Source organism: Cherax quadricarinatus, chromosome 18 (genome assembly GCF_038502225.1).
Source record: "Cherax quadricarinatus isolate ZL_2023a chromosome 18, ASM3850222v1, whole genome shotgun sequence".
NCBI lineage: Eukaryota > Metazoa > Arthropoda > Malacostraca > Decapoda > Parastacidae > Cherax > Cherax quadricarinatus.
In genome coordinates, this window is record NC_091309.1 from 14849204 (window position 1) to 14993382 (window position 144179).

The window sequence follows — 144179 nt, forward strand, 5'->3', positions numbered from 1 at the left end:
TCAATGGCACTGTTCCAGTTATCCCTTCATCCATATCTCTACTGCTAAAACAGAGTTTTCCTATATTCTTGCTATAATTAAAAGTATACTGAAAGCGTACATACACTGGACCAACACCTAAGCTAGCATACATTGTTCAGAAGAGCTGGATGAAATAAAGCAAATACTGCGGAAAACTAGGGTGGCATATCAAGGACAGCAGTCAAGGTCTACCAAGAGATTCACGAACTATGTCCGGGTCTTAAGACTAATTTAATCTCCTGGGGTTTTATTATTATTATTATTATTATTATTATTATCAAAAAGAAGCGCTAAGCCACAAGGACTATACAGCTCCTGGGGTTTTAGCATTTTAGCTTTCTCACATTTCGCGAAAGCCTATTTGTGTCGAATTCATCTTTGTGGTCTAAATGAATCATTGTCTTAAGAGTAAAATGGGCAGAGCTATACTAAGCAGAACAAATTACCAGACTAGATCAACTCGGTTGTCGGAATGAGCTGCTTGCAGTGAATGCTGGTATTCGTGTCTTATCTTATAGTTCTTAAAGTATTCTTGATTTCAGTGCACAGGTGAAGTGCAACTTAACCCTGGTCCTCGAATAAGTATTTTCTTAAGTTCACGAAAAATTGACAGGGTACTTTCCTACATAGGCCAGTAGGCCTACCACAATGCTATTTCTTATAGCTAGATCGTGATCATATCTTAGAGGGTTACATGCTGACTGGAGCAAACAAGCATGAGGGAGGGCAGACCAAAATCATTTGCCTACTGCTGCTGCTGCTGCTGCTATAAAAAGAACCTTCAAGGTCAGTACTAGCGAGGATAAATGCTCAACTTATTACTGCCAAACTGAAAGAGGACAGCATTATCATTAATCTCGCATAATAATGTGCCAAAATGTTGCTAACTACTAGTGGTCAATAAATCAAACTAACAAAACAAGAGGAAAATGTGTAACCACCAATATAACCACTGATAATTCTCAGAGCAGAAAATAAACACAGATGGTCCATTAAACACAGTAATGTGAATCAGGCGTTGAACGAAAACACGGTTTATGTTTATCTCTGTGTCCACAGTATTTATGACCAAAACACACGAGTCCAGTCGTTTTACCACTGCATATAAATCACGGTGGTCTATACATGATATTATTGCTCTGCAAGCAAGATATAGGATAGAAAGGTGTACTGACGACATAAATATGGAAAAGACAAGTGAAGAGCAAGTTTTTTTTTTCCAAGTTGTGCAGTGTAGAGCTTGATTAAATAATTGACTTTAGCATTCTAGGCAGCAAAACGGTTACCGTGAGAGCCTGCTCTATACCTGTCTTTTCTTCAAGCTTTATATAATTCAAAGGTTTTCAACATCAATGATATATATCTGGGCGATCCAAACCTCTCAGAACAGAGGAAATATGTTGCGCTTTTTTTGTTAATATTATAATCAAGGGGAGCGCTAAACTCGTAGGATTATACAGCGCATGTGGGGGGGGGGGGTATGGAAGGTATTCAGGCTTAATTCAGGGAACCGGAGCACATTCAATTCCCTAGATCAAGAGCCCCTCACCAGCGTCAAGGAACTTCCATTGAGGGGTTTTTCTATTATTGGTTTTTGGTTAGTGAAACTAAATATGCAATCTGTCCTCATTTTAATACGTCCATTTTTCTGACGTGGTGCTCAACATCCATTTCTTATAGTTTCTATTTCTTAGGCTAAGCTAATTTAAGTCAGATTAGGTCAGGTTACATAAATTTATATATACATATAGGTTAATAACATTTGTCATTCGTGAAGAAAGAATGAACTAAATTAGTGCGTGTCATCCAGTGAGTAATGTTAACGTTGGTTTTACGATGTTAAATGATAACACTTTCTTCATTAGAAAGAGGGAAAGTATGTGTGTGTGTGTGTGTGTGTGTAGCCCAGGGAGGTACTACCGTCCTGCCAAGTGAGTGTAAAACGAAAGCCTGTAATTGTTTTACATGATGGTAGGATTGCTGGTGTCCTTTTTTCTGTCTCATGAACATGCAAGATTTCAGGTACGTCTTGCTACTTCTACTTACACTTAGGTCACACTACACATACATGTACAAGCACATATATACACACCCCTCTGGGTTTTCTTCTATTTTCTTTCTAGTTCTTATTCTTGTTTATTTCCTCTTATCTCCATGGGGAAGTGGAACAGAATTCTTCCTCCGTAAGCCATGCGTGTTGTAAGAGGCGACTAAAATGCCGGGAGCAAGGGGCTAGTAACCTCTTCTCCTGTATATATTACTAAATGTAAAAGGAGAAACTTTCGTTTTTCCTTTTGGGCCACCCCGCCTCGGTGGGATACGGCCGGTGTGTTGAAAGAAAGAATATATATATATATATATATATATATATATATATATATATATATATATATATATATATATATATATATATATATATATATATATATATATTTGCAAGTTTTTCAACTGTGGTCGCTTGTCTCAAAAATACATTAGAAACCACTACGCTCGTTTCGCATGGTGTGCTGCAAAAACTGACTTTTCCTGTCAATGAATATAACACAAGTTTTTACCATACTGGGCTTGCACGCCACCAATGCTTTGCTTCAACTGATCGCCCATTGACACCACAAACTGCAGTAATGACAATGGTGACCTTTAAGATATAACGGGCTGCAGCACACCCTTAACCATGGAACATTTCGCAGAAGACCACCTGGACGCAAATTAGAAGGTCAAGAGATAAGAGGCTCATTTAAAGGCAGGTAGTACACTCGGAAGTAATGGTATACCAATGAGAGAGGAGAGGAGAGGGAGAGAAGGAGAGAGGGAGGGAAGGAGAGAGGGAGGGAAGGAGAGAGGGAGGGAAGGAGAGAGGGAGGGAAGGAGAGAGGGAGGGAAGGAGAGAGGGAGGGAAGGAGAGGGAGGGAAGGAGAGAGGGAGGGAAGGAGAGGGGGGAGGGAAGGAGAGGGGGAGGGAAGGAGAGGGGGAGGGAAGGAGAGGGGGAGGGAAGGAGAGGGGGAGGGAAGGAGAGGGGGAGGGAAGGAGAGGGGGAGGGAAGGAGAGGGGGAGGGAAGGAGAGGGGGAGGGACGGAGAGGGAGGGAAGGAGAGGGAGGGAAGGAGAGGGGGGGAAGGAGAGGGGGGGAAGGAGAGAGAGAAAGGGAGAGAGAGAGAAAGGGAGAGAGAAAGGGAGAGAGAGAAAGGGAGAGAGAAAGGGAGAGAGAGAGAAAGGGAGAGAGAAAGGGAGAGAGAGAAAGGGGGAGAGAGAAAGGGAGAGAGAGAGAAAGGGAGAGAGAGTGATTCCCCCCACACACACAAATTGTTTTCCTCTACTACAGTACGGCAGTAACATTATATTGCATATTAGATGGTAAGTTCCTCCTGAGCATCCTAATAACACGATCTAGTGCTTAAACTTATGTGGCGCTATTTGCGTCCCACCAGTACAAGGAAACACATAGGCACAACCATCTTCTAAACATAAATCTTCATCTTATCAAGACCACAATGAAAAATAACTTTTACACACATCTCCACAACAATGTTATATGCATGATCTTAGCCACAACTGTTTTGAGTTATGGTGACAGAATCATCACAACTTAGCATGGCCCAACCGGAATAACCAGCATTGACTCTTCGGTTACTCACCTGGTGAGATCCATCAGCCCAGTTGTTGAGTCAACTCATTCACCCCCCCCCCCCACCACCACCTCCTCCCACCTCCTGTTTTGGTCTCACTGGAATGTCCACCAGATGCTCAAAACAATATGTAACTAACAATTAAACTAATGCAGTATACATTTTTAAAGTCATACAATAATTATGACTAACAAAGTGGTGCATCAAGCTCATTCCCAATTATCATCACCTTTAGATATTTTAATTATTGAACTGCCTAGATTTTAACTACTTAAAACAAGTAAATTGGGTTGAAAATATAAAATGCTCCATTATTAATAAATAATTTGAATTTGTTTTTGCCCTGGTTTGTATTGCACACTAGCTAGCTTATTTGACTGTGCTGCTTGGTGTGACTCACTAGTACTGTATACGGAAATGTACTTCTAAAACAAGGATGTTTGGTCAACTCGCATCTGAATGAATTGTATTTCTGAAGGGAGGGAGGGAGGGGGGAAGTTAACTTGATGTTGGTGAGGGGGGGCTCTTGATCCCAAGTATTGGAGCCACCCCTCCCCTTTGGATTAAGCCTGTTAACCTTTCATTCCAGTTGCTGTGGGACCCCTATGGATTTAGCAATCTCCAGGAATATAATAATAATATGTATTAATTGGATACAAAATTGGTTCCAAACTAATTCAAACTTACCTTCAGTATACATTTATCTTTACTTTCCTGTGTTTCTTAATACTAGCTGTTACTACTGTAATAGTGTACTGTGCTTCCTCTCCATTTTATGAGGCCAAGTTATTAGGGCAATGATACAAGGAACCATTAACATTAATACATGTCCTAGTTCCTTAGGGAATGAGTGGATTTTGTTAGTTACTATTTTTTTTTTTTAACAAGTCGGCCGTCTCCCACCGAGGCAGGGTGACCCAAAAAGAAAGAAAATCCCCAAAAAGAAAATACTTTCATCGTCATTCAACACTTTCACCTCACTCACACATAATCACTGTTTTTGCAGAGGTGCTCAGAACACAACAGCTTAGAAGCATATACATATACACAACATATCCCTCCAAACTGCTAATATCCCGAACCCCTCCTTTAGAGTGCAGGCATTGTATTTCCCATTTCCAGGCCTCAAGTCCGGCTATATAAAAATAACTGGTTTCCCTGAATCCCTTCACTAAATATTACCCTGCTCACACTCCAAATTAATTACAAACAAAATGACACCATAATTACATTTTCTGGATTTTCAATATTTTGCCAAAATTGACCATTAGGTGTAGTCCTCCATTTCTCAAACTGATATTCAAGTTTTGATGTTAAGCAAAGTAAAGATGGTTTTATCTCATGAGAAATTGTTACCTTCCACAGTGTGTGCTATCATCTGGTGGCTGCCTAAAGCATCAGCACAACTACCAAGCTCTCCATCTTCTGATTCAGAGTTCCTTACGCAGCCCTCAAACATAACTGTTCCAGAGGGTGAGCTGGCTGTCCTCAAGTGTTTAGTAAGTATTACTTCACCTCTTCCAACAAAGATGTAGTGGATCACCTAATGATTAGCCCCCTTTCCTCTCAAAACCATTAACTGATATGCATTTTTTTATGTTTGTTTTTAATTTTGAACCAAACTAATATAGCAAACAAACCTAATCATACCGAAGTGTTTACACAATATAAAATAGCTTACAGTAATATATCTATGTATCTTTCGTTAACTGTTTTCCTTAAGGGATTTTTTATTTAGCAAAATTGGATACATCAACAATATGCTGCTACCCTATTCAATATGGCAGTTACATAATGGGAACAAAAGTGAGCTAAATTTCCCCTGTCATATTCCATCATGTAAGGTATGAATTTCTTAGTGTTGAAATCTTTCTGGCTGAGCTCAGAGACTTCAGTAGGGCAATGAGTATATAATCAAGTACTCTCCTAAAGGTTCAGCACCTATGGGAACTTCAAAATTTCTGTTCCAGCAAAGCCAGAGTTACTATGTCCTTAGGAATTACCATACAATCCCATCCTCACTCTGATTTCTCCCCATTTATGCAAACTCTGTTGCTTATCTGTCAACCCTGCCTGTATCTAAGAAAAAATTTCCTCCCTATTCTGTGTCTATACTTTCCTCAAGAATCTCTGGTGTGGAACTATCAAAAACCTTACTGAAGTCCATATATACAATATCATATTCATTCTCATGACCTACCCCCTCAGATACCTTAGTGAAAAAATTGGCAAATTCATAAGGCAGGAATGCCCCTTTGTAAAACTGCTAAGATTCACTGATCCCTTTCAAGGTGGCTTCAAATAGTCTACCTCCAAAATGGAGGTTAGGCTAATTAGTTTATAATTCAAAGCTAATGACTTCCTTTGTAGATAGGTACATGTATCACACATGCCATTTTTCACTTATCTGTCACTATGCCAGTTTGTAGTAATATGTTGAGAAGACTACCTAATTGTTTGTTAAGTTCCTCCTTACATTCCTTTCCTTTGAGAACAGTTCATCAGGGTCTGGTCTTTTCTTTAGTTTTAATCTATCTACTAGTCTGAGAACCATGTCACTAGTGACTTTGATCATGCATAACTTATTTTCGCCCTGACCTGTGTAATTTTTTATTTCTGGAATTTCTCTAGTATCTTCCTGCTGTGGAAATTGTGATATTTTAAACTAGTAAAGTCAAACATGGGGTAGGGGTCAACCTATCAGGCAAATATAGGCCTTAACCTGAATTAACATCTCAAAATTTTAGGGACAGATTTGTACACAGGCATATATGATACATTATATGGTGTACTGAAAGATGTCCATTGTAACTTATCCTGTGTATAGGGACAAACTTGCTGAAATGAAATACTCTAAGACTGTACTGTATCATATTTAACACAATTTCCATGACATCTAATCAATGTTATTCCCATTCCCTCCATAGGTGGCAAACCCTGTTAATTTATGTCGCTGGTACTTCCTTGAATTGGGCCTAGACTTCTTTGATAAACGTATATCTCCTGTGTTAGTCAAAGACTTTCCGGCATCACATCACAGGGACTGCTCCATCAAAATTACGAAGGTATGCTAAGGAAATTTTCATGTGTTCTTGTAAACTGCAATAATACCATACTCAATATACAATTAAAAATTTAACTCTGCACAAAATACCATATACAATATTACTGACATACTTTTAGTAGTTTTCAATCAAGGACCAGTGCTGTATGACTTATAAGAGTTTATTGATTCGTTTTTAATAATAATAATAATAATATTAATGGAGGCAAAAAAGGGGAATGTATAAGAGTATAGTGGTACCAACACTCTTATATTCTAACCCCTCCAAAATCTAGTACAGTTTTCCCTTACACTATAACACTGGTCATTTCAGGCTTTTCACAAAGCTTTAACCCTTTGACTGTCGCGGCCGTATATATACGTCTTACGAGGTACCGTGTTTGACGTATATATACTCATAAATTCTAGCGGCTTCAAATCAAGCAGGAGAAAGCTGGTAGGCCCACATGTGAGAGAATGGGTCTGTGTGGTCAGTGTGCACCATATAAAAAAAATCCTGGAGCACGCAGTGCATAATGAGAAAAAAAAACTCCGACCGTTTTTTTTAATTAAAATGCCGACTTTGTGGTCTATTTTCGTATAGTATTTATGGTTGTATTCTCGTTTTCTTGGTCTCATTTGATAGAATGGAAAACATATTATAGAAATAGAGGTGATTTTGATTGATTTTACTATAAAAAGAATCTAGAAATGGAGCTCAAAGTAGGGGAAATGTTTGATTTTTGCCAATGTTCAAAAGTAAACAAATGATACCATTGTCCAATAAATGTCCAACTAGCCATTCTAATATGCAGTCATAAATGGGTTGATGTTATTTATACAATTATTACAGTATTGCAGTAGTCTGCATAATAGTAAGTCTTCTATTTTTTGTTTGAATAAAAATTCAAAATAGAAAGCAAGAGTAATATCAGAGGGGCCTGGAGACATGACTGATGAACAAAGAAAATGTTATTTTAGAGCCAGAAATGTCTGCATTGTTCATTCTGGACCTTATTTTGAAATTGTCATATTTTTTAGTTTTCGTGAAATTGGCCAAATTGCAAATTTCTGACCACATTATTAGGTAGTTGAAATCGGTAAATGGGCAGTTTCTTGTACTCAATCGATAGAAAAAATGGAGTTCTAAAGAAATAGCTATGAGTTTGGGCAACTGGAACAACGGAATTAGCCGAAAATAGGGCTCAAAGTGGGCGAAATCGCCGATTTGTAAACAGCGCTGAGGTCGCTAACTTCGCGAGAGCATAATTCCGTCAGTTTTCCATCAAATTTCGTTTTTTTGGTGTCATTACAATCGGGAAAAGATTCTCCATCATTTCATAAGAAAAAATAATTTTTTTTATTTTAAATTTTGCGACACCAGGAGACACCTCAGGATTGGGGGTTGCGACAGTCAAGGGGTTAAACCAGTGAAATGCACTGTATTCCCAGTCTTTGTCTGCTTGGGTGTGTGGATTTTATTATTTTCATCATATGGGTGTGAGCCATTCGTTGTGAATGTTACAAAGATGAGGAGGCTGGAGGCAGTGGAGATGTCATGTCTGAATGGCAGTGTGTGGTGTAAATATTATGTAAAGACTTCATAGTCTGGAGATTAGAAAGAGGTGCGGAGTTACTGAAAGAATTATCCAGAGGGCTAAGGAGTGGGTGAGGTGGTTTGGACATTTAGAAAGGATGACTTGGAAGGTGTATAAATCTGAGGTGGAGGGAAAGCAGAGTAGGGATTGCCCTAGGAAATGTTGGAGGGGGCAAAGGAGGTTTTGTATGCAAGGCGCTTGAACATCCAAGTAGTTTTTGACTTGACATCCTGTTGGAGTGTGAGTAAGGTAACATTTATGAAGAGATTCAGGGAAACTGGTTAGCCGGACTCGAGTCCTGGAGGTGGAAAGTACCATGTCTACATGCTGAAGGAGAGGCATCTGAACTTTAGCATCAGCATGTCTCTAGCAAGACAGTGATGGTGAAAGTTTTTCTTCTTTTTTTCGGGTCGCCCTACCTCAGTAGGAGACAACCAGTGTATTAAAAAAGTAATAATAATAATAATTCAGGGAAACCAGTATGCTGAACTTGAGTTCTGGAGGTGGGAAGGGCAGTGCCTGCTCTCTGAAAAAGGGCAGGGATGTTGCAGCTGGAGGATAATCTGATTGTGATGTCAGTACACTTCTGGAAAGACGGCGATTGAATGAATGAGGGCGAGCATGTTTTCTGCTTTGAGTCACCCTGCCTTGGTGGGAAAAAACTGCCGAGTTCAAAAATAATAATAATTTTAAGCAAGGATAATGTATATTTAAACCCTGGCTTAGGTGCAAAACTTGATACTATTATTTAAGAATCTGTTACATGGAATATATATTCCACATAAATTATATTATTAGATTTTTATATTAAAAGTATAATTGGCATCTTTCATACCTTCACTAGGCTCGAAAAATTCAAGAGGGCCAGTGGCTGTGCCAAGCAATCAGTTACCATTCCTCAAAGCTACACATGACTAGACCTGCTGTTCTCAGAGTAATTACTGGTGAGTACCATACATCTTAAAAAGGAAAATCAACAATAATCATGTACAAAGTAATTACAGTACATATAACAAACAAGCCATGAACTGTACACTACTATAATTTAAAATGATATGAAGAATAAGCTAGAGTTAGTTGTACCGAGTTAAAAGATAGTTTTTTAATTTATCAACAGAATCTGAGAGAGCAACGTGGGAGCCCCCAACAGACCAGTCTGAGTTAACTTATCGTAGGGGTCGCAAGGAGAACGACTCGCCAGAAGAACCTCGAGAATCTGAAGTAAGTTTGGGCAGAAATTATCTATGTGCTTCAAAGTTACTTTTTTTCAACAGCTTATGATTAAGAATATATTTAATTACGTATTCAGCTACAGAAGACATCTAAATTTTCACCATACCAAAAATGCTGTATATACCATAATACGTACAGGATTCACAAAATTACTCTCAATATGCCCATGTTTCTCCCTCCCCCATGCTAGTACAAAATACAGCATATTTTACAGAATTTTTATAAGTTATTATTATTGCATCATGCAAGTTTATTAAAAGATTAAATATTTTTTTAACTTTTTTTTCAGTCTGAATTTCATGGTGACAAAACCCTGAAGACTCGTGTCTTGTTTGATTTTACTCATGAAGACTATATCCAGGATGTTCCTACTGGAGAATCTGCTCTTCTCAAGTGCCAAATTAATAAGCCCATATCATCGTGTTCTTGGATCATGCCTCATGGAGACATGTTTAATGTGTCACAAGGTAAGAACTTAAGCAACAAATAGGCCTTCTGCTAAAGTTATAGAGTCTTATGTAAATTTAAGGAACCCTATTAATAGAACTTATTATATTTCACACTAATTCCAATGTAATACAGCAAATGACATATTGCTTCAGCCAGACTGAAAAACACATGAAAAACAGTCTAATATTGTAATGGGGTTTTCTTTTTCAGATGCAGAACACTCTAACAAACCCTACGAGTATACACAAGACTATAGGCTAGAAGGTGACCTGCGTGAAGGGAACTGCACTTTGCGTTTATGTGAAGTACGGCAGCAGGATGAAGGAAATTGGCGTTGTGTGGTGCGTGTGGGAGAGGAAGAGTCAGAGTTTCAAGGACCTTTACTGCACTTGCACATTATTGACCCTGAAAATGCTTCTAGTCATAATCATGGTAGGTGTTCTACCTATATGTACTGTTATTTAGGTGGTAAGTTACTAAATGCTGTAAAGAGCTTTTATGAGGATAGTGAGGCTCAGGTTAGGGTGTGTAGAAGAGAGGGAGAATACTTCCCGGTAAAAGTAGGTCTTAGACAGGGATGTGTAATGTCACCATGGTTGTTTAATATACAGTGGACCCCCGGTTAACGAACTTTTTTCACTCCAGTAGTATGTTCAGGTGCCAGTACTGACCGAATTTGTTCCCATAAGGAATATTGTGAAGTAGATTAGTCCATTTCAGACCCCCAAACATACACGTACAAACGCACTTACATAAATACACTTACATAATTGGTCGCATTTGGAGGTGATCGTTAAGCGGGGGTCCACTGTATTTATAGATGGGGTTGTAAAAGAAGTAAATGCTAGGGTGTTCGGGAGAGGGGTGGGATTAAATTATGGGGAATCAAATTCAAAATGGGAATTGACACAGTTACTTTTTGCTGATGATACTGTGCTTATGGGAGATTCTAAAGAAAAATTGCAAAGGTTAGTGGATGAGTTTGAGAATGTGTGTAAAGGTAGAAAGTTGAAAGTGAACATAGAAAAGAGTAAGGTGATGAGGGTATCAAATGATTTAGATAAAGAAAAATTGGATATCAAATTGGGGAGGAGGAGTATGGAAGAAGTGAATGTTTTCAGATACTTGGGAGTTGACGTGTCGGCGGATGGATTTATGAAGGATGAGGTTAATCATAGAATTGATGAGGGAAAAAAGGTGAGTGGTGCGTTGAGGTATATGTGGAGTCAAAAAACGTTATCTATGGAGGCAAAGAAGGGAATGTATGAAAGTATAGTAGTACCAACACTCTTATATGGATGTGAAGCTTGGGTGGTAAATGCAGCAGCGAGGAGACGGTTGGAGGCAGTGGAGATGTCCTGTCTAAGGGCAATGTGTGGTGTAAGTATTATGCAGAAAATTCGGAGTGTGGAAATTAGGAGAAGGTGTGGAGTTAATAAAAGCATTAGTCAGAGGGCAGAAGAGGGGTTGTTGAGGTGGTTTGGTCATTTAGAGAGAATGGATCAAAGTAGAATGACATGGAAAGCATATAAATCTATAGGGGAAGGAAAGAGGGGTAGGGGTCGTCCTCGAAAGGGTTGGAAAGAGGGGGTAAAGGAGGTTTTGTGGGTGAGGGGCTTGGACTTCCAGCAAGTGTGCATGAGCGTGTTAGATAGGAGTGAATGGGGACGAATGATACTTGGGACCTGACGATCTGTTGGAGTGTGAGCAGGGTAATATTTAGTGAAGGGATTCAGGGAAACCGGTTATTTTCATATAGTCGGACTTGAGTCCTGGAAATGGGAAGTACAATGCCTGCACTTTAAAGGAGGGGTTTGGGATATTGGCAGTTTGGAGGGATATGTTGTGTATCTCTATACGTATATGCTTCTAAACTGTTATATTCTGAGCACCTCTGCAAAAGCAGTGATAATGTGTGAGTGTGGTGAAAGTGTTGAATGATGATGAAAGTATTTTCTTTTTGGGGATTTTCTTTCTTTTTTTTTTTGGGTCACCCTGCCTCGGTGGGAGACGACCGACTTGTTGAAAAAAAAAAAAAAAAAAAAAAAAAAAAAAAAAAAAAATTATAACTTCAGTATTCTAGAAAGTTTCATGCCAAAAGCTCACATCAGTTGGGGCCAAAGGAAATCTGTAGTTATGATCCCTCCTGCCTAATTTTAAAAATGTAATTGGAAATTTATAGATACTTTTCAAGATTAAATATAACAGTGCAAATCAATGTCACCACTACCAAAAATTTTTTAATTTCTCCAAGTACGTATTAGATTCTAAACGTGACTGTACAGTACAGTAACCATTTGAGGTTAAAGTTATTTTATGATTTATTTATAATATAATCTGATGGAGTGAATGATGATGAAAGTTTTTCTTTTTCAGGCCACCCTGCCTTGGTGGGAAATGGCCTGTGTTAATAAAAATAAATATGTGATAAAACTTAAACCGAATTCCTTTACTTTTCAGAGGGAACACCATTAGTGGATCCTAAAGGTGATTCTACAAACTTTTTAGTGATTGGACTTGTCTTTATAACAACAATCCTCTCCATCATCGTGATTATGCTTTTTACCTGTCTATATCGCAGAATGAGAGGAAATTCTGATGAAACTCGAAAAATACTTCAGATATCTCCTTGCAACAGCATGGATCTTCCTCGCAAAACACTGCCTACGACAGACTTTACAGCAACTTCTGTCATGGCTGTAGAGCCTAAAAAGAAGCTTCCAATGAAGTATATGGATTTGGATCAGTATAACCAATATTTAGACATGAGTGTAACTGGGTCAGCGACAGATGGATACATTATGATGCCTGGCTCAAGCATCAGATCTTCCTCATCTTCCAGGACAACCTTGTCAACTGTGTCTACTCTTCCTATTGGCCGTTCTCGGTCTGCCAGTAACAGTACATCCATAAGTTCTGGCACACCCCACTGGAGCACAGCAGTAGATAATCCTTCATACAACCCTGATGTCTCTGATCCGAGAGAATTTCCTTTACCTCGTCCTTCCTCTATATACAGTGCAGATCATGTCTATGAGGAAATTAAGGAAAAGAAAGACAATTCTGAAAAAATGGAGAAAATAGTGGAGGCCACAACTCCTGAAACTCCAACTTACACAAATATTGTAGAGGACTGTGAAGGATATATGATCCCAAAAATGTCTCCATCCAATGAGATTTTACCAATGCCACAAAAACATGAGACTCATATACCTTTTTCTAAGCTTCCATTACCAGATCCACCCCAGGGCAATAACACTAGCACTACTCCCAGCGAATTCCAAATGTCTACTGCTGATCCAGCTCCTCCATATTCTCGACTGGGTCAAAGTGGTCTAGTGCCTGCAAGTCCTACATCTCAATCTTCAGTTAATCTTGGTCCAGGATACTCAAGAATTGGATCTTTGGCTGATCCTATGGAAAGATACGACACTCCACGCCCTATCCCAAGTGATCCTGTAGAGCGATATGATGTACCACGTCGTGTTCCAAGTGAGGCTCCTTTACAATCTAACATTCCAATATTAACAAAAGTTACTGTAAATGGACTTGAAGGTACAATTGTTTGAGCCAGCTATGAAGGTTTGATATCATTAGCAAACCTGCATATTCTAGTATATCTACACACACATAATGTATCAGCAGATATTACTATAAACAAGAAATAATGCTGCCAACTTAGCTATTATTATATCAGTAATAAATATGGCTGTAGAGCTAAGATGTGCTGTTATGCAAATAAGGTACATTTTATACAAGTGTATTTTATTAAATTTAATAGCAGTAATATGAAGCATTTATATGGGGCAAGAAGGACGTGAAGAAACTATAAAATGTAGTGGATGCTATATTCTAACTGACCCAACCCACAGCCCTAACGCATTCAAACCAGTTACATAATAATTTCGCAGTGTTAAGCATTTATGGGCTGCTCAGGAACCATTTCATTTTACCTAATTGTAATGTACACCCTACTGCCTTACAACCTGGGATATGATGAAATAACCATGTAACAGGCTTGGATGTGCTCAGCAGTGAGCTGAAGCAATTAAAATTTACTGTTCACTATTTCTCCAGTTCAGCTGGTCAGTAGTATGGCCTGCCTGGTGATATACTAAACATTATACACAGTATGTGTACGTATATTGTATATATGTATGTGTGTATGTATGTTGATAATAAATTGCAGGTTCCGTGACAACTGAATATTAAAAACACTACTACAGAAAGTAAGGAAGTGGTTGGCAACGAGCTTCTTGAAACTGCTTTTACATGCTATTTTCCTTTCTGGCACCGACAATAAATCCCTAGAGACTTTGTCAACCATTTTCCTACTTTCTGGAGTGCTTTGATGTACAGTATGTATGTTGTGCTGTACTGTAAACACACATTGTACATGAACTTATGTACCTGGAGTCTTCCTCTCTCATGCCATAAGCCTTAACTATTGCCTCAGTGCACTGGTTTCATTCTAAGTCTTTAATTCTTCCAATGTAAATATTTATAATAAATATATTATCTATTTCAAATTTCGTCTAATTATTTCCACCCTAAAATATAAAATGCTGATATAAATTTAGTTAAATTATTGTGAAAAGAAAATTTGGAAGTAAAGAAGAAAAATAGCATCATCATTAAAATATCAGAATGATAGTTTTCTTAAATAAAAATAAGTCATCGGTTTCAACTGCAACAATCAACTGAATACATGTATATAAAAGAATAAAAATGTTAAGGTTCCAAAGAGTATTTTTTTTGCAAGAATAAATAACATGATAATGAAAAGGAAGCAAGATGCTGGAACTAAAGAGAAAGTAAGTCATGAAAGGCATTACACGGCAGCTTTCATAAAGGAGCCCAGTAAAAGATACCAGTATAGTAGTTTTTCACATTTGGGTCTCCTCTACAACTTTTTTCCCCTTAAAAAGAGTGAGGGTGCCTTGATACATTTGAAGGGCTCTTGATCCAAGAAATTGGAATTACTTTTCCTCTCCTGGCTGGCTCCTATTTCACAAACACTGTATGATCCTTATGGGTTTTGCACTCCCCAGAGAAATAAAAAAAAAACAGTAAATCCTCGATTTCATGGACTATTATAGGGGGAGGAGCAGATAGTCAGTACAGTGGATCCTCCGTTTTCGTTAGGCTCTGTTTTCGTGATGTTCAGTTATCGCCAACTTTTTTCATAAAAATATAGGCTCCCAAGATGTTGCCATGTCTGACAGGAAGTTAGATGAATGGTTCAGAGAACCGACAAGTTGAAAAATTAGACACATGTGCAACACTTGGGTATCTTTAACCCTCTGACTGTTTCGGTCGTATATATACATCTTACAAGCCACTGTTTTTGACGTATATATACTCATAAATTCTAGTGGCTTCAAATCAAGCAGGAAAAAGCTGGTAGGCCCACATGTGAGAGAATGGGTCTGTGTGGTCAGTGTGCACCATATAAAAAAAATCCTGCAGCACGCAGTGCATAATGAGAAAAAAAAACTCCGACCATTTTTTTAATTAAAATGCCGACTTTGTGGTCTATTTTTGTATAGTATTTATGGTTGTATTCTCGTTTTCTTGGTCTCATTTGATAGAATGGAAAACATATTATAGAAATAGAGGTGATTTTGGTTGGTTTTACTATGAAAAGAACCTTGAAATGGAGCTCAAATTAGGGGAATGTTTGATTTTTGCCGATGTTCAAAAGTAAACAAACGGTGTCATTTTCCAATAAATGTCCAAGTAGTCATTCTAACAGGCAGTCATTAATGGGTTGACATTATTTATACAATTATTACAATACTGCAGTAGTCTGCATAACATAGCTATGGAATTAGCTGATAATAGGGCTCAAATTGGGCGATATCGCAGATTTGTAAATATCGCCAAGGTCACTAACTTCACAAGAGCATAATTCCATCAGTTTTATATCAAATTTCGTTCTTTTGGTGTCATTACAATCGGGAAAAGATTTTCTATCATTTCATAAAAAATTATTTTTTTTTTTTTTTTGAAAATTTTGCGACACTAGGAAACACCTCAGGATTTGGGGTTGCGACTGTCAAGGAGTTAATGAGGAAATGTTTCACCACACAGTGGCTTCAGTATATAAGCCACTTCTTCACACATATGCTGTATTCTTTTCAAGATTGATGGATTGATTACATCAACTCTAGGCTGAGGGACTGATTACCTCAAAACTCCTGCTCTTCACCATTCTCCTTTGTATGGACTAATGAAGCCACTGTGTGGCAAAACGTTTCCTCATTAAAGATATCTAAGTGTTACACATGTGTCTAATTTATCAACTTGATGGTTCTCTGAACCATTCATCTACATAATAAAATACTGTTAAACATAAGTAATTAATACAGGCTAACACTTTTGCCAGGCAGTAATACTCCTCACCACCCACTACATGTATAAGCTAAAGACAAAAATATTTTAAAGTAAGTAATGAGTGTACTGTACAGGTATCAACCGACTTACGACCAACCTTGATTCCAACCAACCGGTCGTAAGTCAAAATGGACGCAAGTCAAACCTTAGAAAATTGCCGACATACTGGGTAGGGCATGATGTCATAATGAATTTGGTATCGCTGACGAAATCTCCTAAACCCCCCATCAATTGCAATAAATTCTTGACTATATCCCTCATCAGGACGTTGTTTCAACATGTTAAACAAACTTTCTGCTTCTCTTTGCACTTCAGAAAGCATCACATTCACTTTTTTTGCCTATAATCTTCTAACCAAACACTAAGCATTTTTTCCATCTTGACAATTGGGCCTTCACGTTTCTTTGTGATAATTGTCGACTTCATAGGGGTTGAAGATTTCTCTGCTTCTTTGACAAGAACATAAGAATGGAGGAACACTGCAGAAGGCCTACTGGCCCATACAAGGCAGGGCCTTATCAAAACCACCCCTACCCAAAGCTACCCAAGAATTTACTCAGGTAGCTCTTCATTCATTAGGGATTTGCCGGTACTTCTGGCCCGGGTCTTCTCCAGATGGTGACCCGGCGAACAGGTAGCTCTTTATCTTTAAGTATAGTCGACACAGTGAAATGGGAGAGCTGAAGATGGCGAGACATGCTGTTGATGTTTTTTCCATCCACATACTATTTAATTACAGTGGAACCTCAGTATATGACCAGCTCCCTACACGAACAAAGCTCAGCACTCCACCAAACAAATACGTATGACCTGCCAGAACTTCACTGTAAACTATTTCATGTTTCTTCGCATTTTTCAGTGTATTTTTTTTGTATTATTTGTATAAATGTCACCATGGGGCCTACGACGATTAGTGATAACTGCCAACCAAACAGAAAATTGGTTGGGAAGAACTTGTTCGATACTCACACGGAGCGGCACTCGAACAGCCTTCTGGAATGAATTAAGGTCGTATACCGAGGTAGAAAATAAGAAAAAGTTTTGGAGTGAGATTAACAAATTAAGGAAGCCTAGAGAACAAATGGATTTGTCAGTTAAAAATAAGAGAGGAGAGTTATTAAATGGAGAGTTAGAGGTATTGGGAAGACGGGGGGAATATTTTGAGGAATTGTTAAATGTTGATGAAGATAGGGAAGCTGTGATTTCGTGTATAGGGCAAGGAGGAATAACATCTTGTAGGAGTGAGGAAGAGCCAGTTGTGAGTGTGGGGAAAGTTCGTGAGGCAGTAGGTAAAATGAAAGGGGGTAAGGCAGCCGGGATTGATGGGATAAAGATAGAAATGTTAAAAGCAGGTGGGGATATAGTTTTGGAGTGGTTGGTGCAATTATTTAATAAATGTATGGAAGAGGGTAAGGTACCTAGGGATTGGCAGAGAGCATGCATAGTTCCTTTGTATAAAGGCAAAGGGGACAAAAGAGAGTGCAAAAATTATAGGGGGATAAGTCTGTTGAGTATACCTGGTAAAGTGTATGGTAGAGTTATTATTGAAAGAATTAAAAGTAAGATGGAGAATAGGATAGCAGATGAACAAGGAGGCTTTAGGAAAGGTAGGGGGTGTGTGGACCAGGTGTTTACAGTGAAACATATAAGTGAACAGTATTTAGATAAGGCTAAAGAGGTCTTTGTGGCATTTATGGATTTGGAAAAGGCGTGTGATAGGGTGGATAGGGGGGCAATGTGGCAGATGTTGCAGGTGTATGGTGTAGGAGGTAGGTTACTGAAAGCAGTGAAGAGTTTTTACGAGGATAGTGAGGCTCAAGTTAGAGTATGTAGGAAAGAGAGAAATTATTTCCCAGTAAAAGTAGGCCTTAGACAAGGATGTGTGATGTCACCGTGGTTGTTTAATATATTTATAGATGGGGTTGTAAGAGAAGTAAATGCGAGGGTCTTGGCAAGAGGCGTGGAGTTAAAAGATAAAGAATCACACAAAGTGGAGTTGTCACAGTTGCTCTTTGCTGATGACACTGTGCTCTTGGGAGATTCTGAAGAGAAGTTGCAGAGATTGGTGGATGAATTTGGTAGGGTGTGCAAAAGAAGAAAATTAAAAGTGAATACAGGAAAGAGTAAGGTAATGAGGATAACAAAAAGATTAGGTGATGAAAGATTGGATATCAGATTGGAGGGAGAGAGTATGGAGGAGGTGAATGTATTCAGATATTTGGGAATGGACGTGTCAGCGGATGGATCTATGAAAGATGAGGTGAATCATAGAATTGATGAGGGGAAAAGGGTGAGTGGTGCACTTAGGAGAATGTGGAAACAAAGAACTTTGTCCTTGGAGGCAAAGAGGGGAATGTATGAGAGTATAGTTTTACCAATGCTCTTATATGGGTGTGAAGCATGGGTGATGAATGTTGCAGCAAGGAGAAGGCTGGAGGCAGTGGAGATTTCATGTCTGAGGGCAATGTGTGGTGTGAATATAATGCAAAGAATTCGTAGCTTGGAAGTAAGGAGGAGGTGCGGGATTACCAAAACTGTTGTCCAGAGGGCTGAGGAAGGGTTGTTGAGGTGGTTCGGACATGTAGAGAGAATGGAGCAAAAGAGTGACTTCAAGAGTGTATCAGTCTGTAGTGGAAGGAAGGCGGGGTAGGGGTTGGCCTAGGAAAGGTTGGAGGGAGGGGGTAAAGGAGGTTTTGTGTGCGAGGGGCTTGGACTTCCAGCAGGCATGCGTGAGCGTGTTTGATAGGAGTGAATGGAGACAAATGGTTTTTAATACTTGACGTGCTGTTGGAGTGTGAGCAAAGTTACATTTATGAAGGGGTTCAGGGAAACCGGCAGGCCGGACTTGAGTCCTGGAGATGGGAAGTACAGTGCCTGCACTCTGAAGGAGGGGTGTTAATGTTGCAGTTTAAAAACTGTAGTGTAAAGCACCCTTCTGGCAAGACAGTGATGGAGTGAATGATGGTGTGAATGTTTTTCTTTTTCGGGCCACCCTGCCTTGGTGGGAATCGGCCAGTGTGATAATAATAATAATAAAATACCGAGGTTCCACTGTACTTTCATCTTCTGGCCGAGAGTAAGAGCCTTTCTTGCCACAAGCTCCAGTGAAAGATTCAGACTTCCTCTTAGGGGCCATGGTGAAATTTACTGTCCTGATGTGAGAGCTCTCCTGAGATGGAGCATTGCTGTGAGTAGTGGTCAACTGTCATACAGTAGTATGCATCGGCCCGCCCAGCCCTGCTGCCAGACGTACAGTCGTAAGTACGAATGGTTGTATGTCGAGCAGGTGTTAAGTCGGATGGTACTTGTATGCGCATTTTACTTTTTTATTGTTTTTAGGCCTAGGTCTATTGTTCACTTCACATATGGTAGTGCAAACATGTCATCAGGCATTACTGTATATGTATGTATTTAAAAGTGTAAAAAAAGGCGATTCACTCTATGGTGATTTTTGCTTTATGGCAGTGCCCTGGAACCTAACTCACCATATAATCGGGGCCCTCCTGCATACACAACTACAAATAGGCGAGTACATATACATACACTGTATACACAATACAATATGTAATAAGACCACAGAAACAGGTGATATTACAATTTGCAAAATAGCCACTGAAAAAACAGTGAATTTCCAAGCATTTGTGATTTATCACATTATCAAGGAACTGTTCCTTGATAATGTAAGAAATCACAAAAGTACTTGGAAATTCACTACTTTTTCACAATGGTTATATATATAAAACCACTGGCCTGGTCTTAAACCAAGCCACAGGGGCATTGACCCCCAAAACTCTCTCCATGTATACTCCAGGTATACTGTGAAAAAATATATAACCAATGTTATATATAAGTGGTTATATATATGTGGAGCAGGCAAAAGCTACCCAAATACAGAAAGGACAACTGGTCACTTACCTTTGCCAGATGCAAGAGGATCAACACCAATAGAGGCACACATTTCCTGGAACTGCTTTCTAAACTGAGGATTTTTCTTGATTTCAGTCTTGTGCTTGGCGGCAAATTCTTCTAACTTTTCACGGAATTTTTCCATCTGAAGAGTCATCTGAAAACAAAGACAGCTCTATTAAATACTGCATTTTATAGAATAAATACAAATTTGAGATACAGTAGTTTCCTTTATACCAGTAACTAGTTAGATATTACACTTAACTGCACAGGTTTGCTGTATTAATCCATTAAATTAACCTTCAAATGGCACAGCTTACCCAAAATCTAATGCATAATAAATCATTCAAATACAATAATTAAAAAATGGCCTCTTCTTCTTTTTCTTATTCTTACAGTAATAATGACCAGGAGGAATGTCAAATAAATCAGTCTAGGTGATTTTCTTATTAAGCAAACCCTATTTTCCAGACATTCATTTAATCAGAGATTCATTCCTAGACAATACATCATATGAAATATACAATACTTTTCCCTATTAATCTTTTTAACAATGAAATTAACAGTACTGCAGTCACAACATTTATGTATGTATGTATGTGGATGCAGGGGTCATGTCTCAGATCCCTGCCTAGCCTCTAACTTGCCCTTGTAGCCTCATGGGCCTTATTGTACCTGTTCTTAAAATTACATATGGAGCCTGCCCCTACCACTTCCTTACCAAGATCATTCTGCTTCCCAACCACTCTGAAACTGAAGAAATACTTCCTAACATCCCCGTGGTTCATCCATCTTTAACTTCCAGCTGTGCCCTTGAGGACCCATTCCTCACCTCTCAAACAGCCTACCCCATCTACTTTATCAATTCCTCTGAGTATTATGTTATGTCTCCCCTGGTTCTTGTGTCCTCCAATGTCATTAGATTCAATTTCGTTAGCTTTTCCTTGTAGCTCATGCCCCTTAGTTCAGGAACAAGCCTTGCTGCATACTTCTGCACTCTCTCCAGTATCTCAGCACACTCTTTCAGGTGAGGGTTCTATACTGATGTTGCGTACTCCAAAGTGAGCCTGACATATGTTGTATACAAAGACAGGACTGACTCTTTGTTGACATTCCTGGGGGCTACTCCAAGATTTGCCAGACAAGCATTGGTTGCAGAGGTTATTCAGCTGATATGAGCCTCTGGCAATATGTGTGCTATGCTCACTGCTCTCTGACTGAAGTCTGCATCCTATGTTCCCCTAGTCTATACCCCATTTCTGGTCTTCTCGCTCCTTCCCCAATCTTCAGGACCCTACATTTACTGCTTGTCTATATGTACAGAGCTGAGTGTCTATATATACACAGAGCTGCTTGTCTATATACACAGTTTCTTGTCTATATACACAGTTTCTTGTCTATATACACAGAGCTGCCTGTCTATATACACAGAACTGCTTGTTTATATACACACACACAAAGTGTTTGTCTGTATATACAGTACACAAATAATTTCCTTTAATCCCTATTATAAATATTAAAATATTCTTAATTGTGCCAAGAGATGGGTTAAACAGAAATGAAAGAGTTACGCAAGAAAGAATTGAGAAAGAGAGAGAACCCCAGGCTGTATTTATGTTCATTTGCTGGGGATGGCCACTTGGAATGGGGGTTGTTGTAAGAGATGTAAAAATAACTTATTTTATAAAGGATTTCCTATTTTTGGGAGGTTACATATCTGAAATCACTTTTTACAAACATTATACAGGGATACACCATGAACATGCAAGGGCAATATGCTACACAATACACAAATAACCCGCACATAGAAGAGAGGAGCTTATGACGATGTTTCGGTCCGACTTGGACCATTTACAAAGTCACACTTGTGAAAAGGAGTGCAGGAAGGGTATATATAGGCAGGAGGTGGTAGTAGTAGTAGTAGTAGTAGTGGAGATGGAAGGAAGTAGTAGTGGGGAGGTAGTAAGAGGAGGAAGAGCCAGTCAAATACTAAGAAAGAGCAGCACTGCAAGGGAGCTAGGTGCCCACAAAGTGTAAGAGCAAGAACACCGAGGGGGTAGGGTAAAATATCATGGTGCTTTGAACAGGTCCATGATATGATCCCCAGTATGGGTGGAATCATAAGGCGTGTTTTCTTAAGACACCTGCTGTCCCTGTTCACCTAGCAGCAAGCAGGTTTTAGCTGATTGGTATGGGTCGCATACTGGAAACAAAATTAACCTAAGTTACCGGAAATGCTTTGCATAACCATGGGCTTTCTATATACAGTGGAACCTCAAATTTCAAACGTATCATTTATCGAACTTTTTGAAAATTGAACACTTTTTTCGAACCAATTTTGTCCCTATTATCAAACTCGGCCCTATTTTCGAACCGCCAGGTACCAGACCTGTACGACAGCCCGCTCTGTCCGCGCCCCCGTGCAGGCGCCGTGAGCCAGTCTGGTTTTGTTGATGCTTGATTGAACACTAACCTGCGCTCTCATTCAAACATTTTACAATTATTTCATTCTGTTTAGTGCTTGTGGGACTGTGAAATAAGCTACCATGGGCCCAAAGTAACTTGCTAATGGTACCCCTGTGGTAAAGAAAGTGAGAAACACCATAGATGTGAAGGAAATAATAGAGAGTGGTGTGAGACTTGTTTAGCTTGCCAGGATGTACAGAGGACTGTGGACAGTTATTTTGTGAGACAGAAACAGACTGTGGACAGTTATCTTGTGAGACAGAGAGGACTGTGGACAGTTATTTTGTGAGACAGAAACAGGACTGTAGACAGTCCAGTGACTCTCAAGCTGGTAGTAGTGGCATTAAAATACAGAGAAGGGAAGTAACCCCAGAGAGGGCTATGATACCTGAAGTCTTCATGGAGGGGGATTCTCCTTCCAAACACTAACCCCAACTCCCTCTCTCCTCCTCCCTATCTTCCAGATGCCATCACCAATCTTCAATAAAGGTAAGTAAAAATGTTATTTTATATGTTTATTTAAATTTATTAATACATAATTGAACACTATATTTGTAGTGTGTATGTAAAACTATAATTAAATGTATTTTTTTTTTTTGTGAATATTTTTGGGTTTCTGGAACGGATTAATTGTATTTCCATTATTTCTTATGGGGAAATATTGCTTCGCTTTTCAGATTTTTTAATTTAGAACTAGCTCCTGGAACAGATTAAGTTTGATATTTGAGGTTCCACTGTAGTATGTCAATGATGTCAGCAAGGTCTGCATAAACTGTATCATGTACTTGTAGAAATAAAGGATTATTATTATTATTGTACAAGAATGGTATAAAATACTGACAAGATGAAATTAAGACACATGTGCAACATCTGGGTATCTTTATTGTAGACGTTTCGCCATCCAGTGGCTTTATCAATACAAATTCCAGGACATAACTTGAAGATAGTACATAACCTTCACGACTACGACAACTACTACTACAACTAACCCATCTCTTTGGGTAGGACCTACTTCCACTGGGGATTCCCGCCTACCAGTGACTATGCCCTCATCTGCTACCCGTCCCATTTCCACCTGACATTAGTATATAAGCGTCAGGCGCCTTGCTTCTACTTCAGAATCTCCATGACTACGGTGCTCTTCGCACCTACTCCTAGGTTGAGGGACTGATTACCTCATCTTCTGTACATAATTCTACTATCTTCAAGTTATGTCCTGGAATTTGTATTGATAAAGCCACTGGATGGCGAAACGTCTACAATGAAGATACCCAGATGTTGCACATGTGTCTTAATTTCATTATTATTATTATTATTATTATTATGGATAATTTAAACCAACAGAACTGCAATTATAAAAATTTGGACATACAGTATTAGTAAAACACACAGCTGCTGGAGACAACCTCTAAATTCTAAAATTATCTATCTTGTATTTTACCAGAGCAGTTAAAACAACTATTGACATAAACTTATGGAATGAGAGGTCAACATATTTTTACTCTGATTTTAAAAGACTATCTTACTGTACTATGCTGTAAATCTCTTTGCAAATGGAAAAAATCTATGCAATGTTATGTAAATTACTGGAAATCCTTCCAAGAAACATTGGATAATTCAAGAAGATTCAGCGATAGATGGTTGATGCTATTAATGCAGATAAACACAAAAAGTGCATATAATGGAACTGAAAGTGAAACATGCCAGGCCCATGGTCAGGCTCTGAGAGTAGAAAGACTCTCAAAACTCATCAAAGGTACATACATAAGAGAGCAAGACCTAAGAGCAACCAAGATCACATAAATAAAATCCGGAGAAACTTATTTGCTACACTAGCTACAGTAACTTTAAAACAGTCTTTAAATACTGCAAGTAGAGGGAGAAATGTAAGAAAATATCAAAATACAGTGGACCCCTGCCTTACGAACGCATCGCGTTATGTTAAATCCGCCATACGAAGCATTTGAACGCAAAAATTTTGCCTCGCCTCACGATAAAAAACTCGCCTTACGTGATTCGTCCAGGACGCGTCCCAAGTGTGGCCTCAGCGCCAGTGTTTACAAGCCAGCCAGTGCGGCCGCATCTACACATACATTTGGTACATTTCACATTATCCCAGTGTTTTTAGTGCTTGTAACTGCAAAATAAGTCACCATGAACCCCAAGAAAGCTTCTAGTGCCATCCCTGTGGTAAAAAGGGTGAGAATTAGTATGGAATTGAAAAAAGAGATTAAGAAAATGTGTGCAAAGTGGGTTGAACTGCAAACCTTTACGGATGAAAATCTCCTTGACACAGCTACTGCAAGCCGTGTTGGCAACCTGTAGAATGACAATGTTATGGCCCATTTTAGGAAAGTCTTAAAGAAACGGACAGATTTTTTGTGCGACAGAGGTCTAGTGGCTCTCAAGCTGGTCCTAGTGCCACCTCTGGTGGCCTGGTGGTTAACGCTCTCGCTTCACTCGGCGAGGGCCTGGGTTCGATTCCCAGCCAGAGTAGAAACATTGGGCGTGTTTCTTTCCACCTGTTGTCTATGTTCCCCATCAGTAAAATGGGTAACTGGGTGTTAGTCGACTGGTGTGGGTCGCATCCTGGGACAATGACCTAAGGAGGCCTGGTCACAGACCGGGCCGCGGGGGCGTTGACCCCCGGAATTCTCTCCAGGTAAACTCCAGGTAAATCTCAAGTCCTAATGGAAATAACTTCCACACTCTCCCCTCCTCCCATCCCATCAATCATCACCAGATCTTCAATAAAGGTAAGTGTCATGTATTCTATTCTTAGTAGAGTAGTAATTGTGCATGTCTTCTTCAGTTTGTGTGTATTAAAATTAATATTTCATGTGGTTAAAAAAAATTTTTTTTTCAAACTTTGGGGTGTCAGGAACGGATGAATTTGATTTCCATTATTTCTTATGGGAAAATTAATTCGCCTTACGATAATTTCGGCTTACGATGAGCTCTCAAGAACAGATTAATATCGTAAGGCGGGGTCCACTGTACACATTAGTGAGTAGGCCAAAATTCTAATATGCAATGGAAGGCTGGTGTCCACACCTTATAAAAATACTGCAAGTGGACAATAAAAAAAGAGGCTACAACTTCAGAATTTCCACACATTTCAGAAATAATGAAGACATAACAGTAAACTGCTCCTCCATTTCTTACCTGTTCCAATTGATTTTCTTGTATTTCACTCCCTTTCTCTTTAAACTTATCTTGCTGGATCTTTTGTCTCTGAATAGCACCAACACCCGCACGTCTTCTCATTTTGTAACTAGTAATGGCAAGTATAGGCTCTGAAATAGATATATTAAAGTATATTAAAGGTTTATAAATAATATTTGAAAGAAAGAACCTATGTACAGTATACAGCTTTAATTGCAATGACCCTTCTGGGAACTTTTCTTCCTGATTTATATATACTGTATTGCAAATGCTAAAAATTTTGTTGAAAGGCAATACTGTAAGTTGTACATTCATAAAGGAATGCTCCCCTCCCTGATTCTATATTTTCACAACAGGATTATCATCATTACACTCATAGAATGGATAAATCAGTATGGGTCATTTAGTGATATATACAATAGTGAGGGAGATGATAGAAGAGAGGTGGAGGTATCTTATTATTCATGGTATCTTTACTGACAAAATATTCCGCTTGTATAACAAGCTTCTTCAGTCACATGCAACACTAGAGACAGTAGTTGTAGTGATCAGTCCTTCACCCTTAACAAGAGGTAGTCAGTCCCTAAAGCCCTAAGGTTTGAGGTTAAATCTACGTAATGTACTTTTTATGTACCCATGTGTGTGTGTGTCCTCAAAAATGTCAAAAAAAAAATGTGTGAAGTATGGTGTCCTGTAGCTCGGTTGGTTGCACACTCAATTCATACAATGAGGTTCGTGGTTCAATCCCCAGTATGGGTGGAAACAATGGGATCATGTTTCCGTAAGACACCTGCTATCTATGTTCACCCATCAGTAAAATGGGTACCTGGGTGTTAGTCGACTGGTGTGGGTCGCATCCTGGGACAAAACTGACCTAATTTGCCCAAAATGCTCAGCATAACAAGCGGCTTTCTATATAGTAGTATGTCACTGATGTCAGATAGGCCTGTATACCTTGTACATGTACTTGTAGAAATAAAGATATATTATTATTATATCAGTAAAATAGGTACCCGAGTATTAATCGACTGGTGTGGGTCGCATCCTGGGGACAAAATTAACCTAATTTGCCCGAAATGCTCTATATAGTATGTTGCTGCTGTCACCTAGGTCTATATAAGTTGTATCATGTAACTGTAGAAATAAAGATGATTATTATTACAAAACCTACAGTAAATTTTATGAAGAGGTTCTTAATATTACCTAACGAATCTATTTCTTCTTGGAGATAAATTACCACTAGCAGATGAGGCATTTACTTACCATTTAATATATTAAAAACCATTGTAAGTTTCAAAATACCAGAACTAAATTAAAAACACACTTACAAATATTATTGTCTTGTTTTTCTTGTGCTTGTAAAGGCTCCTGAAAACTGAGCTGTGTAGTGTAGATACTAAAAAAAAAAAAACACGGTACGTTTGTGGTTAAGTTTATTGAGATTAACACAAATTCAGTTACACAGATTATCATACATCGTAGTATATGTGTGAGGAACCTAATTATTATTATTATAATCATGGGGAGCGCTAAACCCGTAGGATTATACAGCGCATGTGGGGGGGATGGGAGGCATTTAGGCTCAATTCAGGGAACTGGAGCACAGATCCAATTTCCTAGATCAAGAGCCCCTCACCAGCATCAAGGAATCTCCTTTGAGGGGTGAGGAACCTAAGATAGCCCAAAAAAGTCAGACAGTGACTTATTTCCATTGGGGTCCTTTTACCTTATTGTTATAATATTAAGGAAATAATATCTTACTAGCATTCTATAAAGGAGATAATATCTTATTATTACACTAAAAAAAGAAGATATACTAGGAATGAGGGGAGATTACATGTGTTAGCTAAAAAAAAATAAAAAAAAAAATTCCTCCCTTACTGACGCTAAATTCATCAGGCACCTTTATTTATTTATATTTATTTATTTAGAAATTTAGCATACAAACAGAGGTACAAAAAATACAGGTAAGAGCAGCATGCCAAAGCCACTTATATGCATAGCATTACGGGCTGGCTTAAAATTAACTAAGCAATGATGAAGTCAGTGATAAGACATTATTGTAAACAGATAACTATAAAATACAAATGAGTATTACAAAGACAGGTCCTATGCTTGCATGCATTCTTGAACTGTACACAAATAACCCGCACATAAAAGAGAGAAGCTTACGACGACGTTTCGGTCCGACTTGGACCATTGACAAAGTCACACTAACAGAGGTTAGGTTAGGTAAGGTTCGTCAGGAAACAGGACAAATGTTTCCTGACGCGGGTCTTAGTCAGATGATGACCCGCCTTTGGAGCTTTTGGTCATCTGACCGAGGCCTTCCGCTGGCTTACCGGTCCACCCCTTTAAAAATTATGGTCATTTATAACCTACTAACAGTGGTACGAACGAACGAACGAAAGTTCAGGTAAGATCCCAAATGGGATGAGCGGGGAAGGCGGGACAGACGAAGAATAGTGCTGGAGAGGAGTGTTCTTAGTAGTAGAAATAGAGCCAGGGCTTAACCCAACCCAGCTGCGTGGCACTGCGAGGCAGTGTAGAGAGGGCATGTTGAGGACATAGAGGAGAGAGCAGACTGCAGACAGTGCTTGCTGACTGATATGCTTCAGGCTGAGGTGAAGAGCTGGTTTGGACGTCAGGTGTTGGGAAGGGTGTTGTGTGTTTGGCTACACTTCGCTGGTGATGGAGCCACTCTTGAGTCTTTTGAAGTCTCTCTTGGACATGTGGAATAGTTGCATTCTGAGGTTGGAGCAGTTCAGATTCGTCACGAGGTAAGATAGTGCGTTTTCAAAAGGAATTTGGTGAGGTTTGGTGCAGGTGTACTTAACAGCTCCTTCTTTCATTAAGTGGAGCATATCAGCTGCGCTCATTTCGGTTGGGAGGTTGGGGGTGGTGTAGAAGGTTAGAGACCCATTAAAGGCTTGGCTTAGGTAACGGTTGCGTGTGGTTTCTTCTTCGACTACTACTTCGTCGTTGTCCGAGGGTTGTTCATAATGTTCTGGTACTATTTCGTCTTCTGTGACTGTGTTGAGAGGAGGCAGGGAGTGTTGGTCGGTTGTGATTTGTTGGGCTGGTGGTGGGTGGTGAGAGGTGGCAGTAGACGGTGGTGTTGGTTCTGGAGTAGAGTCTTGGTCAGAGATACGAGTAGGACCAGGGGTTGAGGTGAAGTTAACAATATCTGGAATTAGCTTGAGGAGGTCTTGTGATGGAGGCGAGTCTGGAAAGTTGAAGTTTGGCATGTTGTTTAGGCGAAACAGTTCATTGATTGTCGTGTTGAATGAGCCAGGGTTTGCAGCATTATTAAGGTGTGCATACATCATACAGTATAGCACCTTGGATGGAACAGCGTCAGGAAGAGCAAGGAGGGACTGGCTGGGTGGAGATGATTGTTGTGTAGCTTGAAGGAGTTCGGTGGTATCTGATTGAATTTTTGCAATGGCGGCGTATGTTGGCGATTTAGGGTTGTTCTTCTTGGTTTCTTCAATGATTTTCTTAGACAGGACTTCTTTACGTAGGGTGTGGTGAGTACCCTTGCAGTTGAGGCAGGTAGGAGAGGTAGTGGTAGTAGAACATTCCTTGAAGTCGTGGCCGTCTTTACCGCAGTTTGTGCAGTACTTTTTCCCTTTCAGAGGACAGTCAGGCGTTGAGTGGTGATAGGAGTAGCAGGTCCAGCATGGCGAGATGTGGGCGAAACGTTCGGGTTCTATGTGACTTGGATGGATATGATAGTAGGAGATGCTGGCCTCAGACGTGCTCTAGTAGCCACCCGATGTTGGAAAGGTTGCAATCTTGAGGGCGTTGGGGTTTTTGGTGATTTTTAAATCGACGCCCATATTTTTTCCTCGATGAAACTTGAATCTCTCGATAAAAAATGACGGTTTGTCAGCCGTTTGGAAAACGGAACTTTTCCCCCAAAAAGGTGAAGGAGATGGTGAACTGTCGGTCTCTGGGGTTTTCATGAAGTGTCGGCGATCAGCTTTTTAGGCTTTAATCGTCATACAGACGACGATGAATGAGTCTTTTCGATGGATGGCTGTAAATTTTAAACCCGTAGGCAAGTCTTTCGGGAGCAGGGGCAAGGTTTAGTAAGTCATTTATTACTCCCTTTGGGTTTGATCCCCACGGTTTTCAAGCATCATGAAGGGGGTGTCGGCGCTGGTAATGACTATAGGTTCCCCTCGACGGGGGTCGAAGGCACGGGTGAGGGCGATGTTTTTGATGATTTTGGGTGAACATGGTCGGCGAAAAGAACGAAAGTTCAGGTAAGATCCCAAATGGGAAGCGGGGAAAACGGACAGACGAAGAAAGTGCTGGAGAGAGTGTTCTTAGTCGTAGAAAAAACCAGGGCTTAACCCCGCGCAAAAGGGGATCGTGGGGCAGATTTGAAAAGAAATTGGTTTTTTCTGTTGGGACTCCGGTGGGGTGAGCTGGGAGTAAGGGACTTGGGCCTTTAGATAGAGGGTGCGAACTGAGTCATGTCTTAACCCAAAAAAATAAGGCGGCGGGGGCAGGAATGGTACCTTCTTAGAAGGGCCTGCCCAGATCTAAGGTTATTTGTAAGTAGGGGTTGGAGCGGATCTGCAAGGGTAGAAAAAGGTTTGTTGGTTTTTGGGTCTGCGAATGTCTTCGTCAGGGGGGAGGTCCCGTAGTCTGTCGTGTCTCAGGGTTTTCTTTTTGTCTGTCCGGCCTCTTGTCAGATTCAGCGCAGGGACTCTAACTGGGCATGGGAAATCGCTTGTGGCGAATCCTCATCTGACATCAACACCCAGCGCAGCGCCTTTTGGGCACGCTGCAGTTTAAGTAAGTTTTTTTGCTGCAGAGGGGTGGGGAGTAAATTATCAGAGGACATTAGGGATTTGTAGGGTGTAGTTTGGTGCGTTGAGGGCATGTTTCACGGGGCCGCAAAGGGGAAATTAAAATATTGCAGAGCAGTGGGTTGGACGGACGGCTATATATAGGGGAAAAGGTGGGGTAGTGTACAAATTAACATTAAAATGGTATAAAATCCACAAATTTTTTAAACACCAAAGCAACAGTTAGGGATCTTTTTTTTGAAAATTTCCCCCCAGGAGGGTTCTTCGAAAGGATGAAATTAAAACATGCCCGCGGGGTCCCCATCGGCTTTCGCCAGCCAGCCAGCCCTGGATGGCGAAACTCCAACAAAGACAAAGACGCCCCATGTGTCTTTAAATTTTAACAGTGTTGTAGTGAAGAAGAAAAGGTAGTAGTAGTGGGGCGGAAGGTGGGAAATAAGGAAGACGGCCAGTCAAATCAAAGGAAGGGGGGCCCGAGAGGCAAATACCCACAAAAGGGGGACAAGCGCACAGGGTGGGGAAGGGAAATGGTGAAATAAAATAAATGAAGGAACAGAAACACGAGACAGGAGGAGAAAGACAACCCAAGGGAAAAAGGAGGAAAGGGGAAGGGAAGAGAAAAAAAAAGAAAAAAATAGGATTCAGGTTAAGTCACGGGGGTTCTGAGTTTGGGCATTTTTGTATGGAGAGGAAGGCATCACGGGCAGAAACCAGGGCTGGTTCATCAAAGGGAAAATTTGTATTAGAGAGGGTTCAACTGGGGCTGTTCGAGTTGGAATGGGGAAAACAGTTTTGAAGACCAGTCAATGGATGGCTATGATCTCTGACGTGACAGAAAGACATTGTTAGTGTCGAAACCCCAACACTATTTTTGTCTCCCAAGCCTGTCAGAAGAGATCGACCAGTTTCCCCGAAATATTGAAAAGGACAGGAGGGCAGAAATGAGTGACCCGGAACATCTGTGGGAGGAGGTTGGGAAAGAGATTGGGAAGATGTTATCTGGCGGGAAGGGAACAATGTCTAAGGGACGGGGGGATTTAGATTAGAAGACCGGAAATTTGGGAAAGGGAGGATGAAAGTTCCATGGTAGGATTTGGGAGAAGAAATTGCGTTTAGCACGTGAGAGGGAGTCATGAAATGGGAAGGGGGCCAAGACGGAGAACAATTAGAAATAAAATTTTTGCTGGAAGAACGGGATCACAGATGCGGGGGCACGGAGAAAGAGGAATAAACACTTTCTTGCGGGAAGCATGATGGAAAAGTAGTGAATACATCCCTGTGCATGGTTCGATGGGAAAAAAAACCTTTTCGGCGGGGGTGGACATCAAAGGAAAGGGAATAAAATTAGATTCCCCTTCACAAAAATTAATGGAAGGGCAACATTTGGACTTAAAAAAGGTTGGAAGGCTGGGGTCTGAGGCCACAGAGCAAGATTCATCCACATGGCGGAGAGGGGAGTTGCACATCGGGGGGGGAAGAAGAACAGTCTCCCAAGTATTCATGAAAAATTAAAAGGGCGGGAAGAGGCCCGCGACCCGAAGGTTCGAGAATAATATTTCCTTGGGGAAAAAAGTTGGACCCCAGGGCGGATCAGATAAAAAAAGACATCAGTGGGGATGGAGATGAAGAAACCCTTCATGGGCCTTTCTCTAAAAATCAGGACATCATCAAAAAGGACATTGGGGAAAGGGGGACTCAACGTCAAGACTAAGCATCTTCAGGTTGGGAAAGGCGAATTCAATGAAGTCTTAGGTGGGAAAGGGGGGCAGGAGAAAAGTACCAAGAAGGGTGAGGGTTTTTTGGGAAACAGAGAATAAAAGGCAGAACCTCTAGAGGATAAAGGGGCGAAGAGGAATATCAGGTTTATGAGTTTTTGGGAAGGGCCCTAGAAATAGGGAAAGAGGGGCAGATAAAACAGTTTAACAAGGTCAAAGTCAGGGGGACAGAGGTCGGAAAGTCCTTATTTTTTTTGAAAGTTCTCTTATCGATCAAGAGGTGAGACAAAATACAGACCTACAATCAACTGACAACCTCTACTAGTAGAAAGGGTGGTTTTGGGGAGGACCACCTCCCAACATCTGAGTTCTTTCTTCTGTACCTCGTCTCACCTCTTGGTGCTTATAAGGCTCCATCCCGTCACTTCATCTCTATTGTTTCAAATTGGAACAATGCTCTTCTCAGACTGAGGGTGACCCCCTCAAAAATTTAAATGATGGACTATTACATCGTCTTCAAATATCTTCTGCTTCATCAACTTTTCTGTACTCGACTGAAGAAAGGGTCTGTGTAGGGGAAAAATTTCGAAAAAAAGATACCCCTTTTGGCCCCTATTTTTACCTAACAACCTTGTATCTTATACCATTTTTAAAGTTCAATCTGTCAGACACTGCAACACAAGGGTATCTTGGTACAGACCCCTTCACCCGACAACCTCTACTAGTGAGAACGCTGGATTTGAGGGGCCTCCCCCCAACATCGAGTTCACCTCTTCTAGTGACCCCCGTCACCTCTTGGTGCATATAAGGCTCCATCCCGTCACTTCATCTCCATATTGTTTCATATGGAAAATCTCTTCTCAGACTGAGGATAACCCCTCAAAACTTTAAAGGGGGATGGATATTACATCTCTTCAAGTATCTTCTGCTTCTTTAACTTTTTTTTGTACTCGACGAAGAAGCCTCTGTGTGGCAAAAGTTTCGAAATAAAGATCCTAAATGGTATTGTCTTCCCAACAATTCTCTCCGTCCCCAGACATTAAACACCTTCCCAGATAACACTCTTCGCACTAATCTCTTTCCTCTCCTCCCTCTACAGATGTTCCTGGTTCTACTCTATTTCTTGCTCCCCCTTTCTTCAATACTTCGGGGAAACGGTCGATCTCTTTCGCAGACTTGGGGGGACAAAAAAAGTGTTAGGCTTCCGACACTTAAAAAGCTCTTTTCTGTCGTCGAGATCATAGCCCTCCATTGTGTCTTCCTAAAACTGTCTTCCTTTCCCTCGACAGTCCCGTCTGTTTGAAACCTCTCTAAAACAACTTTTTTATGAACCTTATTTTCTCTCTGTAGTCCTTCCCTCCCACTACATTTAAAAAGCTCAAAATTAGAACACCCTGCTTATGAAACCCCCTTTTTTTTTCTTCTTCCCCTTCCCCTTTCTCTCCCTTTTTTCCTCTGGGTTGTCTTTTCTCTCCTGCCTCGTGTTTCTTTCCTTCTTCATTATTTTTTTTCCCCCTTCCTTTCCACCCTCCTTGCTCTCCCCCCCTGTGGGGTCAGCTCTCTTTAGTGCTCCCCCTTTCCCTTTTTATTTATGGCCCTCTTCCTTATTTTCCCCTTCTTCCCTCCACTACCCCTTTTTTTTCTCTAAAAACCCGTTGAAAAAAAGAAAATGTGGCGTCTGGCTGTCTTTTTTGTGGACGTTTCTAAGTGGCTGGCTGGATGGAAACGTTCCTGGATGGGGGGTTGTGCATGTGTTTATTCACCTTTTTTTTCAATTCTTGTCTCTACTCTACTACTGCTACTCTACTACCCACCCTCTTCTGCTATTTGCCTCCTGCTCCCCTCTGTTGTGATCGACTTAGCTCAGTGGTGCGTGGCCCAAACATGCGACCCGCCCTCTAATTCCCCCGTGTTGGTGTGTTTTGGGTAGTGCTTGCTGGACCTTTTTTCCCCCTCCACCATCGGATTGGTGCGTTGGTTCCGACCGAAGGGCAGGAAGCCTCTTCCCTAATTCTCTTCCCTTTGACTGGCCCTACAGCCAGTCTCCCCCACTCAGGATTCAGTGCTCCCCTCAAGGGTACAGTTCCCCCCTCGTGCCTGCGAGGGAAGTACGTGCTCTTTAAGGCATAGAACGAAGGAAAACTGCAAGGCCCCGGCCCATGCGGGCAGGTCCCAAATTCCCCCCGGCAAGCCAAATGCCCCCCCTGTCAGGTCAGGGCCTTGACGGGGGGGAACACGGCAACCGACCTGGTGCACAATATCAGGTTAACTCCCCCCCACATCTCTCATGAACATGAACTAGAACATAGAAGAAGGAACACTGCAGAAAGGGCCCCTCCCCTGAGGGGAGGGCAATCTCCCACCCAAAAGACCCAACCTAGACGGTCAGGTCACTTTACAAAAGGGGGGGCAACCCAAACCGACCTGTTAAAAACTATCGGTCTCTCCACCCACCCACTCTCTCATGTATTTATCAACCATTTTAAAGCCCAAAGTTCTGGCCTCTATAGCAGTAGGGGTTTTTTCCCTCTCCACCTCTTTTAAAAAAAATTTTTTTTATTTCCTGAAAAATTTTCAACAAAAACCCTTGCTGGGGTCCTGTCTGGCTAGATATTTTCACCACTTTTCATCCCCTTTTTTTATTCCTGTCTTCCCTTTTACACCTCAATCATTCCTAATTTCGTCTTTCTAGAGTGCAGTTTCAGGGCCCCAGTCTATCCTCAAGGAAGGTTTCTGATACATGGATCATCTTTGTCATCCTCCTTTGTACATTTTTAAAAAATTTATATCCATTCTTTCGTGAAAAACTGTCGCATAATCTAAATGAGCCTAACCAAAGGATGTATAGGTTGAAGAACCCTGAGACTCTTTTTTATGCTTCTTGAATAAAGGATTCTATTAATTGGCGCCATGCACTGTTGTTTTGGCAGATTCCCCTTCCCCAAATCCTAAATCTTTTCCAACCCTAATATTAAATCTTTATTTGTTTATTTTGAAGTTTTTGCCACTTTTGTTTGCTTTTGTCTATATTAAACTGCATCTCCCTTCTCCCCCCTGCATAGTCTATTCAAATCTTCTGGGTGCTCGAATGTCCTCGTCGAATGAAATTTGACCCTTTTTGGTGTCATCGCAAAAATTTCCCATTCGCTCTTATGCCCTCATCTATGCGTTTGGTTTTGAACGCGGGGAAACCACCCCCGTGGAACCCATCGTATTCCCACTCTGATTTCTCCCCCTTTTTTTCAAAATCTCTGCTGCCTTTTTCACCATGCCTCTATCCCGGAAAAAAATTTTTCCTCCCATTCCATGTGCTTTTAAATTTTCCTCAATAGTCTCTGTTGGGATTCAAAAAACCCCTGAAGTCCATATAAAAATATCATATTCATTACCATGATCTCCTCCTCAAATACCTTTTTGAAAAAGTTAATAAATTCGTAAAGGGAGAACCCCTTTGTAAAAAATGCTGAGATTTTGATTAATTTTTGCTTTTCAAAAGGGTGAACTGCCTCGCAATTTTGATTCCCTAAATTTCCCCTATGGAGTTAGGCTTATTGGTCTATAGTTCATGGACCTGTCACCTGTTTTGGGAAAAAAGGGTTCAATTTTCCATTTTCCCTTTCGCCCCGGCCGTTTTTTAGTTATGTTGAAAAAATTGCCAAAAGGGGTCTAAAACTCCCCCTTTCATTCCTTTAGAACCCTTGCCCCGTTCATCGGGGCCAAATTTTTGGGGGTTTTAAATTTTTCTATTTCCTAAAGGACCATTACTTGTGACCTAATATACGTTTATTATCGTCTTTTCTACAAATTTATCATTATGGAATACCTGGTATCCTCCTGTTAAAACAGGGGGAAGTAGTGTTAAAAATTCTACACTTTTCCCTTATCACTTCAGTGGGGTGACCAGGAAAAGTGGGCCTATCTTGTCCGTTTTCCTGATACCAAAAGAATCCTTTTGGGTTGTCTTCGATTCTCTTGCAACTTTAACCTCATAATCTTTTTTTCTTTTCTAATTCCCTTTTTATTTCTCTCTTTAACTGAATATATCGATTTCTTAATTCCCCCTCCCCTTTTTTTATTTCTATTTTCCTTTTTTGAAATCAGATTTTTTCTATTGTTCACCCTTTTGGATCATTTTTTTGATCAACCTATTTTTAAAGCACAAAACTTCTGGCCTCTAAAACAGGGGGGGTTTGTTCCTCACCCCAATCTATTACCAAATTTTTTCCCTATATCCTTCCTAAATCTGAATTTTCCAATTTAAAACCATTCCGAGCCCTGTCAGGCTGATTTTTTTAACACTATTTCACCCCCCTTTTTTTATTCCTGTTTTCCCTTTTTATACCCCTAATCATATCCCCTAATTCTACGTCTTACTAGGGGGTAAAGATTCGGGGCCCCCTAGTCTATCCTCAGGGGGAAGGTTTCAAAAGGGGATCAACTTTTCCTCCTTTGCTTTTTCCCAAAAATTTATTCCCACTTAATATAAAACTGTATTTAATCTAAATGAGGCCCTCCCAAAGGTGTATATTGAAGAAAAACGGACTCTATTTTTTGTTTTGATATAAAGGATTTTTTCTTTAGGGAACATTTGCACTGTTTTTGGTTTCATTTTCCTAACCAGAACTCCTAAATTTTTTTAATCCAATTTTAAAGATCACATTTTTAGTTTATTTGGCATGGTTATTTCCTGTAACATTTAGAACTTTGCATTTGTCTATATTAAACTGCATCTGCCCCTTTCCCACCCTGCGTCTATTAAAATCCCGGGGGCTCAAGTTCGTCGAATGAAATTTGACGGGCCCATTTTGTGTCATCCAAACTTGCCTGTTCTTTTTGCCCTCATCTATGTCGTTTTGTAGTTGTGAACAGCAGGGGGCCCCCCAAACCCCCGTGGAACCCGCTCGTGACCTTCCCCCCCTGATTTCTCCCCATTTTCAAACTCTCTGTTGCCCTTTTTCAACCATGCCTCTATCCGGAAAAAAATTTCTCCTCCCATTCCCTGTGCTTTAATTTTCCTCAATAGTCTCTGATGTGGACCTGTCAAAAACCTTACTGAAATCCATATACAAACCTATTCATTACCCGTCTACCTCCTCAAATACCTTTGTGAAAAAAATTTAAAAAATTCGAAGGCAGGAACGCCCCCTTTTTAAAAACCCTGCTGAGATTCTTGTTAATTTATGCTTTTCAAGGTGGCCAACTGCCTCGGCAATTATTGATTCCATAAATTTTCCCCCATGGAGGGTTTGGCTTTTTGGGCTATGGGTTTGACCTAAGGGCCAGTCACCCCGTTTTTAAAAAAATTTTCCCCTTTTTCCATTTCCCTTTTCCAAACCCTGCCCGTTTTATGATATGTTGAAAAAAATTAAAAAGGGGGGGGCTAAGCTCCTCTTTACATTCCTTTAACCCTTGCTACAGTTCATGGGCCTGGGGTTTTTTAGGTTTTTAAATTTTCTATTTCCCTAAGGACCATGTCACTTTGACCCCAATGTGCACAGTTTATTATCTCTTTCTACATAATTTATCTTACTGGAATATCGCGGGATCCCCCTTGAAAAAACGGGAGGGTATTGTTAAAATTCTACCATTTCCTTTATCACTGTAGATTTTGGGGGAATTTTTAGGGGGCCCTATCTTGTCCTTTTTTTACTTTTTAACCTGAAAGAACCCTTTTTGGGTTGTCTTCGTTCTCTTGCTTTAACCTTTCTTTTTTGCTTTTTTAATTCCCCTTTTTATTTCTCTCTTTCTGAATATATCGATTTCTTAATTGCCCCCCTCCTTTTTTTTTTGCCTATATACCTCTCTTTGACCAATCAGATTTTTAATCTATTATTCATCCATTTTGGATCATTTTTTTGATCCCAACCTATTTTTAAAACTACACAACTTCTGGGTCTATAAGGATTGGAGTTTGTTCCTCATCCACAACTCTATTAAAGTCTTTTTATATTTCCCGAATCTGAATTTTTTCCCAAATTAAAACCAAAGTCCTGCTGGTAGATACCCACTTTTACATCCCCTTTTTTATTCCTGTCTTCCATTTAAAACCCTCAATCATTCCCCTAATTCAAAATTACTGAGAGTAAATTCAGGGCCCTTAGTCTATCCTCAGGAAGGTTTCTGATACATGGGACCCTTTTGTCATCCTCCTTTGTACTTTTTCAGAGAATTTTTCCATTCTTTGGTAAAAACTGTGCAGCATAATCAAAATGGGGCCAAACCCAGGATGGAGTTGAAGAACAACGGGACTCCTATTATTTATCTTCTTGATAGAAGCCAAATTTATTACTTTAAAATTATGCACTTTGTCTTGGTTTAGTTACTGTTTCAGAACTCCTAAATCTTTTTGCAATCCTTTTTAAAGAGCACATTTTTAGTTTATATTGGAAATTTTTTTTCCCTGTCAACATTTAGAACTTTGCATTTGTCTATTTTAAAACTCATCCCCTTCTCCGACCACTCATCAGTCTATTCAAATTTTTTGGAGTGCTCAATGTCCTCGTGGGGAATGTTCGCCCCTTTTTTTTGTCTCGGCAAACTTGCCGATTGCTCTTATCCCTCATCTATGTCGTTTATGAGTTTGGGAAACGCGGGGGCCCAACCCGCCCCCGTGGAACACCGCTCGTGACACTTCCCCCTCTGATTTCTCCCCATTTTTGAAACTCTCTGCTCCCTTTTTTCAACCATGCCTCTATCCGGAAAAAAATTTTTCCTCCCATTCCATGTGCTTTAACCCCCAATAGTCTCTGATGGGGATTAAAAGCCTTACCAATCCAAAAACCCCAAAATCATATTCATTCCCTGATCTACCTCCTCAAAACCCTTTGTGAAAAAAATTAAAAATTCGTAACAGGGAAAGCCCCTTTGTAAAACCATCTAGTTCGTTGATTAATTTTTCTTTCAAAGGGGGCTAACTGCCTCAGCAATTTGATTCCCTAAATTTTCCCCCCAGAGTTAGGCATTGGTCTATAGTTCAAGCTAAGGGCCTGTCACCTGTTTTTAAAATAGGTATCCATTTGCCCTTTTCCCTTATCTGGCCCATCCAGTTTGTAGATATGTTTAAAAATGCCAAAGGTGTGCTAAGCTCCCCTTTACATTCCTTTAGAACCCTTGCATACAGTTCATGGGGCCTGGGATTTTTGGGGTTTTAATTTTCTATTTGCCTGGCCATGTCACTTGGACCCTAATAGTGCACAGTTTATTATCGTCCTGTTCTACATAATTTATCATTACTGGAATATCGCTGGTATCCTCCTGTTAAAAACGGAGGAAGTATGTGTTAAATTCTACATTTCCTTATCCTGTAGTGAGCTGACCCGAGAACTTAGTGGGCCTATCTTGCCCCTGAACTACTTCTGTATCCCTGAAAGAATCCTTTTGGGTTAGTCTTCGATTCTCTTGCAACTTTAACCTCATAATCTCTTTTGCTTTTCTAATTCCTTTTTATTTCTCTCTTTAACTGAATATATCAGTTCTCAATTGCCTCTCCTCTTTTGATTTGCCTATATGCCTCTTTTTTGACCAATCAGATATTTTAATCTTTTGTTATCATTTGGATCATTTTTGTTTGATCTGTTTCCTATTTGGGAAAATAATTTGACTGAGCAGCTAGAACTATGCCTGAAAACATCATATCGACAGCCATCCCCCCTACCTGACCCAGGGCAGGTCATTCCAATTCAGCCCACCTAAGTAATTTTTTAGTCCTATGAAATCCCAAAAACGAAAGTCAGGGACGGACTTGATTGCCATTATTAGAATTCCCTGATATATTAATAAAACTGAGTGATTTGTGATCACTTTCCCCAAACTCTCATTAACCTCAAGATTATTAATTAGTTTTTCCCCTCTGGCAAAAAGTAAAAGGAGGTTTTTTCCCCTATTGGCTCTTACCCTTTTTTAAAAAAGCAATCCTGGATCGTATAAAAGAAGTCCCCACTCAAAATTTTCCCTGTCAAATTCCCCTTAATCTTCTATGTTAAATCTCCATTAGCACAACATTTTCTTTTAGATGCCTTCAATTTGCCCATAATTTCCCCCCCTATAAGTTTTGGGGGGTTTAAACCCCAAAAAATTTGTTTTCCTCGGCCTCGGAAGCTGTAAAAACAGTTAGTGGCACCTTCTAATTTAATATCTTGTCTAACACAAAAATTTTAAAATTGTTTTGCTCATCCTTCTCCACCACCTTTCCTGTTGACTGTAGTGGGTAATTTATAGCCATGTATTTGACATTCAGGGGGCATCTCCATCTTTAGATTGAGCCGGGTCCTGTTATAGCAAAATATCTATTTTTCCCTACTTCATTTTTTTCTTCCCTCCCTTTATATAAAAAACCCTTTAAAAGGGCTAGCCCCTTGCTGCCCTCTCTGCCCCCCCTTTGTTTGCTGACCTGATCTTGTCTTTTTTTAACTTCATGCTGTTTTACATACATTCTTTTCCAACCCAAGTTTTGCAACCTGCTTTTTCCCACACCCCCATACCTCTATCTTCCATCATTTAAAAAATCATAGGCTTTTCCCCGGGTTTAATCAGTCTAAAGTGCTCCCCCAAACCCCAGAGATGTACCATCCCCATCATATCATTTTAAAAAAGTTTTCAATTGTCAATAAATGGGATTGCAAGTTCCTTGCAGTATCTTCTACCACTTTTTACCTTTTCCCCTGAAAACCATTTTTCCTCCCCCTTCAAAAGATGCTCTTTGTTTGGGGATCCCCCCTGATTTAATGAAATCATGCACCTTCTTATCTGGACTCTTCTCCTACCTTAATATCATTTCCCCCCCGGGGACAAAAAATGGGCTTTTTCCCCTTACCTGACATGATATTACCCAGCCTGTTGACAATGTCCCAACCAGCTCGGGGAAGAAATCTATCTTCTTCTTTTCCCTATTAAAAAACCCGTAATATATCTTCCGAGAGCCCCAAACCAAAGTCCACCTCCTTGGGGGCAGTGGCCCCCCACTGGCCATAAGTACTTTTCCCCTGAAAACAGAAAGCGATTTCCTCCTTCAGATCTTCCTCTTAACCCTTACCCCAATCTTCCATTCGGAACCACTCCTTGGCGGTGCTGGACTGCCCTCATTGGTGGTTTGCTCCTCCCCACGCCTCCTCCGATCGAATAAAAGTAGGCGGGAACGTAGAGATTGAAGACATGTAATCAGCCCTACTGTGTGGCAAACTTTCGGAAAAAAAGTTGTCTAACTGTTGCATTGTCTTCCCTAAAAACCTGTCGGTTTGTTACCATTTTGATGTTCATCTTGTCAGACACTGCAACGGGCATCTTGTAAAAAACACCTTGGACAAGCTTTTCAAGTGAAGTGTTTGATCTGGGGGGGACATGACCTCTCAGTGGCCTCTCACTACTACTACTACTACTCTCCTTTTTTGCCCCCCTTTTGGCGTATTTAAGTCTCCCTGTCCATTTTCAGATATTTCCCTGACTAGGGAATGAATTTCTCAGGCCGAGGACAAAACCTCAAATTCTACGACTTTGGGTGATGGACATTACATCGTCTTAAATCTCTACTGCCTCCTCCTGTATTCATGAAAAACCCTCTGTGTGGGAAATTGGAAAAAAGTTGTCAACTGTTGCTTTTTGTTTCCCAACAACCTGTCATATTTATACCTTTTTGATTTCATCTTGTAGACACTGAAACACTGGCATCTTGGTAAAACCCCTTGGAAATTTTTTTCAGAGTGGGGTGGATCGGGGACATGACCCCCAGGGGCCCTCTCACTACTCTCTACTACTCTCTACTACTACTACTCACTACTCACTGCCTACTCTTCTCTCCTGCCCTCTCCTTTGACAGTATTTAATCTCCCCCCTGCCCTTATCTTAGTGTTCCTGACTATGGAACTGAACTTCTCAGCCGAGGACAAGCCTCAAATTCCGACGGGGTGATGGACTGATTCATCTCTTCCATCCACTTTCCTCCTTTTTTGTATTCGACTGAAACCCTTTGGAAACTTTCGGAATAAAGTTGTCAACTGTTATATGTTTTCCTAACAACAGACTGCACCTCAAGCCTCACCCCCCCAAAACCCCACCCCTCCCCTCCCCCAGCCCCTTTGGGGTGGCCTTCCCCAATCCCTCCTGGAAAACAAAACCTCCTCCCTTTCCCCCCAACCTCAATTTTTCCTGCGAAAGCAAGCCGCTTTGAACCTCCCCCCTAATCCCCCAAAACACTCAGGGTCTTTACCTCAGGCGACTGACCCTGACGCTGACGCCTGACCCGACGACTGCCAAAAAAAGGGCCTGGGTGGTATCTCCTTTTGGGTTTCCCTCAATTACATCTTTTCTAATTGGGCGTGCCTTAGTGGTCGGGGGTCATCGTCATGCGAAATCCAGGAAGGTTGGAGTAGCGATGTATGTCGAACAATTTTAATTTTGTTGAAGATTTAAATTAAGGGGTCACCACGAAACTGTTTGGTTCACTCTCGGGGAGGAAAAAAAAATTTTTGTGATTTTTAAAAAACTTGAAATGCAGTAAAATTCTTGGACGAAATTCTAAAGGGATCTACATCAAAATGTTGTTAATGGGGTTTCAACATAACAGATTACTGGGTTTGGGAAATTTAAGTCAAATATTTCTTGATACGATCAGGGTTGTTTTAAAAAAGTTTTTGGAAGAGCCAACAGGGGAAAAAACCTCCTTGACTTGGCGCCGTAAACACTAATTTAATCTTGGGTTTGGGAACGGGGGAAAATGATCAAAACCCAGTTTTATTAATATATCTGGAATTCCCTAATAATGGAATCAAGTCTCCGTCCCCGACTTTCCTTGGCGATTTCATGGCGAAAAATTCCCAGGTGGGCTGAACTGGAAGGCCGACTGGGTCAGGTAGGTGGTGATAGTTGCCGAAAAGATGCTTTCAGGGCAAAATTTTGCTTATCAAATTATGTTAAATGGGGAAAACAGATCAAACAAAAAAAGATCCCAAATGGATGAACAATAGATTAAAAAATCTGATTGGTCAAAGAGGCATATAAAAATCAAAAAAGGGAGGGCAATTGGGAAAACGTATATTCAGTTAAAGAGAAATAAAAAAAAATTTGAAAGCAAAAGAGTTAATTAAAATTCAAAAAATCGAAAACTAAAAAAGGTTCTTTCAGGTATACAGAAGTAAGTTCAGGGACAAATGGCCCCCTCAAAGTTCCTCAGGTCAGCTCACTGACGTGATAAAAATGTGTAATTTTTTCCTTTTCTTCCTCTCAGTTTTTACGGAGGATCCAGCGATATTCCAGTAATGATAAATTATGTGAACAGGACGATAATAAACTGTACTTTTGGGGCAATGACATGTCCTTGGCAAATGAAAAAAAACCTAACTCCCCCGGCCCCGATGAACTGTATGCAAGGGGTTTTAAAGGGAAAGTAAAAAGGAGCTTTCACACCCTTTTGGGCCTTTTTAACATATCCCAAACTGGCATTGCCCGTTGGAAAAGCAAATGTGATCCTTTTCAAAACAGGTGAAGGTCTGCTGAACTATGAACCCAAAAAACTAAACCCCCATATGGGGAAAAATTTTTGGAATCAATAATTCAGGGAGTTTTTTAAAAGATAAATTTCAACGAATTTAGCATGGTTTTACAAAGGGGCTTCCCCGCAGTTTTTAAATTTTTCCGGGGATTTGAGGTAGATCATGGTAATGGGTTTATATTGTGTTATGGACTTCGTAAGCTTTTGAGGTCCCCTCGGAAAATTTTAGAAAATTTAAAAACCCTGGTGGAGGAAAATTTTTTTTTGGATACATGGTTGACAAATAGGGGGCAGAATTTTCATAAATGGGGGAAAAACAAGTGGGAAAGGGGGGTGTTCCTCAGGGGTCAGTGTAGGGCCCCCTGCTGTTCACAAACTACATAAACGACATAGATGAGGGCATAAAGAGCGACATCGGCAAGTTTGCCGATGACACCAAAATAGGCCGTCGAATTCATTCTGACGAGGACATTCGAGCACTCCAGGAAGATTTGAAAGATATTTTCAGCACGCTATTTACATCCCCTTTATTTATTCCAGTTTTCCATTTATACACCTCGATCATATCCCCCCTAATTCTACGCCTTTCCAGTGAGTGCAGATTCAGGGCCTCAGTCTATCATGGGAAGATTTCTGATACATGGGATCAACTTTGTCATCCTCCTCTGTACGTTTTCCAGTGCATTTATATCCATTCTGTGATACGGTGACCAGAACTGTGCAGCATAATCTAAATAAGGCCTAACTAAGGATATATAGAGTTGAAGAACAACCTGAGGACTTCTATTATTTATACTTCTTAATATGAAGCCATGGACACATTAGTTGCACGGGTTGCAGTGTACTTAACTTATTGTTGGTAATTCTACCAACATTATTACAAGTATAAGTAAGTAAGTAAATAAATAGGTAAAGCTCCATATAATATTGCAGTCATTATCTTGTTTACACCAGATATAATGACAAAACTGAAGTAAATCAGTCAGACTTGAATGGGTTGTCCAAGGCGGTTCATTTACACACAAGTTACTACTTACGTTTATTGTAAAAGATTAAACTTGTGTAATGAGTGTAAATAATCTTACTTTTTATTTTATTATATTTATATATTATATTTTATTTTATTTTACTTATATTTCAAATTAATAAGGTGTCCCTCCCAGCGCAGGAGATTTCAAACAGTAACAAAACAACAAGTGTCTCGTGTCTTCCTATTTATTGTGATACCGCTCTTAATATTCCATGTTTTTTCATTTCACGCTCAGAGTAAATTGTCCACATTCACAAAAAGTCAGCTGGGTATGTAGTAGCTAAGTTTTTATGGACTGTAAGTAATTTTACGCGTTTCTTTTGAAATTAATATTGTTATTATTATAATCAAAGGGGAAGCGCTAAACCCGGATGATTATACAGCACCTGGGGGGGGGGATGTGGAAGGCATCCAGGCTTAATTTGGGGAACTGGAGCACAGATCCAATTCCCTAAATCAAGAGCCCCTCACCAACCGTTTCTTTTGAAAGAATTTTGGCTGGGTCAGTTGACTCAAAATTGATAAGGAACCTAAATGAAACCTTATTACTTACCCAATTGTTTTTTTGTTTTGTTTTTATTAATACTATGTATTTCACTTGCCACTCGATCCAGGGGAGATATAACACCTCAGTGCATGCGGAAAAGGTATATATGGACAATAATGGAAATAAGGAACCTAATTCAAATTGAAATTCAAAATGGAAATAAATCACTTCATTTGACTTTTTTTGGGGGGGTTATCCTAGGTAATTTATACCATGCATGATAATTGTAATAAAGTTGGTAGAATTACCGACAATATGTAAAGTAAAAGGACACAAGTGCAACTAATGTGACATTTATTGTGGCAACGTTTCGCTCTCCAGGAGCTTTATCAAGCCATTACAAACAATACATGGACACAGAGGGTATATAAAGGCTCAGAGTGAGGTGAATACTAGTGAGGTACCATTTCGATGTTCACTAGTGGTAGTAGTAGTAGTAGTGGTAGTGACAAAAGTAATACAATATGGTAGAGCAATTAACAAGCTGCCTCATTCCAGTTTACATTTGTCCAACCTATTTTTATATTACCCAAGTAATAGCTTTTATATCCTTTTACTCATGTACGAATTAATTGCTCTACCATATTGTATTACTTTTGTCACTACCACTACTACTACTACTACCACTAGTGAACATCGAAATGGTACCTCACTAGTATTCACCTCACTCTGAGCCTTTATATACCCTCTGTGTCCATGTATTGTTTGTAATGGCTTGATAAAGCTCCTGGAGAGCGAAACGTTGCCACAATAAATGTCACATTAGTTGCACTTGTGTCCTTTTACTTTACATGATAATTGTACTTATGTGTACCTGTGCCTAAATAAACTTAATTTTAATTTTATTTTGAATTATGTTTATTCAGGTACAGATACACATAAATGCAATTAATATATATTATCATACATATTAGCACGTAGAATGCCTGGGATAACCCAAAAAAAAGTGACTTATTTCAGTTGGAGTCCTTGTGCGTAATTTAATATGCAATATGAGGGCTGATTATCTGTGTACCCTTTTGACTATTAGAAAAGATTATTATTATTATTATTATAAGGGGGAAGCGCTAAACCCGTAGGATTATACAGCGGCTGGAGGGGATGTGGAAGGCATTCAGGCTTAATTCGGGGAACTGGAGCACAGATCCAATTCCCTAAATCAAGAGCCCCTCACCAACATCTATTAGAAAAGAAATGCATGTGTGTTGTGAACTGACAGCCTAATTCTAAAATCTTATCTCAAAACTCAAGAAGCAGAAGAGCTTTTGGTTCACGTCTGAAGGACCTGGGTTTGATCTTGGCACATGTGGAAACGTTGAATTTGTTTCCTTAAACCTGTTGCCCCTATTCACTTAGCAGTAATTAGGTACCAGAGTGTTTGCTGACTCTTGGGTTGCATCCTGGGGAAAAGGATAAAAAGACCCTATTGGATAGAAGCCCAACTTTCTTAAGTTATGCATTTTAAACATTATATTTAAAACCTTGAGCAAGCTTACGTTCCCTAAATGGCTGAGGGGAATTGTGTAAAAAATAATATAAAGTTAGATGGTAAATAAGTTTATTTAGGTACAGGTACACATAAGTACATTTATTATTAATTAGTGCTGTAGTGTATAGCTATCATTATTCAAATAACCAACAGGTAGACTGTAGCTTTGCTAAGTAATGATTTTTTTCTGGAATTTTTATATTTATATTTTTTATATTTTTGGTGTTAAATTTTTAAAATGATGTTCTAGAATTTACACTAATAAACAATATTTTTTTCTATCCAGATAGGTACAAAAAAAAAAAAAAAAAAAGCTTTCTCTTATGGGACTTCATTAAATTTAGCACTAAGTAAATGGTTAAAATTGTAAGGTGATCGGTGATTTAAATTATTCAAATACTGTACTGTAGTAAAAAGTGCAGATAGACATTTGTCACTTTTATGATCCAGTACTCAAGTTAAAGTTATGGAAACTAGCATTGCTTGGCATGACTCACGAAACCGTAATGACATGATTGCAAACAAACCATACCACGGGCGGGATTTGAACCTGCAGTTAGAGTCTCAAAACTCCAGACCATCGCGTTAGCCACTGGACCAGCTAGCCACAATAAGATTCGTCCAACTAGGACGAATCTTATTATGGCTAGCTGGTCCAGTGGCTAACGCGACGGTCTGGAGTTTTGAGACTCTCTGACCGTAGGTTCAAATCTCGCCCGTGGTATGGATTTCTTGGCATGCAGAAATTTAACTAATTTAAATAAATGCATTGTAACATTCATTTTTATTATACAGAACTAATGGTACCTATTTGTAAATGTAGAACTAATTGACTGGCCAAAAATACCAAGAGGATACCTGTGCACAATGGACGACAATCAGAGCTTAAAACTGGCCAACCTTCAGCAGCGTCTGGAGGAATCTGAAAGGAACACTATATTGGCAGCAACATATGGCAAGCAGCTCTTGGAACAAAATCAGATACTTCATGTTAAACTTGAAGAAACAGTCAAAGAATATGCAACTAAAGTGGAGGTTGGTGCTTTTTTTTTCCTGTAAATGTGTTATTTGTCAGTATAGTAGTTGTTGATCTGGATGTGATGTCTTTGCAGATACATACCCATACTTGTCAGCATAATGCTGACAAGTGTAGATAAGACACAATGTGAGGAACAAGCATTTTTTGGGATGATGAATTGCTCAGGGCAGAGCTCTACCAAGTTGTGACTTAATAAAACTCTACTATAAGTGAAACATTGCATATTTGTAGCTGCAGGAACAGAGATATGCTCGTGGTGTCCCGTTAAAGTAATTTCTTCATCATATATTTTATTAAGATTTCCGGTGTTTGCAGCAGTTGTTACTTTTAATTCATTTTATTCTATGAAGAAAAATGCTCGAGTATCCCTTTGGCTCTACTTTTCCTCAGTTTACAACCTTGGCAACATCTACATTATATTTATCTTTCTATGCTATATTTACCTATGTAATAGATTTCAAAGGCTCTTGGTAAGCAAAACATTTCACATGTATTGTACCTATCTTCTTTTCCTTTTAGAAGAGTTGAAGGTGGATTTGCTTATACAGTGGACCCCCGATTAACGATCTTTTTTCATTACAGAAGTATGTTCAGGTACCAGTACTGACCGAATTTGTTCCCATAAGGAATATTGTGAAGTAGATTAGTCCATTTCAGACCCCCAAACATACACGTACAAACGCACTTACATAAATACACTTACATAATTGGTCGCATTTGGAGGTGATCGTTAAGCGGGGGTCCACTGTACATGTATATTTTTTTCCTTTGTATAAAAAATTGTTATGTTGTTAACATTTATGCCATCTGTTAATGTATTGTGGTCACTGTAACTGCTGAAGCTGAACCATTGCATGTTATTAATGTAATTTGTAAATACAGCCTCTCCTCACTTAGCGACGTATTCGTTTACCAATGCCTTGAACTTACAACGGGCTCTCTGACCAGTATTAATACCTAAATAATGTATATTAGAGCTCATTTCCTCTACTCTTTTTATTTCAATATATAGTACACTACTGTATAAACATTAAAAATATACCAGAAATTCATATTTGGGAAATAAAATGGGTTAAAAAAAATCTATAGTTTGGGTCAACTAACAAGGGAATTTGGGCTGAAAATAGCTCAAACCCCCCCAAAACCCTTTCCCATATTCCGCCCAATGCTAACCAGGGACAAATTCCAACCCCCCACCAAATTTAATTTGTGTCATTAAATGGGAAAAGATTTTTTTCCCCATAAGAAAAAAAATTTTTTATTTTTTTAAAATTAGTGAAGGGGTAAATTTCGAAAGGGGGTGAAAAGTAAAAAGGGTTAAGGGGTTTTGGGCGTGGTTTTAGGAGCAAAATGTGTTAAGGGGAGGCGTAATCAGAAAAAATTGTTGTGTAAAAAGGTTTTGGATGGGGAATTTTTAAAAGGGGCCCCCCCCCAGGCGAAATTAACAAAAAAAAAAAAAAAAAAAAAAAAATTCCACATAATTCAGTTGGGTGAACTGGGTTTCCCCCAAAGAAGCGACAGTGAATTCCCACCTTTGAACTGAAATAGTAATTTGTTTTCTAAATCTTCAAAATGTAAATTGTTCATACCCAAACACTGAAAAACCCTGGATGTAGATTTAGACTCTTTTTTCACCAAGCCCTTTGAGAAATCCCTATATTTACTCTCTTGGTCATCCCATTTCCATTCCTCGGGAATTCAAAAAAGCCTCAAAACCCCTCCTAAAACCCTTAAATTATTTTTTTATTCTGTTCATTTTTAACTAAAGATTTCATTGTTACCATTTTTTTCTGTTTTGAAATTTAATAACTGGGGCCAGTTTGATTCCAACAATCAGCTCATACATTACGCCTGGTTCAATCCCCAGTGGGTGGAAACATTGGGATGTATTTTCTGAGACACCTGCGTCCTGTTCACCAGCAGAAAATAGGAGGTGTTAGCTGACTGGGGACAAATTGACTTAATTTGCCTGAAATGCTCTGCAAAAAAAGGGGCTTTCTGTATTGAATGCCCTGATGTCACTAGGCCTTTAAGGTTGACATGTAAAAAAAAGATTTTATTATGGTTTGGCATTTAGAGAAATGGATCAAAGAGAATGACAGGAAACAATAAATCTATGGGGGAAAGGCAGGTGGGGGTCTCAAAGGGTTGGAGGGGGGGTGGAGTTTTTTGGGCAGGGCTTACCCAGCAAGTTAAAGGAGGGGTTGATAGGAGTGAAGGGAGCAATGGTCGGGACCTGCATCTGTTGGAGGTAAGGGTAATATTTGTAAAGGGGGTTTCCGGGGAAACCGGTTTTTTTAAAAGTGGGACTTGAGTCCTGGAAAGGGGAAGCCTGCCTGCACTTTAAAGGGGGGTTTGGGATATTGGATTTGGGGAGGATATTTTGTGTATTTTTAAAAGTATGCTTCTAAACTGTTGTATTCAGCCCCTTGCAAAACAGTGAAAATTTTGGGAGGTGGTAAAAGTGTTGAATGATGATGAAAGTATTTTTTTTTTTGGGATTTTTTTTTCTGGGTATGTCTGGGAGCGACCACTTGTTGAAAAAAAAAAAATTATTATGGTAATGCAAATTATTTGTAATGAAACTTCAAAAGAAATAAAAATTAACAATGATCCAAACAGACACTTGAACAGAGAAGACTGTATTTCTCTGAAGCGGAGGCCAAGATCAACTAAAACGCCTTGTCACTTGAGCTGGGAACCGTGAGAAACAGAACACAAAAAATCTGTACCCAAAACACTCAAAGTCATAAAAAGGAGGTTCATAAGTATATGAAAAAGGTATTGTCCCCGCACTAGTTCCCCTGCATGTATGTACATTTTTAACATTTTGAAGTCCCACAAAACAAGAATTTTTTTCCTTTGCAAAAATAATAAAAGTTTAAGAGGGTTCCCACTAGTTTGGGAAAAAAGGGAAAAGGGTTATAGAGAATTGTTGTAGGGAATTAAACATGCAGTGTTACTGTGCATCGAGGTTTGTATAATGGGGGAGAGGGTTGCAGGAGGCCTGATTCACGGGGTGAAATGATGAGGAAAAAATTAAAATAAAAAGACATACATGGAAAAAAAAAAAAGGAGAAAAAAAGTTGAAAAATGAATGAAAGAAGACTTGTATCACTTGAAAGGTTAATGAGATGCCCCGGGGCTCCACTTTTAACTTATAGTAAATGAGGGGTGATTTTCAGTGGTAGTTTTCGGGTTGTCAAAAAAAGGATATTTGATGTGTGTGGGCTAAAAAGATTTTGATATTTTCCCAGAGCTTTTGAATTTTATTTATATTAAAATTAATTTTTTTCCCCGTGGGATGAAATGGGGGAGATCATAGATCAGCAACAGATGGAGAAACAAATAATAAACGGATAGCTCTCAGTCAATTAAAGGGAAACTCAAAAGCGACAGTTGTAATTTTCCTTTCATGAGCAATCATTTGAGGAGACAAAAACCCCAAGCAGGTTATTATATTGTTAACAGAGATTTAGAAGTTGCAAAATGAGAGAAATGTAGAGAATTATTTTGAGGAAGCCAATTTAAAATTATTTTCAGGCTCATTTTCCCTTGGGCCTTTTAATATCTTGTCTGGGGAACCCCCATCTTTAAAGGATGTCCTTTGTAAAATTTCCCCCAAACAATTTTTTTTGTCTTGAAAGAATGTAGCATTCTAGTTGTTGAACCATAGGGGGAAAGAACCAGCAGATATGGGGTCACCTATTTGTTTGTCAAAGAAGAGTTAAATTTTTTTAAATAAATAATGTTTGAGATATTTCAACAAATGATAAGTTAACCATACCAAGTAAATTAATATACTGTACTTTATTATTAATTAAAACTAATTACAGTGTAAACCCATGAAAAAATTTTTTGAATAAAATTTAGGGGTTTCATGCTTGACTAAAAGACTTTTTGAACCAGAAAAAGAAGCGCCCTTTGGGTTATTTACACTTTCCAGTAAAATTTTGCCCACAGCGGGGCCTTTAGATTTCTTGGGATTACATGATCAGCCCCGGTTTCCCAGGCCCAAATATTTTAAAAACTGTTTTTACCCCCCTACAGAAATTTTATTATTCACTTTAAGACTCACTTTTCTAAATATTTTCATTATCCCATAGTCAAAGTTTCTGTAGATTTGTTTACCCATTTTAATGGAAATTTTTTTTTTATTACTACAGAATCAAATTATGACCGACAGGGAGGAAAAACCCTGAGATGCAATTCTTTAATAAATCAAGACTAAAAACATGCAAAGCAAGGCTGACAAGGATGAAAGAAGGGAACAGCAGAATTAAAAGAAAAAGAATGCGTGTACATCATACTAAAAGCACAGGTTTTACAGTTTAACATTATTAGTTTTTTATTAATTGAAATTTTTCCCTTAAAAATGTAAGTTGTTAGTGATTTTTTTGACTTTTATTAGGCATTTTAAAGCATTAAGGGGGAGTATTGCCATTTTTGATCGCAAAAACCCAATATCAGGTGATATTTTTAAATATTAATGTTATATGAGGTGCTGTATGACCCCCTGCAGGTTTAGATTTTTCATGAAATAAAAATGATAAAACTGGAAATAGTAATATTGATAGGTATTTTTTTTTTTTTTTTTTTTTTTTTTTTTTAAAAAAAGCAAAAGGACATGCGGGAACTCAAGAGGGAAAATTAAAGCCTAAGTTGAAATGACCCAGCAAAAAGGAAACTCTTTTTTAAGTTGAGGATAATAGAAAGCTTTAGGCAACTATTGCCCTCAAAAGGGCCCTTACAAGAAAAAGAGGTCTAAAGGCTCAACAGATCAGTAAAATGAAGGTTTGTAATTTCCAAGGAATTTTTTTGGCTTTTTAAGAATAATTATAATTTTTTTTTTTTAGGTTAAATCATTCCAAGGCGGGGAGACCAAGGAAAAAACATTCCTATATTAAAAATTGCTGCTTGATTCAGGTTCCCTTTAATAGTACCCCATTTAAGTAAATGTTTCCCCCAAAGGACTTTTTAATTATTAACCTATTTCTTTTTTTTTTTAAAAATCTTTCCCCCCAAAGGGGTGACAAAAAAAAAAAAAAAAAAAAATCTTTCTTTCTTAACCTTAAATCCCTTTAGGGAAGGGGTGTAAAATTTGGAACATAAAGATAGATAAAAACATTCCTAAAACTGAATTCCCCCCCCTTGGACCAAGCCCACTATATAAAAAGGTTTTCTGAACCCCTTTACAAAATTACCCCTCTCCCCAACAGCCCCAGGAATTCTTCGCCCCCATTCACCCTTCTAAAGCCATGCCGCTAAGTCCAAGCCTCCCCAAAAAAACCCCCTTTCCCCTTTTTCCCAAACCCCTTTGAGGACCACCCCCCTTTTTCCTTTTATGTTTATTGCTTTCCATGTTTCTACTTTGATCCATTTTTTAAATGACCAAACCCCCTCAACAACCCCTTTGCCCTCGCTAATTTTTTTATTAACCCCCCCTTCTAATTCCACCCAATTTTAAATATTTACACCACATTCCCCTTAGACAGGACATCTCCACCCCCAACCCTCTTTTTGCCATTTACCCCCAAGTTCACCCAAAGGTTTTGGGAATATTTTTAACATTCCCTTCTTTGCCCCCATAGAAAACTTTTTGACTCCAATATACCCCCGAGTTAAAAAAATCATTTCTCATTACTTTTATTAACATATCAAAACCCGGGATGCTCATTGTTTTTAAATTTAGGGCCAGGCCCCCCCCGATTGTTTGGGGTTTAAAACAAAAAAAAAAAATTTTTTTTCTTTATAAAAAGATGAAATCTTTTCCCCAATCATAATAAAAAAAGTTAAATTTTGATAAAAAACTTAAGAAAAATGCTCCCCCCGGTTAGCGGTCTTGATGATGTTTAACCCTTTTTTCCCCACTTGATTTTTTTTCGACCCAGTGTAAAGTGAAAATAAACTTTTTCCTAAACCCATTTTTCTCAATAGACAAAAACCCCCCTTTGATTTCCTATCCAAAAAGTGGTGAATTTAGCTTTTTCCCATTCACACAAATTTAAAAAGATCCCAATTTCAAAAGGGGTCCAAAAAAACAAGAAAGACATTCCTCACTAAAATAACATTTCTGTTCATTAGTCCCCCCCCCACGCCCTCTTACATTTTTTTGATTTTCTTTTAAATTTTTTTCAAAAAATAGAAGATTTACTGTTATGCAGATACTGCATTATGTAGAAATTAAAATAATATCAAATTGTAAAAGAATATTAGACTCCCAGTTGAATGAGGAGCGAGATGATTTGTTTATTTTTAATTTAAAAAATCAAGATTTCTTTTTTGATAATTTCAATTTTTTTTGTAAAAAATCAAAACTTTTATTTTTTTTAATATGTTTTCCATTCTTAAATGAGACCAGAAACTAGAATACCATCATAAATCCCGAGGGAAAAACGGGCAAAGTCCTGTTTTAAACCCAAAACACTGAAAAGTTTTTTTTCCCGGATTCGCAGGTTTTTTTTTATACCGCCCATTGCCTAGCCCCATTCTTTCATATGGGCCCCCAGCTTTCCCTTAGATTTGAAGGCGCTAAATTTAGAATGTAGTTCATCAAAACCCTTTTTGCCGATAGTGGGAAACCCTGAAAGGATTAAAAAGATCTAGGGTATGCATTTTATTTTATCTGTAGTTGTAAAATTTTTTGGATTCTTCCAAAGTTTTTTTTTCTTCTTTTCCCTTTTTTATTTTTTTGTTACAGCCTCTCCTTAAAAAAGGATTTCGCCCCGACCACGAAATAAATTTTGTCGCAAGAAAGGCGACTATAATGGTAGGATTTTGTGTCAGCCATTTTTTGATATTTTTTTAAGTCCCCTTTTGCACCTTTTATAACATTTTGGTATTTTTTTAAATGTTTATACATTATTTACTATATTGAAATAAACAGAATAGGGGAAATCCCCTCTGTTAATTACTGTTTTTGGTATAATTTTAATCGAGAGCCCCCATAAGTCGGGGCGGGGTAAAAGAGTACGCATGAGGAGAGGCCGTTTTATTATTGTATTTGAGGTTTTTCCAGGGAAAAAGGGAAAGAATTCTTCCTCTGTGACCCTTGTTTTCATAAGGGTTAAATGGGAAAAAAGGGCTGTAATTGTTGTCCTGTATAAATTAAAAATTTTAATGAAAAACACTTGTTTTTTTTTTTTGTCACCCTGCCTTAGTGGGATACATGGCCTGTTAAAAAATATATCCTGATATTTAAATTACACAGGGATAAAATCGGATGGTGTCAGTAGATATAAATTAATGAAATTTGGGTTAAATTTCCCTGAGGAGGCAAGATCTTGTTCAAAAAAATATGTTGAAGAAGAAAACCTATTAAAAAATGACAAAAAGATCAAAACCTCCCCTGCTGAATGTGCCGACCGGGGTTCTGAGGTCATACGAATACCAACTAATGCAATGCAGACTTTAACGAGTTGACCCCAAAGCAGCTAGAGAATAAGGTGGTGATTATTTTTCCCTTTTTGGTCTCCGAAATCTTGATGGGAAATAATTGATTATGTTACATTTAAATTTATTATAAAACAGTGTTTAAAATGTTTTCAAAACAGCCACATAGGGGGGATTAACCCAAAAGTGAGTTGAAACTCAAACCCGGGGTTTTACAATCCTGCGGATTGATCCACCAACCATGGTTTTTTTGCAATCATGTCATTACGTTTTTAAAAACCCTTTATTTTTTTCGGTTTCAGCTACAGTTGGCTTCATTGTGAGTTTGAGTTGTAAAGAACATCTCGAACCTCAGTCATTTGGGGGCCCGTAGTGCAAGAGCCAGGGGAGAATTTTATGGGGTGTAAGAGCTAAAACTAACAGACTACTGCTGTTCAAGGTAGATAAGCCTTAAATTTACTTGATTGTAATATTTTTTTTTTGAAAGATTTTTTATAGCTTGATGGTATTTAATTTTTTTTTAACACCCTTTTCTAAGAGGCGGGGTGACTAAAAAAAAAATACTTTCATCATTCAACACTTTCACCATCACTGATAATCTTTTTTCCTAGATAAAAATTTGAACCCCCCCATGCCAAATCTCAAAACCCTCCTTTAAATGCAGGCATTGTATTCCCCATTTCCAGGACTTAAGTCCGCAACCTTTTTCCCCTGTTCCCTACGAATTTTCCCTGCCACACCCCAACAGCTCATCAGGCCCCAAAAAACCTTTCCCCATTCACTCCATCTAACACGCCACATGCTTGGAAACAAGCTCATCGCCCACTGTGGGGCCTCCCCAAACTAGTGGTTAGATTGTTAACCTGCCGCCTGTAGTACCACTGGGTCGTATAAAACCCCAAATTTGGGGGACATTGAGGCCAGAAACAGTTTTAAACCCAGACCATCTTTTTAAAATCTACTGGAAAAAGTTTCACTGACCCCTTCGGTGAATTCCTGGCAGTAGACGATTCCCCCTGACCACCACGTGTTTCTACTGGTCTTAGCAATCCCCCACCACCAGGGTTTATATCTACGGGCCTTAGAAACAGTTTTCCAGACCCCCCCGGGGATACATCTGGCAGTGATAGTATTAAAAACCACCTTAGGAAATCTATCCCAGAGAGTATTCCGACTCCCCTGGGACATTTAAGGTGATTTTCAGATCACGAAAATTTCAGTAAACTGCGGTCCCTGCCTTTCAGTTCCCCGGACTTAGTTACCTGGGGGCCGGTCGGGGCTTGTTTGTGGGCCCGGGACTGTTCCGGGCCCTGGTTGTAGTTTCGGCCGTTTTTGGGACTTCCCCTGGGGGCCCTTTTGGAACCCTGCCTAAAGGGGGTTTTTGGCTGCCCTGAAAAAGACATGGGGGAACAGCCCAGAAAGAGTGTTTTAACAGAAAAGGGGGTTGTGGGACACAAAGGTGGTGTGTGTGAACAGACAAGGTGTCAAATGGACACAGTAGAGATGGTGTGTGAGGAGACAAGGGGGGCCCTGGAACCGGTAGAAAGGAGTGTCGGGGTGACAAGAATGGGTGTCGGTGACACGGAGAGAAGGAGCGCACAACAGGGAAAAAGGGTGGGGCGGAAAAAGGGGCCCATAACACAGAAAAGAGGTGGGGACACTGGGGAAAGTGTTATAATCGGAGTAAGGAGGTGTATAACCGTAACTGGTTATGACTATGTGACACTGATGTCAGAAGGGGTTACCATGTGGTGGGGTAATGAGGTTTTAAAATTATTATTTTAGGATTTATATAAATATTTTTGTAAAAAGTTTTTAATTATAATTTATTATTTACATGTATATAGTATTGTATATGTAGGTTGGTAAAAGCAACCCCCCAGGATACTACGCCCCGCGGGTGAAAAAGGCCTGTGATTTTTTAATGATGGAGGTTTCATGTTTTTGTCTGTCCATAAAATGCAAGATTACAGGCATGTTTTTGCTACTTCATTATTATACACTACAAAAATGTAAATTTATTTATACACACTCATCTGGTTTTCTTTGATTTTATTTTAATAGTTCTTGGTCTTATTAATTTTCCTTTATACCCGGGGGAAGTGGAAAAAAATCTTCCTCCGAAAATTTCCGTGTTTAAAGTCAACAAAAATGGGGGGAAAAAGGGCTGAACCTTTTTCCGAAAGATTACTAAAAAGAATAAAAAGAAGAAAATTAAAAGGGAAGTCTAAATTTGGTGGAGGGGCAGATGATAAGAAAGAGATGATTGGTGTTAAATGAAAGAAGCGGGATGTCCTTTTAATAAAAAAAGCTAAAGGGGGTGGGAGAGTTTCAGGGAGGAAAAAAGGGGATTAGTCGGGGGTTTCAAAAGAGTTAGAGCAAAAGAAGGAGAAATAATGTTAAGGATTTTATGGAAAAAGGGGGACTATAAATGTTTTAAATTTCAAGGATTATGGGAGAAAATAAAGATTGATGTAAAAAGTGGGTTATAAAAATGAACACCTGGAAAAGAAAGGAGAGGAGAGAGAGAGAGGGAAAATTAAAGGAATCGTGGGGAGTTTTGAATCAAGTGGGAAATGGTTTGGGGATTTAATGCTAAAGGGGTAAAAATGTTATAAGGAGTAGAAAATTTTTTGGGGTAAAAAATGGGGACCCTTTTAATTGAGCTAGGGAAAAAAAGAAATTTGGTAATAATAATATTTTTTAAAAAGAGGATAAATAAATATACAAGGTAGATGGTAAGGGAAAGAAAGTAGTTTATTAGATTTATTGGGATAAAATGGGTAGGCTCCAGGTTTACATGTTTATGAGGAACTGATAATGGATCATTATTTAGTTGTAGCACAGAGAGTAAGAGGTAGAGGGGAAAAGGGGAAGGGAACAACAAGAAAGAGGAGGGAAATTTATAAACTAAGGGGGAGGAATTTGGGGGTGAGATATGGACTATTGGCAAAAAGGGGGCTAGTAAAGATGATGGGGGGTTAAGGGGGTTGGAAAGTTTTAAAATGCAGTATTGAATGTGGGGAAGTTTTGGTTAAGGAGGTGGGGGGAGGAAAGGGGAGGTTTGGTAATGAAAGTGGGGGGAAAAAAAGAAAAAAGGATGAGAGGGGTTTTAAAAGCAGGTGAAAAAAAGAGAGGTATATGGAGAGAAAGAAAGGTAAAGAGGGCAAAGGAGAGAATAGGGGTGGGAGAGGGACTGCAAGAAATTTTAATAAAAAAAGAAAAATTTTTGGATGATTTAAACGTTGGCCTAGGATATGGATTTGTATTAAAACAGAGTAGGGGAGAGATGGGGAGATGGAGGTATTGGGTAGATGGGGAAAATTTTAGGGAAATTTAAAAGTTAAGGAAGAAAAAGAGGGAGTAATTTAGCACTGGTCAGGAGGTATACCATCTTTTTGATGAAGAAGACAGAATTTAAAGGGGGGGAGGAATTGGGGGATTACGAAATGAAAGGGGGGAAAGAGCTGGAATTTATGGGATCATGAAAATGTTAAAAAAGGGGGGAAAAGTGTTTGGTGGCTGTTTTTTTTTAATAAATGAGGAAAGGGAAGGGAATGGGATTGGGGGGATTATAGTCCTTTATATAAAGGAAGGGGACAAAAAAGACTGTAAAATTATAGAGGAATAAGCATGAGATACCAGGGAAAATTTGTAGGGGTTTTAATTGAATTAAGGGAAGACAGAATGTGGGTTATGATAGGGAGGTTTTAGAGGGGGAGGGATTGTAGATGGGGGACATTGGAAGCAAAATGGAACAGTTTTGATAAAATAGGGGAAATTTTATTGCATTTTGATTTAGAAAAGGAAAGATGGGGGGGAGGGAAAAAATTAGATGAAAGTATATGAAAGGGGGTTTAAAATTTAAAGTGTAAAGAGTTTTTTTGAGGATAGTGAGGCTAGGTTAGGGGGGTAGAAGAGAGGAGACTACCCGGGAAAAGAGGTTTAGACAGGGATTTTAATGTCACCATTTGTTTAAATATTTATAAAGGGGTTTTAAAGAAGTAAATCTAGGGGTTTGGGGGAGGGGGGATTAAATTATGGGAATCAAATTAAATGGGGGTTGACAAGTTACTTTTAATATGTGCTTATGGGAGATTCAAAGAAAAATTTAAAAGGGTTTGTGGAGAGTTTGGGAATGTGTAAAAGGGAGAAAGTTGAAAGGAAAATGGAAAAAAGGGTGATGAGGGTCAAATGATTTAGATAAAGAAAAAAATTTGGGTATCAAATTGGGGGGGAGGAGTATGGAAGAAGTGAATGTTTTGATACTTGGGAGTTGATGTGTGGGGGGTGGATTTTGAAAGGGTGAGGTTAATCTAGAATTTTATGAGGGAAAAAGGTGAGGGTGCTTGAGGATAGGGGGGTCAAAAACTTACTATGGAGGCAAAGAAGGAAAAGGGGAAAATATAGTAACCAACACTCTTTTATGTAAATTGGTGGTAAAAAGCAGCAAAGGCGGTTGGGGGAAGGGGGATGTCCTGTTTAAGGGTTGGGAAAATAGAAAAATTGGGTGAAATTGGGGAAGAAAAAAGGAAGTCAGAGGGGGAGAAAGGGGGTTAGGGGTTTTCATTTTGAGAGAATGGATCAAAGTAGAATGACATGGGCATATAAATCTATGGGAAGGAAGGGGGGGGGTAGCCCCGAAGGGGGGTTTGGGGGAGGGGGGAAAAGGGGGTTTGTGGGGGGGGGCGGGGCTTCAAAAGCGTGCAGAGCGGTTAGATAGGAGAATGAGGGTGGCTTTTGGGCCCCGGGATCTGTTGGGGGTAATAATATTTTGGAAGGGGTTAGGAAACGGTTATTTTTATAGGGACTTAGTCCGGAAAAAGGACAAGTCACAAAGGAGGGTTTGGGGTATTGGATTTTAGGGGTATGTTGTGTATTTTTATATGTGTATGTTTGACTGTTGTATTCTGAGCACCTCTGCAAAAAAAGTATAAAGAGTGTGGTAAAATGTTGAATGATGATGAAATATTTTCTTTTGGGGGTTTTCTTTTTTAAAACCCCGCCTGGGGGGAGGCCGCTTTTGAAAAAAAAAAAATATATATATATTACCAAAAAATAAAGATTTTTTTCAGATTTTAATATATTAAAGATTTTTTTTATTGTAGAAACTTAGATCAAAGATTGTTTTTTTATGATAGTAAAAAAGATAAATTGTTTATGTTTTTCAGTATCCCAATCCCCAACTGCACTAGTATGGCAAAAAAATGTTTTTAACACCCAAACCTCCTTTTACCCCCTTCCCCAACCTTTTGAACACCCCACCCACCTTCCTTTCCCTTTTATTTTTCGCCCCCAAGTCATTCACTTTTTTCCCTTCTTTTGTTCAAAACCAAACCACCTCAAAAAACCCCTTCTTCAGGCCCTGATTAATACTTTTTGTACCCAAGCCTCCAATTTCATTTAATTTTCTGCACAATATTTACAAATTGCCCTTAGACAAACATTCTGCCCCACTGCCTCTCGCCCCTTTTCAACCATGCATCACACCCACATAAAGTGTTTAAACCCTCCTTTGACATTCCTTCATTGCCCCATGGAAATGTTTTTTTTCTCCCAAATACCTCAATAACCACCACCTTTTTTCCCTTTTCCCCTTCTTTGGTTTAACCTATCTTTCATAAACCCATCCATGACAATTCCCCAAATATCTGATACCATCACTTCGTTTATTATATAATTTTGAAAAAAATATCTTAGATGGATTAATGGAAATGTCTATACAGTGGACCCCCGCATAACGATTACCTCCGAATGTGACCAATTATGTAAGTGTATTTATGTAAGTGCGTTTGTACGTGTATGTTTGGGGGTCTGAAATGGACTAATCTACTTCACAATATTTCTTATTTACCTGGAGTTTACCTGGAGAGAGTTCCGGGGGTCAACGCCCCCGCGGCCTGGTCTGTGACCAGGGAACAAATTCGGTCAGTACTGGCACCTGAACATACTTCTGGAGTGAAGAAATATCGTTAACCGGGGGTCCACTGTATTAACGTAATATACGACATTTAATGCGCCCAAGAGATTATTATATGGCACCGAGACTAGAGAGAGACTTAGTGATTTTAATGTGTACCTGCATGCCAGCACAGTGTGTAAGTATATATAGGTACAGGTACACATTTAAAAGTATTTTAAATGTGTACCTGTTATTGCATATTTTAAATGTACAGAGTACATTTAAAATATGCAATAACTTTAAAATACTTGAAATTTGGAAAATTTCCAGACATAATAGAGAGATGTGCTCATGGAGAATGTAAACAAAGTGGGTGGGGCGCACCGTATTAGAAAGACCAGAGCCGTATAGCAAGTTTTGGTCATAATTTGAAATCGCCATGTTAGCTGAATGTAAGGCGGTGCCCTGCTGTACTTTCATTACGTGCTATATCATACCTTGTATATACAGTGGACCCCCGGTTAACGATATTTTTTCACTCCAGAAGTATGTTCAGGTGCCAGTACTGACCGAATTTGTTCCCATAAGAAATATTGTGAAGTAGATTAGTCCATTTCAGACCCCCAAACATACACGTACAAACGCACTTACATAAATACACTTACATAATTGGTCGCATTCGGAGGTAATCGTTATGCGGGGGTCCACTGTATACTCATTTGTCCTCTTTTTCATAAAATATGTATTACTTATTACTAAACCCCTTTCTACATAGTTCAATTAAAGGCTCCCCATTTTCATTTACCTCTGACACCCCAAATTTACCAACTACTCCCTCCACAACATTTTTACCCACTTTTGCATTGAGATCCCCAACCAAAATTACTTTCTCACTTGGTTCAAAACTCTCCATGCACTCAACATTTCCCAAAATCTCTCTCTCTCAATACACTTCTCTCTTCTCCAGGTGCATAAACACTTACTATAACCCACTATTCACATCCAACCCTTATTTTACTCCACATAATCCTTGAATTTATACATTTACATTCCCTCTTTTCCTGCCATAACTTATCCTTCAGCATTATTGCTACTCCTTCCTTAGCTCTAACTGTTAGAAACCCCAGACCTAATCCCATTTATTTCTCCCCACTGAAACTCTCTTACCCTCTTCAGCTTTGATTCACTTAAAGCCAGGACATCCAGCTTCTTTTCCTTTATAAAATCCACAATCATCTCTTTCTTATCATTCGCACAACATCCATACACATTCAAAATCCTGCTTTGACTGTTTTCTTCTATTAGCATGTATTGTAAAAGACAATAAATTTTAATGTAATGAATTATTCACACATTTATGTTAACATTCACACTATGCCCACCTGTGCTGTATTAAAATGTACATATGTATTTTTCAGATAGCAGTGAATGATGGACAGGATATGAACTCACTCTTCACAGGTCTATATTCAAAAAGTCAGTAAGTAAGCAGATTGACTAATGTATAATTACACTCGCAAAGTAGGGTTAAAAAAAAAATCAGTAAAATTCCATTCCTGTCTTTCCTATTGTTACATACTTCTAATATTGAAGAAAGAAATCTCAGTGCAGTGGTTCATCTTTTTATTTTTTCTACAGCTGCTTCTGAGATGAAAAATTTTATTGAAAAGTAGCATCCCTTTCTGTTTTCTCAGACTACTTTCACAACTTGCTCTCAGGAACTTGAGAATTGTAATTTATTTTTATTATCACACTGGCCGATTCCCACCAAGGCAGGGTGGCCCGAAAAAGAAAAACTTTCACCATCATTCACTCCATCACTGTCTTGCCAGAAGGGTGCTTTACACTACAGTTTTTAAACTGCAACATTAACACCCCTCCTTCAGAGTGCAGACACTGTACTTCCCATCTCCAGGACTCAAGTCCGGCCTGCCGGTTTCCCTGAACCCCTTCATAAGTTACTTTGCTCACACTCCAACAGCACGTCAAGTATTAAAAACCATTTGTCTCCATTCACTCCTATCAAACACGCTCACGCATGCCTGCTGGAAGTCCAAGCCCCTCGCACACAAAACCTCCTTTACCCCCTCCCTCCAACCTTTCCTAGGCTGACCCCTACCCCTCCTTCCTTCCACTACAGACTGATACACTCTTGAAGTTATTCTGTTTCGCTCCATTCTCTCCACATGTCCGAACCACCTCAACAACCCTTCCTCAGCCCTCTGGACAACAGTTTTGGTAATCCCGCACCTCCTCCTAACTTCCAAACTACGAATTCTCTGCATTATATTCACACCACACATTGCTCTCAGACATGACATCTCCACTGCCTCCAGCCTTCTCCTCGCTGCAACATTCATCACCCATGCTTCACACCCATACAAGAGCGTTGGTAAAACTATACTCTCATACATTCCCCTCTTTGCCTCCAAGGACAAAGTTCTTTGTCTCCACAGACTCCTAAGTGCACCACTCACCCTTTTCCCCTCATCAATTCTATGATTCACCTCATCTTTCATAGACCCATCCGCTGACACGTCCACTCCCAAATATCTGAATACATTCACCTCCTCCATACTCTCTCCCTCCAATCTGATATCCAATCTTTCATCACCTAATCTTTTTGTTATCCTCATAACCTTACTCTTTCCTGTATTCACTTTCAATTTTCTTCTTTTGCACACCCTACCAAATTCATCCACCAATCTCTGCAACTTCTCTTCAGAATCTCCCAAGAGCACAGTGTCATCAGCAAAGAGCAACTGTGACAACTCCCACTTTATGTGTGATTCTTTATCTTTTAACTCCACGCCTCTTGCCAAGACCCTCGCATTTACTTCTCTTACAACCCCATCTATAAATATATTAAACAACCATGGTGACATCACACATCCTTGTCTAAGGCCTACTTTTACTGGGAAATAATTTCCCTCTTTCCTACATACTCTAACTTGAGCCTCACTATCCTCGTAAAAACTCTTCACTGCTTTCAGTAACCTACCTCCTACACCATACACCTGCAACATCTGCCACATTGCCCCCCTATCCACCCTGTCATATGCCTTTTCCAAATCCATAAATGCCACAAAGACCTCTTTAGCCTTATCTAAATACTGTTCACTTATATGTTTCACTGTAAACACCTGGTCCACACACCCCCTACCTTTCCCAAAGCCTCCTTGTTCATCTGCTATCCTATTCTCCGTCTTACTCTTAATTCTTTAACAGGAATATTTTTGCTGGAAATCTGAGTGTGGAAAATGAAGTACTTAAAAATGTACTATAGTGTGAATTTTTCTCAGGAAACAAATTACTGATCTTCAACAACAGTTGCAAACAGCTGAATTTGAGAAGGTGGTATTAAATGACCGTATTCTCCAGCTACAGCGACAGCTTCGGCGGACTGAAGTTAACCTAGATGCAGCAAATGCTGAATCACTCAAGCTTAGTGTGAAACTGGACGAAATGGCAACGAAGGCTGGCAAAAAGACGAGTGAGTTAATCGTTGTAATGCTGTAGTTCCAGAGTTTTTTTTTTTTTTTTTCTGCTGTTATCAATAATCTTAGGCCCCATGGTCACTTATACAAATAATATAAAAGAACACCAAAAAGTGTGAAGAAACACAAAATAGTTTACAGCGAAGTTCTGGCAGATCGTGTCTGTTTGGTTCAGTGCTGAGCAAATGGTCAACTACAAAGCGGATTTTTTTTTTTTTTTTACAGAACAAAGCGTTCAAGTACCGAGGTTCCACTGTATAATAATGATATACACAATAATGATATAATAATGTATACACAATACAGAGGATTCTCAGTGTGTTTGTAAGTTGAGGACATATTGTACTAGCACATCAGACAGTCATCACTTCTGTACTAGTATTGTTAGGTAAGACACATATGCAACAGTTAGGTATCTTTATTTCGAAACGTTTCGCCTACACAGTAGGCTTCTTCAGTCGAGTACAGAAAGGTTGATAGAAGCAGAAGATACTTGAAGACGATGTAATCAGTCCTACGTCTCACCTCCTGGCACTATATAAAGGCCCCATTCTGTCACTTCTACTTCATATTGTTTCAGACAACGGAACAATGCTCTTCTCCAGACTGAGGGACTGACCACCTCAAAACTTTAAGGGTGATGGACTGATTACATCGTCTTCAAGTATCTTCTGCTTCTATCAACCTTTCTGTACTCGACTGAAAAAGCCTACTGTGTAGGCGAAACGTTTCGAAATAAAGATACCTAACTGTTGCATATGTGTCTTACCTAACAATCTGTCGGTATTTCATACCATTTTAATGTTCATTCTGTACTAGTATGTTCAATATAGTTTTTTAACCTTTCTTAGCTACTTTACTACAGTCTCAGTTAAATTCAATTAGTTACCAACTTTCATTAATATAACTTAAATTTTTAGGTCCTGATTTTAAAGAAGACAAACGGGTTGTTCAGAAAATTCCTGATTTTGAGAAATTTTCACCTATAACAAAAAAATCTCAAGTTCGAGCCCCAGAGATGATTGTTCCACTGAAAGAGAAGCTGGTGGACCCAACTGCCATACAAACAGACAAACAAGTTAAAATTATAAGTAAGTATCTGAAGGATACCACAGTGCCAAATGTTACTAAGAACAGTCTTCACAAAAAAATATTTGCCAAGATTTTGTTTGGAAAAAGATGAATAAAACACACAGAGTTTAATGAGCTTTAATAGGGAACTTAGAGAACACAAAACAACAGTATCTGGTCATCTGACTGTTTTCTTTTGATATGTTTTTAATCCTTTCTGTTTGATACACAATCGGCTGTATTTTTTTTTTTCATACATTTCATGGCAAAGATTTTTTTACAGACTGTATAAACATTTTTGATGGGTTTTGTTATTCACTGATTAATTCTCCTCTTAAATGTAGAAATTAAACTGTCCTCTGCTTTCATATATAAATTTGCATATGCTTGGGCTGTGGTGTTTGTGCTTTAAGAAAACTCAGCCAGTCATTATATTATATTCATGGGCGAGCAATAAACTCATAGGGGTTATACAGTGCTTGTGAAATCAGAGTTAATCAGGTTTGGTCCAAGGAAGAGTAGAGCAGCTCCAATTACTTGGATCAAGAATCCTTCACCAGCATCAAGGCACTTTTGATATTATGATATTCTGGCATGCAGCAGTAATTCATTTATAAAAGCATAGTAATAAGAAAATATGCATATACAGGTCTCCCTCAACATTCGCGTTTTCAATTTTCGCGGGCTTCACACATTCGCGAATTCCCAACTGCCAAATTCCCAGCTGCCAAATCATATTTAAGTTTACCGCCACGAGTCCTTACTACCCTCCCTCTGACCCCTGCAACTGGCAGCCAGCCCTCCCACCACTGTGTGGTGAGTGTTTTGTTTGTTCATTATTTGCTATTAAACTACAGTATAAATAATGTCAACCCATCCATGACTATATTAGAATGGCTATTCGGACAGGTATTGGAAGGTGACATCATGTGTTTACTCTTGAACACAGCAAATAATCAAACATTTCTGCTACTGCTAATAATAATAATAATAACAATAATAATATTAATATAATAATAAATACGATATAATTGAAGAAGGAAATTGTACAAAAATACGAGGGTTGAAGCAGTGGTGGAGGAAGTGGTTGACGCATCGTCAGTGTGGCTTTGTTTATGCTGGAGTGAGTATTAGTCTCCGTGCTCTTCCAAACATTTCACAATAATTCATTGTATTTGGTGCTTGTAGATTGAGTGTGACTGGAGTGGTTGAGGCAGTGATAGAGGCAGTGATAGAGGCAGTGGTAGAGGCAGTGGGTGAGGCAGTGATAGAGGCAGTGGGTGAGGCAGCAGTTGAGGCAGTGGTAGAGGCAGTGGTAAAGGCAGTGATAGAGGCAGTGGGTGAGGCAGCAGTTGAGGCAGTGGTAAAGGCAGTGGGTGAGGCAGTGGTAGAGGCAGTGATAGAGGCAGTGGGTGAGGCAGCAGTGGTAGAGGCAGTGGTAAAGGCAGTGGGTGAAGCAGCAGTTGAGGCAGTGGTAGAAGCAGTGGTAAAGGCAGTGGTAGAGGCAGTGGGTGAGGCAGTGATAGAGGCAGTGATATTTACTAACATATATGTTATAAATAATAATAGTACATTATGAATAACATTTATTATTATTATTATTATTATTATTATTATTATTATTATTAAATGTTATTAATATTAACATGTACTATTATTATTTATAACATATATGTTAGTAAATACCACTGCCTCACCCACTGCCTCTGTCACTGCCTCTACCACTGCCTCTACCACTGCCTCTACCACTGCCTCTACCACTGCCTCAACCACTCCAGTCACACTCAATCTACAAGCACCAAATACAATGAATTATTGTGAAATGTTTGGAAGAGCATGGAGACTAATACTCACTCCAGCATAAACAAAGCCACACTGACGATGCGTCAACCACTTCCTCCACCACTGCTTCAACCCTCGTATTTTTGTACAATTTCCTTCTTCAATTCTATCGTATTATTATTATTATTATTATATTAATATTGTTATTATTATTATTAGCAGTAGCAGAAATGTTTGATTCTTTGCTGTGTTCAAGAGTAAACAAATGATGTCACCTTCCAATACCTGTCCGAATAGCCATTCTAATATACAGTCATGGATGGGTTTACATTATTTATACTGTAGTTTAATAGCAAATAATGAACAAACAAAACACTCACCACACAGTGGTGGGAGGGCTGGCTGCCAGTTGTGGGGGGTCGGAGGGAGGGTAGTAGGGACTTGCAGTGGTGGAGGCAGTGGTATTTAATAACATACATGTTGTTGTTAAGGCATAACATATGTATTTAGTACAGTTTACGATGTTTTCATGTATTTTATGATTGTTCATGGTTCAACAAGTTAAGGAAGCAGTATTGTATTATATTTCCCTACAATATATTGGGGCACCAAACATTCACAGTTTTTCAACATTCGCGAGGCTCTTGTTCCCCTAACCCTCGTGAATGTTGAGGGAGACCTGTATTTAGAAGAATGTGTCAAATTACTGGAGCATTAACACCTCTTCATTTACCTCAGGTACAAACCCTGGAGATCGGGTTGACACCAGCAGCAGCAGAAAGGCAGAAAATCAAGAGAATGAACCCCCACATTCTCAGGAGATTCAGAAGAAACGTATAAAATTAGTTCGCATGACTGAAACTGTTGCTGTTCAAAATAGTGATGGTGAAGTAAGTCTTATCTAATTATTTTTATCCTGCTATCTTTGTAGGCTTAATTGTGTATAATCTTCACATTCTACCCCTCCACGCCTCTATATACATAGGAAATCTAGTCCGCAAACTCAAATAAGTAAAATAGATATTTTATACATGGGGAAGTGGAACAGAATTCTTCCTCCGTAAGCCATGCGTGTTGTAAGAGGCGACTGAAATGCCGGGAGCAAGGGGCTAGTAACCTCTTCTCCTGTATATATTACTAAATGTAAAAAGAAACACAGGCTTGTCAGGTGGAGACAAATTTTTTTGTCTTTTTTTTTGCCTCTGTATATAAGTCACCCTGCCTTGGTGGGAAACAGCCGACGTATTAAAAAAAATATATAAATGAGCACCATTTGTTTGGATACAGTAAGACCAGGAGCTTTTTAATGCAAAAGTACCATAATTAATGAAGTCTAAAGTTAAATATACAGTAAAACAATACATAATTTAAAAAGTTTGTCCAGCGCTTATCCAAGTCTAAGTGTGTATGTTCAAAGTATAGGTTAGGTTAGGTAAGGTTTGTCAGGAAACAGGACAAGTGTTTCCTGGCGCGAATCTTAGTCAGATGATGACCTGCCATTGGAACTTTTGGTCATCTGACCGAGGCCTTCTGCTGGCTTACCGGTCCACCCCTTTAAAAATTATGGTCATTTGTAACCAGTTCATAATCTTCAAAGTATAGTACACTGTACTATATTTATAATTGTTGTAGATTACTTTTAAGTATTTGTAGTAAAATTATAATTAAGCACAGAGAATGCAGACACTACAGCCACAGGAATACATTTATCAGGCTAATCATTTGATATATTGACAGTCAAATATTTCAAACTTGGGTCCTCACCATTTAGTAAAGGTACTGATGATGGCACAGGTTTTCTTCCAACAAACTGGCTATATATGAACTCTCTCCAGGTAAACTCCAGGTAAATATCTCACTGAAGCAGGGTGGTCCAAAAAGAAAAACGAAAGTTTCTTCTCTTAAATTTAGTAATTTATACAGCAGAAGGGGCGACTAGCCCCTTGCTCCCGGCATGATAGTCGCCTCTTACAACACACATGGCTCACGGAGGAAGAATTCTGTTCAACTTTCCCATGGAGAGGTTTTATAGGTGGTTATTGAAAATTAATGCTTTCACTTTTTCTTAAGTGATGTTGATATCATCTGCTTATAATTTGGCTTATTTTGATAGGTTTTATCTTTTAGGGTATAATTTTTTTCTTAATTTTGTGCTATAATGAGTGATTTCTGCTCTGTATCCATATTAGATACAAAGACTTTTAAAATGCAGTTAGTTATATTTAACCCATAAACTGGCCAGACTTCTGAAATTAATATTGCTTTCAGAGTCCACTTTAAAAAAAAATCTAGAAAATTTAGGAAATTGCACAGACATGAAGTTAGCAGTCTGGTTTCAGTTTATGCATTGGCAATTTCACCCACTTCGAGTCCTATTTTGAGCCTTGCATTATTTGATTGAGCACAAGAAGCTGCCCATTCAACTATTACAACTACCCTATAAAGTGAACAGAAATTGGTAATTTGGCCAATTTTACACAAAATTAAAAAATACCAATTTAAAAATAGTTCATGATAAACGATCTGTTGGAGTGTGAGCAGGGTAATATTTAGTGAAGGGGTTCAGGGAAACCGGTTATTTTTATATAGCAGGACTTGAGTCCTGGAAATGGGAAGTACAATGCCTGCACTCTAAAGGAGGGGTTTCGGGATATTAGCAGTTTGGAGGGATATGTTGTGTCTCCTTATACGTATATGTTTCTAAACTGTTGTGTTCTGAGCACCTCTGCAAAAACAGTGATTATGTGTGAGTGAGGTGAAAGTGTTGAATGATGATGAAAGTATTTTCTTTTTGGGGATTTTCTTTCTTTTCGGGTCACCCTGCCTCGGTGGGAGAAGGCCGACTTGTTAAAAAAAAAAAAAAAAATTGTAGATATTTCTGGCACTAAGACATTTCCTCTGTTCATTAATTACGTCCTCAGGCTTCTCCTGAATTCATAATCTAGCAAAAATAGATTTACTTTATTTTCTTCTTTCTTTCAACAAACCGGCCTTATCCCACCAAGGCAGGGTGGCCCAAAAAGAAAAACAAGAGTTTCTCTTTTCAAATTTAGTAATTTATACAGGAGAAGGGGTTACTAGCCCCTTGCTCCCGGCATTTTAGTCACCTCTTACAACACGCATGGCTTACGGAGGAAGAATTCTGTTCCACTTCCCCATAGAGATAAGAGGAAACAAACAAGAATAAGAACTAGAAAGAAAATAGCAGAAAACCCAGAGGGGTGTGTACATATATGCTTGTACATGTATGTGTAGTGTGACCTAAGTGTAAGTAGAAGTAGCAAGACATACCTGAAATCTTGCATGTTTATGAGACAGAAAAAAGGACACCAGCAATCCTGCCATCATGTAAAACAATTACAGGCTTTCATTTTACACTCGCTTGGCAGGACGGTAGTACCTCCCAGGGCGATTGCTGTCTACAAACCTACTACCTAGAATTTACTCTATTTCTTGGATAATAAAATATTACCAGGAATGATTGGTCATGGTTTACAGTATTGCAGTAATTGAATCAGATCTATTAAAAACCCATAAAACAAACTTGGTGGTGTAGGAGAAACCTTATCTGTCCTCAGGAAGATTGAAAAAATTGAATATTTCCACTACTTTGAGCCCAATTTCAAGCTACTTCCTGTCCTGAAATCAAGCAAAATCATCTCTATTTTATTAATATGCCTTCAATTCTATCAAATGATTACCAAGAAATAGCCGATAAAACCATAAAAACCATCCGGAAAATACTTCAGCGTCACTATTGTAAACCAAACACAAGGTCAGGGTTTTTCTTTTTCTCATTATGCACCACATGGGGCAGAATTTTTTTCTTTACTGTGCACATTCACTGCACAGACCCATTCTCTCATATCTAGGTCAAAATTTATTGCTCACAGCTTATCTAAATGAGCTAACCTCATGACATAGAACTATGTGAGGAACCCTGGCCTCAGTGTTGTTGTTCTATGTGGCAGCCACTGAAAGGATTAAAAATAAATTTTAAAAGCATTTCCCCATGAAAAACTAATGTGAAAATTACCAAACAGGGAAGAAATAAAAGAATTAACAGATTTTCTATTCCAAAAGAAAATGCAAATGGTAATTCAATGAAAAATATCCTTATGGGGAAATGTCACCAACAGTAACATTTCCCCATTTTGCACCTTAAATTATACAAATACTAACTTAAAAGAGTAATACTATAAATACAAGTTTACTTATGCATGATACTGACTTGATTTTATTTCTTGAATATAAATTCCATTAATTGGCTTCTATTTGATACTTATTAGTAAATCATTTTCAGAGTTTATGTTTACTAGTGTATTTAAATACAGTGGACCCCCGGTTAACGATATTTTTTCACTCCAAAAGTATGTTCAGGTGCCAGTACTGACCGAATTTGTTCCCATAAGGAATATTGTGAAGTAGATTAGTCCATTTCAGACCCCCAAACATACACGTACAAACGCACTTACATAATTGGTCGCATTCGGAGGTGATCGTTATGCGGGGGTCCACTGTACTTATGTAAGTTATAATTGTATTTTTTTTTTTTTTAAGAAGTCGGCCATCTCCCACCGAGGCAGGGTGACCCAAAAAGAAAGAAAATCCCCAAAAAGAAAATACTTTCATCATCATTCAACACTTTCACCTCACTCACACATAATCGCTGTTTTTGCAGAGGTGCTCAGAATACAACAATTTAGAATCATATACGTATAAAGATACACAACATATCCCTCCAAACTGCCAATATCCCAAACTTCTCCTTTAAAGTGCAGGCACTCAAGTCCGGCTATATAAAAATAACCGGTTTCCCTGAATCCCTTCACTAAATATTACCCTGCTTACACTCCAACAGCTCGTCAGGTCCCAAGTACCATTCGTCTTCATTCACTATCTAACATGCTCACGCATGCTTGCTGGAAGTCCAAGCCCCTCCCCACAAAACCTCCTTTACCCCCTCCCTCCAACCTTTTCGAGGACGACCCCTACCCCGCCATCCTTCCCCTACAGATTTATATGCTCTCCATGTCATTCTACTTTGATCCATTCTCTCTAAATGACCAAACCACCTCAACAACCCTTCTTCAGCCCTCTGACTAATACTTTTATTAACTCCACACCTTTCCACACTCCGAATTTTCTGCATAATATTTACACCACATATTGCCCTTAGACAGGACATCTCCACTGCCTCCAACCATCTCCTCGCTGCAGCATTTACAACCCAAGCTTCACACCCATACGTATAAGAATGTTGGTACCACTATACTTTCATGCATTCCCTTCTTTGCCTCCATAGATAACGTGTTTTGTCTCCACATATACCTCAACGCACCACTCACCTTTTTTCCTTTATCAATTCTGTGATTAACCTCATCCTTCATAAATCCATCTGCTGACACATCAACTCCCAAATATCTGAAAACATTCACATCTTCCATACTACTCCTCTCCAATTTGATATCCAATTTTTCTTTATCTAAATCATTTGATACCCTCATCACCTTACTCTTTTCTATATACATTTATTATTTATTATCACACCAAGGCAGGGTGGCCCGAAAAAGAAAAACTTTCGCCATCATTTACTCCATCACTGTCTTGCCGGAAGGGTGCTTTACACTACAGTTTTTAAACTGCAACATTAACACCCCTCCTTCAGAGTGCAGGCACTGTACTTCCCATCTCCAGGACTCCAGTCCAGCCTGCCGGTTTCCCTGAACCCCTTCATAAATGTTACTTTGCTCACACTCCAACAGCACGTCAAGTATTAAAAACCATTTGTCTCCATTCACTCCTATCAAACACGCTCACGCATGCCTGCTGGAAGTCCAAGCCCCTCGCACACAAAACCTCCTTTACCCCCTCCCTCCAACCTTTCCTAGGCCGACCCCTACCCCGCCTTCCTTCCACTACAGACTGATACACTATTGAAGTCACTCTGTTTCGCTCCATTCTCTCCACATGTCCGAACCACCTCAACAACCCTTCCTCAGCCCTCTGGACAACAGTTTTGGTAATCCCGCACCTCCTCCTAACTTCCAAACTACGAATTCTCTGCATTATATTCACACCACACATTGCCCTCAGACATGACATCTCCACTGCCTCTAGCCTTCTCCTCGCTGCAACATTCATCACCCATGCTTCACACCCATAAAAGAGCGTTGGTAAAACTATACTCTCATACATTCCCCTCTTTGCCTCCAAGGACAAAGTTCTTTGTCTCCACAGACTCCTAAGTGCACCACTCACCCTTTTCCCCTCATCAGTTCTATGATTCACCTCGTCTTTCATAGACTCGTCCGCTGACACGTCCACTCCCAAATATCTGAATACATTCACCTCCTCCATACTCTCTCCCTCCAATCTGATATCCAATCTTTCTTCACCTAATCTTTTTGTTATCCTCATAACCTTACTCTTTCCTGTATTCACTTTTAATTTTCTTCTTTTGCACACCCTACCAAATTCATCCACCAATCTCTGCAACTTCTCTTCAGAATCTCCCAAGAGCACAGTGTCATCAGCAAAGAGCAACTGTGACAACTCCCACTTTGTGTGTGATTCTTTATCTTTTAACTCCACGCCTCTTGCCAAGACCCTCGCATTTACTTCTCTTACAACCCCATCTATAAATATAAACAACCATGGTGACATCACACATCCTTGTCTAAGGTCTACTTTTACTGGGAAATAATTATATACATGTACATATTATTATATATAATATGTACATCTTCTTTCTTTCTTTCAACACACCGGCCGTATCCCACCGAGGCGGGGTGGCCCAAAAGGAAAAACGAAAGTTTCTCCTTTTACATTTAGTAATATATACAGGAGAAGAGGTTACTAGCCCCTTGCTCCCGGCATTTTAGTCGCCTCTTACAACACGCATGGCTTACGGAGGAAGAATTCTGTTCCACTTCCCCATGGAGATAAGAGGAAATAAACAAGAATAAGAACTAGAAAGAAAACAGAAGAAAACCCAGAGGGGTGTGTATATATGTGCTTGTACATGTATGTGTAGTGTGACCTAAGTGTAAGTAGAAGTAGCAAGACGTACCTGAAATCTTGCATGTTCATGAGACAGAAAAAAGGACACCAGCAATCCTACCATCATGTAAAACAATTACAGGCTTTCGTTTTACACTCACTTGGCAGGACGGTAGTACCTCCCTGGGCGGTTGCTGTCTACCAACCTACTACCTATAATATGTACATTTTTTTTTTTTTTTTTTTTTTTTTTTTTTTTCAACAAGTCGGTCGTCTCCCACCGAGGCAGGGTGACCCACAAAAAAGAAAGAAAATCCCCAAAAAGAAAATACTTTCATCATCATTCAACACTTTCACCACACTCACACATTATCACTGCTTTTGCAGAGGTGCTCAGAATATAACAGTTTAGAAGCATATACGTATAGAGATACACAACATATCCCTCCAAACTGCCAATATCCCAAACCCCTCCTTTAAAGTGCAGGCATTGTACTTCCCATTTCCAGGACTCAAGTCCGACTATATGAAAATAACCGGTTTCCCTGAATCCCTTCACTAAATATTACCCTGCTCACACTCCAACAGATCGTCAGGTCCCAAGTACCATTCGTCTCCATTCACTCCTATCTAACACGCTCACGCACGCTTGCTGGAAGTCCAAGCCCCTTACCCACAAAACCTCCTTTACCCCCTCTCTCCAACCCTTTCGAGGACGACCCCTACCCCGCCTTCCTTCCCCTATAGATTTATATGCTTTCCATGTCATTCTACTGTGATCCATTCTCTCTAAATGACCTTCTCCAGGTATACATCACAATTCAGATGACCCTCCAAAGAGCAACAACCCCACCCACATATGCTTCATAGTTCAGGCAGTCCTACCTCCAGAACTTATGTATGGCTAGCTAGTTTCCCTGAATATCTTCGTTGGTGTTACCTTGCTCACAATCTAGCAGTATATTTAACCTTGAAAATCAGTATTCACTCATTTTGATCTAACATACTCACACATTCCTGCTGGATGTTCAAGTTTCATTCTTCATCCCTTCCATTTCTGTCTGGGATGATCGCTACCCCTCCTCCCCTCCACCCTGTATTTAAGCACCTTCTTTGTCATCCTATTCAGCTCCATTATTTCTAAATGTTCAAATTACCTCTTGAATTATACCTTTGTAACTCCACACTATGATTTCTTTACTCCTAATTTTCTTCATGCATTGCTCTCAGACATCACATCTTCTCTGCATCCAACCTTCACCTTGCAACAAATTTTCAAGAATATACCTCACACAAATATAGAAGTGATGGTACCACTATATTCTAGTACATGGGTTGGCAACCTTCATACGGCCTGCAGGCCGGATCCAGCTCACGGGCCGTAGGCCAAGTGATGTTAAATATACGTCAGAGTTTAGTATGTACTATTATTGCCTCTATTTATTAGCTGTGGTGATAAGTGTGGCCCGCCATCCACTCACAGATGTGGGCTCTGGCCCCTAGGCAGAACAAGATTGCCTACCCCTGCTCTAGTGCATCCCTCTTTTTGCCTCATAGATAAACTCATTTTTCTTTTTACAGGTGGCTCAAAACACCACAGACACATTGTCATCTCATCTCTCATCTTGCTAAAATATTTGTATACTCTTTTCTAGGTTAAGGAAATTGCAATAAAATTGGAAGATGGCAACAAGAAAGTGGAAAGGAAAGAGAAAGTACTGAGGAAAATGGAGGCCCCTATAATCAAGATCACCAACAAGGGACAATCGGATGAATGTAAGCTACAGTAAACTAAAGACTGAAGCTTACTTCAGGGACCAGTTATTAGACTGTTTATTATATATTTATTTATAGCATTGGGCTCCAGTTCCTAGACCCAGTATAATACCTTTTAATACTGACAACAGGTTAGTTATGCTGAAGTTCAGTAGTATCTTTAAATATTACAGCCTCCCCAGCTTGTTCATAAATAACCACCTGTGGAATATTGCATGAAGAACTGTATATATGGCCATACATTTGGGGGTACTGTAATAGACCACTTGAGTTTGATTATAATAATAATAATAATAATGTAATAAACTAGCTAGTCTTTGTTCTCCAAGGAAGTATTACTGTGAAATAATACACAAATAACCTGTACTCAGGAGACTGAGACTTATCACGACACTTTGGTCCAGCTTGGACCATTAGCAAGTCACACTGAAGCAAGAAGGGAAGGGCTTGTTAATGGTTCAAGTTGGACTGAAATGTTGTCATAAGTTTCAGTCTTCTATATGTGGGTTATTTATGTATGGTGATAAAAGTACAGTAGATATAGACTACTAAGGAAAAGGGGTATCCATTAGTGACAATTGTCCATTAAATTTGAATGATGATTGTATTTCCATGATCTATGCAAAAACAATCTTGATTTCATGGACTTTATCATTTCCAGACATTGCTCAGCTACAGATTTTGTTAGTTAAATACGAAATCCATTAAATGGGGGTTTGTTAAATTGAAGTTTTACTGTTTTTCCTTTAACATTATTTACTTGTGCATCAATCCAATGTTATTCTTCCCTTCTGTCTTTTTTCTGTTTCCATATTCTACTTCTTGAATCAGGCATTGGCTACTGGTTGATTTATAATAGCTGACCTTTCATGATTAATTATACAAACATTTCAGATGACCATTCATGAATCTAAAAAAAGAAAGGCATTTGAGATGTCTCTAATCAGAATCTGTATGTGGTCACCCTCTGATTTATGGCCAGGAACAAAGCATAATTTATATACTTAGATATAGTTGTAAATGTATGCTAAAATACTGATGCAGTATATTTAGAATCATAATGTGATTATTTATTTTATTGAAAAAAAGTATATGTATCAAAATTACATAAAATAATAATTTAATGTTTATGCAGTATTAACACTGGAAGATTTTTTTTTTTTTTTGACTTGAAAAGAAATTGCTAAAAAACTAACCAAATTTGTCCTTGGTACTAGCTCCAACAATGTTTTAACTCTACATAACTGTCCTGCCAGATTGTATGAGAAACTTGCATATCCTTGAACAGGGTACAAACTTTTGTGCAAATTATAATTTGCACAAAAGTTTGTGCAAATTTTTAATTAGAAAAGACACTTAGACTTACAGTACATCTAGTGAGAAAATTAAACCAAAAATAATTAAATTTAATACAGTGTATAGTAAATGCTTGATAACTTTCATTGAGTCATGCAAATATTTACAAAAAAGATTAAATCCATTTCATCATATCTGACAATTTAGCCCTTTAGTGTTCTTCTACCCATGAGAGGGTAGGTAATTAGGCCAAATTTGAGTTTCCAAAGCCTAATCAATGCACAGGAAATTGATAGCATTGTTGTGAGTCAAGAGAGTTCCTCTCATGTAACCAGTCAGCTAACCCTCTCTCTCACAAGTGGAGTAAGACGGATAAGTGTGAAGCAGTGTAGTTCTAGACCTGGGAGTGTTTCTCAGTGATTCACAATTACTTGGAAGTAGGAATAATGACGATCAGAGATATGGCAAAAATCATAAGGGTTAAAGTCTTAGAATTGGGGCAGTTTGTAACATACTAGAAGCCCCTTGAAATCCCTTTTATGTTTCGGTGATTGGACACTGAAAGGTTGAAAAAATAAAGATTGTGATCTCATGTTTTTATCCATCCATAGCCATAAAATTGAATTGTACAAGTTTACAATATTTTTTAATGATTACACTTTAAGCCCTCTGGACAACAGTTTTGGTAATCCCGCACCTCCTCCTAACTTCCAAACTACGAATTCTCTGCATTATATTCACACCACACATTGCCCTCAGACATGACATCTCCACTGCCTCCAGCCTTCTCCTCGCTGCAACATTCATCACCCACGCTTCACACCCATATAAGAGCGTTGGTAAAACTATACTCTCATACATTCCCCTCTTTGCCTCCAAGGACAAAGTTCTTTGTCTCCACAGACTCCTAAGTGCACCACTCACTCTTTTTCCCTCATCAATTCTATGATTCACCTCATCTTTCATAGACCCATCCGCTGACACGTCCACTCCCAAATATCTGAATACGTTCACCTCCTCCATACTCTCTCCCTCCAATCTGATATTCAATCTTTCATCACCTAATCTTTTTGTTATCCTCATAACCTTACTCTTTCCTGTATTCACCTTTAATTTTCTTCTTTTGCACACCCTACCAAATTCATCCACCAATCTCTGCAACTTCTCTTCAGAATCTCCCAAGAGCACAGTGTCATCAGCAAAGAGCAGCTGTGTAAAGCACCCTTCTGGTAAGACAGTGATGGAGTGAATGATGGTGAAAGTTTTTCTTTTTCGGGCCACCCTGCCTTGGTGGGAATCGGCCGGTGTGATAATAAAAAAAAAAAAAAAAAAAAATAATAATTCTTTATCTTTTAACTCCACGCCTCTTGCCAAGACCCTCGCATTTACTTCTCTTACAACCCCATCTATAAATATATTAAACAACCACGGTGACATCACACATCCTTGTCTAAGGCCTACCTTTACTGGGAAAAAATTTCCCTCTTTCCTACATACTCTAACTTGAGCCTCACTATCCTCGTAAAAACTCTTCACTGCTTTCAGTAACCTACCTCCTACACCATACACTTGCAACATCTGCCACATTGCCCCCCTATCCACCCTGTCATACGCCTTTTCCAAATCCATAAATGCCACAAAGACCTCTTTAGCCTTATCTAAATTATATAGTAATATGGTCATAATGTGTGACACAGCCATCCTCTGTGCTCTTGTTTTCCATAGGAAAATACTGTAAGTTTCAAGTTATAAGCAACAAACTCATAAGTTGGAATAACAAGTATGTAATTCTTTCCTTAGCTGGGTACCTCCTGTATATGGTGGTCATTATAAAGTGCTGTATTTTTTGCAAAAATATTTAGTTGTAGTTTATAACTGTACCACTTGCATTGCAATTTGCCTGAGTAACATACCAGTCATAAAAGTCATCAATAACTTTGTGTCTGTACAGGTCATTGTCATACAGTCGAACACAAAGATCGCATAAAATACGGCTTCCACCAGTAGTTGAAGGCTGGTAGTAATGCCGCCATGACAAGTAAGCTTTGTACTCCTGTTGGGAAAAAAATATCAATACTGTATGAATAAAATTGTTTTAAGATTTTTATGAAGTGATTGATACTGTAATATAATAGTAATTTAGAAGCTAGGAAAAAGTAAATCTGAAAAGATTGCAGCCTTAAATTTTAAATAAAAAAAAAATAATGTTCATGAATATGCTAATCATTCATTTTTACAAAATTTGCTATAAAAGCAGTTTAAAAGATAATGAAATTAACAAATGAATTTTGGGAACTCGACTCAGGAATTATTGAAGGAAACCATATCCTCCCTTCTAGCCAGTGTGTTATGTATTTGATTACTTTAACACAGTTTCAACTTCAACTCTGTCTTTTCACCCCTCAAGGAAGGTTCCTTGATGTTGGTGAGGGGCTCTTGATTTAGGGAATTGGATCTGTGCTCCAGTTCCCCAAATTAAGCCTGAATGCCTTCCACATCCCCCCCCCAGGCGCTGTATAATCCTCCGGGTTTAGCGCTTCCCCCTTGATTGTAATAATAATAATAATAATCTGTCTTTTCAGTAATATTCTTTTCTCCTTGCTTTGCAAGGGTAAAAGGTACCTTGATGACAGTGAAGGGCACTAATCAAAGGAATGGGAGCTGACTTTCTCCTCTCTTGAACCAAACCCAACTGCTTCCCATTACCCAAGTGCTTAATGAGCCTTTTTGGTTTATTCCCCATGAATAGAATATTATTTTATACTTGCATTTTTGTACACTTTGGTCACTTTTGCTTATTTTCTTTGTGCATGTTAAGTGAACCCATGCTTTCTATGTATTCCTGTCATTATGCAGTGAAGAGTTTTAAAGTTGCAGCAAAGGCAACATATAGATTTATTCAAAGCAGAAATTTCACTGTATTTTTAATGGCTGAAATGTTTGGAAATATTATATCATTATCACTCCACAATAAAGTGCAGTGCTGTATGACCCTGGTGGTTCAGCACTTAGTTTTGATTATAATAATAATAATCCACAGTAAAATAGGTTAATATATAGAATGAGGCAGAAAATAAGTAGTGATAAGTAATATATTATACAGATGAATTAGCTAAATGAGACTAACAAATTTCAAACAAAAAAAAACTGAAGCTGGTATACTAATAGAGGTAATGGAGTTTTGGAATGTGTTAACTGATGAAAAATACTTGTTAATTAGTGTAGAAACATACACAATTAACTCCCAAATTTTAGAAGAAATAAAGACAACATATGAGCTAAGTTTTATCCTAAATTTATGGGATATGATTGAAATGTCCTAGGTAGTAGGTTGGTAGACAGCAACCGCCCAGGGAGGTACTACCGTCCTGCCAAGTGAGTGTAAAACGAAAGCCTGTAATTGTTTTACATGATGGTAGGATTGCTGGTGTCCTTTTTTCTGTCTCATGAACATGCAAGATTTCAGGTACGTCTTGCTACTTCTGCTTACACTTAGGTCACACTACACATACATGTACAAGCATATGTATACACACCCCTCTGGGTTTTCTTCTATTTTCTTACTAGCTCTTGTTCTTGTTTATTTCCTCTTATCTCCATGGGGAAGTGGAACAGAATTCTTCCTCCGTAAGCTATGCGTGTTGTAAGAGGCGACTAAAATGCCAGGAGCAAGGGGCTAGTAACCCCTTCTCCTGTATATATTACTAAATGTGAAAGGAGAAACTTTTGTTTTTCCTTTTGGGCCACCCTGCCTTGGTGGGATACGGCCGATGTGTTGAAAGAAAGAAAGATTGAAATGTTTCAACTAAGGGATTGATTTTTTTTTTTAACACACTGGCTGTCTCCCACCAAGGTAGGGTGACCTGAGCATGAAATACTTTTTCTTTCAACAAACCGGCCATATCTCACCAAGGCGGGGTAACCCAAAAGGAAAAACGAAAGTTTCTCCTTTAAAATTTAGTAATATATACAGGACGAGGGGTTACTGGCCCCTTGCTCCCTGCATTTTAGTCGCCTCTTACAACACACATGGCTTATGGAGGAAGAATTCTGTTCCTCTTCCCCATGGAGAGAGAGAGAGAGAGTGAAACTTATTTTTTACAATTATATGAATGAGATAAACCAGTAGGAGATGAGTGTGCATGTGGTACTGCAGGAGAATTACTGTATGACATTAATTATTCAACTATCTTATCATTTTGAGAATCTTACCTTTGGGTGATCAGCCAGATATTTTAACTTTTGAGCAAGCTGCTCTGGTGTATAGTCCTGTGCACTGATATAGGATCCGGGAGGAAGTAAAGTAGAATAGTCAGCTGCTCCCAGCACCACAGGAACAATTGGGTAGTAAAGTAGATTATATAACTTTTCTGTTACATAGTCTTTGCACAAAGCATTCTCAAATGCTAAATAAAAAAGATAATGGTGTCCAGCATATTGCATGCAAGGTTCCAGATCAATTCTATAACCATGATGAGTATATAAAGAATGTCCACACTTCAGGCTACCACACTTGCCATAAACATCAATAGGAGCATGTTTCTTCAAGGCTTCAATATATTTTAATCTTCCACTATTATCCTTACAGTTGGAAACAAATGCTACAGCAAGGTTTTGAGTGTTATTAATTTGCTGTAATTCAGGTTGACGACGCCATGTTGGAGGTAAAAGACTAGTTTCTCTGCCACGGCGGACAACAAACCCATGCAATAAGTGAACGTCAGAGTCCTGCCGGTAGTGCATAGTACGGTTGAAGACTCCATCTAGTGACTTATAATCATTATGAAACATAATATTACCCTTCAGATATGTTTCTACTTCAAACATAATCCATGGCTGGGATAGATCACGTGTACCCAGGTCTTTTAATAATTTTTCTTTATTTTCTACACTTACTAAGTGGATTAGCACCACATCTGCAGTTGTCACCTGTATGTGAATAAGAAAAAGTACATTTTTATATTATCATACAGCTAGTGTTTACCTGACAGTAATGAAAAAAAAAATGAGCATATTCTTAATTCTTTATGAGCTTTCTTTGCTAAATGCAGGTTTACGTTACTCATATTCACTATTATGTGATGTTCCATTTCTATCTGTAATTCTGAATGTGCAATACAATATATATTTATAATATTGGACAGTTCAGGAGGATGGAAAAAAATAGGATGACTTGGAGGTTGTATAAATCTGTAGTGGAGGGAAGGCAAGGTAGGGGTCACCTTCAGAAATGTTGGAGGGAGGAGGTAAAGGAGGTTTTGTATGTGAGGGGCTTGGACATCCAGCAGCCATGAGTGAGCATGTTAGGTTATATGATCCCTATGGCCTTAGTGCTTCTCTATGTACAGACACATTATCTTCATTGTCTATATAGTGTTTGGTTTATTCACAATTGAGAGATTTTCAGTTAAGAAGTTTTATACTTCATCAAATACCAGCTAGAACACTATGCTAGTGTAGTACGTATAATCAGTTAATGGGCGAAGAGCAAGTGTGATATCATTGAGTCATAAATGCTGTTTTACTCAATGTGATCTTTCCTCAGCTTTAAGAATCATTATTATTTTTATGCTGTGCTCAAAAGTGATTTTGCCATACCATACACATTTTTAGCATAATCAGTACTGGGAAATTTTGATTGAAAGGACATTGCTATAGAATATATAATACTGTTTTGATATATAGCTGCTCATTATTAGTAGTTGTTTAACCCTTTCATTGTCGAGACACCTGCTCACAAACTTGTTATCAGTGTTGAAAATTTTTCATAAAAAAAATGATTTTTTCTTATGAAATAACAGAGAATCTTTTCCCGATGGTAATGACACCAAAAGTATGAAATTTGATGGAAAACTTACGGAATTACGCTTTCGAGAAGTTAGTGATTTCGGCAATACAGTGGACCCCCGCATAACGATTACCTCCGAATGCGACCAATTATGTAAGTGTATTTATGTAAGTGCGTTTGTACGTGTATGTTTGGGGGTCTGAAAGGAATAATCTACTTCACAATATTCCTTATGGGAATAAATTCGGTCAGTACTGGCACCTGAACATACTTATGGAGTGAAAAAATATCGTTAACCGGGGGTCCACTGTATTTACGCATTGGCGATTTTCAACCAAACTCATAGCTTTATCACTAGAACTCCATTTCTTCTATCAAATGAGTACAAGAAACCACTCATTTACTGATTTCAACTACCCAATAAAGTGATCAGAAATTGGTAATTTGCCCAATTTCATATACAGTTCAAGGCCAATTTCTAAATAGGTGCCAGAATAAACAGTGCAGACATTCCTAGCACTAAAATAACATTTTCTCTATTCATTAGTCATGTCTCCAGGCCCCTCTTATATTACACTTACTTTCCATTTTGAATTTTTATTCACACAAAAAATAGAAGATTTACTGTTATGCAGACTACTGCATTATTGTAAAAATGGTACAAATAATATCAGCACATTTGTGAAAGAATATGTGAATGATATATTCGCTCTTGAATATCGGCAAAAATTGAACATTTCCGCTACTTTGAGCTCAATTTCAAGGTACTTTTAGTCCGAAAACCATTCAAAATCATCTCTATTTCTGTAATATATCTTCCATTCTATCAAATGAGACCAAGAAAACTAGAATACAACCATAAATACCATACGAAAATACACCGCAAGGTCGGTGTTTTAAACCAAAAACACGGTCATAATTTTTTTCTCAATATGCACTGCGTGCTGCAGGATTTTTTTTATACTATGCACACTGACCACTCAGACCCTTTCTCTTGTATGTAGGTCTACCAGCTTTCTCCTGTTAGATTTGAAGTCGCTAGAATTTTGGCATAGTACTACGGCACCAACACTAGCTTGTAAGCCATAGTATTACGGCACCAACAGTGAAAGGGTTAACACCTACCTCTCTGATGTCTGAAGTGATGTTGCAGGGCAGTGGGCATCGACCCTCAGTAATATCTAACATATTCATATAATACCAATCAAAATGTACAAACATTTTGTTGATATACATCACCACTTTCGGAATATAACCAGACCTAAACCTGAAAAATAAGAAAATGTTAAATCTTTGCTATAGCTGTTGCACAGCTACTGCAACACACTTTCTCATACAAGGCCAAAAATTATAGTCTGCATTCAACTATTATGCAGTAGAAAGTTAGATATAAAATACCAATAAACTGGATTAAAGACATTCAGCAGTAGGGAAACTTTATTGAGACATTTCACATGAAGGATAAGCATTTTCAAGTTCATAGAGCAATGAGGGGGAAAAAAAGGTATGTAGGCAGAGTGAGGATGTAAGGAGAGGTGTAAGTAAAATCTGTTATGTGAGGTCACATTGTGTCCTAAGTGCTGTGTGAGCCAAGGGTTATGCTAGCTGAAAACTACCCTAGTTTAGGGTATGGATGACATCAGCTTCTTGGCATTTTTTCTTGTTTCGATCAATGTGGTGCTGCAAATTGCAGTGGTTAGTACAGGTTTTATTGGTGCAACAAGTACAGTGGAACCTCAGATTTCGAACGTATCGTTTATCGAACTTTTCGAAAATAGAACCCTTTTTTCGAACCAACTTTGTCCCTATTATCGAACTCGCCCCTATTTTCGAATCGCCAGGTACTGGACCTGTCCGGCAGCCCGCTTTGTCCACGTCCCCACGCAGGCGCCGTGAGCCAGTCTGATTTTGTTGATGCTTGAGTGAACACTAACCTGTGCTCTCATTCAAACATTTTACGATTACTTCATTGTGGTTAGTGCTTGTGGGACTGTGAAATAAGCTACAATGGGCCCAAAGAAACTTGCTAGTGGTACCCCTGTGATAAAGAAAGTGAGAAACACCATAGATGTGAAGAAGGAAATAATACAGAAGTGGAATGATGTCCAAATGCTTGTGGAGAAGTACCACCCTGAGCAAGCTGAAACAAGCCATTTTTGCAACAAGTTCAGTGACAGGACTATGTCCCATTTTAGGGAAATCTTAAAGAGGCACCAGAAACAGAGGACTGTGGATAGTTATTTTGTGAGACAGGGGTCCAGTGACTCAAGCTGGTCCTAGTGGCATTAAAAGACAGAGAAAGGAAGTAACCCCAGAGAGGGCTTTGATACCTGAAGTCCTCATGGAGGGGGATTCTCCTTCCAAACACTAATCCCAACTCCCTCTCTCCTCCTCTCTATCTTCCAGATGCCATCACCAATCTTCAATAAAGGCAAGTAAAATGTTATTTTATATGTTTATTCAAATTTATTAATACATAATTGAACACTATATTTGTTGTATGTAAAACTATAATTAATCTCTATAAAATGTATTTTTTTGTGAATATTTTTGGGTTTCTGGAACGGATTAATTTTATTTCCATTATTTCTTATGGGAAATATTGCTTCGCTTTTCAGACTTATCGAATTTAGAACTAACTCCTGGAACGGATTAGGTTCCACTGTATACTATTTTGTCTGAGCTGCTGTAAGGAATATTAGATATCCCTGTTTGTTCTTTTTGTTGAGTTGTTGCAGTTGACACTGGTGATGTCCTTAACCCTTAAACTGTCCAAACGTAGATCTACGTTTTTTCAACATTTGAAAGTATGTAAAAAAATGTAGATCTTTTCTTTTTTTTTTTTTACATTTGAAAACGTGTAAAGAAAAGTTTGATCTACTTTTTTTTTTTGTTATACAGTGGAACCTCTACTTGCGAGTTTAATCCGTTCCATGACCTTGCTTGCAGCTGGATTTGCTCGTTTGCAGAGTCAATTTTCCTCATTTAAATTAATTGAAATGCAATTAATCCATTCCAGTGGAATTCTGTACTTCAATAATTTTGCTAATATCAACTCTACAGCTTATTTATCTATCTCACTTCATCTAATATGACATATTGAACAATATAAATAACATAGAAACCTGATATATACTCTAAAATGAATAAAATATGTCATTCATGTAGTGGTATGGGCAGTGGAGGAGAGTTTGTCTGGACACCGGGCAAAATATTTCATGCATAATTTCGCTAATGTCATCTATACGGCTTATTTATCTATCACAGTTCATCTAGTATGACATAACAAACAATATGAATAACAGAAACATGATATATACTCTAGAATGAATAAAATATGTCATTCATGTAGTGATACGGATGGTGTCGGCGGTGGACGAGAGTTTGTCTGGAGACCGGGCAAAATACTTCATGAATAATTTCGCTAATATGATCTATACGGCTTATTTATACATGTATATCACAGTTCATCTAATATGACATAACAGACAATATAAATAACATAGAAACACAATATATACTCTAGAATGAATAAAATATGTCATTATGTAACAGGTGGAGGCGGCCACAACTGCTCCCTCTTTGTTGTGGTAAACACTGCCCTCTAGTGACGGCCTTTTGAAGCCATCTATTATTATAATTATTATATGTAGTACATTATTATTTTATATGTATTATTATTATACATATTTTATTATTATTATTGTTGTATTATACTATTATTATTATTATTATTATTGTTATACGTATTGTTATTTATATTATTATACATATTATTATTATTATTATTATTATTATCGTTATTATTATATAAATTATTTGTAATTTTTATTCACACAAAAAATATAAGATTTACTGTTATTCCTTATTGCAATAATTGTATAAATATGTCAACCCATTCACGACTGCATACTGGAATGGACAGTGATGTCATTTGTTTACTCTGAAAAAGCCAAGCAATGGACCATTTCACCTAGGTTGAGCTCAATTTCAAGGCAGTTTTCATCATGAAAGCAATCAAAATCATATCTATTTCTGTAATATATCTTCCATTCTATCAAATGAGACCAAAAAATGAGAATACAACCATAAAAAAAGGTACTTTTTGTCATGAAAGCAATCAAAATCATATCTATTTCTGTAATATATCTTCCATTCTATCAAATGAGACCAAAAAATGAGAATACAACCATAAAAAACATTCGAAATTACCACTAAGGGGTGGCTAATTGCTGAGAAGTGAACTCCATTATTTATGCTTAGATTTCTTTCATTTTTGGTGTACGTTAAGAAGCATCTTTCCATCATACATTGCCCAAGTTTCAATAAGATGGTCCAACAAACAAATGAGATACAGTTTCCGAGATCAAGAGCAAGTGCCCCTCACTAGTGTCAAGGAACCTGCCTTGAGGTCTGCTCGCTTGTGGGAATTTTGCTCGCGTATGGAAGCAAAAAAACGAACCTTTGAATGCTCGTATTTGGAAAAACTCGCACGTGGACACGCTCGCAAGTAGAGGTTCCACTATTTGAAAATATGTAAAAAATGTAGATCTACTTTTGGAGCACTACATATGTGAACGTAAATTTGTTTGGACAGTTTAAGGGTTAATGATGGTAGTGGTAATGGTTGCTGTGTTGTAGTAAATTTTTTGAGTACAGTGGACCCTCGAATATCGTAAGCCTTGCTCTTCATAATTTTCACCAATCGTAACATTTTTTCATCGAAATATTGCCTCGCGGATCGTCATTTGCCTCACAAATTGTCGCTCGTCTGTAACGCGTACGAGCGGCCTCCCAGCGTCCGCACACACACAAAGGTGCCCCACACACCATTCCCAGTCAGTGTGGCATTATTTATTGGCGAGTGATGATCACACCACGCGTTCATACGATGAATTTCGTAATAATCCATGGTTGTTTGTGCTCGCGACTGCTAAATAAGCTACCATGGGCCAAAAGAAAGCTCCTAGTGCCAGCCCTTTGTTAAAGAAGGCAAGAAACATGATAGAATTCAAGAAAGAACACACCAGCCAGGATACTTCCCCACACCAGCCAGGGTACTTCCCCAGACACCAGCCAGGGTACTTCCTTACACAAACTAGCCAGGGTACTTCCCCACATACATGATATGATTTGAGTGGGACTTGCTCATGAGTGAATAGAATTATCAAAGCTTATTGCTTGGGGAGCATTGAAAATTGGGTTGAGCAAATATTCTGTTAGTGGGATGGTTTATGAAGGACCTGCCTAGTATGGGCCAACAGGCCCGCTGCAGTGTTCCTGCTTTCTTATGTTCTTATGTACACCCGCCGATGAAATTGCTTCAGAGAAGGAGGGAGAGAGAGAGAGAGAAGAAGGTGCCTTCTTCAAAGACTAACCCTTTGACTGTTTCGGCCGTATATATACGTCTTACGAGCCAGTGTTTTGGACGTACATATACTCAATAATTCTAGAGGCTTCAAATCAAACAGGAGAAAGCTTGTAGGCCCACATGTGAGGGAATGGGTCTGTGTAGTCAGTGTGCACTATAAAAAAAATCCTGCAGCATGCAGTGCATAATAGGAAAAAAATTCCGATCATGTTTTTGGATTAAAACGCTGATTTTGAGGTGTATTTTCTTACAGTATTTATGGTGGTATTCTTGTTTTCTTGGTCTCATTTGATAAAATGGAAAACATATTACATAAATAGAGATGATTTTGGTTAGTTTCACGAAGAAGATGACCTTGAAATCGAGCTCAAAGTAGCGGAAATGTTTGATTTTTACCAATGTTCAGGAGTAAGCAAATCACACCACACGTCCAATACATATCAATTAGGGAGTCTGATATTCTTTCACTAGTGCACTGATGTTATTTATACCATTTTTACAATAATGCAGTAGTCTGCATAACAGTAAATCTTCTATTTTTTGTGTGAATAAAAAATCAAAATAGAAAGCAAGAGTAATATAAGAGGGGCCTGTAGATGTGACTAATGAACAGAGGATATGTTATTTTAGTGCCAAGAATGTCTGCATTGTTTATTGTGGACCCTATTTTGAAATTGACATCTTTTTTAATTTGTGTGAAACTGGCCAAATTGCCAATTTCTGACCACTTTATTGGGTAGTTGAAATCGGTAAATGGGCAGTTTTTTGTTCTCAGTTGATAGGAAAAATGGAGTTCTAAAGAAATAGCTATAGGTTTGGTCAACTAGAAGAATGGAATTGGCCGAAAATAGGGCTCAAAGTCGGCGAAATTGCCAATGCGTATATGCCAAGATCACAAACTTCATGGGAGCGTAATTCCCTAAGTTTTCTATCAAATTTCGTACTTTCGGTGTCATTACCTCCAGGAAAAGATTCTCTATCATTTCATAAGATTTTTTTTTTTTTTTTTTTTTTTTTTTTTTTTTTTTTTTTTTTTTTTTTTTTTTTTTTTCAAAAAATTTGTTGACATCAGAAGACACTTCAGGATTTGGGGTTGTGACAGTCAAAGGGTTAAGCATAGTGCTAAGTGGAGTGAGGTACAAACATTTATGGAGGAACATCACCCTAACCCTCTCCTCTCCTCCCATCTTCCATACACCAAGAGTCTTCAATATAGGTAAGTGTGATATTATTGTTTTATATACTTGATTTAATGTAAAAAAAATTATTTTGTTAATACTTTCAGGTGTCTGGAATGGATTAATTGGATTTACATTATTTTTTATGGGGAAAATAGTTTTGCAAATTGTAAATTTTGCCATTAGTCAGACTTTCTGGAACGGATTAATTACGAAAATTGAGGGTCCACTGTACTGGTTTATTTAGGAGAGATTTCAGGAACTTGCAAATAGGAAAAATGATTAACCTGCAAGTGTTCCTCTTTACCCTAGGAGTAGTAAGTATTTTGAGGGATCTCCTATAGTCACATATAAATGTGGATGGGGAAATGAAGCCTGAAAATACTTGTAAAGGGAAGTGACTTGATGCTGGTGAGGGACTCAAGATCCATGGAACTCTACTTATCCTCGCCCTCCTTGCACTGAAACTGAATACCCCACTGAGTTAGAGCTTCCCCTGATTAAATGAAAATAAAATAGAGAAGATACCTGTGATTTTGTAGCACTCCTCAAGCCTGGAGATTAGGAGGAAGTGCAGAGTTACTAAAAGTTTTATCCACAGGGCTGAGGAAGGGTTGTTGAGATGGATTGAGCACTTAGAGAGGATGGCTTGGAGGGTATATAAATCAGCAGTGGAGGGAAGGGTAGGTTTAGCACTTCTTTTTGATTATAATAATCCCTGGGAAATTTGAAGGGATGGGGTAAAGGTGGTTTGATGTGTGAGGGGCTTGACCATCCAGCAGGAGTGTTAGATAAGAGTGAGTGGAGGCAAATGGTATTTGGGATTTGACTAGCTGTTGGAATGTGAGCAGGGATTCATGGAATGTGAAGGGATTCATGGAATGTGAAGGGATTCATGGAATGTGAAGGGATTCATGGAATGTGAAGGGATTCATGGAATGTGAAGGGATTCATGGAAACTGGTTAGCTGGACTTGAGTCCTGGGAGTGGAAAGTAGAGTGCCTGCACTCAGAAGGAGGGGTGAGGATATTTGCAGTTTGGAGGGGCATGTGAAATGAAGTATCTGCATGCCTCTGGCAAGACAATGATGGAGTGAATGATAACAAAAGTGTTTCTTTTTTGGGTCAACCTATCTTGGTGGGAGATGGCCAGTGTGTTAAAAAAATTAGTATGGAGATTTGAAAAACTAATACTTTACATTAACTACTATGAAAAACCAATATTGGCAAATACCTTCTCTGAGGAATCTCGACATAAGATTGTTCTGAAGCTTGACGATATGCCTCTAATACTGGGGCAAAGAAAGCATCCTTAAAACCTTCAGCTTGGACTGAAATATAATGAAATACGTATATTGCAAATACTGTGTATATTGTGTTATACTACATCTTATAAATAGACAGTGATAGCATCAAGGGGACTGAAACCTCTAAAAATTCCTGCAGCACTTTTCCCAAGGCCCCCTAAATAAAGAATATAGTAATAATGTTGCTTGAAGATAAGTCCCCTATCCCCAGAGGAAGGAAGACTGAAGTCATGTTACTTCGTATCCCCATCCAAGCAGGATCCAAATACCAGCAGGTTATACTGATATTGTATCTCCAAGACACATCATTGAGATGCAGGTACATGCAGGAGTTACACTTAAATATGTCTGATTTCCTTGAGAAATCTCAGTGGCATTACCTGGGTCTTCTCAACCTCCCATACTGCCCTTGCCCACGTATTCAGCATTATCTATACCTTACTGTTACAGCTCATCACAGCCAGAGGTAAGTTTAGTTTTTTTTTTTTTCACCAACAGTGTCCATGCATTTAGCTTGATCATTTGTGTGTATGGCAAATTGCTAGAAGTACTTGCAGCTCAGACATGAGCTATTTGCATCCACATCCACACCAATACCATCCTCACTTCCTTACTACCTAATTAATTTCCAGAGTCAGTTTGCTGTTGTTTGCCACCACAACATCATGCACGGACATTATGCAACGATGCCGTGTCATGATATCAAACCACAATGTCAGACCACAACATTATGCCATGACACAACACTATCACTATCACCGCTCCCAACTTCGTGTTTGTCCATACAGCTGTCTGTCATGTGTACCAGTACTACTTTGCTATTTTATGGTGAGCAGTTTAAAGCGTTTTCTGTAACCTCTGGAAAGTTAGAGAAATGTGGAAGTCTTACCATGTTAGTCAGCACGTATTAGACTAAGTACAGTAGGTCACATGCTACAACCTCTCAGTGTGTTCAATACCATTTTTCCTACACCCACAGAAAAACATCACTTTAGATTGTGCAAACCACGATATCTGTATTTACTTGTCGATGTGCTAGAATTTTGGGTTCTGCAGTGTGGTCTGTCCCTAGACCAACATAACATATTCCTGAGGTAACCACTTGTTTACTGACACACTGCAGTCAATCTTGGAATCTACTGTGCAAGCCAACCAAACACCCTTGTACAGAGAGTATTATGCTCGCCGGTTCTGCTGATGTAACACCACCTTGGTTGTCTTGCCTACGACTTTCATATGCATTGATGTTCTTTGGCAATAACCACCTCTACCAGCATCACTGAAGGCACTTCAACCCCTTATGGCTCACTCATTGCCATCATCTCCACAACACCCTGCTCACCGGCACTACCAGGTTGTGCGTCATTTGAGGACTCTGCCGTGCTTCATCGCTCAGCTGCAGTAATGTTTCCTGACACGTCACAGAGTCTGCAGGCTCATTTCAAACATGCCATATTCCCACAACACCCCACTCACCAGCACCATCAAGTCATGCCACTGTTAGAGCAACTTTGCTGTTACTGCCTTAACGAATGCCTTGCCACATAGTTCCATTCAAGGAAACTACCTGGCTATGCTGCTCAGCCAAATTGGTGTCTCCTGCCATGTCACATAGTTTGTAGGCTCAGTCCTGGGATGGCATATTTCCTCCACCAAGAGTTCCTTGGTGTGACTCACTGCACTGCCCACCCCTCCTTTTTTTTCCCCATGTTAGGAAGTTTTACTTATTGTATATATTGTTTTGCCATACCTACATAGCATCCATACTAGTGCCATGTTCCTTACAAAAGAGTTTTATCCATCATTTGTCACGGGACTACCATGGGTAGTGTGCCCGTGTGAGGTAACCACTGTCAGTTCTTGTATTTTGCATCATGCTGCCCTATGCCTGGTGCTGTCGTCTGGTGGGCCTAGTTCAATATAGAGCTCAGTGCACCAGACCCTGTATCTTCCTTTAACTGGGCAGACTCAGCAGAAGCAAGATATCCCCTCTCTCCAGCTCTCTCTCATAGGTTTTTGGCATGGTGTGGGCTAGCACCAACCACACTGTATCATGTACCCAAATAAACCTATGGCACACTTTCAAGATCTGTTATTCTACCAACCATACTATCAGGTACATAGCACCAATAATACCAAACTTAATTATTACAAAATCAAACCCCCCTAGGCCCCCCCCTTACTTTCAACCAGATTGTCACCTTGAAGCCCTTCTTAAATAAACGTTCTGGAACCACCCCTGTAAATGAAGTAACATATATTATATCATATATATATCTTGGAACTGAGTAACAACTTGGGAGTACAGAAGAACCAGGAAAGATTTGATAGTGTAGACAGGGACAGGTTGTTTCAGAGGCAAGAAATAGGTATTCGGGGACACAGCTGGAAGTTAGACACACTTGAGCCACATGGATGTCAAAGTATTTCTTACATCTCAAGGGTGGTTAGGAAATGGAATGATGTCGGTGAAGAAATGGTGAAGGCAGGCTTCATACACAGTTTTAAGAGCAGGGTCCATGAAAGAAAGAGGCAATGAATCCATCAAGCAGTAAGTTGAGGGGGCAAGACCTGAAGCTATTATTCAACCATGCAACCACATATAGGTAAGCACATACAATACAGTGTAAAGATATATTGTAGTACAGTACCTTTTTGTATGCTTCTGTTGACATTTAAGCTAGAATATTGATTGGAGTATAAGCCTTGGTCTATACTGCCCCGAAGTAGCATCTTCTGACACTGATTATTCTTGAGGATAATGTTTTGAAATCTGCCAAAGTGTAATATGGTGAAATTAATAAGTACCTATCCCTCTGGGCATTATTATGATGACCATTTTGTAAGAAAAGTAGATACACAGTATCTTAATACAATGTCCAAGTCTTAAGCATCAGAGTCGTAAGTCCCATCAGTGCTTGTTATTAGTATTTTGTAATTTCAAGGTAAATGATGTGAACATCATTCATTAACACCAGCATATTGGTCTCAGGGATTCTTATATACTAACTGCATATTTTTAATTTTATATCTTTAGTGCATAATCCTTTTCTACTGGAAAAAATGCATGTGGAGAGGTTATAAACAGTCTACCATTATTCTGGTAAAGGACTTGATTTAAGGAATTAGAGCCACCTTTTTCTTCCTTGGATCAAACCTGATTACCTCATTACACAGGAGCTGTATGCCCCATGAATATGATGATAGTGCATCAGTACACATCATGGGAAACTTTTCGACCTAAATATGTTTTTTCTCAAAATAATTTTTCTTCTTTAGCCCTGTCTCAGACTGAGTTGTGGGGGTGTTGACCCCCAAAACCCTCTCTAGGTAAACTCCAGGTAATACTTAGATAGAAAATTAAAGCAAATTCACCCACCCATGGAGAATAATTTACAATAATGAACTTTGACCTTGACTTTTGGTGTGTTGTCTGCTAAGCTTACATGCTGCTTTCTTTTTTTCTATCATTCAGCCAATTGCAAATTTTATCAGACCCATTGTTTTTCTTCTTGTATATCATTATTATAATGCAAGAACACTAAACCTGTAGTGGTTTTACAGCACAAGGGGAATGGTATGTAGTCACATTTGATCTGAGGAAGGGGAGAGTGTGTAGTTCCAATTCCTTGGATCAAGAACCCTTCACCAGCATCAAGGCACCCCTTATTCCTTGTTCCTGCATAGATGAGTACAATATTCTCTTTGGTGCCTAAGCTTTTAAAAACTCATCTGTACAATACTGCTCAATTCTACTAAACTTGCAGTACAGTACATGTATTTCAAATACAGCCTCTCCTCACATAGCAACGTAGTACTCATTTACTGACGACTTGGACTTGCGACGGGCTCTCTGACCAGCATGCATACCTAAATAATGTACATGTATATTAGAGCTGATTTCCTCTATTCTGTTTAATACAATATACAGTACACTACTGTATGAACATTTAAAAATATACCAGAGATGTTATAAATGGTGCAAAAGTGACACAAGCCCGCTACCCTTATAGTATGGTCCTCACTTCGTAACAAATTCGTATACTGACGTGGTTTTAGGAACGGAACTCCGTCATTAAGTGAGGAGAGGCTGTATACAGTATATTTTTTAAACCTGAAACTTATCCCAAGCAAAAAAAGTTGCCCTTAGGAAAGTGGTTCAACCAACACAAAAATAGCAACTAACCGGAGCATCATAATCAATAGAAGAATGAGCACAGCTAGACACATTGTTAGTATTTTAGCCTGCATGGTGTGGTAGCTTCCAGTGTTATGATAGCTGCAGGTTGTACTGTGGTAGCTGGTGTTTGGTGCTGTGACAGCTGCTAGTTGGTGATATGACAGTCAATAATTGGTGCTGGGATATCCCCTAGCTGGTGCTGTTGTAGCTGCTCATTAGCACTATGAATGGTGATCCACCAATGGATAGTTCAAATTCTAAATGGCCTGGAAATCATTCCTCTCATCTGCGGTCAATGACATCCATCCACACGCATCAAACTGTCTGGCTCTGTAAAAATTAAGACAGTTTCGAAATCCTATAACTTCAATTTAATGCATTATCACTTTTTTTTTTTTTTTTTTTTTTTTTTTGGCATCTTAATATGGCTATTATTATTATTACTGTTGCTGTATAGCCCTTGTGGCTTAGCGCTTCTTTTTGATTATAATAATAATATTATTACTATTATTATTATTATTTCTTTTTTGAGTCACCCTGCCTCAATGGGAAATGGTCGATGTGTTAATAAAAAAAAATTATAATAATTTTAATACTATAATTTTGTGGTCACAGTCCCCTTTAAGAGTGGATATGCCTGGAAGCCAGTGGAGGGCTTTTGATCAAAGGAAATGGATCAACAAAGCACTATATAACCCTTATGGCTTGAGCGCTGCCCCCCCTCATGAACACAACGTTACTACATTCACTTATTTGAGAGTGGATGTGTCAACAGATGGGTCTATGAAAGATGAGGTGAAACATAGAACTGATAAGGGGAAAAAGGTGAGTGGTACACTGAGGAGTCTGTGGAGACAAAGAACATTATCCAAAGAGGGGGATGTATGAGAGCATAGTTATTACCAACACTCTTACATGCGTGTGAAGCATGGGTGGTGAATGTTGCAACAAGACTGGAGGCAGTGGAGATGTGTCTGAGGGCAATGTGTGGTGTGAATATATGTAATGCCAAGAATCCATAGTTTGGAAATTAGGAGGTGTGGGGTACTAAAAACATCCAAAGTGCTGAGGAGGGGTTATTGAGGTGGTTCAGACATGTAGAGAGGGTGGAATAAAATAGAATGACTTGGAGAGTGTATGAATCTGTAGTGGAAGGAAGACGGGGTAGGGGTTGGCCTAGGAAAGGTTGGAGGGAGGGGGTAAAAGAGGTTTTGTGTATGAGGGGCTTGGACTTCCAGCAAGCATGCATGAGCATGTTTGATAGGAGTGAGTGGAGACAAATGGTTTTTAGGACTTGATGTGCTGTTGAAGTGTGAGCAAGGTAACATTTATGAAGGGATTCAGCGAAAACGGCAGGCCAGAGTTGAGTCCTGGAGGTGGGAAGTACAGTACCTGCACTCTGAAGGAGGGGTGTGAATGTTGCAGTTTTATAACTGTAGTGTAACAGCACCTATGGCAAGACAGTGATGGAGTGAATGATGAAAGTTTTTCTCTTTTTTTGGGCCACCCTGCCTTGGTGGGAAACGACCAATGTGTTAATAAATAATAATAATATAATCAAACTAAGAGCAAAATCCTATGAGGTCGTACAGCACTGTGATAATACAGCTGACCCGTCAAGGAACACGTGCCTTGATGCTGGTGAGGGCTCTTGATTCTAGGAACTGAAGCTACTAACCTCAGGCATTACTTGATACAAGGCTTTCCCATGAATATAATTATTATAGCTGATTACTGTCCACAAGAATGGGTATAGGGAAACTATCCTTATTGAGATATGTATAGGATGACTACCCTCACTGTATTGGGTATTGGATGACTACCCTCACTGCTGGGTATGGTGTGACTACCCTCACTATTGGGTATAGGTTGACTACCCTCACTATTGGGTATAGGTTGACTACCTTCAGTGTATAGGGTATTGGGTGACTACCTTCACTGATGGGTATGGGGTGATTACCCTCACTGCTGGGTATTGGATGACTACCTTCATTGCTGGGTATGGGGTGACTACCCTCACTGCTGGGTATTGGATGACTACCTTCACTGCTGGGTATGGGGTGACTACCTTCACTGCTGGATATTGGATGACTCCCTTCACTGCTGGGTATGGGGTGATTACCCTCACTGCTGGGTATGGTGTGGCTACCCTCACTGTACTGGGTATGGGGTGACTATCATTGTATTGGGTATTGGGCGACTACCCACACTATTGGGTATGGGGTGACTACCATCATTAATGGGTATAGGTTGACTCCCCTAACTCTAATGGGTATAGTGTGACTATCCCTAACTGTACTGGGTTAAGGGTGACTACCCTGACTGTATTGGGTATAAGATGACTCTCCTTACTAAGATAGGTATAAGATGATTACCCTCACTTTGATGGGTATAGGATGACTAGCTTCACTAAGATAGGTACCGGGTGACTACCTTCATTATGATGAGTACAGGGTGACTACCTTTGTTGAGATGGGTACCGGGTGACTACCTTCACTAAGATGGGTACTGGGTGACTACCTTCGTTGAGATGGGTACCGGGTGATTACCTTTGCTGAGATGTGTACCAGGTGACTACCTTCACTGAGATGTGTACCGGGTGACTACCTTCCCTGAGATGTGTACCAGGTGACTATCTTTGCTGAGATGTGTACTGGGTGACTACCTTTGCTGAGATGGGTACTGGGTGACTACCTTCACTGAGATGGGTACCGGGTGACTACCTTCGTTGAGATGTGTACTGGGTGGCTACCTTCACTGAGATGGGTACTGGGTGACTACCTTCACTGAGATGTGTACCGGGTGACTACCTTCACTGAGATGTGTACTGGGTGACTACCTTCACTGAGATGTGTACCGGGTGACTAAGTTCACTGAGATGTGTACCGGGTGACTACCTTCACTGAGATGTGTACCGGGTGACTACCTTCGCTGAGATGTGTACCGGGTGACTACCTTCACTGAGATGTGTATCGGGTGACTACCTTCACTGAGATGTGTACCGGGTGACTACATCCGCTGAGATGTGTACCGGGTGACTACCTTCACTGAGATGTGTACCGGGTGACTACCTTTGCTGAGATGTGTACTGGGTGACTACCTTTGCTGAGATGTGTACTGGGTGACTACCTTCACTGAGATGTGTACCGGGTGACTACCTCCGCTGGGATGTGTACCGGGTGACTACCTTCACTGAGATGTGTATCAGGTGACTACCTTCACTGAGATGTGTACCGGGTGACTACCTCCGCTGAGATGTGTACCGGGTGACTACCTTCACTGAGATGTGTACCGGGTGACTACTTTCGCTGAGATGTGTACTGGGTGACTACCTTTGCTGAGATGTGTACTGGGTGACTATCTTCACTGAGATGTGTATCGGGTGACTACCTTCACTGAGATGTGTACCGGGTGACTACCTCCGCTGAGATGTGTACCGGGTGACTACCTTCACTGAGATGTGTACCGGGTGACTACCTCCGCTGAGATGTGTACCGGGTGACTACCTTCACTGAGATGTGTACCGGGTGACTACCTTCGCTGAGATGTGTACTGGGTGACTACCTTTGCTGAGATGTGTATCGGGTGACTACCTTCACTGAGATGTGTACTGGGTGACTACCTTCACTGAGATGTGTACTGGGTGACTACCCTCACTGAGATGTGTACTGGGTGACTACCTTTGCTGAGATGTGTACCGGGTGACTACCTTCGCTGAGATGTATACTGGGTGACTACCTTCACTGAGATGTGTACCGGGTGACTACCTTCATTGAGATGTGTACCAGGTGACTACCTTTGCTGAGATGTGTACCGGGTGACTACCTTCACTGAGATGTGTACCAGGTGACTACCTTCACTGAGATGTGTACCGGGTGACTACCTTCGCTGAGATGTGTACCGGGTGACTACCTTCACTGAGATGTGTACCGGGTGACTACCTTCGCTGAGATGTGTACCGGGTGACTACCTTCACTGAGATGTGTGCTGGGTGACTACCTTCACTGAGATGTGTACTGGGTGACTACCTTCACTGAGATGTGTACCGGGTGACTACCTTCACTGAGATGTGTACCGGGTGACTACCTTCACTGAGATGTGTACCGGGTGACTACCTTCACTGAGATGTGTGCGGGGTGACTACCTTCACTGAGATGTGTACCGGGTGACTACCTTCACTGAGATGTGTACCGGGTGACTACCTTCACTGAGATGTGTACCGGGCGACTACCTTCACTGAGATGTGTACCGGGTGACTACCTTCACTGAGATGTGTACCGGGTGACTACCTTCACTGAGATGTGTACCGGGTGACTACCTTCACTGAGATGTGTACCGGGTGACTACCTTCACTGAGATGTGTACCGGGTGACTACCTTCACTGAGATGTGTATGGGGTGACTACCTTCACTGAGATGTGTACCGGGTGACTACCTTCACTGAGATGTGTACCGGGTGACTACCTTCACTGAGATGTGTACCGGGTGACTACCTTCACTGAGATGTGTACCGGGTGACTACCTTCACTGAGATGTGTACTACCTTCACTGGATGTGACTACCTTCACTGAGATGTGTACCGGGTGACTACCTTCACTGAGATGTGTGCCGGGTGACTACCTTCACTGAGATGTGTGCCGGGTGACTACCTTCACTGAGATGTGTGCCGGCTGACTACCTTCACTGAGATGTGTACCGGGTGACTACCTTCACTGAGATGTGTACCGGGTGACTACCTTCACTGAGATGTGTACCGGCTGACTACCTTCACTGAGATGTGTACCGGGTGACTACCTTCACTGAGATGTGTACTACCTTCACTGAGATGTGTACCGGGTGACTACCTTCACTGAGATGTGTACCGGGTGACTACCTTCACTGAGATGTGTACCGGGTGACTACCTTCACTGAGATGTGTACCGGGTGACTACCTTCACTGAGATGTGTACCGGGTGACTACCTTCACTGAGATGTGTACCGGGTGACTACCTTCACTGAGATGTGTACCGGGTGACTACCTTCACTGAGATGTGTACCGGGTGACTACCTTCACTGAGATGTGTACCGGGTGACTACCTTCACTGAGATGTGTGCCGGGTGACTACCTTCACTGAGATGTGTACCCACTGCCATGTACAGTAGGATAGCTGCAGATTGTGAGTGTTCCCACTGCCATGTACAGTAGGATAGCTGCAGACTGCGAGTGTTCCCACTGCCATGTACAGTAGGATAGCTGCAGACTGCGAGTGTTCCCACTGCCATGTACAGTAGGATAGCTGCAGATTGTGAGTGTTCCCACTGCCATGTACAGTAGGATAGCTGCAGACTGCGAGTGTTCCCACTGCCATGTACAGTAGGATAGCTGCAGATTGCGAGTGTTCCCACTGCCATGTACAGTAGGATAGCTGCAGACTGCGAGTGTTCCCACTGCCATGTACAGTAGGATAGCTGCAGACTGCGAGTGTTCCCACTGCCATGTACAGTAGGATAGCTGCAGATTGCGAGTGTTCCCACTGCCATGTACAGTAGGATAGCTGCAGACTGCGAGTGTTCCCACTGCCATGTACAGTAGGATAGCTGCAGATTGCGAGTGTTCCCACTGCCATGTACAGTAGGATAGCTGCAGATTGCGAGTGTTCCCACTGCCATGTACAGTAGGATAGCTGCAGACTGCGAGTGTTCCCACTGCCATGTACAGTAGGATAGCTGCAGATTGCGAGTGTTCCCACTGCCATGTACAGTAGGATAGCTGCAGACTGCGAGTGTTCCCACTGCCATGTACAGTAGGATAGCTGCAGACTGCGAGTGTTCCCACTGCCATGTACAGTAGGATAGCTGCAGATTGCGAGTGTTCCCACTGCCATGTACAGTAGGATAGCTGCAGACTGCGAGTGTTCCCACTGCCATGTACAGTAGGATAGCTACAGATTGCGAGTGTTCCCACTGCCATGTACAGTAGGATAGCTGCAGACTGCGAGTGTTCCCACTGCCATGTACAGTAGGATAGCAGCAGACTGCGAGTGTTCCCACTCCCATGTACAGTAGGATAGCAGCAGACTGCGAGTGTTCCCACTGCCATGTACAGTAGGATAGCTACAGATTGTGAGTGTTCCCACTGCCATGTACAGTAGGATAGCTGCAGACTGCGAGTGTTCCCACTGCCATGTACAGTAGGATAGCAGCAGACTGCGAGTGTTCCCACTGCCATGTACAGTAGGATAGCAGCAGACTGCTAGTGTTTTCACTGCCATGTACAGTAGGATAGCTGCAGACTGCGAGTGTTCCCACTGCCATGTACAGTAGGATAGCTACAGACTGCTAGTGTTTTCACTGCCATGTACAGTAGGATAGCTACAGACTGCTAGTGTTTTCACTGCCATGTACAGTAGGATACCAGCAGACTGCTAGTGTTTTCACTGCCATGTACAGTAGGATAGCTACAGACTGCTAGTGTTTTCACTGCCATGTACAGTAGGATAGCTGCAGACTGCTAGTGTTTTCACTGCCATGTACAGTAGGATAGCTGCAGATTGCGAGTGTTCCCACTGCCATGTACAGTAGGATAGCTGCAGACTGCTAGTGTTTTCACTGCCATGTACAGTAGGATAGCTACAGACTGCTAGTGTTTTCACTGCCATGTACAGTAGGATAGCTGCAGACTGCGAGTGTTCCCACTGCCATGTACAGTAGGATAGCTGCAGACTGCGAATGTTCCCACTGCCATGTACAGTAGGATAGCTGCAGATTGTGAGTGTTCCTACTGCTATGTACAGTAGGATAGCTGCAGATTGTGAGTGTTCCTACTGCTATGTACAGTAGGATAGCTGCAGACTGCGAGTGTTCCCACTGCCATGTACAGTAGGATAGCAGCAGACTGCTAGTGTTCCCACTGCCACGTACAGTAGGATAGCAGCAGACTGCTAGTGTTCCCACTGCCACGTACAGTAGGAATGCCCCCAATAAAAAGTAGAGGCGCCATTGGTACACTAAGAGAAAACACCATAAGTGTCCGGGGCCCAAGACTGTTCAACAGCCTCCCATCAAGCATTAGGGGAATTACCAATAAACCCCTGTCTGCCTTCAAGAGAGAGCTGGACAGATACCTAAAGTCAGTGCCGGATCAGCCGGGCTGTGGCTCGTACGTCGGACTGCGTGCGGCCAGCAGTAACAGCCTAGTTGATCAGGCCCTGATCCATCGGGAGGCCTGGTCATGGACCGGGCCGCGGGGGCGTTGATCCCCGGAATAACCTCCAGGTAGTGTAGCCTCTCACAATAATACAAATACTACATATTTTTATTTAATTTCGATTTTTCGGTCGTACGTTGTTTGCGTGTGGCCAGCAGTAATAGACTGGTTGATCAGGCTCTGATCCACTGGGAGGCCTGGTCACGGACTGGGACGCGGGGGCGTTGACCCCCGGAACACCCTCCAGGTACACAAAATATAATGTAGTGTATCTCTGGCAGCTACCTCCATTATGATAGTTATGGTGCAGCTACCTCCATTATGATAGTTATGGTGCAGCTACCTCCATTGTGATAGTTATGGTGCAGCTACCTCCATTGTGATAGTTATGGTGCAACTACCTCCATTGTGATAGTTATGGTGCAGCTACCTCCATTATGATAGTTATGGTGCAGCTACCTCCATTATGATAGTTATGGTGCAGCTACCTCCATTATGATAGTTATGGTGCAACTACCTCCATTATGATAGTTATGATGCAGCTACCTCCATTATGATTGTTATGGTGCAACTACCTCCATTATGATAGTTATGGTGCAAATACCTCCATTGTGATAGTTATGGTGCAACTACCTCCATTATGATAGTTATGGTGCAACTACCTCCATTATGATAGTTATGGTGTAACTACCTCCATTATGATAGTTATGGTGCAACTACCTCCATTATGATAGTTATGATGCAGCTACCTCCATTATGATAGTTATGGTGCAACCACCTCCATTATATTTATGGTGCAACTACCTCCATTGTGATAGTTATGGTGCAGCTACCTCCATTATGATAGTTATGATGCAGCTACCTCCATTATATTTATGGTGCAACTACCTCCATTGTGATAGTTATGGTGCAACTACCTCCATTGTGATAGTTATGGTGCAGCTACCTCCATTATGATAGTTATGATGCAGCTACCTCCATTATATTTATGGTGCAACTACCTCCATTGTGATAGTTATGATGCAGCTACCTCCATTATATTTATGGTGCAACTACCTCCATTGTGATAGTTATGATGCAGCTACCTCCATTATATTTATGGTGCAACTACCTCCATTGTGATAGTTATGGTGCAGCTACCTCCATTATGATAGTTATGATGCAGCTACCTCCATTATGATAGTTATGGTGCAACCACCTCCATTATATTTATGGTGCAACTACCTCCATTGTGATAGTTATGGTGCAACTACCTCCATTATGATAGTTATGATGCAGCTACCTCCATTATGATAGTTATGGTGCAACCACCTCCATTATATTTATGGTGCAACTACCTCCATTGTGATAGTTATGGTGCAGCTACCTCCATTATGATAGTTATGGTGCAACTACCTCCATTATGATAGTTATGGTGCAACTACCTCCATTATGATAGTTATGGTGCAACTACCTCCATTATGATAGTTATGGTGCAACTACCTCCATTATGATAGTTATGGTGCAACTACCTCCATTATGATAGTTATGGTGCAACTACCTCCATTATGATAGTTATGATGCAGCTACCTCCATTATGATAGTTATGGTGCAACCACCTCCATTATATTTATGGTGCAACTACCTCCATTGTGATAGTTATGGTGCAGCTACCTCCATTATGATAGTTATGGTGCAACTACCTCCATTATGATAGTTATGGTGCAATTTCCTCCATTATGATAGTTATGGTGCAGCTTCCTCCATTGTGATAGTTATGGTGCAACTACCTCTATTGTGATAGTTATGGTGCAGCTACCTCCATTATGATAGTTATGGTGCAGCTACCTCCATTGTGATAGTTATGATGCAACTACCTCCATTATGATAGTTATGGTGCAGCTACCTCCATTGTGATAGTTATGGTGCAGCTACCTCCATTATGATAGTTATGATGCAACTACCTCCATTATGATAGTTATGGTGCAGCTACCTCCATTGTGATAGTTATGGTGCAGCTACCTCCATTGTGATAGTTATGGTGCAGCTACCTCCATTATGATAGTTATGGTGCAGCTACCTCCATTGTGATAGTTATGGTGCAACTACCTCCATTGTGATAGTTATGGTGCAACTACCTCCATTGTGATAGTTATGGTGCAACTACCTCCATTATGATAGTTATGGTGCAGCTACCTCCATTGTGATAGTTATGGTGCAACTACCTCCATTGTGATAGTTATGGTGCAACTACCTCCATTGTGATAGTTATGGTGCAACTACCTCCATTATGATAGTTATGGTGCAGCTACCTCCATTGTGATAGTTATGGTGCAGCTACCTCCATTGTGATAGTTATGGTGCAGCTACCTCCATTGTGATAGTTATGGTGCAACTACCTCCATTGTGATAGTTATGGTGCAACTACCTCCATTGTGATAGTTATGGTGCAGCTACCTCCATTATGATAGTTATGGTGCAACTACCTCCATTATGATAGTTATGGTGCAACTACCTCCATTGTGATAGTTATGGTGCAGCTACCTCCATTGTGATAGTTATGGTGCAGCTACCTCCATTGTGATAGTTATGGTGCAACTACCTCCATTGTGATAGTTATGGTGCAGCTACCTCCATTATGATAGTTATGGTGCAACTACCTCCATTATGATAGTTATGGTGCAGCTACCTCCATTATGATAGTTATGGTGCAACTACATCCCTTATGATAGTCATGGTGCAGCTACCTCCATTATGATAGTTATGGTGCAACTACATCCCTTATGATAGTCATGGTGCAACTACCTCCATTATGATAGTTATGGTGCAACTACCTCCATTATGATAGTTATGGTGCAACTACCTCCATTATGATAGTTATGGTGTAACTACCTCCATTATGATAGTTATGGTGCAACTACCTCCATTATGATAGTTATGATGCAGCTACCTCCATTATGATAGTTATGGTGCAACCACCTCCATTATATTTATGGTGCAACTACCTCCATTGTGATAGTTATGGTGCAGCTACCTCCATTATGATAGTTATGATGCAGCTACCTCCATTATATTTATGGTGCAACTACCTCCATTGTGATAGTTATGGTGCAACTACCTCCATTGTGATAGTTATGGTGCAGCTACCTCCATTATGATAGTTATGATGCAGCTACCTCCATTATATTTATGGTGCAACTACCTCCATTGTGATAGTTATGATGCAGCTACCTCCATTATATTTATGGTGCAACTACCTCCATTGTGATAGTTATGATGCAGCTACCTCCATTATATTTATGGTGCAACTACCTCCATTGTGATAGTTATGGTGCAGCTACCTCCATTATGATAGTTATGATGCAGCTACCTCCATTATGATAGTTATGGTGCAACCACCTCCATTATATTTATGGTGCAACTACCTCCATTGTGATAGTTATGGTGCAACTACCTCCATTATGATAGTTATGATGCAGCTACCTCCATTATGATAGTTATGGTGCAACCACCTCCATTATATTTATGGTGCAACTACCTCCATTGTGATAGTTATGGTGCAGCTACCTCCATTATGATAGTTATGGTGTAACTACCTCCATTATGATAGTTATGGTGCAACTACCTCCATTATGATAGTTATGGTGCAACTACCTCCATTATGATAGTTATGGTGCAACTACCTCCATTATGATAGTTATGGTGCAACTACCTCCATTATGATAGTTATGGTGCAACTACCTCCATTATGATAGTTATGATGCAGCTACCTCCATTATGATAGTTATGGTGCAACCACCTCCATTATATTTATGGTGCAACTACCTCCATTGTGATAGTTATGGTGCAGCTACCTCCATTATGATAGTTATGGTGCAACTACCTCCATTATGATAGTTATGGTGCAATTTCCTCCATTATGATAGTTATGGTGCAGCTTCCTCCATTGTGATAGTTATGGTGCAACTACCTCTATTGTGATAGTTATGGTGCAGCTACCTCCATTATGATAGTTATGGTGCAGCTACCTCCATTGTGATAGTTATGATGCAACTACCTCCATTATGATAGTTATGGTGCAGCTACCTCCATTGTGATAGTTATGGTGCAGCTACCTCCATTATGATAGTTATGATGCAACTACCTCCATTATGATAGTTATGGTGCAGCTACCTCCATTGTGATAGTTATGGTGCAGCTACCTCCATTGTGATAGTTATGGTGCAGCTACCTCCATTATGATAGTTATGGTGCAGCTACCTCCATTGTGATAGTTATGGTGCAACTACCTCCATTGTGATAGTTATGGTGCAACTACCTCCATTGTGATAGTTATGGTGCAACTACCTCCATTATGATAGTTATGGTGCAGCTACCTCCATTGTGATAGTTATGGTGCAACTACCTCCATTGTGATAGTTATGGTGCAACTACCTCCATTGTGATAGTTATGGTGCAACTACCTCCATTATGATAGTTATGGTGCAGCTACCTCCATTGTGATAGTTATGGTGCAGCTACCTCCATTGTGATAGTTATGGTGCAGCTACCTCCATTGTGATAGTTATGGTGCAACTACCTCCATTGTGATAGTTATGGTGCAACTACCTCCATTGTGATAGTTATGGTGCAGCTACCTCCATTATGATAGTTATGGTGCAACTACCTCCATTATGATAGTTATGGTGCAACTACCTCCATTGTGATAGTTATGGTGCAACTACCTCCATTGTGATAGTTATGGTGCAACTACCTCCATTGTGATAGTTATGGTGCAACTACCTCCATTATGATAGTTATGGTGCAGCTACCTCCATTGTGATAGTTATGGTGCAACTACCTCCATTATGATAGTTATGGGGCAACTACCCCCACTAAGATAGGTATGGAGCAACTACCTCCACTAAGATAGGTATGGTGCAACTACCTCCATTATAATAGTTATGGAGCAACTACCTCCACTAAGATATGTATGATGCAATTACCTCCATTATAATAGTTATGGAGCAACTACCTCAATTAAGATAGGTATGGAGCAACTACCTCCACTAATTCAATTCAATTCAATTCAAAGTTTATTCTCTATAAGGATTACAATGCTGAGTTTACAGAATTTGGTTGTTGTGTGGTTTACATGTAGTTAAATAATGATTACAGAGTGTACCACTAGAACACCTAGCATGGCTAGGCATTTCGGGTAGACTTAGTTTAATTCTTAATTTTAAAATATTACAAATTATGAGGTAAGTTGGTATTATGGCTAAGTGACTAAATACTAGTTTGTGAGTTTAGCAATGTGAACGCTTTTGTTTTGGCACAGTACATAGTTTCAGTATTGGAGTATCACAGGATTCATTATTTTAAGATTGAGATTAATATTTCTGTTTATGGTCAAATGGGTGAGTGAGTGTAAGTGTGAACCACCAGGTGGTATTCTTGTAGTTAGTTGATGGGGTGTATCAGGGAGATAAGATGTTTTCTAATGGTAGTTTTGAAGGTGATGAATGTGTCTGCAGTTCTAGAGTTCTCAGGTAGGGTATTCCAGATTTTAGGGCCTTTGACATACATTGAATTTTTGTAAAGGTTTAGTCGGACACGGGGAATGTCGTAGAGATGTTTGTGTCTGGTGTTATGCCTGTGGGTCCTGTCACAACTATCAAGAAAGCGTTTTAGGTCAAGGTTGATATTGGAGTTTAAGGTCCTGTAGATGTAGATTGCACAGTAGTAAGTGTGGATGTACTGAACTGGGAGTAAGTTTAGGTCTATGAAGAGTGGGGGGGGGGGTGGTGCTAGGGATGGGATTTAGTGATTATTCTTACTGCAGCTTTTTGTTGGGTTATTATTGGCTTTAGGTGTGTTGCTGCAGTTGATCCCCAAGCACAAATAGCATAGGTGAGGTATGGATAAATAAGTGAGTGGTATAGTGTGAGAAGGGCATTTTGCGGCACGTAGTATCGTATCTTGGAGAGGATCCCAACCGTTTTGGATACTTTTTTGGTGCAACTACCTCCATTATAATAGTTATGGAGCAACTACCTCCACTAAGATAGGTATGGAGCAACTACCTCCACTAAGATAGGTATGGTGCAACTACCTCCATTATAATATTTATGGAGCAACTACCTCCACTGAGATAGGTATGGTGCAACTACCTCCATTACAATAGTTATGGAGCAACTACCTCCACTAAAATAGGTATGGAGCAACTACCTCCATTATAATAGTTATGGAGCAACTACCTCAACTAAGGTATGGTGCAACTACCTCCATTATGATAGTTATGGAGCAACTACCTCCATTATGATAGTTATGAAGCAACTACCTCCATTATGATAGTTATGGAGCAACTACTTCCATTATAATAGTTATGGAGCAACTACCTCAACTAAGGTATGGTGCAACTACCTCCATTATGATAGTTATGGAGCAACTACCTCCATTATGATAGTTATGAAGCAACTACCTCCATTATGATAGTTATGGAGCAACTACCTCCATTATGATAGTTATGAAGCAACTACCTCCATTATGATAGTTATGGAGCAACTACTTCCATTATAATAGTTATGGAGCAACTACCTCAACTAAGGTATGGTGCAACTACCTCCATTATGATAGTTATGGAGCAACTACTTCCACTAAGATAGGTATGGTGCATCTACCTCCATTATGATAGTTATGGAGCAACTACTTCCACTAAGATAGGTATGGTGCAACTACCTCCATTATGATAGTTGTGGAGCAACTACTTCCACTAAGATAGGTATGGTGCAACTACCTCCATTATGATAGTTATGGAGCAACTACTTCCACTAAGATAGGTATGGTGCAACTACCTCCATTATGATAGTTATGGAGTAACTACCTCAATTAAGGTATGGTACAACTACCTCATTATGATAGTTATGGAGCAACTACCTCCATTATGATAGTTATGGAGTAACTACCTCCACTAAGATAGGTATGGGGCAACTACCTCCACTAACAAATATACTCAACAGACGTCCTCCTCGGCTGAGAAGCACACTTCGTCAGATCCAGTTGCATGATGGGTCTCTTCTAGAATATGTAAGCAGATACAGGTATCTAGACTTTGAGGTTCCACTACTTGGACCTGTTGTAACGAGACTTTGTCGCCAATACAAAGAAAGGCTGAGAGCACTTAGAGTTGTGGCAGGTTTTCATCCCAGGTATGGAGCTAATGTTAAAATTGTGAAAATGATGTATTTTGTTTATTTTAAATCATTGGTTGATGTTGCGGCGCCACTACTTGCACTCGTGTCTGACTGGAAGCTTGAAAGGGCTGGAAAAAATTGCAAAACGAAGCAATGAGCATCATCCTAGGATGTCCTCGTACTGCCAAAATTTTAAATATGCGGAAAAAAAATTAATGTTCCAAGCATTAGAGATCGTGTTACTGAAAGAAATATCCTTATTGGGGTCAATATGCTTAGGCTAGCCCATTCAAACCCCTGCACAGAAGCCCTCCAAACTTTCCTCAGCACTGGTGAACATCCTTCCAGATGGATCGAAAAAACTGGAACCGACCTCCGCATGAACCAGCTACATGATCTATATCAAGTTAGGCAACAGAGACACTTCCCTGCTCCATGGGATATTACCCCATTCCAAACTACCATTCCTCCATTTCCCCCCAAAACTCTTCTTAAATCACAACCAAAGCTTCGTCTTGAAGCCAAACATGATGCCTTAAGCTGTATTGATAACTTAGTCACACAGAACACTCTTTCACAAATTATTTACGTTGATGGTTCTGTTCACCAGTCCACTGGTGCAGCTGGTAGTGCTGCTGTTGTCATACAGAGTGATGGCTCTCATAAAGAAATTGGAGCACGCATCAATAACTGGGCCTCTACCCTTCAAACAGAACTGTTTGCCATACTCCTTGCACTCAAATGTGTCCATGTATCTAAGGTTGACACTTTAATTGTAACTGATTTTCTGTCATCCATAAATGCTCTCAACTCATTAAGTATAAATTGTGGCATGCTTGTGTCAGAAGCCAGACATAGGTATGGTAAGATTGTGGACAGTGGAGTCAGAGTGCACATGCTGTGGATTCCATCTCACATTGGTCTTCAGATGCATGATAGAACTGATAAATTGGCTAAGCTGTATGCTTTCAAAGAGGGAGTAGATTACAATCTTGGGTTGTCAGTTAGCAGTTTGAGAACAATAATACGAAAAGAACTTCAAATGAACTTTATTGACTTAAGACTTAGGGAGATTGACACAAGTCAGTCCATCTATCATCATTCCATCATGCAGGAGGAGCCACATGTCTATGGTGCATCCAACAAGATAAGCAGACTCTTGGATGTCACTACTGCCCGGCTCCGGCTGGGTTACAAGTATCTTTGGCAGGTTAAATCACCACCACCAGATGTAGACCAAACGAAATGTAAACTTTGCCAGATGGACTATTGTCACACCTTGCGTCATTATGTACTGGAGTGCGATAAAATTAATGAATTTAGAAACAACTCACTCAGAAATGTTCAAGAAATGGCAAAGTATTTTATCCACAGTGGTATATTACAGACCATTCTGGAGAAATACCCTGACTTTGCTAGCTGTAAATAAAGCATTACCATGTGTGTGTGTGTGTGTGTGTGTGTGTGTGTGTGTGTGTACTCACCTATTTGTGGTTGCAGGGGTCGAGTCACAGCTCCTGGCCCCGCCTCTTCGCTGATTGCTACTAGGTCCTCTCTCTCCCTGCCCCATGAGCTCTATCATACCTCGCCTTAAAACTATGTATGGTTCCTGCCTCCACTACATCCCTTTCTAGGCTATTCCATGGCCTGACTACTCTATGACTGAAGAAATACTTCCTAACATCCCTTTGATTCATCTGAGTCTTCAACTTCCAATTGTGACCTCTTGTGTCTGTGTCCCTTCTCTGGAACATCCCGTCTTTGTCCACCTTGTCTATTCCGCGCAGTATTTTATATGTCGTTATCATGTCTCCCCTGACCCTCCTGTCCTCCAGTGTCGTCAGGCCGATTTCCCTCAACCTTTCTTCGTAGGACAATCCCCGTAGCTCTGGGACTAGTCTTGTTGCAAACCTTTGCACTTTCTCTAATTTCTTGACGTGCTTGACTAGGTGTGGATTCCAAACTGGTGCTGCATACTCCAGTATGGGCCTGACGTAGATGGTATACAGAGTCTTAAACGAATCCTTACTGAGGTATCGGAACGCTATCCGTAGGTTTGCCAGGCGCCCGTATGCTGCAGCAGTTATCTGATTGATGTGCGCCTCAGGAGATATGCTCGGTGTTATACTCACCCCCAGATCTTTTTCCTTGAGTGAGGTTTGCAGTCTTTGGCCATCTAAACTATATTGTGTCTGCGGTCTTCTTTGCCCTTCCCCAATCTTCATGACTTTGCATTTGGCAGGGTTAAATTCAAGGAGCCAGTTGCTGGACCAGGCTTGTAGCCTGTCCAGGTCTCTTTGTAGTCCTGCCTGATCCTCGTCCGATTTGATTCTTCTCATTAACTTCGCATCATCTGCAAACAAGGACACTTCTGAGTCTATCCCTTCCGTTATGTCGTTCACATATACCAAGAACAGAACAGGTCCTAGGACTGACCCCTGTGGAACCCCGCTTGTCACAGGCGCCCACTCTGACACCTCGTCGCGTACCATGACTCGTTGTTGCCTCCCTGTCAGGTATTCTCTGATCCATTGCAGTGCCTTTCCTGTTATGTGTGCCTGATCCTCTAGCTTTTGCAGTAACCTCTTGTGAGGAACTGTGTCGAAGGCCTTCTTGCAGTCCAAAAATATGCAGTCGATCCACCCCTCTCTCTCTTGTCTTACTTCTGTCACCTTGTCATAAAACTCTAGTAGGTTTGTGACACAGGATTTTCCTTCCCTGAAACCGTGCTGGTTGTCAATTATACACTTGTTTCTTTCCAGGTGCCCCACCACTCTCCTCCTGATGATCTTCTCCATGACCTTGCATACTATACACGTTAGTGATACAGGTCTGTAGTTTAGTGCCTCATGTCTGTCTCCCTTTTTAAAAATTGGGACTACATTTGCCATTTTCCATACCTCAGGGAGTTGCCCAGTTTCAAATGATGTGTTGAAGATCTTTGTTAATGGCTCACACAATATCTCTGCTCCCTCTTTAAGGACCCATGGAGAGATGTTGTCTGGTCCCACCGCCTTTGAGGTGTCAAGTTCGCATAGCAGCTTCTTCACCTCCTCCTTGGTTATATGTACCTCATCCAGCACTTGCTGGTGTGCCCCCCAGTTCTGATTTCTTGGAGTCCTACTGGTTTCCACTGTAAATACCTCTTTAAATCTTGTGTTGAGCTCCTGACAAACCTCTCGGTCGTTTCTTGTGAATTCCCCATCACCCTTCCTCAGTCTGATTACCTGGTCCTTGACTGTTGTTTTCCTCCTGATGTGGCTGTACAACAGCTTCGGGTCAGTCTTTACTTTTGATGCTATGTCATTTTCATATTGTCTCTGAGCCTCCCTTCTTATCTGTGCATATTCGTTTCTGGCTCTTCGGCTGATTTCTTTATTTTCCTGAGTTCTCTGTCTTCTGTACCTTTTCCATTCTCTAGTACACCTAGTTTTTGCCTCCCTACACCTTTGGGTGAACCAAGGACTCGTTCTGTTCTTCCCATTATTTCTGTTTCCCTTGGGAACAAACCTCTCCTCTGCCTCCTTGCATTTTGTTGCTACATAGTCCATCATTTCTTGTACTGGTTTTCCTGTCAGTTCCCTCTCCCACTGAATGTCTTGAAGGAAGTTCCTCATGCCTGAGTAGTTCCCCCTTTTGTAGTTTGGTTTTTCCCAGCCTATTCCTGCTACTCTCTCCACTTGGAGCTCAACTATGTAGTCGAAGCACAGAACCACATGATCACTAGCTCCCAGGGGCCTTTCATACATGATACCCTCGATGTCCGAACTACTCATGGTGAATACAAGGTCCAGCCTTGCTGGTTCATCCTCTCCTCTCTCTCTGGTAGTGTCTCTAACATGTTGATGCATGAGGTTTTCCAGTACCACATCCATCATCTTGGCTCTCCATGTTTCGGGACCCCCATGGGGCTCCAGGTTTTCCCAGTCAATCTCCTTGTGATTGAAATCACCCATAACTAGTAACTTTGCTCCCCCCATGTGTGCTCTCCTGGCCACCTCGGCTAGTGTGTCGATCATTGCTCTGTTGCTCTCATCGTATTCTTCTCTTGGCCTCCTGCAGTTCTGTGGTGGGTTGTACATTACTGCAATTATCACCTTATGTCCCTCAGACTGGATTGTTCCTACTAAGTAGTCCCTTTCGCCCGTGCCATCCATTCCTTCCATTTTCTCAAAACCCCACTGGTTTTTAATGAGCAGTGCAACTCCTCCTCCCCCTCTCCTCCCTCTGTCTTTCCTGAGGATTTGATATCCGGATGGAAAGATTGAATCTGTTATTATTCTGGTGAGTTTTGTTTCTGTGAGTGCTATTATGTCTGGGGATGTCTCTTTGATTCTTTCGTGCCACTCCTCATACTTGTTTGTTATTCCATCTGCATTTGTATACCACACCTTCAACTTCTTTTCTAAGACTGTGGTCTGGGAGGTATATTGGGGTTGGGGAAGTGGGAGACCTGGTAAGGAACTATGGGTTGTTGCTGTGGGGGTGGAGTTTGTAATGTAGTGGGTGGGGGCATTGGATGTGGCATGGGTGTTTTGATTTAGAGTGTTTGGTTGCACTGGGGTTGACCTGGTTGGGAGGCTTCTATAGGAAGTTGTGAGGGAGGCTGTATTTGATCTTCTTCCTGGGTCTGGGATCTCCTGTCTGTCTTCTCCATCCCCTCTCTTTCCTCCTTTCGCCTTTGTACCATCTCTCTCAGTTTCTGCCTTTCTTCTTGTGTTCTGTCGCAGTCGAGATACACCTTCCTGTATGCCGGCATGTCCCTTAATCGTGCTTTCTCCTGCAGGATCCTGGTCCGAGTCGCTTCTGCCTTGAAGGTCACTCTCACTGGCCGGGTTCTTTTTTTTACAAACCCCCCTATTCTCCGAAAATTTTCCAGCTGGGTCATGTCGTCTTCTCCTATTGCTTTCATGATGCTTTCAATTGCTTTTTTTTCCCCTTGTTTTCTTGCTTCATATGTTTCCCCTTCAACTTCCTGGAGCCCATACACAAAGACTGACCTCACCCTTTCATTCTCCCACTGCATATCCCTGTGTATCCCCTCATTTAATTTGGTTTCCTCCACTGCAGCTTTCCTTTCATCAGTTTCACTGGCTAATGTACTTGGGCTCAGTGGCCTGTCATTTTCCCTTCTCGGCTTTCCTTGGGCTCTGTTGTTGTCTGTTAGGGCCTCCACATAAAGCTTAGCTCTTTCATTTGCTACAGTCTCCTCTGATAGAGCTTCTCCATGCAGTTGTGCCCCTTCTTTCCCTACAGTCCCCTTATTTGTGGCTGAGGTAGCAGTCTCTGTTGTCAATCCCAAAATGTTCTTTAGTTCTTTAGGCTGTTTCAGATTTTTCAATTCCTCTTCTAAACTCTGTATCCTAGCTTCTGCTGCTTTGACATGCACCTCCCACTTCCTGCTTTCCATATCTATCCTCTCTTCCATTCTCATGCTAAGTTCTTCTAGTTTCTTTTCCCATTCATGATCCCTTTTTATGAGCTCTGCTGCCCAATCTTCCTTTGCAGTTTCCTCCTCCTGTCCCTTGGTTTTTCTTGTTGCTCTCTGGCAACCCATTTTTGTTTTATCCTGATTGCCTCAGAGTGGGAAACCTATGTAGTTCTGTATGTTAGGTTAGTAGTGTGTATGTCAGAGTGTGGAGGGGGAAGTAGTGGAGGAACTGTGGCTATGTGGGAGAGGAGTGGGGAGGGGTGGGGAGGGTTTAGGGTGAACGGGGGAGGGGAGGGTGATCGAGGGAGGGGAGGGATCAGGGGAAGTAGTGAGATGTCGGTGGTGAGGGGGGGAGTGTATGTGTGAGTCTGGATATGTGTGTGTGTGTGTGTGTGTGTACTCACCTAGTTGTACTCACCTAGTTGAGGTTGCGGGGGTCGAGTCCGAGCTCCTGGCCCCGCCTCTTCACTGATCGCTACTAGGTCACTCTCCCCGAGCCGTGAGCTTTATCATACCTCTGCTTAAAGCTATGTATGGATCCTGCCTCCACTACATCGCTTCCCAAACTATTCCACTTACTGACTACTCTGTGGCTGAAGAAATACTTCCTAACATCCCTGTGATTCATCTGTGTCTTTAGCTTCCAACTGTGTCCCCTTGTTGCTGTGTCCAAACTCAGGAACATCCTGTCTTTGTCCACCTTGTCAATTCCCCTCAGTATTTTGTATGTCGTTATCATGTCCCCCCTATCTCTCCTGTCCTCCAGTGTCGTCAGGTTGATTTCCCTTAACCTCTCCTCGTAGGACATACCTCTTAGCTCTGGGACTAGTCTTGTTGCAAACCTTTGCACTTTCTCTAGTTTCTTTACGTGCTTGGCTAGGTGTGGGTTCCAAACTGGTGCCGCATACTCCAATATGGGCCTAACGTATACGGTGTACAGGGTCCTGAACGATTCCTTATTAAGATGTCGGAATGCTGTTCTGAGGTTTGCTAGGCGCCCATATGCTGCAGCAGTTATTTGGTTGATGTGCGCTTCAGGAGATGTGCCTGGTGTTATACTCACCCCAAGATCTTTTTCCTTGAGTGAGGTTTGTAGTCTCTGACCCCCTAGACTGTACTCCGTCTGCGGCCTTCTTTGCCCTTCCCCAATCTTCATGACTTTGCACTTGGTGGGATTGAACTCCAGGAGCCAATTGCTGGACCAGGTCTGCAGCCTGTCCAGATCCCTTTGTAGTTCTGCCTGGTCTTCGATCGAGTGTATTCTTCTCATCAACTTCACGTCATCTGCAAACAGGGACACCTCAGAGTCTATTCCTTCCGTCATGTCGTTCACAAATACCAGAAACAGCACTGGTCCTAGGACTGACCCCTGCGGGACCCCGCTGGTCACAGGTGCCCACTCTGACACCTCGCCACGTACCATGACTCGCTGCTGTCTTCCTGACAAGTATTCCCTGTGTGTGTGTGTGTGTGTGTGTGTGTGTGTGTGTGTGTGTGTGTGTGTGTGTGTGTGTGTGTGTGTGTGTGTGTGTGTGTGTGTGTGTGTGTGTGTTTGTGTATGTGTGTGTATATATATGTGTGTGTGTGTATGTGCGTGTGTTTGTGTGTGTGTGTGTGTGTGTTCGTGTATGTATGTGTATATATGTGTGTACTCACCTAATTCACCTAATTGTGGTTGCAGGGGTCGAGACTCAGCTCCTGGCCCCGCCTCTTCACTGATCGCTACTGGATCCTCTCTCTCTCTGCTTCCTGAGCTTTGTCATACCTCTTCTTAAAACTATGTATGGTTCCTGCCTCCACTACTTCACTTGCTAGGCTATTCCACTTGCTGACAACTCTATGACTGAAGAAATACTTCCTAACGTCCCTGTGACTCGTCTGAGTCTTCAGCTTCCAGTTGTGACCCCTTGTCCCTGTGTCCCCTCTCTGGAGCATCCTATCTCTGTCCACCTTGTCTATTCCCCGCAGTATCTTGTATGTCGTTATCATGTCTCCCCTGACCCTTCTGTCCTCCAGTGTCGTCAGTCCGATTTCCCTTAACCTTTCCTCGTACGACATTCCCTTGAGCTCTGGGACTAGCCTTGTTGCAAACCTTTGTACTTTCTCTAACTTCTTGACGTGCTTGACCAGGTGTGGGTTCCAGATCTCCCTGAGTGAGGTCTGTAGTCTTTGTCCACCTAGCCTATACTCTGTCTGCGGTCTTCTTTGCCCCTCCCCAATCTTCATGACTTTGCATTTGGCTGGATTGAATTCGAGAAGCCAGTTGCTGGACCACATGTCCAGCCTGTCCAGATCTCTTTGCAGTCCTGCCTCATCCTCGTCCGATTTAATTCTTCTCATCAACTTCACGTCATCTGTGAACAGGGACACTTCAGTGTGTGTGTGTGTGTGTGTGTGTGTGTGTGTGTGTGTGTGTGTGTGTGTGTGTGTGTGTGTGTGTACTCACCTATTTGTACTCACCTATTTGTGGTTGCAGGGGTCGAGTCACAGCTCCTGGCCCCGCCTCTTCGCTGATTGCTACTAGGTCCTCTCTCTCCCTGCCCCATGAGCTCTATCATACCTCGCCTTAAAACTATGTATGGTTCCTGCCTCCACCACATCACTTTCTAGGCTATTCCACGGCCTGACTACTCTATGACTGAAGAAATACTTCCTAACATCCCTTTGATTCATCTGAGTCTTCAACTTCCAATTGTGACCTCTTGTGTCTGTGTCCCATCTCTGGAACATCCCGTCTTTGTCCACCTCGTCTATTCCGCGCAGTATTTTATATGTCGTTATCATGTCTCCCCTGACCCTCCTGGCCTCCAGTGTCGTCAGGCCGATTTCCCTCAACCTTTCTTCATAGGACAATCCCCGTAGCTCTGGGACTAGTCTTGTTGCAAACCTTTGCACTTTCTCTAATTTCTTGACGTGCTTGACTAGGTGTGGATTCCAAACTGGTGCTGCATACTCCAGTATGGGCCTGACGTAGATGGTGTACAGAGTCTTAAACGAATCCTTACTGAGGTATCGGAACGCTATCCGTAGGTTTGCCAGGCGCCCGTATGCTGCAGCAGTTATCTGATTGATGTGCGCCTCAGGAGATATGCTCGGTGTTATACTCACCCCCAGATCTTTTTCCTTTAGTGAGGTTTGCAGTCTTTGGCCATCTAAACTATATTGTGTCTGCGGTCTTCTTTGCCCTTCCCCAATCTTCATGACTTTGCATTTGGCAGGGTTAAATTCAAGGAGCCAGTTGCTGGACCAGGCTTGTAGCCTGTCCAGATCTCTTTGTAGTCCTGCCTGATCCTCGTCCGATTCGATTCTTCTCATTAACTTCACATCGTCTGCAAACAAGGACACTTCTGAGTCTATCCCTTCCGTTATGTCGTTCACGTATACCAAGAACAGCACAGGTCCTAGGACTGACCCCTGTGGAACCCCGCTTGTCACAGGCGCCCACTCTGACACCTCGTCGCGTACCATGACTCGTTGTTTCCTCCCTGTCAGGTATTCTCTGATCCATTGCAGTGCCTTTCCTGTTATGTGTGCCTGGTCCTCTAGCTTTTGCAGTAACCTCTTGTGAGGAACTGTGTCGAAAGCCTTCTTGCAGTCCAAAAATACGCAGTCGATCCACCCCTCTCTCTCTTGTCTTACTTCTGTCACCTTGTCATAAAACTCTAGTAGGTTTGTGACACAGGATTTTCCTTCCCTGAAACCATGCTGGTTGTCAATTATACACTTGTTTCTTTCCAGGTGCCCCACCACTCTCCTCCTGATGATCTTCTCCATGACCTTGCATACTATACTCGTTAGAGATACAGGTCTGTAGTTTAGTGCCTCATGTCTGTCTCCCTTTTTAAAAATTGGGACTACATTTGCCATTTTCCATACCTCAGGGAGTTGCCCAGTTTCAAATGATGTGTTGAAGATCTTTGTTAATGGCTCACACAATATCTCTGCTCCCTCTTTAAGGACCCATGGAGAGATGTTGTCTGGTCCCACCGCCTTTGAGGTGTCAAGTTCGCATAGCAGCTTCTTCACCTCCTCCTTGGTTATATGTACCTCATCCAGCACTTGCTGGTGTGCCCCCCTGTTCTGATTTCTTGGAGTCCTACTGGTTTCCACTGTAAATACCTCTTTAAATCTTGTGTTGAGCTCCTGACATACCTCTCGGTCGTTTCTTGTGAATTCCCCATCACCCTTCCTCAGTCTGATTACCTGGTCCTTGACTGTTGTTTTCCTCCTGATGTGGCTGTACAACAGCTTCGGGTCAGTCTTTACTTTTGATGCTATGTCATTTTCATATTGTCTCTGAGCCTCCCTTCTTATCTGTGCATATTCGTTTCTGGCTCTTCGGCTGATTTCTCTATTCTCCTGAGTTCTCTGTCTTCTGTACCTTTTCCATTCTCTAGTACACCTAGTTTTTGCCTCCCTACACCTTTGGGTGAACCAAGGACTCGTTCTGTTCTTCCCATTATTTCTGTTTCCCTTGGGAACAAACCTCTCCTCTGCCTCCTTGCATTTTGTTGCTACATAGTCCATCATTTCTTGTACTGGTTTTCCTGTCAGTTCCCTCTCCCACTGAATGTCTTGAAGGAAGTTCCTCATGCCTGAGTAGTTCCCCCTTTTGTAGTTTGGTTTTTCCCAGCCTATTCCTGCTACTCTCTCCACTTGGAGCTCAACTATGTAGTCGAAGCACAGAACCACATGATCACTAGCTCCCAGGGGCCTTTCATACATGATACCCTCGATGTCCGAACTACTCATGGTGAATACAAGGTCCAACCTTGCTGGTTCATCCTCTCCTCTCTCTCTGGTAGTGTCTCTAACATGTTGATGCATGAGGTTCTCCAGTACCACATCCATCATCTTGGCTCTCCATGTTTCGGGACCCCCATGGGGCTCCAGGTTTTCCCAGTCAATCTCCTTGTGATTGAAATCACCCATAACTAGTAACTTTGCTCCCCCCATGTGTGCTCTCCTGGCCACCTCGGCTAGTGTGTTGATCATTGCTCTGTTGCTCTCATCGTATTCTTCTCTTGGCCTCCTGCAGTTCTGTGGTGGGTTGTACATTACTGCAATTATCACCTTATGTCCCTCAGACTGGATTGTTCCTACTAAGTAGTCCCTTTCGCCCATGCCATCCATTCCTTCCATTTTCTCAAAACCCCACTGGTTTTTAATGAGCAGTGCAACTCCTCCTCCCCCTCTCCTCCCTCTGTCTTTCCTGAAGATTTGATATCCGGATGGAAAGACTGAATCTGTTATTATTCTGGTGAGTTTTGTTTCTGTGAGTGCTATTATGTCTGGGGATGTCTCTTTGATTCTTTCGTGCAACTCCTCATACTTGTTTGTTATTCCATCTGCATTTGTATACCACACCTTCAACTTCTTTTCTAAGACTGTGGTCTGGGAAGTATATTGGGGTTGGGGAAGTGGGAGACCTGGTAAGGAACTATGGGTTGTTGCTGTGGGGGTGAAGTTTGTAATGTAGTGGGTGGGGGCATTGGATGTGGCATGGGTGTTTTGATTTAGAGTGTTTGGTTGCACTGGGGTTGACCTGGTTGGGAGGCTTCTATAGAAAGTTGTGAGGGGGGCTGTGTTAGATCTTCTTCCTGGGTCTGGGATCTCCTGTCTGTCTTCTCCATCCCCTCTCTTTCCTCCTTTCTCCTTTGTACCATCTCTCTCAGTTTCTTCCTTTCTTCTTGTGTTCTGTCGCGGTCGAGATACACCCTCCTGTATGCCGTCATGTCCCTTAATCGTGCTTTCTCCTGCAGTATCCTGGTCCGAGTCGCTTCTGCCTTGAAGGTCACTCTCACTGGCCGGGTTCTTTTTTTTACAAACCCCCCTATTCTCCGAAAATTTTCCAGCTGGGTCATATCGTCTTCTCCTATTGCTTTCATGATGCTTTCAATTGCTTTTTTTTCCCCTTGTTTTCTTGCTTCATATGTTTCCCCTTCGACTTCCTGGAGCCCATACACAAAGACTGACCTCACCCTTTCATTCTCCCACTGCATATCCCTGTGTATCCCCTCATTTAATTTGGTTTCCTCCACTGCAGCTTTCCTTTCATCAGTTTCACTGGCTAATGTACTTGGGCTCAGTGGCCTGTCATTTTCCCTTCTCGGCTTTCCTTGGGCTCTGTTGTTGTCTGTTAGGGCCTCCACATAAAGCTTAGCTCTTTCATTTGCTACAGTCTCCTCTGATAGAGCATCTCCATGCAGTTGTGCCCCTTCTTTCCCTACAGTCCCCTTATTTGTGGCTGAGGTAGCAGTCTCTGTTGTCAATCCCAAAATGTTCTTTAGTTCTTTAGGCTGTTTCAGATTTTTCAGTTCCTCTTCTAAACTCTGTATCCTAGCTTCTGCTGCTTTGACATGCACCTCCCACTTCCTGCTTTCCATATCTATCCTCTCTTCCATTCTCATGCTAAGTTCTTCTAGTTTCTTTTCCCATTCATGATCCCTTTTTATGAGCTCTGCTGCCCAATCTTCCTGTGCATTTTCCTCCTCCTGTCCCTTGGTTTTTCTTGTTACTCTCTGGCAACCCACTTTTGTTTTATCCTGATTGCCTCAGAGTGGGAAACCTATGTAGTTCTGTATGTTAGGTTAGTAGTGTGTGTGTCAGAGTGTGGGGGGGGAAGTAGTGGAGGAACTGTGGCTATTTGGGAGCTGAGTGGGGAGGGGTGGGTGTGTGTGTGTGTGTGTGTGTGTGTTTGTGTATGTGTGTGTATATATGTGTGTGTGTGTGTGTGTATGTGTGTGTGTGTGTGTAATTGTGTCAAATTATGTGTGGGTTTATTATGTGTCTGAAAAGTAGGTGACTTGTGCTTGGAGTGTAATGTGGATTCTCAGTGGTCGCTTGTGTCCACAACCTCTTGTGACCTGACTCCCACCCTCCTGAGACTTACGCTCACCTACTTACAATGTTGCCTATGCCTGACCTGCTTATAGTAAGTTAATCGCCTTGTTCAATGGATTACAATTTGCTATTCCTTATTGAATACTTGAGTGCCTATTCTTTATCGTGCTATGAGAGTTAGACCATTCACATTCAGCTTGGCGGTTAATTGGAACCTGGAACCCCACACCCAAACAACCGCTCATAGGTGATACAGTATTTGTAGTGCAGCTGTAGCACTGTAGATTGTCCAGCTCGATGTGACGTCCTGGCGTAGATCCAGCTCGAAGTACATCCTGGCGTAGATCCACCTCAATTTCTTCTCGTTAATAATGTACCCTATTCACTGTATTTCTCTCACTGGTCGCACGATTGTTTCACTTTATTATCTTTCTTGGGTGACACTTGACACTTGACAAACAGTACATTGAGATTTTATATTTACAATAGTGGGTTGCAATACAAAGAGAGCCTCTATTATGCCTAGGCATTATGGGCCAACTTAACATTATTGGCTTACTGACTACTTAACACTAAGGATTATATCATAGTTGTGCAGTAGGATAGTAATTATTTCATAGTTGAACAGTAGATAATTAATTATAAGTGAATCAAATTTGTATAAGACAAAAGATATATTCATATATTCAAAAATGCTTTTTGTGAAAACAATGATTCAATTATATTCCTGTCAACAATGGATAAAAGGTTCAAAGTGATTGTTCAAGTTATGATGTGGGAATAACATAAGTGAGTATGTGTGAACTGAGTATTTAACATTTAGTCTAGGGTGATTAAGTGGCTTTTGAGAAGAGTCTTAAATTGATTTTCAGACCGGGTTACTTTAATTTTATTTTTTTTTATTAGCGCACTGGCTGATTCCCACCAAGGCAAGGTGGCCCGAAAAAGAAAAACTTTCACCATCATTCACTCCATCACTGTCTTGCCAGAAGGGTGCTTTACACTACAGTTTTTAAACTGCAACATTAACACCCCTCCTTCAGAGTGCAGGCACTGTACTTCCCATCTCCAGGACTCAAGTCCGGCCTGCCGGTTTCCCTGAACCCCTTCATAAATGTTACTTTGCTCACACTCCAACAGCACGTCAAGTATTAAAAACCATTTGTCTCCATTCACTCCTATCAAACACACTCACGCATGCCTGCTGGAAGTCCAAGCCCCTCGCACACAAAACCTCCTTTACCCCCTCCCTCCAACCTTTCCTAGGCCGACCCCTACCCCGCCTTCCTTCCACTACAGACTGATACACTCTTGAAGTCATTCTGTTTCGCTCCATTCTCTCTACATGTCCGAACCACCTCAGCAACTTTAATATCTTCTGGTAATGAATTCCATATTTTTGGGCCCTTTATGTGTATAGAGTTTTTACACAGTGTGATATGGACACTAAGTATATCAAAAAGATATCTGTGTCTTGTGTTGTGGTCATGTGTCCTGTTTAGGTTGGTGAGGAGAACTTTGAGTGGAGGGTTTATATTTGTGTGTACTGTTCTGTGTATGTAGTAGGCACATGAATAAGTATGGATGTTCTTAATGGTGAGCAGATTCAGACTTTTGAAAATTGGTGAAGTATGCTGACGGGAGTGGGAATTTGTTATCATTCCTACTGCTGCCTTTTGCTGGGTTATTAGGGGTTTTAGGTGATTGGATGTTGTTGATCCCCATGTACAAATTCCATATGTAAGGTAAGGGCATATGAGTGAATAGTACAGTGCCAGGAAAGCTGATTGTGGAACGTTGTACCTTATCTTTGATAGTATACCTACAGTCTTGGAGATTTTCTTGGTGATTTGTTGTATGCGTGTCTGGAACTTAAGGCTACTCTCAAGGTGGATACCTAGGAATTTTCCCTCTGTGAGTCTTGTGACTGATGATCCGTTTAGCGTTATGTTAATTGGATCATTTGCAGCTTTGTTTCCAAACCGAATGAAATAGGTTTTATCAGTGTTCAGGGTAAGTTTATTAGTCATCATCCAGGCAGATATTTTCTGCAATTCGGCATTGACTGTGTTTAGGTGGGAAAAGACATGTAGTGAAATCTGCAAATAATATGGGTTTGAGTAGCTGTGATGCATTCGGTAGATCATTGATGGAAATATAAACACAAATACAGTATAATGTGATCCTTTATTGACTACGTTTCGCCCACACAGTGGGCTTTTTCAAGTCACAAACAGAACTACCTGGGGTGGAAGGAAGCTACCCAAGTTTTTAGACTCTATAACCCCACTCGGTACATCATCAGATGCAGCATTCTTCACCTGACCTCAGCATTCTGAACCGGACTATAAATACTCGCGTTCCTTCCACCCCAGGTAGTTCTGTTTGTGACTTGAAAAAGCCCACTGTGTGGGCGAAACGTAGTCAATAAAGGATCACATTATACTGCATTTGTGTTTATATTTCCATTGTGTCGGTATTTTATACCATTTATTTCCAGATCATTGATGTAGATGAGAAAGAGGAGTGGTCCAAGGACGCTTCCTTGTGGGACTCCTATTGTGATTGGTTGGGTGAAAGAGTTTGCATCGTTTGCATACACATATTGAGTTCTGTTACTAAGGTATGATTTTAGGTAGTTGAGGGAGTGGTCTCTGATACCATAGTGCGTTAATTTGGAGTACAGCAGTTCATGGTCGACTGTATCGAAAGCTTTACGTAAATCAATGAAAATGCCCAGCGGGACTTCTTTCTTTTCGAGTGCGGTATATATTAGTTTTAGCATGTGTATGAATGGCTTCATTTGTGCTTTTATTATTCCTGAATCTAAACTGACAAGGGTTTAATATGTTGTGTGAGACGAGGTAGGAATAGATCCGTCTATGAATTAATTTTTCAAAGATTTTAGAGAGCAGTGGTAAGTTAGATATTGGTCTATAGTTATTCAAGTCAGCTTGGACAGCTTTGTGGATCGGAGTGACCCTCGCTATTTTGAGGATTGTTGGGAAGGTAGATGATTCAATGGATTTGTTAAAGAGCGTTGTAACAATTACCTGGAGTTTACCTGGAGAGAGTTTCGGGGGTCAACGCCCCCGCGGCCCGGTCTGTGACCAGGCCTCCTGGTGGATCAGCGCCTGACAATACTTGAGAAGCTTTTTTGTATATAAAAGCAGGCAAGTTGTTTATGTCTCCTGCCTTGTTTTTAAGGGTGTTTATGATAAGCGTAACTTCTATAGGGAGGGTTGGAGCTAGGAATAGCGTATTTGGGTAGGTACCTATGAGGTAGTCTGATGGACGGGTGTTTACGCTTGGTATTTTGTTCGCTAGATTTTTACCTATGGTGGAGAAGAAAACATCGAGTCTGCTGTTTCAGTTGGAGTGAGTTGGGGTTCATCTGATTTTATTAGTTTGATTGTTTTGTTTTTGGATAACTTTTTAGTTCCAAGAATTTCAGAGAGAGTTTTCCAGGTTTTTCTCATATCACCTTTGATGTTATGTAATCTGGTGGCCTGGTGGTTAACGCTCTCGCTTCACACGGTGAGGGCCTGGGTTCGATTCCCAGCCAGAGTAGAAACATTGGACGTGTTTCTTTCCACCTGTTGTCTATGTTCCCCATCAGTAAAATGGGTACCTGGGTGTTAGTCGACTGGTGTGGGTCGCATCCTGGGACACTGACCTAAGGAGGCCTGGTCACAGACCGGGCCGCGGGGGCGTTGACCCCCGGAACTCTCTCCAGGTAAACTCCAGGTAATACAATTTTTTACATCTTCTTATCAGGCTGGTAAGTGCTGACGAGTAACGTTTAGACTGTTCTCTAGTTATTTGACCCATTCTATACTGTTTTTCATATTTGTGCTTTGTGTTAATGGATTTGAGGATGCTTGGTGTTAGCCAGGGATTATTCAGTCTCTTTGCTGTGATGTTTAGTTTTTTTAGGGCAATGTTTGTTACAGAGGCTTTGGGCTTTTTTTAGAAAATTAATTATACATTCATTCATGTGTGTTCGCGCGCCCGTGTGGGTGTATGACCCACTTAATATTTGCATTTATAACTCATTACAGTTGTGACCAGGTGTGGACGTGTCACTGGTTCATTACTTTGTAATTAACCATGTATAGGAGTGAGGCTGATTCATTACCTCTGTAACTTGCCATGATTGTGACCAGATCTACCTGGAGTTCATTACCTTTGTAACTAACAATAACAAAAAAAAGGCACAATACCGCACATAAAAGAGAGAAGCTTACGACGACGTTTCGGTCCGACTTTGTAAATGGCCCAAGTCGACCGAAACGTCGTCGTAAGCTTCTCTCTTTTATGTGCGGGTTATTTGTGTACCTTTGTAACTAGTTCAGGTATCATAACTTTGGGGTCCAGTCCCTGGACCCATTATGTACCTCTGTAATCTTTTGATTACCACCCACACCATGGGTATGGGGTGCATAATAAACATATTAAACTAAAACTAAGATAGGTATGGGGCAACTACCCCCAGTAACGTATGGGGCAACTACCCCCGCTAAGATAGGTATCGGGCAACTACCCCCGCTAAGATAGGTATGGGGCAACTACCCCCACTAACGTATGGGGCAACTACCCCCGCTAAGATAGGTATGGGGCAACTACCCCCGCTAACGTATGGGGCAACTACCCCCGCTAACGTATGGGGCAACTACCCCCGCTAAGATAGGTATGGGGCAACTACCATCCACGGAATGTGCATAGTGCCTACCACCCACAAGATGGGTATGGAGTAACTTCCACTCATAGAATGGGTATGGTGACTACTAGACTGAGATGGGCATGAGGTGACTACCCCACTAAGATGGGTATGGGTCGATTATCCCATCTGAGATGGGTACTGAGCGATTACCACCTACAGGATAGGAATGGGGTTACTACCACCCACAGAAATGGGTTTAGGTTAACTGTTTTTCACAGATATGGGTAATAGGTGACTACGACCCAAAAAGATGGGTGGGGGAAATACCGTTTAGAAAACTGGGCATGGGGAAACTACCGTCCACGAAGATGGGTATGGGGGAACTGTCCACAGAGATGGGTATGTGGTAACTACTGTCCATAGAAATGGGTATGTGGTAACTACTGTCCATAGAGATGGGTGAGGAATAACTACCACCCACGGTGACGGGTACATATATGGCGACTACCGTTCACAATAATGGGTATGGGACACTACCATGGGAACTTTCCCCTGAGCAGATAAACCCCTCAAGGAAGATTCTTTGATGCTGGTGAGGCGCTTTTGATTCAAGGATTTGGACCTGCTGTCGCCCCTAGATCCTAATGGAAATAAGTCACAGATACACTTATGTGTATTTGTGCCTAAATAAACTTACTAACCTGACTGCCTCCCATTCCCCGCACGCTACATGATCTCTATGGGTTTAAATCTGTCTCGTAATTAAAAAAATAAATATAGCTGGCTACACAATGTATTATTTTATGTGCTCATAACATGCGTGTACTCGTAAGACCATTGTAAAATTAAATATGTCCAGTGGCGGAACCAAGGGTGGGGTGGGCATCACCCACCAGGAGTATACCTTGAGGGTGTTCCAGGGGTCAACGCCCCTGTGGCTTGGTCCATGACCAGGCCTCGCAGTAGATCAGGGCCTAATCAATCCGGCTGTTACTGCTGGCCGCATGCAAACCGACTTACGAACCACAGCTCGGCTGGTAAAGTGATACTGGCCTTAGATGCCTGTCTAGTTCCCTCTCTAAGACAGCTAGACAGGCACCTGAAGTCAATACCTGACCAGCCGGGCTGTGGTTCGTACGTCGGTCTATGTGTGGCCAGCAGTAACAGCCTGGTTGATCAGGCTCTGATCCCACAGGGAGACCTGGTCATGGACCCAAAGAATTCCCTCAGTTCCCCAGATAAAACAAAAAATAGCTATAATAACGCTGCTTCAACACAAGTTTCGTAGCCTACCTTCAACCAGGTAGTCATCCCTAATAGAAATTCTGGAGCCATTTCTGAATATATGCCCATGTTATCTCACATGTATTTTAAAGCCACTCATCGGTATCAATTACCAAGATTTATTTATGCCAGAGTTACAATAGCAAGTTAACACGAGTAATCCATAAAACCTAACGAGAGAGTAACACTGAAGGAGCAGTTTGACTACGTAGGTCACAGCACTAAGAGCCATATTATGCAACACACAATTAAATCGGATAAAATTAATAGGCAATAAAGACAACGAATATGAAAAGTCAACACTAATAAATACTAATATACTTACCAATGAGATATAAAATTGTATGATTTTTCTGTTTGTCCTTGAAGTGATGCACGTAGTCCAGCATCAAAATTGTAGTGCCTTTCCTACTGTCAAAACCCTCCGGTATCACACACAACCAGGAAACTTCATTAATATTATTATTTCCTATCTGAAATCTTAAAAAAAAATCCAGAAGTGAGTTTACACCTTCCTAGTGTCTCACAACATACTCAACTCCTGCCCGTTTGGCTTTAGGCCGAAAAAAATTACAAATGATGCAATTTTTATATAAAAATGCTTGAAAAAAATTGATATCCTCCGGGACTCTTCACAGACCAGCGGAAAGCTCTCGATACACTGGAGCACAGCATCCTGCACTTTAAAGTCTTAATTTAGCAACAGACACCAGCATGTTTCTACCCACGGCGTACGTAGTCAACTCAGCTTGTAGACGTAAGAGTGCCCCAAGGGAATTCATTCCTACGTTTCATTTCATTGAACTTGTCCTGATAACAGATGACACAACTTATGAATTCTCCCACTCAAATCCGATTACCCTCAGAGACATTTAATGATTAGCTCCTAAAAAAAATATCTACGTGGATGACTAGCAACAAACTCACCCTTAATACTAACAAAATCTACTACATGCTATTTGGAAACAGCTTCAAATAACCAACTAAACATAATGATCAACGGTCCTTCCATTGCAAGACACGCCGAGGGCAAATTCTTAGGTCTACACCTTAAATGCAACTTGAAATTTAATACCCACATCCAACACAGCCAAGAAGGTCTCCTAAATAGTAGGCATCCTCTCCACGATCCATTACTAGGTACCTCAAACAACATTATTTACATTATACCACTCTCTAATCTACCATTACCTCGCCTATGGTATTTGTGCCTGGGGATCTACTGCACTATATCACGTAAAACTATTAATAACCCAACAAAAAGTCGCCGTGCGGGTTATCACCCACTCCAGTGCCCGACAACACACTCCCCCACTCTTTTTAAGCTTGAACTTACTTAGTATACAAAATATGCATTCATACTATTGTACCCTCTATATATATGGAACATTAAATTTCAACATAAACGTTCCTTTGAAACTTTTCCTTGAGAATACATAGGCATAACACAAGACACACAGCCCTCTTTGATTTTCTCTTTGTCCGACTCAGCCTATGTAAAAACTCAATGCAGATAAAAGGGACTAAGGTCTGGAACTGTTAACCAACAATACGATATATTAAAAAAAAAGAAAGCTAAGAGACACACATTAAGCGTCAGGGGCCCAGGATTGTTCGACTACCTCCTCGCAGCATACATAAGGAGGATTACCAACAGACCCTTGGCTGTTTTCAAGAATGCGCTTGATAGGCGCCCAAAGTTAGTACCTGACCAGCCGGGCTGTGGCTCGTACGTCGATTTGCGTGTGGCTAGCAGTAACAACCTGGTTGATCAGGCCCTGATCCACCACGAGGCCTGGTCTCAGACGTTGACCCCCGAATTCCTCTCCAAGTATCCAACTCCGTCCCTATTCTTCCAGTCTTCCTCCAATTCTCAAAGGAATTTAATTACTCAGTTTGCCCCATTATATATCTACTGTAACTAAATAACTTCCTGTATCTTTATTCCCTCATAAAACTGAGGATCACTGAATCAGTTTGAAACAATAAATCATGCTTTTAAAATTGCACCTTTTGTATATTAGCTACATGTCTTATTGTGCATATAATAGTAATTAGCTGCATAAAAAATCCTACTTAATAGTTTGTCTAAGTCTTAAGTAATCTCTAAACATTGTGATTAAATTGCCTGAAAGATCGACACCATGCCTAACCCTTCTAGGGTAGGGTAGGTGCCTGAGCCCGAGCCTTTAGCTCATAAGACTGTCATTCCCATTTGCCCCCTTGGGGTGGGGATGGCAGACCAGAGAGGCCTAGCTTGTGGCTAGGCCTGGGGACAGTTGGTCCCAAAGATGAGGAGGTACTTGTGCCTCCTCCCATGGGAGACTTAGGTCTCAGACACTCCCTAAAGAGGGAGCCAAGGCCGGGCCACCACTTGGAAAAGGCCCGGGCCGGGAGAATACCGGCTAATCTTTAATAATAAATAATAATTGCCTGAAAGTCCCCTTGCCAGGGAGCCACCGCAAGACTACTGGACTACTGCTCAAGACGGAAGAAAGATGAACGACACCTCCCACCCGAGGGGCCAACGCCAGGTCACCAGCTGGACAAGACCCGGTCCGGGATATTACCGGCGAACTACATCGAATCGAATTCGCCCGAAATGCATTTGCATACTAGTGGCTTTCTTTTGTGCCTAAAAAAAAGTTTTATTACGCGTAAACTACATTATCCTTGTACAACATAAAGAGAATTAAACAATTGAATTGGAATCTGAACACATTCCGCGGGCGGTGTCTCCCCTGCGGGCTTAGAACTACGTACCTGTGATTTCCTTCAATGTGAGGGACTTTTTATTATTATAATCATTGGAAAACTAAGCCCTCTGGTTTCATACAGCGTCTGGAAAAATGGGAGGAAAGTTGTTTAAATTAACATTAGACACATCGCTGTGTGCAGATATTTTTACCCAGGAGTTTTTATATCATGAGGGAAGGAGGTAGACAGGGAGGAAGGAAGGGAGGGAGGTAGGTAGGTACTGGTAGGGTAGGGATAGGTAGGATAGAGACGGGTAGGGTAGGGACGGGAAGGGTAGGGTTGGGTAGGGATGGGTAGGGTAGGTTAGGGAAGGGTGGGATGGAGGGTGGTAGATAGGTGCCCAGCCTGTCCAGGTCTCTTTGTAGTCCTGCCTCATCCTCATCCGATTTAATCCTTCTCATTAGCTTCACATCATCTGCGAACAGGGACACTTCAGAGTCTATCCCTTCCATCATGTCATTCACATACATCAAAAACAGCACTGGTCCTAGGACTGACCCCTGTGGGAACCCGCTTCTCACAGGTGCCCACTGTGATACCTCATCAAGTACCATGACTCGTTGCCTCCCTGTCAGGTATTCTCTGATCCATTGCAATGCCCTTCCTGTTATACGCGCCTGATCGTCTAGCTTTTCCACTAATCTCGTGTGAGGAACTGTGTCGAAGGCCTTCCTGCAGTCCAGGAAAATGCAATCAACCCACCCCTCTCTCTCGTGTCTTACTTCTGTTACCCTGTCATAAAACTCCAGGTTTGTGACACATAATATGTGTGTGTGTGTGTGTGTGTGTGTGTGTGTGTGTGTGTGTGTGTGTGTGTACTCACCTATTTGTACTCACCTATTTGTGGTTGCAGGGGTCGAGTCTTAGCTCCTGGCCCCGCCTCTTCACCGGTTGCTACTGGGCCCTCTCTCTCCCCGCTCCATGTGTGTGTGTGTGTGTGTGTGTGTGTGTGTGTGTGTGTGTGTGTGTGTGTGTGTGTGTGTGTGTGTGTGTGTGTGTGTGTGCGTGTGTGTGTGTGTGTGACGGTGTGTGTGTGACGGTGTGTGTGTGTGACGGTTTGTGTGTGTGACTGTGTGTGTGTGACTGTGTGTGTGTGACTGTGTGTGTGTTTGTGTGTGTTCTTATCTATATGTGGTTGCAGGGGTCGATTCATAGCTCATGGCTCCGCCACTTCGCTGATTGCTACTAGGTCCACTCTCTCCCTTCTCCATGAACTTTATCGTACCTCTTCTTAAAGCTATGTATGGATCCTGCCTCCATCACTCTTCAGACTGTTCCACTTCCTGACAACTCTATAACTGAAGAAGTACTTCCTAACATCCCTGTGACTCATTTGAGTTTTCAACTTATAGTTTTGACCCCTTCTTGCTGTGTCCCATCTCCTAAACATTCTGTCCCTATCCACCTTGTCAATGCCTCTCAGTATTTTATATGTCATTATCATGTCCCCACCTATCCTTCCTGCCCTCCATTGTTGTCAGGATGAGTTCCCTTAACCTCTCCTCGTAGGACATACCCCTCAACTCCGGGACTAGTCTTGTTGCAAACCTTTACGCTTTCTCTAATTTCTTGTCGTGTTTAATCAAGTGAGGGTTCCATACTGGTGCTGCATACTCCAATAAAGGCCTGACATACACGATGTACAGTGTCGTGAATGACTCCTTACTTAGATGTCGAAATGCTGTTCTCGGATTTGCCAGGCGCCCATATGCTGCGGCAGTTATTTGGTGGATGTGAGCCTCAGGAGATGTGCTCGGTATGATCCTCATCTCAAGATCCTTTTCCTTGAGTGAGTTTTGCAGTCTTAGGCTGTACTCCGTCTGCGGCCTTCTTTGTCCTTCCCCAAGCTTCATAACTTTATACTTGCTGGTGTTAAACTCCAGAAGCCCTTTGTCGGACCAGGCTTGCAACCTGTCCAGATTCCCTTGTAGGTTTACCTGTTCCTCAACCTCTTGTATTCTCCTCCTCAGCTTCACATCGTCTACAAACAGACACACCTCTGAATCTATCCCTTCCGTCATAATATTTACACATGTACGAGAAACAGCACCGGACCTAGGACTGCCCCTTGTGAAACCCCACTCGACACATGCACACACTCTGACACATCGTCTCGTATCAGCATTGCAGTGGGTCAGATATTCCCTGATCCACTACAATGCTTTACCTCCTAATAATATATTTATTTCTACGAGTACACGTACAAGGTATACAGGTCTAGCTGACATCAATGACTTACGTAAAGCTTTCGATACAGTTGACCACGACTTGCTCCACATAAAATTGTCGCACTATGGTATAAGAGGGCACTCCCTCAACTACCTAAAGTCATACCTCAGCAACAGAAGCCAATATGTGAACACAAATGGGGCAAACTCTTCCGCACAGCCAATCACAGTTGGTGTCCCACAGGGAAGTGTCCTAGGCCCTCTTCTCTTTCTCATATACATAAATGACCTACCAAATGCATCGCAACTACTCAAACCACACTATTTGCAGATGACACTACATACGTCTACTCTCACCCGAGCCCAGTCATGCTAGACAATACTGTAAATACCGAATTACAGAAAATTTCAACCTGGATGAGGACCAACAAACTTACTCTAATGGAAATAAGTCACTCTGTCTGACTTTTTTGGGTTATCCTAGGTTCTCTACACATATGCTGCTATGTATGATAATTCTATGTAACTGTATTTGTGTATACCTGAATAAATTTACTTACTTACTTACTTACTTGACAAAACCTACTACATTCAGTTTGGTAACAGAGCTACAGATGTGTCTCTTAACATAATGATAAATGGATCACCTATCATAAAACTCACAGAGGGAAAATTCTTAGGAATCCACCTTGATAATAGACTCAAATTTCAAACACATATACAACAAATTTCCAAAAAAAATTCCAAGACCGTAAGCATACTATCGAAGATACGGTACTATGTTCCACAGTCAGCCCTCCTGGACCTATATCACTCACTTATTTACCCCTATCTCACCTATGGAATTTGTGCATGGGGCTCAGCAACAATAAACCATCTCAGACCACTAATCACCCAACAAAAGGCTGCAGTCAGAATGATAAATTCCCACTACAGACAGCACACTCCACCAATATTCAAAACTAAACCTACTCATAATACAAAACATCCATACTTATTACTGCACCTACTACATACATAGAACACTTAACTCTGACATAAACCCTCCCCTCAAACATCTCCTTACCAACCTCAACAGAACACATGACCATAACACAAGACACAGATCACTCTTTGATGTTCCTCGTGTCCATCTCACGCTATGCAAAAACTCAATGCACATAAAAGGCCCTAAAATCTGGAATTCATTACCTGTGAATATAAAAGAAACACTGTCTGTTTATAAATTAAAGTCTCTTCTCAAAAATCACTTACTCACCCACAACTAAATAAATACTGAATAATTGTATCTCATAAATTGTATCTCATATATGTATCTCATCATTGTATCTCATAAATGTCAACCTGTGACCCAATCAAACTTTGTTACTATTTAACTTCATTACCTAACATAATACTCCATTCTAGTGATTACACAGCAACACAGTAAATGACCATATGACCTGTCTTTGTAATACTCATTTGTACTAAATTGTTATCTGTTTTACAATAATTTTTGTACCACTGAATATATCATTGCTTAGTTAATCTTAAGTTAATTTTAAGCCTGCCCGTAATGCTCTGCATACAAGTGGCTTTGGCATGTTGCACTTTAAAAATTGTATTCCTTGTACTTCTCTGTATCATGTTCAAATAAATAAATAAATAAATAAATAAATAAATAAATAAATAAGTAAATAAATAAAGTCAATTTTGTCCCAGGATACAACTCACACCAGTCGACTTAGACCCAGATGCCCATTTTACTGATGGGTGAACAGAGACAGCAGGTGTCTTATTGAAACACGTCCTAATGCTTTCCAGTCGTACAGGGTGATCGACCCCCGGACCTCAGAGTGTGAGCTGAGTGTGCACTAGCGATCGAGTTACGTGACACCTGCCTATTCCTCCTCTAGCTTTTCAACCAGTCTCTTGCGTGGTACTGTGTAGAAAGCCTTCTTACAGTCCAAAAAGACGCGATCTACCCATCTCTCTCTCTCTCTCTTTCTCTCTCTCTCTCACTTTTTTTTTTTTTTTTTTTTTTTTTTTTTTTTTTTTTTTTTTTTTTTTTACACAGGGTTTGACAAGGTTAAGGATCCCTAGCTTTATTGACAAGCTATTTACAGGTTAAGGATTCCTAACTTTATTGGCAAGCTAAGAGCTGTTACCTACATCAGCTCATTTGAAAGCATTTTTATTGTTATGAGACATACAAGTAGGGAACAGGATGAAGTTGGAGCCATCTGTGGGCCAGCATTTTCATTTGATCAACTGACTTTATCTCGTTGACATCATTATGCTGTACGAATGTGTTCCATACTCGAGTCATCCTGGGTATGTATGATCTCAGATGGAGTGATGTTCTGGAGAAGGGTACAGCCAGAGTGAAGTTGCTGCTTTCTGCCCGTCTTGTGTCATAAAAGCTTGTTTCACGTTGTCCTCGAAGTGGATCCAAGTGTGGTATTTTGACAATATTGGCCTTGTACATAACAGTAAGGCCACCCACATCCCTCCTATGTTGAAGGCTCTGCTGAAATGACAGATCTATCCAGGATGGGTCCAGGCGAGAGATGAGACGTCTTGCTCTGTTCTCTACTCTGTCAAGCAGTCGCAGATGAGAGGGGGGGCAGGCAAACCAAGAAAGTGGAGCATACTCAAGGTGTGAGCGTACTTGTGCCTCGTACAGGATCTTGCAACCCCTACTGTCAAGCAGATGGGAGATACGGCGAAGTGCTGTAAGCTTCCTGGCTGCCTTGTTTGCAAGATTTACAACATGGTTCTTCATGGTTAGTTTGGAGTCAAATTTTACCCCAAGGATATCAACTTCTTCTCCAGGTGCCAACACCCTCCCATTCATCCTTACTACTGCACCAGCATTACCATCATGGTGCCTAGAGACGATCATCATTTGCGTTTTCTCAGGTGCAAATGTTACTTGCCATCTATTTCCCCAAGCTGATATAGCTCTCAGCTGGTGATTGATGTAGCTTAGAGCAGCTGGCATTTCTTCTCTTGGATAAGTGAATGTCAGTGTACAGTCGTCTGCATATGCATGTGATTCTGGGATGAGATGAAGAAGGTCGTTGAAGTAGACATTCCATAACAATGGATCCAGCACGCTTCCTTGTGGAACACTTGCCCCAATAGGATGTCTTGCTGATTCCGTTCCATTGAGAACTACACTTAGAGATCTACCATGAAGGTAATCACTGAGGAGACATAGCGTAGAGCCTGCAATTCCCAGTGCTTGAAGTTTTGCTAAGATGCCCTGGTGCCACACCCGGTCGAAAGCGCCAGCAATGTCCAGTGCTACCACACAGCTGACTTTAGATTTATCCAGTGACTGGTGCCACTTAGTGGAGAGGTTTAACAACAGATCAGCAGCAGAGTAACCTTTCCTGAAGCCATATTGACGATCACAAAGTAGTGAGTGGTAGTTAAAAAGCTCTGTCATTTGTCTTGAGATTATTGTCTCAAGGATCTTACCAGTGATTGACAGGAGTGACACTGGTCTGTAGTTGCTGATTTCTGCTCTGCTCTTCTTTTTGTGAACAGGGGCTACATTTGCCTCTTTCCATAGAGAGGGCCATTTACACTGTACTAGGCAGTGCTGAAAGATGCGAGTTAGAGGTGCTGCTAGCTGGTCTGCACATCTCAACAATCTTGGGCTCAACTTGTATGGGCCCACAGCCTTTTCTTGGTCAAGCGATTTAAGAAGGAAATGCACCTCCTCCTGCCTTATTGTCACCACTGACAGTTTTGACACAGTTCTTGCAGCTAGCCAAGGAGGGTCCCTTGCTGGATCAGGAACTTGCATTTTGGTAGCAAAGTGTTCAGCAAAGAGGTCCGGCTTCTCTTGACTACTAGTAGAGGTGGTCCCATCCTGTCGATTTAGAGGTGGAATAAGTTCATCAGGCAGATAACCTTGTCTGTCCTTGACCAGGGACCACCAGGTTTTGGAGCCTACCCTACCTGATGCTAGCTTTCTTTTAGTGTCCACCTCCCATTTAGCAATGGCCCATATGCCTACAGGCTTGCGTGTGCAAGTTCCTGTTATAGGTGGTAGGATGTCTCTTATACCTTCGCCATGCTTTGTACTTAGCAGTAGCAGCCTCTCTACAACGAAAGCCAAACCAAGGCTGATCTGTAGGCTTTGTCACATATTGCCGGTGAGGAATGTGTTCTTGTTGTATTATTATAATCAAGGGGGAAGCGCTAAACCCGGAGGATTATACAGCGCCTGGGGGGGGGATGTGGAAGGCATTCAGGCTTAATTCAGGGAACTGGAGCACAGATCCAATTCCCTAAATCAAGAGCCCCTCACCAACATCAAGGAACCTTCCTTGAGGGGTGTTCTTGTTGTAGATTAAGGATGTGTCCAGTGAAGGCTTTCACTTGGTTGTCAACATCCCCTTGGAGAAGAGCATTCCAGTCGGTGGTGGCGAGCTCAGAGCAAAGGGCTGGCCAATTACCTCTTTCCCATAGCCAGGTTGTGCGTGTGGACTCCTCACCTCGTTCGATCTTAAGTGTCGTAAAAACAGCCTTGTGGTCAGACGATCCAACGTAGCCGAGGGGTTGACAAGTGACTATGCCTTCTGCCAGATCACTCACTACTGGGTCAAGGGAGGAGCCAGAGATATGAGTAGGGAAATCAACAAAGTTTCTCATGTCAAACACTGAAAGATGGTCATCAAAGTCCCTCTGTATAAAGTGCTGGTTGAGGTCACCAACAATTATAATATGTTGACAGTTGTGCTGTAGCAGAAGGGATTCAATATTTTCCATTAGGAAGTTGATGGGGTCTGCATGTTGCCACTGAGGTCTGTACATTGCACATGCGCTCTCTCTCCTGTCTTACTTCTGTTAACTTGTCCTAGAACTCTAGTAGGTTTGTGACGCAGGATTTCCCGTCCCTGAAGCTGAGCTGGTTGTCTTTCCAGGCGCTCCACCGTTCTTCTGATATAATCTTTTGTGTATGTGTATGTGTATGTGTGTTTGTTACCATTTTGTCCTAGGCACATGTAGATTAGACACTAGACCTGTTGTATATGTGTGCATGTGTGTGTGTATTCACCTAGTTGTACTCCCCTAGTTGAGGTTGCAGGGGTCGAGTCCAAGCTCCTGGCCCCGCCTCTTCACTGGTCGCTACTAGGTCACTCTCCCTGAACCGTGAGCTTTATCATACCTCTGCTTAAAGCTATGTATGAATCCTGCCTCCACTACATCGCTTCCCAAAATATTCCACTTCCTGCCTACTCTGTGGGTGAAGAAATACTTCCTAACATCCCTGTGATTCATCTGTGTCTTCAACTTCCAACTGTGTCCCCTTGTTACTGTGTCCAATCTCTGGAACATCCTGTCTTTGTCCACCTTGTCAATTTCTCTCAGTATTTTGTATGTCGTTATCATGTCCCCCTTATCTCTCCTGTCCTCCAGTGTCGTCAGGTTGATTTCCCTTAACCTCTCCTTGTAGGACATACCTCTTAGCTCTGGGACTAGTCTTGTTGCAAACCTTTGCACTTTCTCTAGTTTCTTTACGTGCTGTGTGTGTGTGTGTGTACTCACCTATTTGTGGTTGCAGGGGTCGAGTCCTAGCTCCTGTGTGTGTGTGTGTGTGTGTGTGTGTGTGTGTGTGTGTGTGTGTGTGTGTGTGTGTGTGTGTGTGTGTGTGTGTGTGTGTGTGTGTGTGTGTGGTGTGTGGTGTGTGTGGTGTGTGTGTGTACTCATCCAAGTGTGGTTGCAGGGGTCGAGTCATAGCTCCTGACCCCGCCTCTTCACTGGTTGCTACTGGGTCACTCACTCCCTGCTCTGTGAGCTTTATCATGCCCCTTCTTAAAGCTATGTATGGAGCTTACCTCCACCACCTTACTTTAAGACTGTTCCACTGCCTGACAGCTCTGTGAGTGAAGAAATGCTTCCTAACATTTCTGTGATTCATTTGAGTCTTCAACTTCCAAGTGTGACTCCTCGTCGCTGTGTTCCATCTCTGGAACATCTTATCTCTGTCCACCTTGTCGATTCAGTATTTTGTAAGAAAACAAAAATGATAAATACACATACGAGATATGATAAACGGTGTAATGACTACATTTTGTGAGACTATGTACTGGCAGATTAAATGCCATATATTAGTAGATAAAAGGTTGATAGGCAGACTTCTTGATATGCATGTTTTTAGAGGGACAATACATATATCAGAGCATTGTGTAGCGGTAGCTACAATGAAAGTAAGAGGTAGATGGGGTACAAGGAGAATATTATCAGTGAGTGAAAGTGAATAAATTAAAGATAGGGTAGGATATAAGAATCTACTGGAAGAAATTATTATAATAAAAATGAAGAGCTAAACCTACAAGGGTTATACAGCGCAGCAGGGCAGGGAAGGGTGCATGGGTATTGGGTAGCAAGAGGGAGAGGGATTATTATTAGATCATACAGTGCAGCGGGGCAGTGGATGTGCAGGGGTAGAGGGTAACAAGAGGGAGAGGTAGAAAGGGCTGTGAGGAGTGCTAGAGGCATCATCATTAAAATTTATGCAGTAAATCAGTTGCTGTCAAAAAGTCAATGAGAGAGAGTCTGGGTTAAAGGAGGGTCCATCAGCAAGAAGGGAAGATAAAGTAAGGGCATTAGAGCGGTGACAATGTCAGAGGTAAATTCTGTATGCTCGTTGATAGAGTGGACAGCCTAAAAGAACGTGGCTAACAGAAACTGGAACCTGACAATTCTCACAGAGTGGAACAGGGCACTTCTCCCCGAGATACCCGTGTAGATGAATGGTTCAGAGAACCGACATGTTGATAAATTAGACACATGTGCAACTCTTGGGTATCTTTATTGAGGAAACGTTTCGCCACACAGTGGCTTCATCAGTCCATACAAAGGAGAATCTTGAAGAACAGGAGGAGAATGAGGTAATCAGTCCCTCAACCTTGAGTCGATGTGGTCAGTCCATCAATCTTGAATAGAATACGGCATACGTGCTGAGAAGGAGCTTATAAACCGTTGGCAGGAGAGGTGCAGCAGTCATAGGTCGTGTAACATTTGTTCAATGTTGAAGTAGGTCGTGCCCAAGAATTAGGCAAGCGAAGAATTCCCAAGTATTAAGATCCCAAGAAGTTGCAGTGTCTGACAGGTTTGTAGATGAATGGTTCAGAGAACCGACATGTTGATAAATTAGACACATGTGCAACTCTTGGGTATCTTTATTGAGGAAACGTTTCGCCACACAGTGGCTTCATCAGTCCATATAATACCCGTGAGTAAGACAAGTGTGGGTGATGCGAAGACTGGAGTGTGTTGATGACAAGATGGCCAGAAACCTATACTTGGTTTAATAGAATGCAATTTGTTATGTAGCAGATCAGATCAATGTTGTTGGCAACAGTTGTGAAGGTGGGTAGAAATTACAGCAATCACTGTTCATTGCCCTGTACGTCAACATGACCAGAGACCCACCAAAACACAATATCTTTGTGCTTGCTAGAGGTACAGCGTAATCAAAGTTGGATATGAAGAACCAGGGGATGAGGTGAATTAAATTTTCGTAGAGCCTACAAAGCACTAAGGGAGTCTGAAACTACCATAAGTGGCGACACTGGCATAGATGCAATACGGATGAGTGCTATGAGAATTGCATACAGTTCAGCTGTAAAAATTCTAGCCGACGCTGTCTGGAAACACTGTTGCAAATCCGACACTGTCAGACGATTTGGAAACATCAGTGTACACTGCGATGGCATGAAAATGAGACTGGAAGTGATTAAGAAAAAGAGAGCAAGAAGCAACCATAGGTATTTGGGCTTTTGCGCATGGCAGTGGGGAAGAACAGACATGAACTGTCGGAACTTTCCAAGAGGGAAGGGAAAAGTTAGATGCTACATGAACATAGAAGGGTGGCAGCTGAAGAGAAGGCAAGAGCGAATGTAAATGAAGAGAAAAGGGGCAGAGGAAACAGGGGTGGTGAACAAATAAAGAACTTTTAGTAACATCCGTTATCATCCTATATATGGAAGGATTGTGGAAGTCATGAAAGCAAACAAAATAGCAGAGGCAATGAGCATCACGGCGATTGGTCATGGATGGAATATTCGCCTCTGCATAGAGACTCAACAGGCAAAGAGTGAAAAGCACCAAAGTATAAACGTAATCCCTGGTGATGGATGGGATCAAGGCTAGAAAGAGCTGCAGGAGAGGCCGCTGAACATACCAGGTCGCCATAATCTAGTTTCGATAAAATTAGGGCAGCATGCAGTCGAAGGAGAGTTCTATCAGCCTCCCATGAAAGATGAGGGAGGATTTTAAGGAGATTCAGCCGGCTATGACAAATTGATTTCAAGGAGGTAATGTGAGGTTTCCATGACAACCGACAGTCTAACAGAAAGCCAAGGAATCTGACGGTATCACGTTTTGGGATACGCAAACCATACAGGTACAATGGATTATCAGGGATGATAGAACGTCTAGGGAAAGTAATTTGGTGTGTTTTAGTACTAGAAAATATAAACCCATGAGCAGTGGCCCAATGGGAAACACTGTTAACCGCATGCTGGAGAGAAACTGCAATGAGGCGACAGTCAGCACCTGCACAAGCTATAGTAGTTATCAACATTGAGTGATGACCAAATATTAGATAGAAAAATAGATGCCACATCACTTATAGCAAGGAGAAAAAGTATGGTGCTCAGGACACATCCCTAGGGTACACCTTCAGCTTGGACAAAGTCCGGGGAAAGCATATTAATAACCTGAACACGGAAATGTCTCTCGGATAAGAAGTTCATAAGGGAAACTCTTAGATTGCCTCGGAGGCCTAATGAGTGAGTTTGGGTTTGCAAGATGTTATATCTCCAAGTTGTATCATATGTTTTCTCAAGATCAAAACAGATGGCGATAACCGAGTACAAATGTATCTAAACGGAGTAAAGGGTTAATAGTAGAACGGTCCTTATGAAACCCATATTGACTAATGGAGAAACTATTGTGTCTCTAAATATCACACCAAACGTCTATTTACCAGATGTTCCAACACCTTGCAAACCCCACTGGTAAGAGCAATAGGACAATAGTGGGAGGCATCGAGTCCTGAAGTACCTGGTTTACATAAAGGTAGTACACTGGCAGAAATAAGATTAAAGAGACGTAAGAGGACTGCAAGGGCTGACGGATGTAAATGCTGGAGCATACAGATATGAATGCCATCTGGCCCAGCTGCTGATGATCGGCAAGCAGAGTGTCGACACTAATTCTAGAGGTGAAGATTGAGACACATATGGGAATCTTTATTCAGGAAACGTTTCGCCACACAGTGGCTTCATCAGCCCAGTACAAAGTAGAAAGTCGTAAGGAGATGAGGAGTTTAAGGTAATCAGTCCCTCAGCCTGGAGTCGACGTGTTCAGTCCATCAATCTTGTAGAATGTACAGCATAGGGCCGTATTATTATTATTATTATAATCAAATGGGAAGCGCTAAACCCGTAGGATTATACAGCACCTGAGGGGGGGGGATGTGGAAGGCATTCAGGCTCAATTCAGGGAACTTGAGCACAGTTCCAATTCCCTAAATCAAGAGCCCCTCACCAACATCAAGGAACCTTCCATGAGGGGCATAGGGCCGTAGACGTGGCTTATGTACTGTAGTGAGGTGAGGTGAAGCAGGAGGTGGGGTCATAGTGGTACCATCCACTAGTCGAAGTAGGTCTTCGTATATAATCCACGTCTACGGCCCTATGCTGTACATTCTACAAGATTGATGGACTGAACACATCGACTCCAGGCTGAGGGACTGATTACCTCAAACTCCTCATCTCCTTACGACTTTCTACTTTGTACTGGACTGATGAAGCCACTGTGTGGCGAAACGTTTCCTGAATAAAGATTCCCATATGTTGCATAAGTGTCTCAATCTTCAACTTGTCGGTTTTTCAAACCATTCATAAAAATTCTAGAGGTGTAAATGGCACATTGTAAGACTCTTCTCTGCTAGAAGAAAAGTCTAAGGGCTTAAACTCTCTGGCAGATTTGGAGGAAAGAAATGAGGGTCAGAGATGGAGAGATATGGACAAGATGATAACCAAGTTCGATGGCAATATCAAGAGGGTTAGTTATAGTAACACTGGCAACCTGAAGGATGGGAACCGGGTCGGGATCGCATTTCCCACTCAGTTTCCATATTTTTTCCAGATTGCACTCATAGAGGAAGCCGAAGTGACGGTAGAAACATAATTCCACCAACAAGTGCGTTTAGCTTCACAAATGACACGGCGGGCGGCTGCTCTTGTCTGCTTAAAATCAAGGAGGCACTCTGTGGTCCTATTGTACCGATATCTGCCTCGTGCAGTGTTTCAAACGTACAGCACGAGCACAGGCAGGAGACCACCTCTGGGAATGCCTGCTCAAGGTTTGGGGTATAGAATGTGAAACTGTGATTAAAACTAAGGTCGAGAGGGTGTAACAGCTCATCAATGGAGGATGAAAAAGGATCCTTACTAAAAGCAGTTTGATGCGAGTAAAGTTCCCAACTCGCTCGGTCAAATTGCCAGCATGGACTGCGAGGAGGTGGTGAGTACGAATGAGAAGTAAGATGATTGGAAAATGATCGCTGTCATGCAAGTCTAGAAGAACAGGCCAGGTAAGTCTAGTGCAGGTGAGGAAGAGAAAACTGAGAGATCGATGCAAGAGAAAGACTGAGTACAAGGATCAAAACGGGCGGGAGTACCCATATTTAAAACATGGAGGGGGAAAGAAGTAAGAAAAGCCTCCAACCGAATGCCACGAGGGGTCACAGTGAGACCCCCTCCCCAGCAGAGGAAATGATGAGCATTAAAATCGCCAAGTAATAGAAGGGGTGGCGGTAAGAAACAAGAAATGCAACATCTGGGATAGATAATACCAGAGAAAGAGAGACATACATAGAACAGATTGTATACCACTTATTCAAGTGGATATGGGCTGCAGTGTAATGCAGCGAAGTATGAAGAGCTGATGGTATGGAATACCAGTGTGTATAAGAAGTACACTTTCATTAAAGGTTCCATTGGGAAAAGGATCTGATGAATATAAAACAGCCCGAGATGAGATGGATAACAGTGGAATGTAATTTGGGTTCTTGTAAACAAACACAAACAGGGGAAAACTGGGAAAGCAACAC

The 144179-nt window shown here is 40.8% G+C and overlaps 4 protein-coding genes across 6 annotated transcripts in view; 2 read left to right on the forward strand and 2 right to left on the reverse strand.

The window, feature by feature from the left end:
* LOC128689406 (uncharacterized) overlaps positions 1-14092 on the forward strand; it is a 26638-nt gene extending 12546 nt beyond the window's left edge. The window contains exons 2-8 of the mRNA XM_053777638.2: positions 5012-5145; positions 6574-6711; positions 9132-9231; positions 9405-9508; positions 9810-9987; positions 10181-10402; positions 12431-14092. Of these exons, the coding sequence (XP_053633613.2) occupies positions 5012-5145; positions 6574-6711; positions 9132-9231; positions 9405-9508; positions 9810-9987; positions 10181-10402; positions 12431-13539 (1985 nt within the window). The 3' untranslated portion in view covers positions 13540-14092. The remainder of the gene's footprint in view (positions 1-5011; positions 5146-6573; positions 6712-9131; positions 9232-9404; positions 9509-9809; positions 9988-10180; positions 10403-12430) is intronic.
* lsn (vacuolar-sorting protein SNF8) overlaps positions 1-27375 on the reverse strand; it is a 112631-nt gene extending 85256 nt beyond the window's left edge. Inside the window, exons 1-3 of one of the 3 annotated variants that reach the window (XM_053777646.2) lie at positions 27232-27375; positions 25904-26034; positions 20282-20429 (exon numbers count right to left, since the gene is read on the reverse strand). In XM_053777646.2, the coding sequence (XP_053633621.1) occupies positions 20282-20429; positions 25904-26005 (250 nt within the window). In that variant the 5' untranslated portion in view covers positions 26006-26034; positions 27232-27375. Of the gene's footprint in view, positions 1-20281; positions 20430-25903; positions 26035-27166 lie in introns of all 3 variants that reach the window. The other 2 variants (XM_053777644.2, XM_053777647.2) reach the window with 2 other exon arrangements.
* A 17718-nt stretch (positions 27376-45093) lies between these two features.
* LOC128689411 (tropomyosin) lies at positions 45094-78338 on the forward strand. Its single transcript, XM_070086496.1, has 7 exons — positions 45094-45222; positions 47813-48024; positions 62741-62802; positions 64625-64815; positions 65740-65910; positions 68411-68562; positions 76330-78338. The coding sequence occupies exons 2-7, from the start codon at positions 47857-47859 to the stop codon at positions 76462-76464; spliced, it is 879 nt and encodes a 292-aa protein (XP_069942597.1). The 5' UTR covers positions 45094-45222; positions 47813-47856; the 3' UTR covers positions 76465-78338.
* A 1091-nt stretch (positions 78339-79429) lies between these two features.
* LOC128689210 (4-galactosyl-N-acetylglucosaminide 3-alpha-L-fucosyltransferase FUT6-like) lies at positions 79430-95895 on the reverse strand. The gene is made up of 6 exons (XM_070086269.1): positions 95576-95895; positions 94041-94162; positions 91317-91413; positions 84660-84801; positions 81959-82675; positions 79430-79799 (listed from the first exon to the last, which is right to left on the reverse strand). The coding sequence occupies exons 1-6, from the start codon at positions 95638-95640 to the stop codon at positions 79605-79607; spliced, it is 1338 nt and encodes a 445-aa protein (XP_069942370.1). The 5' UTR covers positions 95641-95895; the 3' UTR covers positions 79430-79604.
* Between the last annotated feature and the right edge of the window lie 48284 nt (positions 95896-144179).

Coding starts and splice junctions, on each gene's coding strand:
- LOC128689411 (XM_070086496.1), top strand. CDS start 47,857: ATGGACGACAATCAGAGCTTAAAACTGGCCAACCTTCAGCAGCGTCTG. Junction 48,025..62,740: donor AATATGCAACTAAAGTGGAG/GTTGGTGCTTTT, acceptor TGTATTTTTCAG/ATAGCAGTGAATGATGGACA. Junction 65,911..68,410: donor CAAACAAGTTAAAATTATAA/GTAAGTATCTGA, acceptor CATTTACCTCAG/GTACAAACCCTGGAGATCGG.
- LOC128689210 (XM_070086269.1), bottom strand. CDS start 95,640: ATGCAGGCTAAAATACTAACAATGTGTCTAGCTGTGCTCATTCTTCTA. Junction 82,676..84,659: donor TCACTTCAGACATCAGAGAG/GTAGGTGTTAAC, acceptor ATTCACATACAG/GTGACAACTGCAGATGTGGT. Junction 79,800..81,958: donor ATCTGGCTGATCACCCAAAG/GTAAGATTCTCA, acceptor TTTTCCCAACAG/GAGTACAAAGCTTACTTGTC.